Raw genomic sequence first — 140,996 nt, 5'->3', positions numbered from 1 at the left:
TAGGCTTAGTGGCCCATTCGTGGTGCTGGGAATGGACTGAAGTTATCTTGGCTTTCATTCTTGCAGTCACTGTGGCTCAATCAGGGTCTTCAGACAGGAATATAGATGGCCTATTTCATTCTTAACTCCCTAAGAATTTACTGTGCCTCCTCTATTTCCAGGATCCCGTGCGGCCAAGCCTCCCTGCAGGATAGAATTTCCCAATCTCTGAGGGAATGTGTACCTTGAACCTCCTGAGAACCAGCAGGCATTGCCAGAGGGCAGTGTGGTGATAAATGATTGTTGTTTTAAGCCACCAAGTTGTAAAGTGCTTTGTTTTGTAGCAATAGATAACTGGTAAGAACTGGATACTCTACATGGCTGCTTTCCTCTTAGTCTTCAAGTCTCAGGTTCAAAGTCATCTCCACGGTAGCTCTAGCTAGCTAGCCCCTATTACTGTCTATTTTAAACACCTGGACTTTTCTTTCATACTATTCTCATTTTGCAATTATGTCCTGATTTGTCTATTTTCTCCACTAGGCTTGAGTTCTTAAAACTCAGATCTTGACCTATTAAATGGGTCATAAATTCCATGTTTAAAAAATAAAATAAAATTGAATATAAAATACCAAATAAATAAAAAGTGAAGGTAAACATTGTATTATGAACTTGTTAGGTATATAATGTGTGTGTGCTGATGCACAATATAAAATATATTTTTACTGTAGTTTTTAAAAAGTTTGAATGCCAAAACATTAAATTGTCAATTCCTGAGGTCAGTGACCATGTCTCACTCATCACGAACATCCAACTAGCAAAGCATCTGGCACATACTAAGCACTAAATAAACACCTAGTAAGTACTCTGGGAATAAGAAGAGTATCTGAATGAACTTCAGAGACAGGAAACGGTTGGCAGTGATGTTACTCTTTAAAGGAGTTTGACAATGAAGAAATGGAAAGAATAAAACTTTGAGCAGGAGAGTTTTGGGGAAGGAGGAGACATAAACATGTTAATTTGCTACGGGTAAGGATCCAGTGAAAGTCAAGAGAAAATACAAAAAAAATTAGATAAATATTTGATAGTATAAGGCCCAAGCAGGCTGCAAAGGAAGAAAGAGTCAAACTAGGGTACAATAAGAGGGGTTAACTTTAATGAAAAGGAGTTCCCTTCCTGAGAAATGTTGAAATAGAGAACATGGGAGGCTAAAGGAGTTCATTTCTGAAGGCCTCTGCTCTCAAATTATGAATCAAGGTTTGTGATGAGTGGTGGAATTCTGAGTTGAAGAAGAGTGGAAACATTTAGGAATAATGCCTCTGAAAAACTTAAGGGCGTCAGTAGATGAGTTGAATCTGACACCAACAGGAAGAAGAAATATAAGTTGAAAGCTGTAAATATGAATTGGGTTAATCTGAATTGTGTGAATTTTCTTCCCACATTGCCTGCCATCTGGGCATAGGAGTAAAAAATCAATTGTGGAATTAAAAAAGAAAAAGTGGCTATGGGAGGTCAAGAGAGAGGCAAATGAGAATGGTGATAAGAAAGGGCAATGGATTTGAAATAATTCAAGCTAGGATAAGGAAGGGAAATGGAGCAAGAAATTAGGGTAGAGTTCAGGGTTCATAAAAATTACAATAGGCTTGATTTAGTGGGAGAGGATGGGAGGAAAGAAGTTTATAACTAAAAGGGAGAACTTTAGATATTAAGGTATCAGAAGTGGAAAGAAGCCTGAGCTGTATTTCCCAGAGGTAAGAAAAAGCACTAACTCTAAGGTCAGAGTGTCCCATATGGTAAACATTCCTAAGATGGTAATAAAGGCAGGAGCTGAAATATAATGAATGCCAGGTATTAAAATCAGTGAAGAAAGAGAGCATCCTAGAGGTCAGCAGAATATATGGACAAGGATGGGTGATACACTCAAATGGGGAGAAGTTACTGAAAGAGGCTAGGCCCTTTTAATTTTAAGAGACATACAATGTACATTGAAATTTTTTATTTTCTTATTGAAACTGCCAATATTAGTAAATTTACTTGCAATCACATTATTCCCTTAATTTTTTCACAGAGAATATTCCATCTACTGTATAGTTCATCATCTTCTGGACATGTTCTATGTAATGCATTTGTTAACATAGTAGTTTCAATTGGGCAAAACTTACTGCCAATAAAACTTGAATTTAATTTGTCACATATTTCCAGTGGCAACCAATGATCTGGTGCTTCAATGTTACAGATTTCAATTCTCCCGTTCTTTACATCTATGAATACTTTAATTTCCAAGTATGACTGTTTGTGTAACACATTAAAGGAAGTTTTTACACTGAACTTTGGAGTTTTGCCGTAGATCCATTCCCAGGTTTGTAGTTCTTTGACTTTGCTATTTATTCCAGGAAACAGCGTCTCATCTGTTGGGTTTATGAGGTTGATGTGATTATCAGTCTGATGATAAGCAGCATATTCTGCAGCAATAGCATTTGTCAGTACTTCACAGGTCAGAGTGGGGTCTTTTTCCAACAGATTTTTTACTGAGGAAGGTATGCTAGCAGTGGCATTGCTCCTGATCCCCTGGTAAGGGCTCTTGAGCAAAGACGACAAGAAGGTCCCATCAGTACTACATAACAAAGTGCAGTGGTGATAAGCAGTAGTCCGGCCAATCTTAGAAGCTGTTCCTGAGATTTTAAACTGGCCATCAAGTAAAAGGTCAAATCTTTTGGTAGGCTGCACATCCAGCTGGGGTTGGACAGCATTCAGAGCTCTCACAACTAATTTTAGATTTTCCATCCTATCATACTTTTTTTTGGTTGTAAAAAAAGTCAAATTGATATTACCCATATCATGGTAAACTGTTCCTCCTCCACTTCTTCTCCGAGCCAATTTTACACCTTTTTCTCTCATCAGATTCAGGTTACATTCCTGCCAAGGATTCTGATGCCTACCAATTACAATAGAGGGAGAATTTCTCCAAAAGAACAGGACTGGCTTGCCTTCTAGGTTCATATGGTCATGGATCCAGTCTTCTACAGCCAGATTTTGGTAAACGTCATTGGAAACTGACTGTAAAATGAGCCCCCTTTTTACTGTGTTTTTAAAACCAGTTGCTGAGACCTGGAGGTTACAAAGTAACTGGAAGCAATTCTTCTTTGAAAATGGAATCAGCATGCTTTGAAAAATGGAAGAAAAACAAATTATTTGATTGAGAAAAGGAAAATTAAATTGTTTTCTAGTTATCAATTCTTGGTTATCTAATTCAAACTCTATCCAGGACAGCTGCCTTTAGGTTTACCATTCGTCTTGAACAATTCTACAACAGAGTACTCAAAGGAAATAAATATAGACAAACTTCAAATAATTTCAGTTGAAATGGAGTAAGGGCACAGATTATTCAAACAGTAAATCTACAAATATATTATGTAATATATCTCATAGCCAAACCAGTTATTTTGAATTCGCAGGTAATACATATGTTCACTGAGAAAGAATGAGAATATACAGATATGGAAAAAGAGTACATTAAAAGACCATACCACGACTTGGAGATAATCACAATGAACGATTTGGTATGTACCCATTTTTCTCTGTGCAGGTATAAACACACACACACTTTCCCCCTACAGAAATAGAATCATACTATTATTTCATTCAACATTAAATCTGTTTTTACATTAGCTTTAATGTTGTGTATTATTGCATTATTAGATATACTACAGTTTACTCAATCAATCTCTTAGTTTGTATTGGGTCAGCCAAAAAATTTGTATGGTTTTTATCCATAAAGTAAAAGACACATTTTTCATTTTCACCAATAACTTTAATGATTTGGGTATTTTGAGTATGTTGGCTATATCCCGCGTGGTATAACATTGATTGTTCTCAATTAATGTCTTGATTTGATTGCTATCAACTTCAACTGGTCTACCCGACCGTAAAGCATTGTCCAACGAGAAATCTCCAGCATGAAACTTTGCAAACCACTTTTGATACTTTTGACCAGTCACAGCACCTTCTCCATACATGGCACAAGTCTTTTTTTGTGTGTGTGTGTTTCAGCTGTTTTTACCTTTCTTGAAATAATAAAGCATAATATGCTGAAAATGTGTATTTTTTCATTTTTTATGGTAAAAGATTTTTTTTCTTAATTGGTTGTTACAATAGCTCCAATTTTTTACCCCTTTGCTCCCCTCCACCCAGTACCCCCCATTCCCCAGCAATCCCACGCCGCTTAGTTCATGTCCATGGGTTGTGCATATAAGTTCCTTGGCTTCACCCTTTCCTATATTATTTTTTAAATTAATTATATTTTTATAAAAATAAAAAATAACAACCCCCCCCCCCAAACTTAAGACCCTTTATAATCTTATAAAGGACAATGGGCAAAGGTCTCGTGCTCCTCTAGCTGCTTCAAGCTGGACATGGTCATCATCCTACCTATCTTTGGGTCCAGAAATCACTAAAAAAAGTGGGGGTATAGTAGGGAGGGTGGCCTTCCCACATGGGGAAGGATCCTGCAGACTCCAGGTGAGTTGGCTGTCCCCGAAAAATGGCGTTCTTAGTTTAACAGTCTGGAACCCTTGCTGTATTAGATAATCACTCAGGTAATGAGATAATAGGCTTATGCCCTCTGCTTCAATTTTGCTTGTTTGTTTGTGTTGTTCGATAGTCTCTAGTAATAGGTGATATCATATGGTATTTTTCTTTCATTGCCTGGCTTATTTCACTATGCATAATTCTCTCTAGTTCCATTCATGTTGTTGCAAATGGTAGAAGTTCTTTCTTTCTGCTACATAGTACTCCATTGTGTAAATGTACCACGGTTTTTTGATCCACTCATCTACAGATGGGCACTTAGGTTGTTTCCAGCATTTGGCTATTGTAAATAGCGCTGCTATGAACATAGGGTGCATAGGCTCTTTTGAATTGGTGTTTCAGGATTCTTCAGATATAATCCACTACCAATGGAACTGCTAGTTCAAAGGGCAGTTCCATTTTTAGTTTTTTAAGGAAATTCCATAGTGTTTTCCATAGTGGCTGCACCAGTCTGCATTCCCACCAACAGTGCACTAGGGTTCCCGTTTCTCAACATCCTCGCCAGCACTTCTTGTTGATTTGTTGATGGCCATTCTGACTGGTATGAGGTGGTATCTCATTGTGGTTTTTATTTGCATCTCTCTGATGGTAGTGATGTTGAGCATTTTTTCATATGCCTTTGGACCTTCTCTATGTCCTCTTTGGAGAAGTTTTTGTTCAGGTCCCTTGCCCATTTTTGAATTGAGTTGTCTGTCTTCTTGGTGCTGAGTTGTGTAACTTCTTTATATATTGTGGAGATCAATCCCTTGTCTGAGGTATCATTGGCAAATATATTTTCCGATGTGGTTGGTTCCCTTTTCATCTTGCTGATGTTTTCTTTTGCTGAGCGGAATCTATTTAGTTTGATGTTGTCCCATTTGTTTATTCTTTCCTTTATTTCCCTTGCCTTAGGAGATATATCAGTGAAAATGTTGCTATGTGAGATATCTGAAATGTTCCTGCCTATGTTTTCCTCTAGGACCTTTATGGTGTCACAGCTTACATTTAAGTCTTTGATCCATCTTGAGTTTATTCTGGTGTATGGTGTAAGTTGGTGGTCTAGTTTCATTTTTTTGCATGTCCCTGTCCAGTTCTACCAACGCCATTTATTGAAGAGGCTCTTTTCACTCCATGTTCCCCCTTTGTCGAATATTAGTTGACCATACAGACCTGGGTTTATTTCTGAGTTCTCTATTCTGTTCCATTGATTTATATGTCTGTTCTTATGCCAGTACCAGACTGTTTTGATTACCGTGGCCTTGTGGTATAGTTTGGTATCAGGTATTGTGATTCCTCCTACTGTGTTCTTCCTCAAGATTGCTGTGGCTATTCGGGGTCTTTTTGGCTCCATATAAATTTTTGAAGTATTTGTTCTAGGTCCGTGAAATATGTCGTTGGTATTTTAATAGTAATTGCATTGAATCTATGAATTGCTTTGTATAGTATGGACATTTTAATGATGTTGATTCTTCCCATCCATGAAGATGGTATATGCTTCCATTTATTTGTATCTTCCTTAATTTCTTTCTTCAGTGTTATGTAGTTTTGTGAGTATAGGTCTTTTACCTCCTTGATTAAGTTAATTCCTAGGTACTTTATTTTTCTTGTTCCTATAGTAAATGGGATTTCTTTTTCTAGTTTCTATCTCTATTTTATTGTTGGTGTACAGAAATGCCTTCGATTTCTGAATATTGACTTTGTACCCTGTAATAAACTGCAGTGGTGATAAGCAGTAGTCCAGCCAATTTTAGAAGCTGTTCCTGAGATTTTAAACTGGCCATCAAGTAAAAGGTCAAATCTTTCGGTAGGCTGCACATCCAGCTGGGGTTGGACAGCATTCAGAGCTCTCACAACTAATTTTAGATTTTCCATCCTATTGTACTTTTTTTTGGTTGTAAAAACTGTCAAATTGATATTACCCATATTTTGCCAAATTCACTTATTATGTTGAGTAGTTTATTAGTGAAGTCTATAGGGTTTTCTATGTACACTATCATGTCATCTGCAAATAATGACAGTTTTACTTCCTCTTTTCCAATTTGGATGCCTTTTATTTCTCTGTCTTGTCTGATTGCTGTGGCTAGAACTTCCAAGACTATGCTGAATAGGAGTAGAGAGAGTGCACATCCTTGTCCTGTTACTGACCTCAGGTGGAATGCTTTCAGTTTTTGCCCATTGAGTATGATGTTGGCTTCAGGTTTCTCATATATGGCCTTTATTATGAGGAGGTACGCTCCCTCTATTCCCATTTTGCTGAGTGTTTTCATCATAAATGGGTGCTGTACTTTATCAAATGCTTTTTCAGCATCTATTGATATGATCATGTGGTTTTTGTCTTTCATTTTGTTTCTGTGGTGTATTACGTTTACTGATTTGCGAATATTAAACCATCCTTGCATGCCTAGGATGAACCCCACTTGATTGTGATCTATGATCTTTTTAATGTGTTGCTGGATCCGGTTTGCCAATATTTTGTTGACGATTTTAGCATCTATGTTCATCAGTGATATTGGCCTGTAGTTTTCTACTTTGTTGTGTCTTGACCTGGTTTTGGAATTAGGGTAATGCTGGCTTCATGGAAAGAGTTTGGGAGTCTTCCCTCTTCTTGGATTTTTTCTTGGATAGTTTGAGGAGGGTAGGAGTTAGTTCTTCCCTAAATGTTTTGTAAAATTCACCTGTGAAACCATCCAGTCCAGGGCTTTTGTGTGCCGGGAGTTTTTGATTACTGCTTCAATTTCACTAGTTGTTATTGGTCTCTTCAGGCTTTGTGCTTCTTTTTGACTCGGTTTTGGAATATTATATGTTTCCAGAAATTTGTCCATTTCATCTAGGTTGTCAAATTTCTTGTGATACAGTTGTTCGTAATAATTTCTTACAATCCTTTGTATTTCTGTGGTATTGGTTGTGATTTCTCCTTTTTCATTTCTGATTTTATTTATTGGGTCCTCTCTTTTTTTCCTGATGAGCCTGGTTAAAGGCTTGTCAATTTTATCTTTTCAAAGAACCAGCTCTTGGTTTTATTGCTCTTTTCAATTATTTGTTTAGTCTCTATGTCATTTAATTCTGCTCTGATCTTGATGATTTCTTTCCTTCTACTCACATTTGGCTTTGTTTGTTGTTATTCATCTAGGTCAGCAGTCTCAACCTGTGGGTCGTGACCCCTTTGGGGGTCAAACGACCCTTTCACAGGGCTTGCCTAAGACCATCGGAAAACATATATAACTACATATTGTTTTTGTGATTAATCACTATGCTTTAGTTATGGTTGCAGGTCACCACAACATGAGGAACTGTATTAAAGGGTCGTGGCATTAGGAAGGTTGAGAACCACTGCTCTAGGCCTTGTAGCTATAGGGTTAGATTTTTTATTAGAGATTCTTCTGTCCTTTTTAGCTAGGCTTGTATTGCTATGAACTTTCCTCTCAGGACTGCTTTTGTTGTATCCCATAAGTTTTGGGTTGTTTTGTGTTCATTATCATTTGTGTCCGAATTTTTTTGATTTCTTTCTTGATGTCATTGTTAACCCATTCATTATTTAATAGCATGTTATTCATTCTCCATGAGTTTGAATGTCTTTGGGTTTTTTATTTGAGGTTGATTTCCAGTTTCAAGGCACTGTGATCTGAGAATATGCTTTATATAATTTCAATTTTCTTGAATTTGTTGAAGCTTGTTTTGTGTCCTTCCATGTGGTCTATCTTTGAAAATGTTCCATGAGCACTTGAAAAGAATATATATTTTGCTCCTTTGGGGTGAAAAGTTCTATATATATCAACTAAGTCCATATGATCTAGAGTGTTGTTCAATGCCTCAAAATCCTTGGTGTTTCTTTGCTTTGAAGATCTGTCCATTGTTGACAATGGGGTGTTAAGGTCCCCTACTATGAGTGTGTTGCTGTCTATATCCTTCCTGAAGTCTTTCAAAAGTTTCCTTACATATTTGGATGCTCCTATTTTGGGTTCATATATGTTTACAAGGGTTATATCTTCTTGATGGGTTTCTCCCTTAAGTATTATGAAATGCCCTTCTTTGTCTCTTTTTATGGCCTTTGCTGTGAAATCTCTTTTGTCTGATATGAATATTGCTACCCCAGCTTTTTTTTCATGTCCATTTGCTTGAAATGTTTTTTTCCATCCCTTTACTTTCAGTAGATCTTTTGTTCTAAGGTGGGTCTATTGTGGACAGCATATATGTGGGTCATGCTTTCTAATCCATTCAGCTACCTATGTCTTTTGATTGGTGCATTTAATCCATTTAATGTTATTATCGATAGGTACCTATTCATTTTCATTTTACCCCTTTTTGCTTGTGTTCCTCTCTATCTCTGTTTCTTCATGATTTTTTTAAATCATTTATTGTTTGTTTGTTTTTATTTACTTATTTTTAGAGAGAGGGGAAAGGAGAAAGAGAGGGAGAGAAACATCACTGTGTGATTGTCTCTCATTCATGGCCCCAACTGGGGACCTGATGTGCAACCTAGTCATGTGCCTTGATTGGGAATCAAACCAGCGACACTTGGCTCACAGGCTGACGCTCAATCCACTTAGCCACAGCAGCCAAGGCTTGTTTCTTCATCTTCTTAAAGCATTCCCTTTAGCGTGTCTTGCAATGCTGGTTTGGGGGAGATGTATTCTTTTAGTGTTCTTTTGTCTGGGAAACTCCTTATTTCACCTTCCATTTTGAATATGAGCCTTGCTGGAGAGAGTATTCTTGGTTGTACACCTTTGTTTTTCATTGCTTGGAATATTTTTTGCCATTCCCTTCTGGCTTGTAGTGTTTCTATTGAGAAATCTGATGCTAGCCTTATTGCAGCTCCCTTGTATGTTATTAGCTGTTTCTCACTTGCTGCTTTTAGGATTCTCTCTTTGTCTTTCAATGTTGCCATTTTAATTATGATGTGTCTCAAAGTGGGCCTGTAGGGGTTCATCTTCACTGGGACTCTGTGCTTACTGAACTTGCGTGACTCGTTCTCTCATCAAGTTACGGAAGTTTTCTGTCATTACTTTTTCAAACAGGTTTTCTGTCCCTTGGCCCTCTTCTCCTTCTGGTATTCCTATGATACAGATATTATTATGTTTCATGTTGTTTCTACATTGTCCTCCAGCTCGCTGATCCAATCTTCTGCTTCCTCTAGTCTCCTTTTAATTCCTCCCACTGTGTTCTTCAATTCAGAAAATGTATTTTCATTTCCTCCTGCTCTTATTGATAGCTTCTATGTCCATTTTCATGCTGGTGTAAGTCTCACTTAAGTTCCATGTAGTTTCCCAGGAGTTCTTTATAGTTTTCTTTGAGCTCACTGATCTCATTGAGCTTCTCTATAATCCGTGTTTTGAATTCCATGCCTGATAGTTTGCTTTCCTCTATTTCATTCAGCACTCTTCTGGGGATCCCTCCTTTCCTTTCGATGGGGGGGGGGGGATGTTTCCCTGTCTCCTCATTTTTGTGACTCTTCTTGTTACTGCTTCTTAGATTGATCTGCACTTCCTGGATCTGCCCCTGATGGTGTCAGATCGTGTATCAGTCTGGGCCTAGGCAGCCTGTCGGAGACTACCAGAGATCTACTGCCTTTGTCTGTCTCCTTTCGTTGTTTATCTATTTAATCTTTGATCAGCTGTCAGGCTTAAGCACTGAGGGTGGGGCAGATTAATTCCTGTGTGTGGGGCTTTTGCTTCCCCTCAGGCTGATGCCACTTGGAGGGGAATGGTCTGCCTGCAGTATGGGGAATGAGTCAGCACTGGGACTCAGTCAGCAGCTGCCCTTGTTCTCTCCTCAAAGCCACTGCCCCAAATTCTCCCCAAGCATCTCTAGTCCTCTCTGCCTTCCCTCTGCTTGAGCCCAGGGTAAGTGGGTGCCAAAATATTTTTGTATGTGATCCACTAAGAACTCTTTTTCTCCAGTTGTTTCTTTCAGGTCAGCAAAAATCCCTGTTGTTTTGCTTTTCACAGCTGTATGCTATTTTACTTTCTGCTCTGTTGCTGTACGCTGGGAAGCCCAGCTGGGAGTTTAGACTCTGTCCTTCTCAGGGGAACTTCTGGCTGCTGAGCTGTTTCTCAGTCCCTTCAGCTACTACCCATGGGAGCCCAGCCAGCCCTTTCGCATCTCCACACTTCCTACCCATCACGTTTTGTGATGAAGTAGCCTTTTCTGTCTCTCCGTGGTTATAAGACTTCTCTCCAGCTAGTGTTCAGTTGGGTATTCCAGATGATTTCTCCACAATTAATTTGCAAGTCAAGACTGGTCCTGGGAGGAGGTTAGTGTAGCTTCCACTTCTCTGCCATCTTGGATCCTTCCGTGTATTCTTCCATCTTCAATATTTAAATGGTTACCAAAAAATCCACCATTTTGATTTTTTTTTTAAATGCACGCTGATGTGACAGCTGTCACAATACAATCTTAACAAAATGTTTTGAATGAAGTTAAAGACAACTAAGCACAACAAGAGCCACCATATGGAAAAAAACCAAATGAACTTTTTGACCAATGCAGTAAATTGAGGTTGTTTCTACACGTTCCATGTTATCAACAATGTATTCACAAACATCTCTGTGGAAAGCTTTAATTATGCCCCTATAATACTTTCAAAACAATGCCTATTTGACATTTAGCTATATGATTTACTGGCAACATAACATTAAGATCAATATTAGACTAGGATGGACACCCTGAGGTCAGGCAATCTGAGTAGCAGGGTATATGGAAAGTCTATGAACAATTTTATTATGTTTGGATGCTTTACACATTTTTTTTAAAAAGCAGTCCTTTATGAACTAATAAGTGGAAAAAGGCTGAAAATATGAGCTACAGTAATGAAGTATTTTGACTAGTTATGGTTGTAAAGAAATCATTCTATTCCAATTCTGTTTTTTAGGATGGTCACTATTTTCATTTAGGTTAAAGAACTGGGATAGAATGGATTATTTTATAATTTTTTAATCGTCTCCTGAGGATATGCTTGTTGATTTAGAGGGGGGTGGTGGAAGTGGAAGGGAGGGAGACAGATAGACAGTCAATCAGTTCCCTCCCTTATGATCCCTGACCAGGGATGGAACCTGAAACCTAGGTATGTGCCCTGACCAGGAATCAAACCTGCAACCATTTTGGTGTTCGTATTAAAGTCCATAACCAGGCTAAATTCTTTAGTAGTTATGTCCTAGAAACACAATTCCCAGGTTAAAGAGTCTCACATTTTCATCACTCTTGATGTTTTGATAAATTATGCTATGGAAAAGATGAACCAGTTTACACTCAGTCCAGAAAGGTTAGGAGAGTTTAATAGAGGATGGGATACTTAAAACTGTTTTAAAATCTGATGGTGTTTACCAAGTGGATGGGAGTAGCATAATCCAGGCATACACAAAGACAGAGTCATCTACTAATAAGGCATGTTTTGGGGACTCCCATTTCAGGGACAGAGTTACACAACTAGTCTTCTATGGCTACACTCCTCTAGGAAGTCTCTGTGGCTAGACTGCACTGCTTTGGTTAATCCGTTTGTTCTTGGTTCTGTTTGACTGAGTTTGATCTAGTCCCTCATTCACTGAACCAGTATTTATGGAGTGGTGTACAAGGCACGAGGTAGTAAGGGAACAGAGAAGGGGAGAAGACAAATTCATGGAATTCTAAAACATCTGGACTTCTAAAAGCAGCTGGAATCTATTGAAGTGTTTTAAGCAGGAAGGTGTTATGCAAAACCACCACTGCCTGCAGTGTTGAGCATGGATTAAAGAAAAGCTAGACCAGGGTCATGGAGACCAATTAATAGACTAATGCAGTTGTCCAAGCTAGAGATAATGAAGGCCTCAACTTGGGTAGCAGACATAAAGAAGGGGACAGATATGAGCGACATTTAAGGCCACAGAATGGTTCCTGTTTTCGTGCAACTCACAATCTAGTGGGAGATACTAAAAAGCAATTAAAGCAATAAAAATATTGTCCTAAGTGCTGTAATAGGGTAAGTACATTAGAGGGCCGTCTATTACTCAGATTAGTGGAACTGACATTGAAGCTGAGATATAAAAGGGGTAAAGTATTACAGCAATATATAATAGCTTGGCAGGGAAAAAAAAAAAAAAGACCCATTCAAAGAATTTAATTCCATCGGTTGATACTTAAGATACATAAAACCGCTGGTATTTAAGAGTGAAAGAATGGGAGTTGCAAAAGATAAGGAGGCAGGAGAAATAGAGGTCAGATAATGAAGAGATTTAAAAATCCAAGTTAAACGCTTAATTTTACCGTGAGGGCCATGCTGAAGAGTTTTAAGGAAACTCAAAGATCAGATTTATACTTGAGACATCACCTAGAGATTTAAGCATGGAGAATCTACAATACTTGGTTGAGTGAGGGTGAGAGACAGTCAAGGATCTTATCAAGCGGGTATTCAGATCAGGCTGTCTAATTTATACTTTTGCTTGGTGCATACAGAATCCAAATAAAAGAATTGAGTTATATGACTTTAATGTCTGATGGGATGACCCCTTTGGAAACCACTTTCTCAACTCCTGGGCTCTGGACAGATCCTGCTATTAAAACCAGGGTATCCTCTCTCTCCTAGAGGAGGCTTGGATTCATCTGCGATAAGTGTACCTCTCTTTTCTTTCATGCTTCAGTACCAGAGAGGTCCTCCACATGAATGATACTCTTTCTTTCATGGTCAGGATATGGTCAAGTCTTGAAGCCTGGTAAAATTCTGTCTCTTTCAACTAACTTTGCTTATCTCTTCTCACCCTGTAATGATGAATTTTATAGTTTTTCTTCAGAGGGCAATCTTATTTCCACGTTCTAGGGGGCACTGCATCGCAAACATTTTTCATCACAGAACAGAAAGCAAAAACTAATAGTCCCACTTATCCACCTAGACAGGCCCAGTTCCTTCAAAAGACTTCCAAGTTATTTCGCCATCTCTGACAGTGCGTCATTTACCCAGAGACGGTCATGTGCACGTTTTATTTCGCCTTTTCGGGTCTGTGGACGCGAACGCGGCTGGAACCCAACACGGTTTAGTTTTTACTTTCCGGTATTGGCGAGAACCCTTTCCCAGCTGGAGCCGACTACTCCCAAGGACCGAGCGCAAACTGTGGCACCTCCAGAACCAAGGTGCGGAGCCCGGCCTGGGAATCCCAGGTGCCCGGCCGGCGACACGCCCCAGCTCCCTGCACCCGAAAGCCGCGCGGCTAGCATAACCCACCTGCTGCTTCCGCCCGCGCCCACGGCCGCGCAGCCTTGTACTAGATCAGGCCCTGCAGGATGCGCGCGCAGTTGCCTCCTCCGTCCCCACCCCGCCCCCGCACTGCCCCGGATGTAGCGCGGGAGGCGGAGCCTCGCTCTCCCCTGCGTGGTTCGGGCCGGACAGGGCAACCCGGGGGGTCTCTAAGGGTCCTTGGGAGTGCCCGATGGGGCACCAAGTCAGATTACAGGCAGAGTCGTGGTGCACGCCCGAAAGCCTAGATCCCCCCAGTTCAAATGGACGGTCCCTGTGTGACAGCGAGAGCTAACGGTACTGGGGCGATGGTAGGAGCGGCGGCCGTGTCAGGCTGGAGGGGAGTGAGCCTAGGGGAGTACGCCAGCAACCCCGGGCACTCAGGCCACACGCCAGGTCCGGGTGCCAAGTAAGTACTTTTACTGAGAGTTCAGGTATTGCGCCGGGTCCTTAACGGATCTCCCCTTCACAGCCCAAAACGTAGATAACTCCAGTTGGAAGGTGAGGAAACTAAAATCAGTTTTGAAAGACATTGCATTTAAAGGAATAAACGCTTGTATTCCCCATACAGAGATGGTAACAGGTAGGAAGGAGGGGGTGGGAAAACGAACACTGTGAAGTGAATACTTCTTGGGGTGGCTCTCATTGCAGTTGGCAATAAAATCTTTGTGGCTCATCCAGATGGGAAATTACCCCAGCAAGCCAATGTCTCAGTTAACTATTGCTGCATAACGAACTGTCTCAACAATTGGTGGCTTAAACCAGCGGTTTATTGTTTTCTAACATGTTTATGGGCAAGTTGGGTGATTCCTCCGCTGGTTTCACCTGGGCTTACATGTGTGGCTTCAGTCAGCAAGAGCTGGCTGAGCGGGGCAGGGAGGTCCAGGATAGCCTTATTCACACCCTTGACAATTGGTGTTGGCCAGCCTGGCCTTGGAAATATCACTTGGGCCACCTCCTTTTGGCCAAAGCAACCGCAAAGCAAGCCCAGAGTCAAGGGATGGAGTAATGGTTCCCACCTTTTGATGAGAGGAGCCCAAGTGATTTGTGGTCCTCTTTGTCAATCTTCAACGGAAATCAATTTCTCCTTCAGTTAGGATAGAAACTACTAAGAGTTGCATCTTGGCAAAAAGAAGCATCCAGTGTTCACAGTTAGGTGGTGCTGATATGATAAATGACCAGGACTCCATATCGTCGGCAGCCGTCCGTCTCGAGAGACGATGGTGTAGCTTCTTAAGAGTCTATCTGCACCGCCGAGAATGGCTGTGCAGTCCGACTCGGGAGTGACACGGTATCTGTCTCCTCCCGTGTTGAATCGACATCTTGCGATGACGCTGGAGTGTCCTCTCCAGTGAAGCTGAAGCTACAGAGCCTGGGCAGGGTGATATGGAGGGTCTGCTGTTGCCCATGCAGCAGACCCCCCCTCTCTTCGCAGCTGAAGGGTCCAAGGGAAAGACGGAGTCAATACAGCTTGGCTTCAGGTGCGCCGCAGGAGTTGCCGGTGTTGACTACAATGTCAAACCGCCTTAGGGACTCCGGCTCCGGATTTTCTGTCGGGGTTTACTCCCTTAGCCTTTCCCCTGAAGAGGTATGCCGCAAGGCAGCGGAGGTTTTTTGGAATCAGAGTTTTCCTTCTCTGACCAGGACTCCATATAAAGGTACAGTAAAGACACAATGGCTTCTCATTTATTTATTACCCTTTTGATTGAAGTCACTCTGAGTTAGTCTTTCTTTTACTATACAAATGGGAATGGATTCTCTGGGGAGTTAGCCCCAGTGGGAGTTTTCCTAGTTTTCAAAAATAGCTACACAATACTATTACACTCTGCTTATATTACATCTATCCCATTTCTCTGAAATCTGAGATGGTGTTTTTTTTTCCCCTAATTTCCTACTGGGGTGGTTTTTTAGAATCATATTCCCTCCTCCCTACTCTGAAACTTTTCTTCTTTGGTTATTCTCTTCTGCTGGAACCTTCTTTTACTGACAAACATGAATTCCATCTTATCCTCACAATCTTCTGGTGACCTCACTCCTCTTTCCACCTTTTATCCTGTCTACTTCCCTTATAGCTGAGGTTATTCGAGGAGTTGCTATACACATCCTGTATCCACTTCCTCACTTCCCATTCATTTTTCATGGCTTCTATCATTATTAGTCTATCAAAAGTGCATTTTTCAGGGGAGTAAAATGAGTGAAGGTGGTTAAAAGGTACACATTTCCAGTTATAACATAGATATATCCTAGGGATATAATGTGCAATATGGTGACTATAGTTAACAATACTGTACTGTATATTTGAAAGTTGCTAAAAGAGTAGATCTTAAAGTTCTCATCATGAGAAAAAAAACTGGTAACTGTGTGGTGATGAATGTTAACTTACTCTAATCATTTTGCAATATATACATATATAAAATCATGTTGACACCTAAAACTAATACAATGTCATGTCAATTATATCTTAATTAAAAATAAAATAAATTATTTAAATTATTAAAACAGTATTTATGAAGAAAGCTACTTACTTTCAAACGGCTGGGGTCGGGGAGACAGAAAAGTCTTAGTACTATCCTTACAACTTTTCTGTAAATTTGAGTTGTTTCAAAATAAAAAGAAAATATATGTTAGGTGTCTGACATTGTAATACAGACTGTTAGTGCCCCCACACAGGCCCCCTTTACCTTCCTTAATCCATGCATTCATTCTTCAGCTGCTGTGAGTGTAGGAGCTGTCCTGTCCAGAGACACCTGAGAGATTCATAACTTTGTGCCCCCTTCCCACTTTGGCTTGGTCGTGGACAACCAATGCCCAAATGGTATGAGGGTACAATAGGCCCCTTTCCACAAAGTGGGACAGTGGAACAACTTTGCAGTGTGAATCCTCCAGAGTACCCTGTGGATCAGGACAAGAATTTATCCGAGTCCTCATCCTTAATTGACTTCTGCTTCCCTATCTTGCTCTCCTCACCCCTTTACAGGCTTTCCCCCAAAATCATGTGCACCTGAATCCCTGTCTCAGGCAGCTTCTAGGCAATCTCAGCTAAGACAGTCACATACCAGCCCAATAAATTATATATATTAGCGTCAATGTGAACACCATTAGTTACAACAAACAATGCATATGCCATAGGTCTAGATAACCCTATTTTATGGGTATATTAAATTTAAATTCTCCTACCATCCTTATTTCTGCTGTATTACATTATTTTTATATGGACAATTTACTTATTAGAAATAACAAAACTCCAAAAAGTGCTCACTTGAGAATTCCACTTGTAGGATTCTCCCCCAAAGAAATAGACATCTAAGTGAGGCTATTGCTCTGATCAAACTTATTCCATTCCATCCCTTACAGAAAGTCTTTGTGAATTTCCCTTCCCAGGTGTGCTGCCTAATCTATGCCTTGGATGGGAATTGGGGATCCCAAGTTTCTGATGTCTTAGCAGCAGTGGTTCTCAACGAAGGTAATTAATGATTGCATTTTTTGTTGTCTCAATAACTGGGGTGTGCCTTTGGTCTGAACGACCAGGATGATGATGAAATCCTAGCATCAGTGCTGGCAGTGTCCCAACAAGAATATGTAAGACAGTATGAAGAAGAACAAAGGGCACAGAGATCCACCCCCAGAAAAGAGTTGATCGAGACCCAGAGACTGAAGACCATTTCCCAGCCTTCCCATTCCTGCCACCTCACCTTCTTTGGCTTTCTCCCTCTTGCTTTCTTCCTCCTCCCCACCCTTGTGCCCCCTCTCATTGCTGCCACCGCCATCATCACCTGTCTCTTCACCAGCTGATGTGCCCTGTTGCCCCCTGCACAGCACCATCCCTGCATACCACAGGGGACTTGGGCAAAGGGTGCCGAAGGTACGTGAGTGCCGCACAGAAAAAAACCAATTGGCAGCCAGGCAGCCCCTGAGGACAGACATTCAGGCAGAAGAAAGCTTCCCCGACCCCCATTCTTTCCAAGTTTAGAAAACCTTGTCACCCCATCTTCACAACTATGCCAGGGTAGTGGGAGGAAGAAGCAGAGAATTCCTCTTTCCAGTACCCTAAAAATGTCTGATCCTTCAATGTTGAACTTATTTATTAAAATGTACTTTTAGTGTATAAAATTAACCAATGAAACAACAAAAAGGATCACCCCAAATTCAACATCCAACACAAGTATCAAATGTCCCGTTGGACGTATGTGGACATGAAACACCAGTCTGTAATAACCTGAGCCCAAGTCCCTATTTTTAAAAAATGTGATTTTGCTAAGGTCACTGGTGACATTCATGTTGTTAGATCCTCATCTAACCTTTCAGTTGACTACCTCCACCTTAAAGGTTCCTGTGGGCAATCTTGACATTACTCCATCTTGGTTTTTCACCAACCTCACTGCCAATTCTCAGTCCCCTTTGTCAGCTCCCCCTGCACTAACCAGCTCCTAAATGTTAAGTTTCTTAGGACTTGATCTCAAACTATACATTCACCTTAAGCAATCTCATTCATTCCCATGGCTTTAAATAGCGTTTCTATACATGACTTCAAAATTTATATTTTTAGTTCCATACATAACAACTGTCTACTTGCCTTGGAAACCTGGTATGTCCCAAAACTGCGCCTGAGCACACCCTTTTCCCACAGGAACCTTCATGCATTTAGCTATTTTTGCTAGAAACCTTTTCTTGCCTCACTTCCCATTTTCAAACCATCAATATGTCCTGCCAAACCTCACCTGGACTCTACCCCCTTCTTAACACCTCAGCTGTCACCATCATCTCACTTGGACAACCACGTCACTGCAAGTGCTATAAATGTGATGCCCTTAGAGAAACCTGTCTAGTTCCCATTGTTAAAAATAAAGTTTATGTGTTATGTTTCCTTTTTGGTCATTGGACATTTTACTTTTTCTTCATGGTACATCACAATTTGTATCTTACATAATTACTATCTGGTGTTCTATCTTCCCTGATAACCAGACAGCAAGCACTATAAAGGCAGCAGCTATTTTACTCACCACTCTATCCCCAGCACCAAGCACAGTGCCAGGCGAGGTGAACAAATGAATGGTTTGTGTATTTTTTCTCCCTCAAAGAATTATGTTCTGTAAATCATAGAAACCATCATTTTATTGGCTATGTCTCATTCAACAACTTTTTTTAACTCTTGGCTCAATATTCCCTGCAAATATATTACATTTGTTTAGTACTACTTGAAGTTAAAATATTGCTTCCCCTAAAAGATGTCTTTTCCTCTTTGTTTCTATGAATATGAAGGAAATTACTCAATTGGGTATTAGAGATAGTCATTAAATATTAAAATAAAGGAAAAAGTTCAAAACATGTATAATATAAGGAGTTACAGCTCACTATATGTCCAGACACAAATAGTTTTAATTATATCTAACATTACTTGAGAACAATACTGCCATTTCAAACTAATATATAATAGGAATGGCAAAATGATATATATAATACAAGAATTTTAAGACTGTTTTCTTATATTAAATATTGATGGCATAAAATAGTAGCATCTGTAAGATAACTATTACATTTCAAAATGAATCCAATGTGGAAGAAAAAAAATAACAGTTTTAAAGGATGATTTAAAATATGAAATGCTTTTCAAAGTATGCAATTTACTGGTCATTTGCAGGGTTTACCTGTAGTGAACTTTTACAGAACAGAAATGTAAAAATGCAGGAAGATAAAGTCCCCTAAAGCAAAATTCCAAACTGGAAATCTAACATACAAAATTGGTACACCACGAAGTAGTGTGACATACTGATGTCAAATTGGCCACTGTTTTATGTATTTTTTATCACATGTTAAAGAAATATTTTATAATTAAAATGTTTTGGTGCCATAAATACTGTTAGTCAAAAACTCCAATTATGACAAGGATAGGATAATACCAGAGAAATCTGCTTTGAATTTTGGAAAGTTTTTTTTCTTCCTAAAGCAACTAGTTTGAATATGCATCATCAAAAAGTGCAGTCTAAGATGATTCATAAACAGAAAAAAGCAATCATCTTCCTTCATTTCGTCAGGATTTTCTAATAAGGTCAACTTCTTATTAAATATGCCCTCTTAGTCAAAAGCAATTTTTGGTTTCTTTGGTACTAGGTATAAATAACTTCATTCCACATCTGTCATTTCTATTCCATCACTTTCTTTAACCACTGAACCTAAGGCTTTCTCTAAAAGAGATCCTGTGCCAGCCTCTTTACTTCTTGTAAAGTTTTCTTGGTTTGTGTCTTCTAATCTTATTTTCTTGGTATTTTGCAATAATTGAGTCACTGGTTCGAACTTGCTTTTCTTAGTTCCTTGCATCAAGTGATCATCCACTTTTGAATCCATACACATAGCAGATACCTGAGTAGCAGATTTCCTAAGAGAAAATCCCATGGGAACGGCTGAATAAATATAGTAGTGGAAACACTTCTTCAACTTGATTGTTTGCTTGAGGGGGGAAAAAATGGAATCAAGTGAATACAGCAGAATTTCAACCAACTTCATAGCAATGTTTGTTTTAATGGAATGTTATGGTGATGATGCCAAAAATATAAAGTAAAACACTTCTACTTCTCAGTGTTTACATTTTTTCTGTGGGAGAGGTTGCAGATTCTACAGATTTTTTGAAAGTCTTTTTAAAAAGAAATTTACCAGGTTTTATGTTTCATCATCTTTCAGAAAATAATAAAACTCCTCTACTTGGCCCTTTCTATTATTATTGCTATTAATTTTTTAAAATTAATTATAATGGATTAAGGAAATAATTACTGAAGTCCAAACATTCTGCTAGGTGTCCTGGCCAAACAGTTGTAAACATATACCAACTAATAACACACCATCAAAATATGTGAAACAAAAACTGCCAGAACTGAAGGGAGAAAAACACAGTTCTGCACTAATAATTGGAAGCTTAGTATATGTGCTGCCGAAGTAAGCACAATAATTGGAAGCTTAAATACTCAATTCTCAGTAGTGGATAAAACAACTACACAGAAAGTAAGGTAATAGAAGACTTTAACTAAACAAATTAAAACAACTAGATTTACAAACATATATAGAACATTCCACCCAACAACAACAGCATATACATTCTTCTCAAGTACACATGGGACATTTTCCAGGATAATGCATGTCTTAGGATACAAATTGACTCAATAGATTTTAAAAGGTAGCTATCATACAAAGTAGTATGTCTTCTTTGATCACCATGGGATGCAGTTAGAAATCAATAACAAGTAAAACAGGAAAATCCACAAATCTGTGGAAATTAAACAATACACCATTAAACAACCAATGGATCAAATAAACCACAAGGGAAATCAGAAAATACTTAGAGATGAATGTAAACAAAAACAATATATCAACTTATGGGATGCTGCAAAATCAGTACTAATGGGGAAATTTATAGCTATAAACACATTAAAAAAAAAAAAAAAGACCTCAAATCAACAACCTAACATGGCCACTTAAGGAAGTAGAAGAACAAAAATCTATAGGAAGGAAATAATAAAGATTAGAGCAGAGATAAATGAAAAAGACACTAGAAAAACAATACAGAAAAAAAAAGTTTTCAAATTACTAAAATAATGAAAGTGGGGTACATTACTACTGATTCCATACAAATAAGCATTACAGAGAGTGCTATGAATAACTGTATGCCAACAAATTGTATATCCTAGCTCAAATGGACAAATTTCTAGAAACACAAAACCTACCAAGATCAAGTCATGAAAAAACACAAAATCTAAGTAGACCTATGCTTGCTAAAGAAATTGAATTAGTAATATAAAATTTCTAAACAAAGAAAAACCCCGGACTCAGGGCTTCACTTGCAAATTCCATTTATGCTATTGTAACATTTAAAGAACTCATACAATCTTTCTCAAACTGTTTCCAAAAAATTGAGGAGGGAACACTCCCTAACTCATTCTAGGAGGCCAGCATTAACCTAATACCAAAGCCAGGCAAATACACCACAAGAAAACTATAGACCAATATACCATATGGATATTGATGCAAGGTCCTCAACAAAATAATAGCTCACCAAATTCAGCAGCATCTTAAAAAGATTATACACCATGACCCAGTGGGATTTATTCCTAGAATGAAGGGGTACTTCAACATATGAAAATTGATTGATGTAATACACCACATTCTACCCTGGCTGGTTTGGCTCAGTGGATTGAGCGTCGGCCTGCGAGCTAAGTGTCGCTGGTTCGATCTTCCAGTCAGGGCACATCAGAGAAGGAAAACTCTGATTCCAAAAAACCTCCGCTGCCTTGCGGCATACCTCTTCAGGGGAAAGGCTAAGGGAGTAAACCCCGACAGAAAATCCGGAGCCGGAGTCCCTAAGGCGGTTTGACGTTGTAGTCAACACCGGCAACTCCTGCGGCGCACCTGAAGCCAAGCTGTATGGACTCCGTCTTTCCCTTGGACCCTTCAGCTGCGAAGAGAGGGGGGGTCTGCTGCATGGGCAACAGCAGACCCTCCATATCACCCTGCCCAGGCTCTGTAGCTTCAGCTCCACTGGAGAGCACACTCCAGCGTCATCGCAAGATGTCGATTCAACACGGGAGGAGACAGATACCGCGTCACTCCCGAGTCGGACTGCACAGCCATTCTCGGCGGTGCAGATAGACTCTTAAGAAGCTACACCATCGTCTCTCGAGACGGACGGCTGCTGATGACGAATACACCACATTGTTGATGGGATAAACACAGTCAAAGGAAAGAATAGTGAACTTAAAGCTACATCATGGAAACTATCCAATTAAAAAAAAAAAAAAAAAAAGAGGATCAAGCAGCTTAACATATGTGCAACTGGAGCCCCAGATTTTTTTTTTTTTTGAGGGGGCCAGGGAGGTACTCAGAATAAAAAGGCAAAATACAGGGTTGTTTTTATTTTTCATAGTGAAGCTTATAAAATGATGGAAAAACTATGGGAATAGAAAGCCCAGGCCTAGAATTGCACAGGACTGTGCCACAAGGGAGAGGGCAGAGGTACTATGAAAGGGTTAGCTGGAGCACTGACCGCTGGGTTTTCATTGAGGGAAGAAAATTTTTACTTTCTTGAGCTGGTGGAGGAAATTAATAGTCCTTGATGTGAATAAAAGGAAAGTTTTCGTGCCCTGGTTTGGCTGTAAAATGATCTTTTCATTTCCAAAGAGTCTTCAGTAACATCTAGGTGGTGTAAAAAAATGCTTAATTTTTCCCCCTAAGGGAAGTACTTTCCTACCTCGCATTAATAATCCCCAAGTCTTCAACTCAGAGTTTTGAGGTTCCTACATTTTTTCCTATTTCTTTTCAATAATGCTACCTAATGAGAACCTTTTATTCAAAATAATCTTAGTATCTGAAAAGAAAATGAGATTATACATTGTTCTCCCTAAAATAATTTTTCAGGTTGGTCTTTGAGAGCTCATGTTTTTTGGTAATTTATTCTATCAATTAGGTATAATCATATTTCAGAGGAAATGTAGTTCTTGGGACCTCTGAAGTGTTAAATATGGTCAGGGATGCTGAGATAATTCCAGCAAGCAGGATGAATGGCCAGTATGCTGGGAGGACTGTGGCTCGCTCAGACCATCAGCGGAGAGCGGGGAAACCTCATCCTCCTTTTATTAGGATTTCAAAAGTTACTAAAAATAGAATGGGGTGTGAGCTTTACAGCCAACAATAAAAGAATTTTTACAGGTGAAAGAATTCTTACAAAGTATCATTAATATGTAAAATACAACCAGGGTAACTTCTGGTTTTGATAACATCTATCAGGGAAACAAAGCAGATCCACTAATCATCAAGGCCAGCCCCAATTTAAGACTTTATCTTCAAGGAGGCAGATGGAGTACTCAACAGATCTCTTTGTCCTCAGGATTCCATGACCCAGTGGCTTTGACAGCCTAAAGCTGCAGGCAGAGATGAGATTAGCTCATCATCTCCTGAGTCACAGGACACCTGGGCAGAGGGACATTGAAATGCCCCTACCCAGAGATCTGTGTTCCTGCAACAGACCTCTAACTTCTTTATGTAAAATAGCAACACTCAATTTAACTTTTTAGTATGTAGCTATACTTACAAAATATACATCTGAAAATAAACGCTACAAAGTATGAGAAAATGTAACGGTACACATAATGACAAAAGCAGAAAATGAAAAACATGGCACTTATATTTTAAATGTACTTTTAATAAAGAAATTTGTTCTAATGTAAATTTTATTTATGCCTGCCAATAATATATTGTGGGGAAATGAATACGTACCTGTCAAAAACGAATTGTGAGATTCCTTTTGAAATGCACAGGCAAATACTAAATCAATATAATCAGATATTCTACCAAGCCTGCGTACTCAGCACTCTCCTCTATGGCAGCGAGACGTGGACCACCTACGCAAGGCACGAAAGGAAACTCAACAGCTTCCACATGAGGTGCCTGCGACGCGTCCTGCATGTCGCCTGGCAGGATAAGGTCCCCAACACCGAGGTGCTGAAGCGAGCCAACATGAGCAGTTTGCATGCAGTTCTTAGCGAGAGACGCCTCAGGTGGCTCGGCCATGTCAAAAGAATGGATGCAGGCCGTATTCCCAAAGACCTCCTCTACGGCGAGCTAGGAGAAGGCCAGAGGATGACAGGGCGCCCAAAACTGCGGTTCAAAGACATCTGCAAAAATGACATGACACAATGCTCCATCAATCTCAACACATGGGAAGTTCAGGCAGACGACCGCCTAGCCTGGAGGCTCGCGGTCAGGCAAGGTACGTCACGCGCAGAGGCTGCGCGCAACGAGGAGGCGGCCCAGAAAAGATCGAGGCGGAAGCAGCGTCAACAGCAGCAACAACAGCCATCTGCCTTCACCTGTAACAAGTGCGGCAGGGATTGTCACTCCCGAGTCGGACTGCACAGCCATTCTCGGCGGTGCAGATAGACTCTCAAGAAGCTACGCCATCGTCTCTCGAGACGGACGGCTGCCGACGACGATAATCAGATAACATCTTTAAAAACCTAGTTATCTATTTCCTATGTGAAAAAGACAGAGACAAAGCCACCATTAAAGGGTCAGAAGCCCTTGAGTTATTTAAGAAAGGTGAGACGTTAAACATTAAGAAATTAAAGACATTTCTTTTCAAGCTGAGCTCTAAAATTTTAGAGTAAAAGGCAGTTCTCATTCTTTTTCACTGAAAAAGTCCAGTTTTCCACTTTTAGGTAATGTGGTTAATTTTAACATAGTTGGATGGCCAAAAAATATACCTGGTTAAGTTAAAATAGGGTTCCCTAATTAAGATGATACAGTTTAAATGGTATTGAACAGGAAAACAATCGATACAGTATTAAATATCAATGACGTAGCATACCTTTTCCTTTTAACCATCACCCGTTTTTCTGGAAAGGGGCTGGCATGTGGAGAAGGAATAGCAATCAGGAATCTGAGCTTTCATTGCAAGTTCTGCCACTGGCCGATTGAACCCTGAGCGGGACCGACAGGGGCTGACCGGGGCTGCCGGCGCTCACCCTCTGGGACCCTACCTGGGAGGCTCCCCGAAACCCGGCTGCTGCAGGAGAGCGCACCAATTTTCCAGCGCCCAAGAGCAGCTCTTGGGAAAAACGAGTTCACTGAACGTGGATCCTGAACGGGTGTGCCTGATCTTTGGGAAAACTGGTACAAAGCCGTAGCAGCAAAGCAGCAGGCGTTGCAGACCTTTGGGAAAACAGCAGCAGGACGCACAAGCCTGCCCATGCGCGTTCCATCTAGGTGCACCAGCAGGCGGTAGTGCGGAACTGAATCTTGGAAAACAGGTAGGGGCTGGTTACTGGGAGACAAGACGCTGGGGTGGGAGTCTAGGCACTGCCCCGGCGAGCGCCTGCGCGGCGGGAATAGACCAGAAAGAGCCCTTTTTTAGGCGTCTGCTAAGGCTGGCAGGTGGACGTACGCGTCGCTACGTGCGTGTGGTGCACGTGCAGGGCTTGTGGTCCCCGCGAGAGTGAGGGTCAAGCCAGGTACGGTTGCGCACGGGGACTGTGGACGCGCGGAACGGAAGGGGCGCGAAGGTGTCTGGAAGGTGGAAGACTAACTCCTTTCAGTTATTCTGTAACGTGAGGGCGGGGCCTAAGGCGGCACCGGCCGGCGCTAACCGCCCCTGCCTCGTTCCCGCCGGGTCCCCACTTCCTCCATCTCTACCGGGGCGGGGTCAGGTCGATTTGGAGGTGAAAGGGGAGGGGAAAGGGGCGGGGGATGGAGATGGGGTGGGGCCTGTCTCCCAGGCGGTGGTCGAGACCTGGGAATCGTCGGGGTGATGTCTAAGGGTGTCGGTGGCCGAGAAGTCCGGGGAGGGACCCGGAGCTCCAAGTAGAAGTAGTGGTGGTGCGCCGGGTTAAGGTACAGCAGCTCCTGGGTGGGAAGGCCCCTGAGAGGACAGCTGCTAGAGGGAGTTTGTGGCGAGGTTTGGCAGCTGTGGGTGACTCCGAGGTAGGTATTCACTGCTTGAGCGCTGTGAGGGACAGTAGCAGGCAGCGTTGCGGTCCCGGAAGCCCCCCAGGAGCCAGCTTTGCTCATGTTACCGTTTCTGAGGAGTTTAGGGTTGAGCCCAGTTCCTGTGGTGAGCGCTTCGCTTCTTGCTGCAGCTCTCCGCTTGGTTGTTGGGGAGTGTTCTGTTTAGAAACGCTCTTGGAGTGGAGTGGGGAATTTGGAAGTCAGAAATTTGAGAGTTAAACCTAGCTCATCCTGATTCCCAACCTCTCACTTCTAAGCCTCTTGACAGACTTTGGGAAGCCGAGATTACGTAGGCATTTGCATGAAAATCTCATATAATTTAAGTAGGTAAGGCAGTGTAAACTGGCTTTTGTTTGAAAAAGTGGTTGAGACAAATCGAATAGCCGAGGCGATCATGGAACTAGATACGCATAGGAACCCCCCCCCTTTTTTTTCTTTGAATAAAGTCAAGGATCGCGGCTTCAGGAAAAGTTTGCAAAGACAACGGTGTCCCAGAGTTTTCCTTCTTCCACTCCATGCTCCTGTATATCAGGATATTCGGTGTTTTAAATTTCCTCTACTGACATTTCAACTACACTTTTTTTGCTGTTTTACCTATAAGGAAATAAGTAGAATAATAATCGGTTTTTGAAAAGTAGAAGAAAATAGGTTAGTTATAAAAGAAAAGAGTCACATCGTAAAAATGATTTGTATTTTAATCAATGAACTAAATCAGTCTTAATTAGTGGAAAATAAGTAGGAAGGTAATTAATGAAATATTTTAAATAATAAACTTTGGCATTATTTAATAACAGTTTCCCAAATGTATTTTATTTTGTTTATCTTCTGAGGAAAATCACTGCTTTAGCCCAGCGTATAATCAGTTGTAGAGATTTTCTGGGCTCTCTTTTGGTCTTCTTTTTCAGTTGCTTAGTATGGTTTGTTTTAGGATAATTTGCTTTTAAAGTACTCCAGATGTGGAGGCAATTAGCACAGGTGTTATTTATTCCCTTTCCCTGCTGCTCCCCAGTCATAGCCACTATGATAGCCACTTCCTTGTTTTTGATAGTTCTTTCATCTTTGTATGTGAACATGCACATTCTACTTTGGCTTGTTTTTTAATTTTATATAAATGGAATTTTACTAAGTATTTCTTTGCGATTTGCTTCTTTATTCAACATTGTTTTAAAGATTTATCCTTGTTGTTGCTTATAGTTTGTTGTTTAGTGTTCTATTTTAAGAGTATACCACAATTTACTCTTCTCTAGGTGGACATTAAGGACTTTACAGTTTTGGGTAAATGTGAACAACACTGTTGTGAACTTTCTTATGCATGTACCCCATGTTAATCTTTTTTTCCTTGATAATCTTTTGACGTGAGCTAGTTTGTAAGGCAATTCCGTGTCTTAGTAGTTCTGCTACTAACATCAGTTTATATATTATTAAGTTCTTTTAGTTCAGAAAAACCTCTTGGAAACAGCTTTTTAACCCCTGATGTTTCCAAGAGGTCTTGATAAGTGGTATCGCTACTAAGGCCATTTATTTACGCTCTTTTAAAAGACAAGTTATTTCTTTACAGTATAATCTTAATTGAAGAGAAGTGAGGACAGGGGGTTTGAATGTACTGACTAGGAGAGAGAACATTTTCATAAAAAAGATTAAACATTGTGGCTTTACTGTTTTGTTTGAAGTGAATTCCCAAAGCATTTATTCACTTATTTTTATTATAAACACAAAAACCTGTCTCAGAATTACTCAAAATTTTGTATGGTTCTCTATATCTTTCTATTAGTGAGGTTGTTCTTACTTCACAGTGTTTATCAGTCTAAATATTTGGGGAAAATTTTATAAACAGAAAACAAGTTGACCTTTAGTGGGACTAGAATTCAGAGTCCCATATAAAATATTCCAGTAGTTTCAATTATTCTATCAAAAGGTTCAGTAGACATTTGTTGAGCACTTACTATATTTCTGATATTTTGCTCAACATTGATGATACTTTTTAGCACATGATCTGACTTCCATTTTCACTGAAAAATTAAAATTCTACCAGGCAGAGATTTCTTCAGATTTCTACCTCTTATCTTAATCTTCCCTTGAACTTGCTTTTTTTTTATTGTTTCAAAGGAGACAAATTTCTACCCCTTGCCTAACTCTTCACCTGAACTTGCTTTTCTCTTTGTCTCAGAGAACAGTCCACACCTTTTACCTGGGTTTCCTTTTGTTAGCCCAGTGGCCTTTCTCCATCAATTAGCATGTCTTCCAATCATAGTGCTTACACTATAGGGCTTCTTAAACCTGGAGTATAAGAATTTAGGGAGTTCTTGAACCCCCTGAAATTGTAAAGTTTTGTATGTGTCTGCATTTAGAAGAGCACCCAGGACTTTTTGTTTAATTTGGAAGCTTTCCTTAATGTAAAGAGAATTAAGAAACAAGTTTTTCTTCTTTTGTAATGCCCTTTCAACAACCTTGGTCTTCTTTTGCTCTGCCTCTCTTCTCAGAATGGTATTTCCTAAAATAAGTCTACATTTTCTATTTCCTTTTTATTACTAATTTATTTATTAGTACTTATCAAGTTTACTTTCACCCCATCTCTACCACTAAAGCTACTTTGTTCCAATCATTAAAACTGATTATTTTGAAAAGGTTTCATTAAGTACCGGTTTTGTGCTGAGCACATTTCTAGACATTAGAGATATAACAGTGGTCAGATAAGAATCTAGATCTCTTGGAGCTTACATTCTAGAAGGGGAATAAACAAGTGAAGAAATAAATGATATAATTTCAAATAGTATAAGTGTAAATAATCTACAGTATTCCTTCACTTAGCGTGGGTATTATGTTCTAGACCCCCCCACCCCCCCAGTGATAGGTGAAAATCCGTGAGGTAGGAACTTTACATTTATTTTAGTGTGTATATATATATATATATATAAAGGCTTTATAAACCCTTCCCACACCCTTATATACCATTCCTGGTCCCTTATTAACCGTTCCTGGTCCCTTATTGACCTTTTTTACTCCCTTATTAACCTTTTGCCCACTTTTATAAATACTATTTATGTTCTTAAACATATTCTACACTCTTAAAGCTATGTAACTTTACCAACATGCGTATACAGTACTGCAAAATCCCATGATATAGCGCAAAATCCGCGATAAATAATATTTTAAAAAATCCCACAATACAGTGAGGCTGTGATTAGTGAACCATGATATAGAGAGGGACTACTGTAATAAGAGAGTGACAGGGAGAGAGGATACCTTAGGTAAGAGGTCAGGGAAGACCCTCTGACATTTCAGTGGAGGTGCTGGGCTGAGGGTTAGATGAAGCCAGCCATGAAAAGGGTTGGGGAGAGTGTTCCTTGCAGAGGCACAGCAAGGGCAGAGGCTTCAAAATGGAATGATACCAGTACAGTAGAGGAACAGAAAGAAAACTTACACAGCTGGTGGGTGAACAGAGAGTACTAGGTCTGTTTAGGGAAGTGAAGGCAGGGGCCAAATTCGAAAGGACCTTAAAACATTTGGAAATTATATTGATTGCAGTGGGAAGCCATTAGAGTGCTTTTGAGCAGGATCTCATTATTCTAAAGTGATTGTTTTGATTTCAGTTTGGAAAATAGTTGTACGGAGCAACAGTAAAAGCAGAAAGATGAGTTAGGAAACTGTTGTGGTTATCCATGTGGGAGATCATGGTCACTTGAACCATGGAGGTGGTAATAAAAATGCAGAGAAGTGGGTGGATTTGGAGTTAGGACCAGCAGGGCTTGTTGATAGATTTGATGGGGGTCAGGGAAAGAAGAAACAAAGACTCCTTAGTTTTTGACCTTGGGCACTGCTCAAATGATAGTGCTATTTGACATGGGGAAGACTGGGAAGGAACACAGTGGAGGCAGGGTTGAGAGCAGAATTGCAGGTGGGAGAATTAGAGGTCTGTTTTAGACATGTTAAAGTTACAATGGCTGTGGACATCCAATGAACACAATATAATGTGTTTATTAGTGCTCCGACAGGTCAATGTTCATAATTTTTGGGAACATGGAAAATATATTCTAAGTCTTTTGGAGTGATTCTAAGTTTTTTGTAGTCCTTTTCTCTATATTCCGTTAGCATCCATGTGCATTCCTCTGATGTGGCACTAATCATGCTGTACTCTAATTTCTGATTTGTTTGTTCTGGACTTCCCTAGGTTTATCAAGGGTTGAAATTATAGCTTTTTATTTGTTTTCCATCTTTCTATCACAAGAATCTAATATTGGTTTGTCATTATTCTGGCTACTTATAAATTTGTTTGATAATTGAATAAATGTGACTGTTCCAGTCTGATAGTATGAACTGAAACAGTGATAGGGATGGAAGAAGTTATTTGAGAGAGATTTTAGTGAAAAGATCAGTAGGACTTCATGGCCAGTTAGTAAGTTGAGTCAATGAAAGGAATTGGTAATAATAGTAATTGATAATATTAAAAAAATACATAGCACTTATTTTGGCCACGCACTTTTCAAGTGCTTTACGTATATTAACTCATTTAATCCTCACAGCAGCTCTTTGAGGCAAGTACTGTTATCATTCCTATTTTATAGATGAAGCCATGGCCAGAGAAGGAACTTGCCTATAGTGATGCAGCTAAGAAGCGGCAGAACTAGCATGACGAACATGAGCTGTCTGATGCTAACAAACATGCGCTTGACCACCATGCTTGCTATGTTACTTCCCACTTGAGAATGATTGTGATTCTACCTTGGGTGTTCGTGATAACAATTTGCTGCTTGCGCAGTACTTTTACTTGCAATCTCTGAGATGTGTACAGAACCACAAGTTATATTTAGAGATTAGGTAATGTGGAAGATACTCAGATGGCAGGCTAGGTGTGGGCATTTCAGATACATTGATTTCTCTCCATTTTTATTGCCTCCAAAACGAGTGCAGGGAAAGTAGCAACTTTAATGTGATTGCTCACAATTGTCAGGTAGTCTCTTGGCCTCTTCCTACTTTTAATTTCTAAATCAGTCTGATAGGTAATTTAATAGAATTTCTACTTGACTGTTGAGTTTACCAAAGAGAAGAAGGAAAATTCAGTTTTATCTGCTTTAGTACACTGCTTCTTTATCAACTCTAGAAATTTTAGTGACATCTTTCTATTATACAAACAACTCTGTGAAGATTGGGTGAAGTACAGAGAGCTCTAGGACCTTGCTTATTCTTAACGTTTTAGTGACCGCATGAGTAAGATATATACCCAGAAAAACCACATAGCTACATAAATTTTTCTATAACCAATATATACAGAAGTCTCATTGAAGAAGTGATCACTATTTAATGGAGAAGGCAGAGAAAACGTTCTAGAGAATATGGAATTCAAGTGGAACTTTAGAAGTGTCTTAGTTAAATGGAGAAAAGTGTGAGCAGACAGTCCAATTAAAAAATGGTCAAAGGACCTGAACAAACACTTCTCCAAGGAGAACATACAGAGGGCCTTTAGGCATATGAAATGATGTTCAACCTCGCTAGCCATAAGAGAGATGCACATTAAAACCATAATGAGATACCACCTCACACCAGTCAAAATAGCTATCATCAGCAAATCAACAAACAAGAAGAGCTGGCAAGCATGTGGAGAAAAGATAATGCTAGTGCACTATTAGTGGGAATGCAGACTGGTACAGCCGCTATAGAAAACAGTATAGAATTTCCTAAAAAAACTAAAATGGAACTGCCTTTCGATCCAGCGATTCCAGTGCTAGGATTATACCCAAAGAATCCTGAAACACCAATTCGAAAGAACCCAAGCACTCCTATGTTCAAAGCAGCGCTATTTACAATAGCTAAGTGCTGGAAACAGCCTAAGTGCCCATCAGTGGATGAGTGGATCAAAAAATGGTGATACATTTACACAATGGAGTACTATGCAGCAGAGAGAAATAAGGAACTCCTACCTTTGTGATAACATGGATCAAACTGGAGAGTGTTATGCTCTGTGAAATAATCCAGGTGGCGAAATTAAAATACCATATAATCTCACCTAATACAGGAAACTAATAAACAAAACAAATAAATGAGCAAAATAGAACCAGAGGCCTGGAAACAAGGAACAGATCCACAGTGACTAGAGGGATGGAGGGAGGTGGAGAAGGGGGAAAGAAAGGGAAGGTTCTATCAAAGAACTCGTATAAATGACCCATGGACATGGACAGCAGGATGGAGATTTACTTTAGGCGAATGGGGGGTGGGTGAGTGAGGCAGGAAGAGCAACAGTTTTTTGATCCACTCATTCACTGATGGGCACTTCGGCTGTTTCCAGCATTTGGCTGATGTAAATACTGCTGCTATGAACATAGGGGTGCATAGGTTCTTCTGAATTGGTGTTTCAGGATTCTTTGGGTATAATCCCAGCAGTGGAATTGCTGGATCAAAGGCAATTTCATTTTTAACATTTTGAGGAAATTCCATACTGTTTTCTATAGCGGCTGCACCAATCTGCATTCCCACCAACAATGCACTAGGGTTCCCGTTTCTCCACATCCTCACCAGCACTTGTTTGTTGATTTGTTAATGATGGCCATTCTAAGTGGTGTGAGGTGATATCTCATTATGGTTTTAATTTGCATCTCTCTGATGGCTAGTGGGCTAGTGATATTGAGCATCCTTTCATATGCCCAAGGGCCCTCTGTATGTCCTTCTTGGAGACGTGCTTGTTCAGGTCCTTTGCCTATTTTAAAATTTTATTGTTTGTCTTCCTGGTGTTGAGTCATATAAGTTCTTTATATATTTTGGAGATCAAACCTTTGTCTGAGGTATCATCGGCAAATATGTCTTCAGAAAACTTTGAAAACCCTATTCATTCTTCTATCTCTTTCCTATTATCATCCTCAGTATTACAATTAGTATTGACTTTTTTTTTTTTGCAGTTTGTAGAGTGTGCTGATGTTATATTTCATTCTAGGTTCTTTTACCATCAGAGGTAGCCAAACATAAAGAGGTAGAGTAGAGTATCTTTTCTTCTGTAAATATTCACTGTCTGCATATTTTATTTTAAGTGGATTACTTTTTGATGCTGCTTTTATCAGTTAAATCAGTTTAAACATTTAAAAACCAAATCATTTTTTTCTGGCTTTGTTTTCAGATTGAATTCATTTGCCAGCACAATAATATAATAGTATTGAAAGATACAATGAAAAGACTTATATCTGTAAGTATACTTTTCTTAAATATATGTTAAGGAATAATTTTTATTCTGTTAGTATAGTAAAACTACAAAAAATTGTACATATGCTTTGACTCTCACGAACATTGTGATCAATGAAAAATGTGTTTTAAAATTGGCCACCACTACTTCACCAACAAGGGTAATCCCATGTGTAAGAACAATGGTATTCGTACTCCATTTCAACATTACATTTTTTTCTCCTAAAGATGGAAGAACTTTAGTTAGTTTTATTAATGCCTGTAGCTGTTTATTTATTTAAAATAATGACTGTGAGTAATTTAGTTCTCAAAATATAAGATGTATTTGTTTACACATTAACTTATATTCTTCTTAGTAATGAATATCTGTATGTCACATTTTGTTTAATTCTAAGTAATGTTTTCTTTAACAATTTGAAATGCAAACTGCTCTGTTCAATGTTATTATTTAAAATATTTGAAACATCTCTTCTGTAAATATATCTGTCATTTTTTCCCAGTATGGCATTGGTAAAATAAATGCTGTAAAAGAAATGTTTCTAAATATGTTAATGTGAATGGGAATGCACTTGAATGCTCATACAATGGATATCCAGCATTCATTTAATTTATTCATCCTTTGAACAATTACTGAACAAAACTTAGATGCTATACAAGTTATTCGAAGTAAATTAATTTTATTTCTAGAATTTTCGGCTAGATCTATGAACACTTCTAGCCTCTGAAATTTCTTTAACATTTTTTCTTCGAAATAACTGAGTAAATTTAGGGTAGTTAAATAAAAATATAGAACATTCAGAAATGCTAGAAAAGAATTATATCTAATTGCTTTTTAAAAGTTTGACTTTTAAAAGTTATTTTTAAAACACCACATTCATTATATTTAAGGATCCTCTTTGTGTTCAGCTTCATGTAGAAAATGATGCTGTAGTTTAGGTTGAAGTAATGGCCTAATTTGTTTCTCCCTTTCAAGATAATTTTAGAGACTGAAAAAGAACAAAATAAATCTCTTTCCAGGCTCTATTCCTTTGTGAAGGCTTTAGAAGCAGACAGGGATTACTACCAGAGTGAAGCTCAAAATTTGAGAAGGATGATCAGAAGTAGATCTAAAAGTCCAAGACGCCCATCTCCATCTTCCCGGGTAGGTTTTGAAAAGTTGTAAATTATTGGAGTTTGTTGCTCAAACATTGACTTTTATTCTTTGATTTACCTGGAGATAACTCAGGTTGATTTGCATGGATTGATATATCAAAGAGATTGGGAGACAGAGGTCTCTTTGAGGGACAGTGGATCATTGAAATTGGTTCTTTATCCCCATACTAGTCATGGTTAGAGGGTCATCAAACAAATGTGGAGCAATTTGGAAAGAAGCTCTTTAAGGAAGAGGTGCTTTTGTCCTGGGCCGGGTAGCTCAGTTGGTTAGAGTGTTGTCCTGATACGCCAAGGTTGTGGGTTTGATCTTCAGTCAAGGGCACATCCAAGAATCAACCAGTGACTGCGTTAATAAGTGGAACAACAAATCATTCTCTCTCTCTCTCTCTCATCAATACATTTTTTAAAAATTTAAAAGAGGATATTTTAAAACCTTTTTACATTTTCTTTCATATGTAGTGATGAACTGCAATCAGTAGCACTTTTCTATTCGTACTACATGTCAAAGAATTTCAAATTTCTTATATAATCACTAGGGTACAAGCTGCGATGTAGAGCTTTTGAAGACAACAAGAGATTGTGAAGAACTTAAGCGCATGCTGGAAAAATATGAGCGTCATTTGGCAGAAATTCAGGGTAATGTCAAGGTTCTTACATCTGAGAGAGACAAGACCTTTCTTCTTTATGAACAGGTAAACTTGTTTATAAGGAAACAAAATATGTAACAACAGTTAATTTTAGAGATTTGTTATTCTTTAGGTATACTTAAATTTGCCAATCAAATTAACTTTAGTACTGTTTGGGAATTACCTTTGTTCTTAAAGCACTTTTAATGAAATGTAATATATTTCCAATATAGTATGTGTGTAGACAGACACGTTATCCCCACTCCCATAACAGATCATATAAATGCATAGAAATAGTATGATTTTTGGAATAAGAAATGGGGAAAATGTTAAATGGAAGGGTATGGTGAATTCAAGGTAAAAAGATTTGAGTTTGGGGATTAAAAAATCCTAACGTATCATTTTCATATACTATTAATCACTTTAGAAACTGCCATATAATTTAATTTTAGAGAGGAAAATCGGTTTGTAGTTTGTCTTTTAGCTAAAAATTAATAGCTCTTATTAACCAAATTGTTTCTTTACTCAACAAATATTAAGTCCCATATATTACCAACATAATTTCTTTTAAAAATATCAAATTTTATTAAGAATTACAGCAACTTTGTGCAGGTTATGGGCCTGCTACTCTAAGAGAAAAGAAATGATAAGATGCAGACAGTGTTTTTTTGTTAAGTTTTAGAATTCATCTTAGTGGATCTTATTTTAGTTTGAAGTCAAGGTTAACCACGTGTTTTTCAATAACTAAAGTGACTTTGGATGCCATGATTATATGGCTTATTTGCTTCATTTTATATATGAGAAGTTATGTCTAATAAGATTAACTGATTTGCCCAAGTACAGCAGGTTTCAGAGTCCAGATTTTCTGACTCCTATTTGGGTCTTCTCTTTGCCATTTAATTAAGCTTGTTGAAGATGAATTGGTCCTTGTGGAAATGGATCAGTCTGGGCATGTATCTTAACATATAAAACAAATGCCCAGTAAATACTATATCATAACATGAAATCCTTTTGGTTAAGTCAGAGTACTGTTTTCTTTCACACTCTAATCTCAATGTTGTTAATTTCTTCTCCTCATAAGTTATTTTTAAAGTATATTTTATTGATTATGCTGTTAAAGTTGTCCCAATTTCTCTTCTCTTTGCTCCCCTCCACCCAGTACACCCCTTCCCTCCAGCAATCCCTCCCACCCCAATTAGTTCATGGTCATGGGTCATGCATGTAAATTCTTTGGTTTCACCCTTTCCTATATTATTCTTAACTTCCCCTGTCTATTTTATACCTACCAATTATGCTTCTTAATCCCTGCACCATTTCCCCATTTCTCCCTCTTCCCCCTCCTAGCTGATAACTCTCCAAATGATCCCCATACCCATGATTCTGTTCCTGTTCTGGTTGTTTGCTTAGTTTGTTTTTGTTATTGTTTTTATTTTATTTTATTTTATTTTTAGGTTCTGTTGTTGATAGTTGTGTTTGTTGTCATTTTAATGTTCATAGTTTTGTTTTTTTTAAAAAAAAACCAAGTCCCTTTAATATTTTATATAATAATGGTTTGGTGATGATGAACTCCTTTAGCTTTACCTTGTCTGGGAAGCACTTTATCTGCCCTTCCATTCTAAATGATAGCTTTGCTGAATAGAGTAATCTTAGTTGTAGGTCCTTGCTTTTCATCACTTTGAATACTTCTTGCTAGTCCCTTCTTGCCTGTAAAGTTTCTTTTGAGAAATCAGCTAATAGACATATAGGAACCCCTTTGTAAGTAACTTTTTTCTTGCTGCTTTTAAGATTGTCTCTTCCTCTTGAACCTTTGGCATTTTAATGATGATGTGTCTTGGTGTAGTCCTCCTTGGGTCTAGCTTGTTTGGGACTGTCTGTGCTTCCTGGACTTGTATGTCTATTTACTTTGCCAAATTAAGGGAGTGTTCTTTCATTGTTTTTTCACATAAGCTTTCAATTTCTTGCTCTTCATCTTCTCCTTCTAGCACCCCTATGATTTGGATGTCCCATTTGAAATTGTCCCAGAAATTCCTAAGCCTCTCCTTGTTTTTTTGCAAGTCTTATTTCTTCATTCTGTACTGGTTGACTGTTTATTTCTTCCTTATGTTTCAAATCATTGATTAGAACCCCGGTTTCCTTTTCTTTGCCATTGGTTTCATGTGGATTTTCCTTCATTTCACTTAGCTTAGACTTCACTTATTCTCTTCTACATTTGCCATATTCAAGCATATCTGTCAAGTCTGTGAGCATCTTTATCACCAGTGTTTTGAACTCTGTGTCTGTTAGGTTGCCTATCTCCTCGTCACTTATTTCTCCCACTGAAACATTGATCTGTACCCCATCTGGGGCCATACTTCTCTGTCTCCTCAACTTGACAGGCTCCTGTGTTTGCCTCTGTGTCTTAGGTAGAGCTGTTGCACCTGTTACGTAATGGGTGGAGCCTTAGATATTTGTCATTGCAGGGCGACGCATTTCACAACGTTGTGGTGCTGTATGTTGGGGAGGGGTGTTAAAAGGGAACAATACCACTCGCTCAGCACGTGCCCCCTTTCCAGGCACTTCTTCCACTTCCCGTATGGGACTGGCGCCTCTTTAGCCGTTGCCCTCACCCTGGTTCCCAGAATGGGTGGGTTTGCAGATGTTCTAGGACTGTGGGGGCCCTCTAAAGAAACAGACTCTGCTGAGAGACCAGCATTTTCTTCCTCTGCCCCAACCCCAACTGGTTTTCACAGTCAGCTTTATTTTCCCTGGCACTGGAACCGTGAGCTGCGCAGTCTGGTATGGTGCTGGCAGTGCTCCCCAGGTGTATTTCCCTACTTTTTAAAAAATGTGACTATTTTCCACGAGGCAGCCACAGCTACTGCCACTGCTACCACACTGCATTCTCTGCCCCGGCTCCACCCCTCCTACCTGTCTGGATGAGTATTTCTTCTTTATATCTTTGTTTGTTGGACTTCCCTGCAGTTTGATTTTCTTGTACTTCTGCTTGGTTTGGGTTTTTTTTGCTTATTTGTTTGTTTTCAGTTTTGAGGTAGCTGTATTCCTTCTTAGTTTTGGAGGGAGATGCAGCATGTCTACCTACACCTCCATCTTGGCCAGAAGTCCCTCCTCATAAGTTTTTCAATGGGATTTTATTATACTTAAAACTTTAACATTACATTAGCTGTTTAATGGATGATACATGATACTACCTACTAAAATTAGCTTTCTTATTTTTACTTTGAGCAGTTTAAATAGCAGCTACCACTTCTAAGTTTATGGAATGATTGCTTTTATTTGAATTCTCTGGTGTCTGTGCCATGAAACCTGAGTCAATATACATAGACTATTATAGGATTATGACTGCTAAGAGGCAGGAAAGTCCTTTAATAAGAAGTCTGGCCCTGGCTGGTGTGACTCATGGATTAAGTGCTGGCCTGCAAACGGAAAGGTCACCAGTTTTTTTTTTTTTTTTTTTACTGTGTGGTTGCCTCTCACTCATGCCCCTAACTGGGAACCTGAAGTGCAACCTAGTAATGTGCCCTGACTGGGAATCGAACGAGCGACACTTGGCTCACAGGCCGATGCTCAATCCATTGAGCCACAGCAGCCAGGGCTTAAGGTCGCCAGTTTAATTCCGGGTTGGGCTACATGCTTGTGTTGTGGGCCAGGTCTCCAGTTGGGGGCATGTGAGAGGCAAACGATCAATGTATCTCTCTCACATTCATGTTTCTCTCCCTCTCTTTTTCCCTCCCTTTCCCTCTCTCTTTAAAAAAAAAAAAAAAAGAGAGAGAAATTTGTGTATTGTAAGGTATGAGATTATTTTACTGAAACCTCTGCTTTGTAAATCCTATACTTGCATATAGTGTGTTATGTGTTAGTGATTTTCAAATTTTTGGTATACCCCTTTTCTTCAGTAAATTTTATATTCAGATTTGAAGTGTAGAATAGTTCATGCGAAGCTTCTGTGTTTCACCCCACTGCTTCATCAAGCTGTGGAATACTGTGGAGCACAGTTAAAAACATTTGCAGACATTGCTTTCTATGCAATCTAGTTGGGGAGATGAAGTATAATGTCTTGTATTTATTTTTTGTTACTTTACGATAAATAGTCTAGAAGATGTTGAATAAGTAAAATAAGTGGATATTTTTATTTATGGTGATCAAGAAAATATTTGCTAGACCATGTGGAGTTTGAGTCCTGAGGGATGGGTGAATAGGGTTTCTATTATCTTTAAAGAGATAAGAAGGAACATTCTAGACTAAAGAAATGATGTGAAGCAAATAACAAAGGCAAGAAAATCAACTAGATAAGTGGATCAATTAAAGACTAGAATCAAAGGGATGTGTCAGTGGAGGAAGGAAGAGCTAAGGCTTGAGAGGCAGAATGGACTAGAGCAGGAGTCTGCAAACTTTTTCTGTGAAGGCCCAGATAATAAATATCCTGGGCTCTGTAGGCCATGTGATTTCTGTCATAGCTATTCAGCTTTGTTTTCATGGCATGAAAGTATCTATAGACAATGTACCTACTCACTTGAGTAAATTTGCTGTGTTACAATATAACTTTATTTATGGATGCTGAAATTTGAATTTCATATTATTTTACCTGTTATGAAATATTTTTCTTCTTTTGATTTTTTTCAACTGTTTAGAAATATATATATATATATATAAAAATTGCTTATAGACCCAAAAAAGTAGGAGACAGGCTGGATTTGGCCTGTGAACCAGATGTAGTTTACCAGTTTCTGGACTATGTGGTAGAGGCTGTTCACTGGGCCTTACAAGGGGTTTATACTTTGCTTTGTAAACAATGGACAGTCTGTTTTCTAAGCAGAAGAAATATGATCAAAGCCACATTTTTACAGTTTTAAGCTGGTAACTTTTATATTATCTTGTACATATCTTTATATGTTATTTTCTTAAATAACAATTTCTCCTTCAAGAAAACTGGAGGAGGGAGAAACCATGGACTCTTTAGAAGGCTATTATAGTAGTCCATACATGAGGCTTTAAGGGACTGAGCTAGTGTTCTGTCAAGAAAGACTTGACAACATTTGATTCAAGCAAAAAGAGGGAATGATTGGAAATGTCTGCAGTTCTGTTTTGAATGACTAAGAATGTGGTAATAGAAAAAAGAGAAAGGAAAGTCATTGGTGATTTGACGGAAAAGATGTGTTTGGTTTCAGACAGATGGAATATATTCAGGTGGTAATTGCCATCAGGCAGTAAGAAATGTGGAACTGGAGTGGGAAGAAAAGCAAGAGCTTACTCACTAGATTTGGAAGTCATCTGCTCAGAGTTGAGTTTTGAGCTTTTAGAGTGGATGAGGTCTCTGAATGAGAAAGATATAAATAGAGGAACATGGGAAACTTTATTTGATTAGTAGAAGAACCTTTGAAAGAGAGAAAGAAGATGGGAAACTAAGGCAGTACAATGTTATAAGACCAAGAGCGGAAGAAATTTAAAGGGGAGTGTTGAAAACAATGCCAAATGTTACCAAAATATCAAGAACAGGAGCTGAGAAAATGCCATTAGGTTTAGTGAGGTCATTTGTTGAAATTCTGGGAAGTGGTGGTTTACACTGGAGTGAGAAAGTGGATAGTAAGGAACAGGTCATGGTACAGACACTTAAAAGAAAGAAAAAGAGTCATAGGATTGGAAATTGGTTGCAACAGGATTAAGTGACGGTTTTTCAAGATGTGGGAGCCATGTGCATGGTTAAAAGGAGTAGATAGTCAGTGGAAAGAGTGCTACTCAGAGTGAGGAAATAATTATAATTGAGTCAGGGATATCTTAGGAGATACTTCAGGAGATGGGGTCCAGGATTCTGGAGAAGGCTAAGTTATGGAAATTGGGAAGTAACATATATTCCTCTGAGACTTGGAGACTAGCTGAATAGATAGTGATTACAATCGAGAAGACGAGAGATAAGGTACTTACACCACAAAGTAGGATATGAAATCATCTTGCAGGTGTAGAATAGATGGAGAACCGAGGATGGTTGAACAGTATGTAGAAAGTATGTTGGGTTGTCAATAAGAATTGGTGGTTCTTTCTGTCAGGGTAAGGTAACTAGGATAATGCTATGGCATATGTATTTATGTACAGAAAGACTAGAACACTATAATATTTATTAAACCAGTATTTTACCTGAATTGTGCTGAATTCAAGTTTGTATCACAAAATGGGTGGTGTCTACTATATATATTTCTTAGTAAATCATTTTCTCTTGCATTAACTGCCTCCAAATTAATTTTTTAAAAATTTTGGCACAGATATTGTAAATCAAACTTATATTTTTATACATCCATTTGCATTTAGGGGCATCATTTGCATTCATTTGTATAAAGCTAAAATTATACCCTTGTCTTACTGCATGCATATTGATAATAGGTTTGAATTTTAACTGGCTGGATATAAGATACCTATATTTATGTCTGTTCTAAAGCATGTTAAATAGGAGTGTATCAATGTATTTAAATAATAGGCGCAGGAAGAAATTGCTCGACTTCGACGAGAAATGATGAAAAGCTGTAAGTCTCCTAAATCTACAACAGCAGATGCCATCCTCCGGCGGGTGGAGACTGAAAGAGATCTAGCCTTCACTGATTTACGAAGGATGACCACAGAACGAGATAGTCTGAGGAAAAGACTCGAGGTTTGAGAGAATTTTATCTTATAAACATATGTGAAACACAATGCAGTGACATTGAAAGTACTTTGTTTTGATTTTGTTTTTTAACCAGATTGCCCAAGAGACAGCATTTAATGAAAAGGCTCACTTGGAACAAAGGGTAGAGGAGCTGGAGTGTACAGTTCATAACGTAAGTAATAATCACTTTTGCACTTTTAGCTATAAATTGTCAATGGCTTTCCCCTTTTCCTTTTTTTCTATGTTCAGAGAAGCTCTTTTAATTTTCTTAGGGTTTGTAATCCTAAAAGACTTCATGTGGTATATGTGGTATCAATTGTCATTTCTTCATTGTTTATTTCTTTCTAAAAATGTGGGTAAAATCTTTATGTTAGGTTGCAAAGTGTGTTCTTTAAAAAAAAACCACCATTAGGGATACATTCTCAGTGATTTTAGCAAATTTTTCATCTTTCTATTTCATTAAAGATAACATTACAAGACACAGAGAAATTGGGTTATTCTACCTAAAGAGTAGGTAGGGTAGAGAAAATTATGATGAAACGAAAATTAATGAGAAAAATATATGTAAACTGAATTTAAATATGAAACATTACCTTTTTTACTCATCAGGGACTTGAGATGCTGTGAATATATATTTGAGATGGTATGACCATATAAACAAAATTAAGGGAATTTGACTTTCTCTTGTCAATTTTAATTGAATATATTTATGAATTCATCTGCATTATGTCATTATAATAAGTAAAAAAGGTAGTAGGTAGGGGAAAAACATTTTTTTTGTAATTCCACTTTATATCTGTAATTTGTTAATGTTTAGCAACAAATAAGAAATTTTTTTGCAAATAAGTTCTGTATGCTAATCAAATTGAACCAGATTGAAAATGTAGGTGAATATACTATTCTTGTTGCTACTCCACAAATACCTTGTCCATTTAGCCTCCCACAAGGTTCAAATCTAATCTAACATCATCATATAAATCTTATCGTATACCAGTTTTTACAAAGAGAGGATGTCTTTTTAGGAAGATCACTAAAGTGATGGTTATAACCTTGTCATTCTACTTGTATAGCTTGATGATGAACGTGCAGAGCAAATGTCAAAGATGACTTTGATGAAGGAAACCATAACCACCATCGAAAAGGAAATGAAATCACTTGCAAGAAAGGCAATGGATACTGAAAGTGAACTTGGCAGACAAAAAGCACAGACTAATTCTCTGAGGTAAACTCAATTGCCTTCAACAACTAATAGTTTATTATAAGTAACTTGACTTTTTGTAGTTTACTTTGTAACAGTAATTAAGTTATTTGTTGACTTTAATTTGGGGGAGGATTATCACGAAGCAGTTGTAGAAACCTCAGCACACATTAATTGATTTTCCCAAGGTCAATCACAAATTGGTAATGCCATACTTAACCAGGGCTCAAACCTCTAGTAATCGCAATCTTACATTTGGAGACAGCCTCACTGTTTAATTAAAATAGCTTTTACAAAGCCATTCTGTGTACAGAGCATGTTTGACTTTGGTATTTGATTGTTAATTTACCTTTATAACTTAAATTATATTCTGGGATCTGAACAGTGTAAGAACACACAAAACATAGGTTTTATAGTAGCTTAGAAAAAGGGTGGTTTAGAATATAATGAAAAGCCATAGCAGAGAAATAGGAACATGTCATGGAACTTATTAACTGAATGTCAAGTACTATGCTTAGCCCTTCCTATATACAGTATTCCCTCACTTTTTGTGGGTATTATGTTTTAGACCTGCCCCCCGCGAAAGGTGAAAATCTGCGAAGTAGAAACCTTACATTTATTTTAGTATTTATATATATTTTAAGGCTTTATAAACCCTTCCCACACCCTTATAAACTGTTCCCAGTCCCTTATTAACCTTTCTCACTCCCTTACTAACCTTTTGCCCACTTTTATAAACACTACTTATGTTCTTAAACATATTCTACACTCTTAAACCTATGTAACTTTAACAACATACGTATACAGTACTGCAAATCCCACGATATAGCAAAAAATCCGCGATAAATAATTAAATATAATATTTTTTAAAATCCCACAATACAGTGAGGCCGCGATAAGTGAACCGCGATATAGAGAGGGACTACTGTACTGGTACCATAGCAGGAGAAATTCCAGTAAAGTGGCCTATTGGCACTAAGTATAGGGGAATAAATTTTTGAAGATCTCCATGCTAGTGGTTTTATTTTCCTTTTAGTGTCTGTTGTTGTGGAAAAAAGAGGTTCTACAGATTCAGTGAGGTTGAAATTCAGTGCATCTATGGACATTGAAAAACAGTAGTTCAAGTTCATGAGTTCCCAGTCTTCTCTTTGATCTTTCAAGGGTCTTTGGTGCATACATTGGAATCACTTGTCAGGATAGATAATCACTCAAATTCTTCCCTTCATTTAGTTTTTAATTTCCTGCTTAAAAGGATATTGCAATCTCAGGTAAAATAAAAATAAAAATAAAATAAAACAACATCAACAAAGAAAACCTTGAAAAAGTGTAAAGAAAACTTAAATCACCCATAATTCCATAACCCAGGGAAAGCTGTTATTAATATAGATCTATTTTTAACCAGAAATGTTTATATCTGTATGTATATATGCTTTCTATGTAATTAACATCATCCTATATTAAGTGATATATTTGAGCAATTTCACTTAATTGTATACCATAGCATTTTCCCATGTAATTAGAAGCTCTTTGAAAACATTTTACTAGTTTATTAAAATATTTAAACAGATAGATGTCTAATTGGAGTTTTTTATTGTACATTTGTTTTAATAGTATTATTGAAGTATAATTGACAAATATGTGCAGTAGCTACGTATGTTTAAAGTGTTCAGTTTGGTCAGCTTTGACATATGTATATACCTATAAAACCATCACCACAATCAGGATAGTGGCCCTAACCATCACTCCCAAAAGTTTCCTCATGCCCTTCTGTAACCTCTTCCCTACCTAGACAACCACTGATTTGCTTTCTGTAATAGAAATTTGTATTTTAAAAACTTATATAAATGAAATCATACAGTATATATTCTTTTTGTCAAGCTACTTTCACTTACCATAATTATTTTGAGATTTATTCATGTTGTGACATATAATCAAGAATTTATTTCTGTTTATCACTGAGTAATATTCATTGTATGCTTACACTGCATAGACATTTTGGTTGTTTGCAGTTTGGGGGTTATGAATGTTTTTATACGAGTCTTTGTATCGACATATGTTTTTATTTCTCTTGAATAAATACCTAGGAATAGATAGAGTGACTGAGTCATATGATTAATATACGAGGGAGGACCCCCAAAGTAGAATTTATTTATAAAAATAGTGTATTCTTGCATGGTTAAACTACAGTCAACTTAAAGTACTCTCCATTTGATGCAATACACTTGTGGAGACATTTTTTCCATTGCTCAGAATAGTTTTTGAACTTGTTGATTTTGACACCTTTTACTATTTCTGCCATTTCTTTGTTTCACCTCTTCCACATCTGCAAAATGTTTCTCTTTAAGGACTTTTTTTTCATTGGGGAAACAAACAAACAAAAAAAGTCTCTCTGGGCAAGATCCAGTGAATAGAAAGGTGTGGCATGGGGATCATGCCGTTTTGGGTTAAACACTGCTGAACACTCAGTGCCTTTTGGGCATGTATGCTGTAAATCACCCATTGTGAAATGGGAAAACGTGCTTAGTCATCAAAAAAATTCACTGATGCCAAAAGTAGCCTCTCAGAACAATGTCAGCTGGTACATTGATACAGATGGGTTCCTAGAACACCCATCTAGTGGGGGAAGCCTATACTACAAGGGGCCCACCCTCCAGAAGCTAATTCTAGTTTTTGGGTCCCCCTTGTATATTTAACTTCTGAAGAAACCATTAAACTATTTTCCAAAGTGGTTATATTATTTTATTTTACATTTGTACTACCAGTGTATGAATGTTCCAGTTGTTCCATATCCTCACCAACACACGGTCTGTGATACCTTAATTTTAGCTATTCTGATAGGTATGTATTATGGTTTTAATTTGCCTTCCTAATGAGTAATAATTTAAAGCATCTGTTCATGTGCTTATGTGCCATACATATATCTTCCTTAGTGTCTGTTCAAATCTTTTGCACACTTTTACTGAGTTGTTTGTATTATTATGAAGTTGTAAATTTTTTTTGTATTTTAGATGTTTTTTGTCAAGTATGTGTTTTGTAAATATTTTCTCCGAGTTTGTGGCTTCCCTTTATATGGTCTTAACAATGTCTTTTAAAGAGCATATATTCTTGATTGTGATTAAGTGAAATTTATTAATTTTTAAAATTTTATATCCAGCTTTTTGTGTTCTTTTAAAGAAATCATCAAGCCTAAGGTAACTAAGATTTTTCTCTCATGTGTTTCTTCTAGCAGTTTTTATAATTTTAGTTCTTACATTTAAATCTATGATCCATTTTCATTTAATTTTTGTATATTGTATTAGATACAGATCAAAGTTTACTTTTTTTGCATATGCATTTCCAAATTGTTCCAGCACCATTTGTTGAAACACTAACCTTTCTTTTAAGTCTCAAATTAGGAAGTGCTATTTCTCCAACTTTGTTTTCCTCAGAGCTCTTTTAGCTATTCTAGTTCCTTTGCATTTCAATTTTAGAATTAGCTTTACACATACAAGTGTACAAAAAAGCTTGTGTGGGAATTTGGTTGGAATTGGGGGAATATGACATCTAAAGACTATCAAGTGTTTCTACTCATAAACATAATATGTCTCTCCTTAGGTTCTTAATTTCCCACATAATAAGTTATAATTTTTAGTATATAGAAGTTATGCTTATTTTGTCAGATTTATCCCTACGTATTTTCTGTTTTTTAATGCTATTGTAAATGGAATTTTAAAATTTCACTTTCTGATTGTTTATTGCTTGTATATAAAAATTTTTTAAATAAATTTTGTATTTTAGAACACTTTTAGATTTACAGAAACAAATTATGAAGATAGTACAGAGTTCCTACATTCCTCATACCCAATTTCCTCTGTTATAAACATCTTATGTTAGTATGGTACATTTGTTACAATTAATGAATATTGATAGATTATTATTATACTTCATTCAGATTTGCTTAGTTTTTCCCTAATGTACTTTTTCTGCTCCAGAATCCCATCCAGGACACCATATTACATTTAGTTGTCATGTCTCCTTAGTCTTCTCTTGGCTATGACCATCTCAGACTCCTTATTTTTCTTTAAGTATATTTCTACTGATTATGCTGTTACAGTTGTCCCAATTTTTCCCCTTTGCCCTCCACCTGGTACCCCCCTTCCCTCTAGCAATCCTTCCCACCCCAATTAGTTTATGTCCATGGGTCATGCATGTAAGTTCTTTGGCTTCACCCTTTCCTATATTATTCTTAACATCCCCCTGTCTATTTTTTACCTACTTAATTGTGCTTCTTAATCACTGCACCATTTCCCCCTTTCTTCCCCTTTCCCCTTTTGCTGATAACCCTCCAAATGATTTCCATACCTGTGATTCTGTTCTTGTTCTGGTTATTTGCTTATTAGTTTGTTTTTGTTTTTGTTTTTTTAGATTCAGTCGTTGATAGTTGTGTTTTTGTCATTTTAATGTTCATAGTGTTGATCTTCTTTTTCTTAAATAAGTCCCTTTAACATTTCATACAATAATGGCTTGATGATAATGAACTCCTTTAGCTTGATCTTGTCTGGGAAGCACTTCATCTGCCATTCCAATATAAATAATAGCTCTGCTGGAAAGAGTAATCTTGATTGTAGGTCCTTGCTTTTCATCACTTTGAAGACTTCTTGCCAGTCCCTTCTTGCCTGCAAAGTTTCCTTTGAAAAATCAGCTGATAGTCTTTTAGGCACTCCTTTGTAGGTTACTCTCTTCTTTTCTCTTGCTGCTTTTAAGATTGTCTCTTCCTCTTGAACCTTTGGCATTTTAATGATGATGTGTCTTGGCGTGGTCCCAACTTGTCTGGGACTCTCTGTGCTTCCTAGAGTTGTATATCTATTTTCTTCACCAAATAGGGAAGTTTTCTTTCATTATTTTTTCACATAAGTTTTTAATTTTTTGCTCTTCCTCTTCTCCTGGTGGCATGCCTATGATTTGGATATTGGTCCATTTAAAGTTGTCCCCAAGGTTCTCTCTCTCTTTTTTTTTTTTTTTTTGCATTCTTGTTTCTTTTTTGTGTTCTGGTTGAATGTTTATTTCTTCCTTTTGTTCCTTTGATTTGAATCCTGGCTTCCTTCCCTTTACTGTTGGTTCCTGTGTATTTTTCTTTATTTCACTTTGTGAAAGTTTCATTTCTTCCTTGATTTTTTGCCCTGCTCTATGAGTTCTCTGAACATCCTTATCCCTCGTGTTTTGAACTCTGCATCTGATAGGTTCACTGTCTTCATTTCACTTATTTCTTTTTCTGGGTTTTGTTCTGTTCTTTCATTTGGGTCATGTTTATTTGCCTCTTCAATTTGGCAACCTCTTTATGTTTGTTTCTGTGTATTAGATACAGCTGCTTTGATCCCCTGTCTTAGTATTGTGGCCTATGTAGAAAAAGCACCTATAAATTGTGTGTGGAGGGGAAGCCTAAGGTAATTGAAAGGCAGGGCCACCCACTTCACTGCTTTGTGGCTCTGTGGTGGGGGGCTTGGAGAGGGGACAATGTTGCTGTCTGTCTTCTGGCAATTTGCCCAGCACTTGCCCCATTTCCAGTCACTTCACCCACTTCCCATATGAAATTGGGGCCCTTCCAGTTGGTGTCCTGGGTTTGCATACATTCTCAGGCCATATGGGCCCTTTAAGCAGTGAGATTCCAGCAGTTTATTCTGCCACCCCAACACCCACTGGGTTTTACAGCCAAAGGTAATGGGGGTTTATCTTCCTGGTGCTGGAACTGTGGGCTGTGTGGTCTGGCCTTGGTCTAGGATTGGTTGCTCCCAGGGTATTCCTCCTAATTTTTGTCCACCACATGTGAATGTGCGACGGTCTATTCTGCCATTGCTGCTGCTTGTCTGAGCCACACCACCTCTCTGCCCCATCTCCACGACCCTACCCTTCCTACCTGTCTGGATGAATGTGGCTTCTTTAAATCCTTGATTGTTGGACTTCCATATGGCTTGATTTTCTTTTGGTTCTAGTTATTTGTTTTGGGGATTTGGTTGTAATTCATTCCATGGTTGTATGAAGAGGTGAAGTGTGTCTACCTCTGCCCCCATCTTGACCAGAAATAGGCAGTTGTCCCTTTTCTGAGACCTTCCCTACAGAGCCAGCAGGTGGGGCCATATCTGAGACTCCCATCAACCTGGCTAACACTGTTTGCCCCTCCCTAAGATCCCCTGGGGCTCCATCCACCCAACTTATGGGCCCACCAAACTGTTAACTGTTACTTTTCCATATGAATGGCGGGTCTTGGTTCATGCTTCATAACTTCCTAAATCCTAATCAAATAAGCAACAGTTGGCCTCAGTGAGCCTTCAGCCCCATCCCTCTTGCTAAGTGTCCCTAGTCCCCCACTAGCAGCAGCCAGCCTAGATTTACTGCTTGGTGTTGCCTGACAATCTCCTAGCTCAGCACAAGTAGTAGCCACTTCAGATTGTTTTATAGCTCACGCATGGTGGCATGGGGCAGAACACAAGTGGGAGCTGAACTTCGCCTGCACCACCCAGGAAACCCCAGAATCTGCACATCCTGTAGACAGCTCAAGGTGCAACTGTTAGAGGTGGATATATTCAGCCACACAAAGGGCGCACATTGAATACCCAGCTTGGGTGATAGGGGAGGCTGTGGCACTGGGCCCTACAGGATCCCTACTACATTTGGCCATGCTACCAAGACAGGGAGTCATAGCAACTCTATCTAATACAGAGAAACAAACACAGGGATGCTGCTGATATGAGGAGACAAAGAAATGTGGCCCCAATGAAAGAACAGATCAAAACTCCAGTAAAAGATATAAAAAAAAAAAAAATTGGAGATAAGCCATCTTTCAGAGGCAGAGTTCAAAATATTAGTTATAAGGATGCTCGGTGAACTTATTGAGGACCTCAACAACATAAAAAAGATCCAGTCAGAAACAAAGGGTTCACTAATTGAAAACAGAACAATTTACAGGGATACAACAGTAGATTGCATGAAGCCGAGAATCAAATCAATTACTGGAACATAAGGAAGCAAAAAGCAAGCAATCAGAACAAGAAGAAAAAATAATCAAAAAAACCATGGTAGTGTAAGCAGCCTCTGGGACAATTTCAAGCATTCCAACATTCTAATCATAGTGTTGCTAGAAGGAGAAGAGGAAGAGCAAGAAGTTGACAACTTATTTGAAAAAACAATGAAAGGAAAATGCCCTTATTTGTTGAAGGAAATAGAAATGCAAGTCCAAGAAGCACTGTAAGTCCCAAACAAGATGGATGCAAAAAGCCCATTCCATAATTAAAATGCCGAAGTTTAAATTTAAAGAGTGAATCTTAACAGCAGGAAGAGAAAAGCAGTTAGTTATGTATAGGGAAGTTCCTATAAGACTGTCAGCTGATTTCTCAAAAGATACTTTGCAGGCTAGAAGGAACTGGCAAGAAATATTCAAAGTCATGAAAAACAGAGACCTATAGCTAAGATTGCTCTACCTAGTAAAGATATTATTTAGACTCAAAGGGCTGATAAATCTTTTCAGACAAGAAAAAAACTGAAGAAACTTATCATCACCAAACCATTATTATATGAAAAGTTAAAGGGACTTACATTTGAAAACGAATATCAAAACTATGAAAAATAAAATGGCAATAAATACATATCTATCAACAATTGAATCTAAAAAACAAACTAAGCAAACAAGAAAAACAGAGATGTAATAATGGATATGGAGAACATTTTGATGGTTGCTAGATGGGAGGGGAGTGTGGGGGAAATGGGTGAAGAAGTGAGGGGATTAATAACTACAGATAGGTAGTTACAGAATAGTCATGGGGATGTAAAGTACTGTATGTATAGGAAATGGAGTAGCCAAAGAATTAATGCATGACCCATGGACATGAAAATAGTGTGGGGATTGCCTGAGGGAGAGGGGGTTGCTGGGTGGAGGGGAACAAAGAGGGAAAAATTGGGATGACTATAACAACATGATCAGTAAAATGTAATTAAAAATAAAAATAAGAAAATAACCCTGGCTGTTATGGCTCAGTGGATTGAGCACCAGCCTGCGAACCAAAGAGTCGCTGGTTTGATTCTCAATTCAGGGCACATGCCTGGGTTGCAGGCCAGGTCCCCAGTTGGGGGCGTGGGAGAGGCAACCACACATTGGTTCTTCTCTCCCTCTCTTTCTCCCTCCCTTTCCCTCGCTCTAAAAATAAATAAAATCTTTAAAAGTAAAAAAAATAAAGAAAATTTAAAAAATAACAAAATAAAATCTCTATAACATAACATAGAAAAAGCCTAGATCACGTGGGGTATGGTCATGACAATGTTACAACTTATATGTATAGTATTATACTATTTAACACATGTACAGGTTCACATAACCACTGCTACATTCAAGATACGAACTATTTCATGAACACAAAGGTATCTCTTGATTGTTTCTAGTTTTTGGCTATTACAAATAAGGTGTACCTTATGCATTTAATGTAATTATTGGTATGGTAGAGTTGTATGGTTTTTTTTTTTTCCTGCCCCCCCCCCCTTTTTTCCTATCTCTGTTTTCTGATATTTGCCTTTCTGGGGTTACTTGAACATTTCTTTTAGAATTCCATTTTAATTTACCTGTAGTAATTTTGAGTATTTCTATAGATGTTTTCAGTGGTTTCTCTGGGTATTATATTATACATATAGAGCTCTTCACAGTCTGTTGTTATCACATTTTATCAGTTTAAGTGTAGAAATAGAAATAGTGCCTTCCTTTAAATCTTTTTACCCTTCCCCATTTATAATTGTCATTATAGGTACAGATTTGTTATTTTTTCTGCCCAGGACTTAAGTTCCCTTAATGTTAGTGCTCAGGTTTTTCACTGATGTTTGCTTAGTCTAAGAATTTATATATTATATTAGTTATTATTATTTTTGAATATTGTGGAATTTTGATTACGTGAGTATTGGACTTTTCATTCTGTTTTTTATGTCTCTTAACCTCTCTCTTTTTTTTTTTCCTGCATTGTATTATAGAGAATTTCTCTGATCTTTTTTCCCCAACTTACTAATTGTCTCTCCTGCTATATCTGTTGTGTTCTTAAAGTTGTCTATTGATTTTAAAAAATTATTTTAATTATACTAGTTTAATTTTTTGAAGTTCTCTTTGGTTCTTTTTAAAAATCTGCTGGTTCTTTTTTCTTTTTATTATGTAATGTTATTGCTTATTTTATGTCAGTATGTAAACACAACTATTCTTAAGTTTCTGTTGGAAAACACTACAATCTGAAGTTTTGGGGCATCTAATTTAATGAGTCTTTTGACTCTCACTAAGTTTGGGTTATTACTTAGTGTTTTTAAAATTTGAATTATGAGGCGATTTTCAACACACCTTTATCTGAGGTTTAGTTCTTTGTCTGGGTTGAGGGTGTGTCCCTCCAGCAAAGTTTTGTGTTTATTTCTGCCGAGTGTTCTAGGATATATGATCATTCTAGAACGGGATTTTATTTTGATTTCTTATCTCCAGATTAAGAATTCCCAAGGAAGACTTCTGGTTGTTACTATTACCCTGAGCCTAGCAATGGTTAGTAGACAAACTGATTTTGTCTAGTCTGACCTTTTCACTTATGTTATAGTCCTCAGTGCTTTATGTGAGGTTTCTTAGTTCTAATACTTGCATTGCTGACATCTCTATGGCCTCATCTTTTGTTTCTGAGTTAAGACACAGGACCCTGGACTACTGAGACAAGCAAACTTCAGCCATATCTAACATAACCTCAGTTCATGGTACATCCCTTACAAATTATTACAAGTTTTGTTATACATTTAAAAGGATGCTTCTTTATATTTTAGGATGCTTCTTTATATTAGAGGACTTCCAGATAATCTAGTTTCCATAATGCCAGAAATTATATTCTGTTTACTTGTTTATTGACTGTGAACTCTATGACGGCAGGGCCATCTACTTAGGTTCCTTAATACCTGGTACCTGGTACATACAGAACACTTAATAAATGTAGAATGAATGAAATGCTATTTATTACAGAATTATTATAGTAGTGAAAAACTGAAATGAACCTAAATTTCTAATAATAAGTGACTAATGAAGTAAATAACTCTTGCTCATATAATATTTTTCAGTTAGAAAATGATGATTTCGAGGGCTGTATTATAGACTGAAAATTATTAAAGATTACGGATAGGTGAAAAAAATCAGGATTTAATTCTGAATTTATAGTACGGTAACTTTAAAATATGCATAACACTGAATATGAAAAATACAAAAAAACAATAGTGAACACCAAAATAATAATAATAGCTTATGTTGGAGTAGTGGATTGAGGATCCCTTTTTCCCCTTTCTTCTCTAAACTTCCTATAATGTGATTCTATGAAAATACTAAAGAGAAAAAGTGTTTATTAGTGTTCTTAAAGGTTTTTAGATTTGAATACACTAAGGTTGATGAAACATAAAAATTTTAGAATTAGTTATATTATTAAAATGTTTACAGAGTGTTATATGAAAATACAGAAAAAGATCTTTCTGATACTCACCGACACCTTGCTAAGAAAAAATACGAGCTACAGCTTACTCAAGAGAAAATTGTATGCTTGGATGAAAACATTGGTGAGTTATTTTTTACTGATGTTACTTTTTTAAAAGTCTGGTTGAAAAATATTTTGTTTTCTTCAATTATAATATAGATAACTTGGAGGTAGGCCCTTAAATTAAAAGTTTGAGTCAATCATGGAAAAATATGTTTTTCATTGATAGTCAACTTTTTAACTTAGATTTAGGACCATAAATACTTAGACATGGCTTCATATTTTTCAATGAAAATATATCTAAACAAAGCAGCAAAACTTTATAATTTATGATCATCACTTTTTATTTATTTATTTATTTATTTATTTTTAATGTGTTTTATTGATTATAATATTACATTTGTGCCAATTTCCCTTCCCTCTGCTCCCCTCCACCCGGTGGCCCCCCTCCCTCCAGTTGTCCCCCCCTTTTAGATCATGTCCATTAGTTGTGCATATAGTTCTTCTCAACCTCTCTCTGTCTATTCCATTCCCTCCTACCATGATCCTTAATTCCTATATCATCTCCCTCCCTCTTCCCCTTCCCCCTCCCTGTTGACCTCCCCCCAATATGTTCCCCGTACCTATAGTTCTTTTTCCACTCTCGTTGCCTGTTTAGTTTGCCTTTGTTTCAATTCCCGAGCTTCTGTTGTTTCTTGTGATGCAGTTTTCATTTTAGATTTCATTGTTTTGATCCTCCTTTTTCTAAACCAGTCCCTTTAACATCTCATATAACAGTGGTTTGGATCTAATGAACTCTTTCAGTTTTATTTTGTCCTGGAAACACTTTCTCTGTCCTTCTATTCTGAATGACAATTTCGCTGGATAGAGTATTCGTGGTTGTAGGTTTTTGCTTTTCATTCCTTTGAATATTTCTTGCCAGCCCCTTCTTGCCTGCAGGGTCTCCCTTGAGAAGTCAGCTGATAGTCTAATTGGGACCCCTTTGTACATAATTCTTTTCTTCTCTCTTGCTGCTTTTAAGATTCTCTCTTTATCTTTAATTTTTGACATTTTGATTATAATGTGTCTTGGAGTGGTTCTCCCTGGGTCCAGTTTTTTTGGAACTCTCTGTGCTTCCTGGACCTGTAAGTCTATTTCCTTCCTCAAGTCTGGGAAGTTCTCCTTTGTTATATTTTCACTCAATTTTTCAAGTTCTAGTTCATCTTCCTCGCTCTCTGGCAAACCAATGATTCTTATGTTGGGCCTTTTATAGCTGTCCCAGAGGTTTCTGATCCTCTCATCGTTGCTTCCCATTTCCTCTCGCTGCATTGGTTGACTGCTTGTTCCTTCTCCATATTCCGGTTTGTTGAAATGAACTCTGCATTTTTTTCCCTCACCATCTGTCTTGTATGTGGTTTTGTTCCTTTCGTTATGAGTGTTTTTCACTTCTTTCTCGTCTTTTTCCAGATCTTTTGTTAATTCTGTAAGCCACCTGATAACAATGGCCCAGAACTGAGCATCTGACAGGTTTCTTATCTGTTCATCTGTCAGGTTCTCCATCTGTTGCCTGGTGAGTTGTGCCACCGGGATTTCTATAGTTGTCTGCCTCATTTTGACAGATGCGTTTTGTTTTCTTGGGCTGGCTGTAGGGGGCAGTGCCTGTGTACTCGTAATGACCCAGCGACCGGCGCCCTTTGGCAGCCTTTCTTGCTGTGCCGTGGTGCTTTGTCGTCACAAGCCAGCGACCGGCGCCTGTCCGCGACCTATTTCACAGCCCTGTGGCGCTTTCTTTGGGGGCGGGGGTCCAAGATGGATTCACACAGTTATTCCGCTAGGAGACCGGGATCCGTCCTCCCGCCCCCCTGGGCCTCACTGTTCAAGGCGATGTGGTGGCTGCTTTCCCCTGCGTTGGGGTCGTGAGCTGCCGGGGGTTCGACTGCAGCCGGGGTTGTTCTCCCCAACGCTGTCCCAGGTGCGACCGCAAACAGCGCCGCCCCCTTTCGCTCTTACCTGCCCAAAGGGCGCCGCTGGTTTATAACTTCATATGTTGGGCTTCCGTGTAGTTTTATTTTCTGGAATTTCTAGTTATCCTTTGTTTTGAAGTAGTTGTATTCCTCTCTAGTTGTAGAGGGAGACCTAGCGCGTCCGTCTAAGCCTCCATCTTGGCCGGAAGTCCGATCATCACTTTTAAATTTATAAATTTTTGTATGATATTGTGGCTTTTTCATGGCTATTGTAATGAAACTTGGTACACATATATTACTTCTGGTGGAACGTGTACATATATTTTACTATATCTATGAGATTACTTGGGTTTATAGAGAAAATTATTTTTACAAAGTCTCCTATTTATATTTCTTACCAGTGACCTCGATGAAAATATGGCCATAATTTAATCTTTTATAACTGTAAAGTAAAATTTTGGTTAGGACTCTAAAAGAGCCCGTTTTAAAACAGAAGAAATATTTTAACCATTTACTATTATGTAGTTCAAAACCGTCATAAATAATTAGGTGGGTAGACATGCTTTTCATTGAGATAGAAAATATTAAAATATATATATATAAAAGGGGAATATTGAAAAACTCATTTTTAGATATTTTAAGTCTTAAGTAAAAATGTAAAGTAAACCATTAAATAGATAAGTTTTTATCTCTGAAGAGAAACCTAAGCTAAAGATATACATTTGGAACACAGCATATAAATGATGTTTTAAAACCATAAAGTCATGTAGAGAAAATATAAATAATGAGAAGAGGATCCAGGACTGAGTAAGAAGAAGCTGAAGAAATAGGAAGAAAACCCATAAATGTTATTTTGGGAGGCAAGGGAGCAAAATGTTTTAAAAAGGAGGGGAGTAGCAGCAATTGTCAGAGACATTCAAAAAGCAAAAATAAGATAGATGGAAAAATGTTGATTGGATTTGGCACATTGGAGATTTTGCTAACACTGACAAAATTTGGATTGAGTGTTGAATGTGGAAGATGGAATAAGTTAAGGAATGACTGGGAAGTGAGGAAGTAGAGATAGGAGAGAATAGAAATCTCTTAAGAAGTTTGGCTACTAAAAGTAGCAGAAAAATGGATGGTAGGTCGCTTGAGGTTCAGGTTTTCTTTTAAATCTAAGAACTATTGGAGCTGTTTCAGAGCTTTCATTTATTTATTTATTTTATGCCAATGGGAATGAACTCAGATATCAGAACACCCAAAACATGTGGTTTGCCTCAAAGCTAGTACTTCCCAGAAAAGGGAATTGATGTGTTCTCAAGTACTATAGTGATCATCCTCTTGGCATATGATATTGCTTCTCTTAGTGCTGGACTGGATGGCTGTTGGCAGGGATTACCTAGAGATCTACCTGTGGTTCTCAAACTTCAGGGTGCATCAGAGTCACCTGGAGAGCTAATAAACATCATGGAGCCAGGCTCCTTGGGGTAGGATACAGCCAAGGCTTTTGTATCTTTACCAGTTTTCTGAAGAGGTTGTCAAGCTTTGTTGTGCATTAGAATCATGTGGGAGGGGTGCTTGTTAAAACGTAATTGCTCTATCCACTCAGAATTTCTAATTCAGTAGGGCTGGGGTTCCCAAATGATGTTGATGGTGCTGGTTGAGAAATAACACTTTGAAAACTAGTATTATATGTATACCTATCATTTAGGCCTTTAGCATTGACATTGGCTTGCCAGTGTTTTTACAAATCAAATCAGATGTCCTGGGATAATTTTTTTCTAGGAATTTTTAGAAAAAATTCAGAAAGTTTAAAAAATTTTTCAAATATTAAGAGATATTTCACTCTGAAGATGACTTAATTGAATATTTTGTTAAGATCTATTAGTTACCAACTTATATGTAACAGTAATTTCAGTCAAGAGCAAGGGAAAATAAGGGGGGAGAATGGTTGTTTTAGTATTCCCCCCAAGTTCATCCGCCTACATTCTCCTCCCCGCAGCAAATGTAAACCTACTTCGAGAACTTGTAATATAGAGCTTTCCTTTCCTATTCTTATTCAAATGTGTTAATTATGCTTTTACATTTATGAGTTATTTAGAATTTCATGGTTCACCCTAATTTTCAATCACTAACAACAAAAGCCATATTTTTATTTGGGATACAGTACTCACTTCTAGTCATCGAATATAATATAGGACAACTTAGTTTCAAAAGTATTTCAATCTGCTTGAACTGGAAAAATATTATCTTGATTTAAAATGCCTTTATGATTACATACTTAGATAATTTTACAAGGCAAAGTATTGCCCATCAAGAAGAAATCAGCATTCTTGGTACAACCCTCAGTGATATGGCTAAAGAAAAGGAATGCCTGCAAGCATGCTTGGATAAAAAATCTGAGAATATTGCATCCCTTGGAGAGAGTTTGGCAATGAAAGTATGTTCTAAGAACTGTTGTTTAAAAGAAATGTTTGCACTTGCATTGAATAAAATAATAGGATTCTTTCAAATTTATTCTAGAGAGCTGAAACTTTAAAATATGATTTTGAAATATTTCAGGATAGTCTTAAGAAATATGTGTTCTTTCATCAATTTATGATTAACATAAACTGACAATAACTAATTCAAATATCAAAATGTGAAGCATGAAAAAAAATGTGAAGCATGATAAGATAGCAGTGAGGCTCATTTCTTTTTGAAAGCACACCAGAACTTATATTTTCAGGTAGCCATATTGGGAGGCAATATGTTTATTCTGTTAAAATTGTCTTTGTGATTGTATTCAGAGCTAGATGGACATTTTTGTGTCATCCTTAGTCATTGAGACTAGGTGATACGGAGCTGGTAAGTAAAGCTGGACGATATCTCCAGCCCTCAGTTTTTGTTGTTCAAACAACATAAAAGGTGTTGCCAAAAAATGCAGGGAAATATTGATACCCTTTTCTAGCTCATAAACTGATTCTGAAGGCAATTCCAACACTGTTTTCCACACATCTTAAAGGCAACATCTTTGGAATAAGGCCTTTCCTCTCTCTAAGAGAACTAATTTATTCATTTATTCATCCATTCATTCAACAAACACTTATTGACATGTACCAGGTATTATGTTAGAAACTGAGAAGGAGGGAGCATGCCTTCCTAAGCTTATAGTATAATTGGGGGAGAGATAAATAAAGATGCTATTATGATAGAATGCGCTAAGTGCCATATGATGTATGCACAATGTGTGGTTGGAGTTTGGCAGAACCACACTTGATTTAAGCTGGGGGTTGGAATAGGTGAGGAGGGAAATCTAGAAAGCTTTCCAGGAGGTGATGGTGCCTGAACTTCCCTGAAAATTGACCAAGAATTAGTCAGGAAAAGATTTAGAGAAAGGATACAGTGAGAGAAGTGGTGATTCAGACAGGCAGAATACTTTTAACAGAAAGGGGAATCCAAACAGAGCAACTTAAATGAAAGCCCAGTGGCTTTCATAAGAGAATTTCATTGGATTTCTAGATAGTTTAGTATGTCTGGAGAATACATTGCAAAGAGGTAAGTATGGGGTGCGGATAGGGAGCAAAGGGTGAAATGGGATAGATAAGCAACAAATTATTAAAATATAATTACTGTTGGGTTTAGATTATCATCAATATAGTGAATGAGATAAAATAATGTAAACAAAAAAATGACAATTAGATCTTCATTTAAAAAGAAATATTTTTGAATTTGCTAATCCATGTAAAAGATGGATTATAGGGAAATGAGAATAGTAACAAGGACACTAGTTAGGAGTAAAATGATAAGAACTGTTAGGATAGTGGCAGTACCTGTGACAGAAACAGATCTGTTAATTAAGATTGATAAGAGATGTTTTCTCACTTAGGAACCATGTGAACAGTGTCTGTGCATGAAGTGGGAAACAGGCTCAGAGAGGAAGACTATTGATATGCCTTTGGGACATGTAACTGGAATATTCATAGGCTCTTAGATTTTTAGGTTTGGGGAGAAAATTTGAGTTAATAAATTTGGAATCATGAGCCTAAGTGAAGCCATCAAAGTACATGAGATACTAAATTTTGGTTTACTTGTTTAAAAGGCTGACTTGTTACTTTATAAGCTATACCTTAATACTTTTTAAAATTTTGTGGTTTTTAGGGGTAGAGTCTTGTTTCTCATATTTAAAACACTTTTTCAATAGTTAAACATGATTTTCTTTAAAAAACTAACTTAGAAACAAATTATTCATATCTTTCTGAATATCTTCCCTCTGCTATATATATATATTTTACATTTCTTCCATTCTGCTAATAGTGCCAACATTATCTTTTCCTTCACAAGGAATATTGACTTGCAAGTTCATTTCAAATCAAGAACTTTATATAAGATCACAAACATAAACACATTCCTCCTTTGAAGGGAAAAAGATGTTTTAAATCAGGATTAAACATTCAAAAGAAGAAATGTTTTCTGCAATGATATTTCAGAGCTGAATTTACAAATACCCTATGGTGAAAAGCAGTAGTTTTTACAGCCTAATCTGGATATTACAGAAATAATTTCTATGGAAAAGTTTATACTATAATAAATTAGGTGAAGTTTTTTAAAAATATCTTATTGGCAATCATAGTTAAGAAAGATGTCCTACTACTTCATACCAGTTAAAGTGAGAAAACTCAATAGCAAGTTCACAGATTTTTGAGGGATAAAAGCTAGAATTATTTGTGTAATATTTTAGTGTGTTTCTTTTCTCTAAGTAAATTTTTGACCATCTTGTCCAGAATAAATATGTAACAATTAACTTGAATCTGTGTGTCTGGTTGGACATATTGGGTTGTACAAAAATATTAAATTGATAATGATGGAATAGAGTTCAACAGTTTGAGAAATGGTGATATTAGGGCAATATTAAGAGAAAAATAGGGCAAATAAGATATATTATTGGATCCTACCCAGTCATTTTGTTGCCCTTGATACTTTACAATGTTCTTGGATAATCTTACTTTTAAGATGAATTTCTATGGATAAGAGAAAGTCCTTTTTAGACTTATAAACCAGATTTAAGCTTAACCAATTAATGACTTTCAGAAACACTAAAAGTTCAGTTAGTTTTTCAGAATTCATTTAGAAATGTTTTAAATTATATTTCAAAAGCATGTGTTAATATTCCATTTTAAGCAGTATTTTCTCTTTGAGTTTTTGCTCCATTGGCCATGCTTTGCTAATGGATATGTTAACCATATCCCAGTATCCATTACTGCGAGGTTGGAATCTGCTGCATTCATTCTACCAGAAAGCAGAACGGGAAACTGGAGCTGAAACTACCCTGGAGAGGACCACATGAATAAAGGAAGATAATACCTACACATGTGCGCGCACACACGCAACTAAACTGCCTTTCTAATGAACAGGAACAGAACTGGTTCAGAAATATAGATTTAGTTTTTCATCTTGTTTACTTAGTTGCCAATGATTTCAAAATTCAAAGGCAAAGTGAAATCTAGTTATTTAGTGAAAGAACAGTTTTCCTACTTTTTTAAGTGTCTGTGAATAGTATCTATAAGTAGTTCACATCAACAAGAATTTTCAAAGGAAGAGGTGTGGGAATGGTATTGACGGCATGAAAATAATCACACCCATTTCAGCCTTGACTGACTCCATTAGTCTACTCCCTCATCACACTCTTGAAAAAAGATAATATCAAGAGTTTATTTTATTTTAATTTAATTTAATTTTTTGCTTTAGACCTAACTTTTACCTTCTTATTAACTCACACCTAAACTCAATAATATACTTTTATAAATAACTTCATTTTAGCAGCTATTTGAAGATGTTGATAATGAATATCAATAATATAGTTGATCAAAGTTATTATTCTTAAGAACTAAATTTAGTTTTACATAATTCATGTTCATGGGTTTTATAATGTGAAGAGAGGAAGTGAATCAATTCTATTCCTCACAGAGAACACCCTAATGCAAAAACATTGGTTGGCCTCTAAATACAGAGTGTTTATGAGGTTCTTGTGTTGCTGGGTGACTTCACTAAATTTTAACAAAATATGTGATTTATTGACCTCATATGAAGACACCTAGGTGTAGCCTTTACTTTAATGAGCATAATCTATTTTTATCTAGTATATATAAATATTCACATTGATATATTAGGTTTTAGTTTTAAAGTATAGGAAAGATGAATAGAACATAAATATTTCAACCCAAATGGAAATTAAAAGGGGTGGGGTAAGTTTCTTTTTGTTCATTCAGTTTTAACAGATATAACAGTTTAAGATATTTTTTTCATTTCATACTCATATTAATTTTCAAGGAAAAGACCATTTCAGGCTTGAAGAGTGTCGTTCGGGAAATGGAACAGGCATCAAGGTAAATCACTCGTTCAACAAGAATTTGAGTATTTATTAGGGGCAAAGTACTATGTTAGGTATAAAGGAAGAAGCAAGGGAGTTATTGGTATATATAGGGTTATAACTTTCTAATATTGGAAGAAGGCCGAAGTCTGTGTAGGGAAATAAAAGAGGGTGTGGTGTTTGCCAAGGAAAGGAACAGGCATTCAAGGTAGAAAGGACAGCAAAGAATCACAGATAATGTTGAAGAGCTTCTGGAATGACAAGTAGGTTGAGTGCTGGGACCTCAAGTGTGAGAGGAGATGTGAAGGGAGGAAAGGCTAAACACAGGCTGGTGTTTGTCTAAATGAGTCTTGATTTTATCCCTTGGGAAATAAGAAATTATTGAATAATTTTGAGGAGATTTTTGCATTAGAAAGACTTCCCAGGCTGAAGAATGATGATAGGATGGGGTAGGGGAGTCGGGGGACCGGGGCAATGTGCTTGTTAGGAAGATGATCTAGGAAAATGCCAGTTTTGGGCTGGGGTTGAATACTGGACATGTAGAGAGTATGGAAAAAGGTGATTCTCCTCTGACTTGGAAGAGCCATTGAGACCTTGTAAATATATCTTGTAAGCAGTTAAATATAAGAGTCTGGAGTATAAGGAAGAGGCCGGGGCTAGAGATAATGATTTCAGGGTTATATGGGGTAGGGAGCCATGGATATGTCGAGCAAAGGCATAAAGTAAGAAGAATCAGGGGACTAAAAGTAAAGCTCTCAGAACCATTAAGTTTAAGAGGGCAGAGGAAGAGTAACCTGCAAAAAAGACAGCCATGGCAGCTAGAGGTAGGATGAAAGCTTTCTTACGTCAGAAGTTTTGAAATACTTAATCATTAACTATTATATGTATTTAGTATCCTTTTTGTCATAGGGAAATGTTGGCAACAGAGAAACTCCAATGCACCATCTTTGCAGTCTTTATTCCTATAAATTTAAATGTGTTTAAAATTTCTTCAAATGTTTTTATGCTAACTGTCCATCTTCTGTCTTGTGAGAATTTGTTATTCTGTTTTGACAAAATGTCTCTTCTTATATACTGTTTGATTTGTGGAATAGACAGTCTACTGAAGCACTAATTATGTGTGAACAAGACATTTCCAGAATGCATAGGCAGTTGGATGAAACAAATGATGAACTGGCTCAAGTGGCCAGGGAAAGAGATATCTTGGCTCATGAGAATGACAATCTCCAAGAACAGTTTTCTAAAGCTAAACAAGAAAACCAGGTATATTTGTTTTTAGTATCTATTTGTCCAAGAAAATGTATATTTCTTCTGAGGCTCAGGTCTCTTTTCATTTTGTAGAAAAACTCAGACTTTCGAACCAGCCATTTTTTTTCTTACCTTTATTATGCAATATGCCATGTAATTTCTAAGTGAAATCTCAGTCATAAAGTGTTAAATATTAAGGAAAAGAGGGAGCAGGGGATATAACAGATTTGTATTAGATCTTAGGAGTACTCAACAAATGAAGATAAAAACCTTCCAAAACTTCTTAGAAAATGGTAGATTTATTTGATGGACTATTATTCTGTTTAATTATGAGTGTATGAACTATGCCACATTTTTAGACAACATTGTAAGTTTTTTCACGAAAATTTGTTTTATAATTACTTCCCCTCTAAGCTAATGCATTTTATCCACAGTTCTCATTTTTGATATTATTAATTTGCCCATTAAAAAAATTCTATTTGGGAAGATTTCCGGTCAAGATGGAGGCATCGGTAGACGTGCTTCACCTCCTTGAACAACCATAGAAAGAATTACAACCAGATCTCAATATTAATAACACCCAGAACTGCAAGAAAATTGAGCTGTATGGAAGTCCAACAACCAAGGATTTAAAGAAGACACATTCATGTAGATGGATAGAAGGGGCAGATTCTTGGAGACGGGCGACATGGCAGAGTGGCATGGAAAGGAAGCAGTAGCAGCAGCAGCAGCAGGAGCAGAAGCAGCAGCTGAATCAACAAGAGGCAAAACTTGGGAGGGAGTGATCCCACTCCCAGGCCAGACCACACAGCCCAGGGTTCCAGCATTGGGAAGATAGACCCACATTACCTCTGGCTATAAAAACTACTGGGGGTTGGGGTGGCAGAAGAAACTGCCATATTTTCACTGCTTAAAGGACGAGCATGGTCTTAGAACATACAAAAACCCACCCACTCCAGGATTCAACACTGGGGCACCCACTGGAAGGGCACCAGATGCATGCTGGAAAGTGGTAAAGTGATGAAATGGGAGGGCTGGGTGAACCACCAGAAGCCAGGTGGCATCATCGTTCCCTCTCCAAGCCCTCACCAGTCAAGTGGCTTGCCCCATTCTAGCAATTACCTAAGGCTCCACCCCACACAATTAACAGGTGCCTTTTTTACATAGACACAATACTAAGACAAGGCGTAAAAGCAGCTTTACCTAATACACAAAAACACAGGGAGGCTGCTAAATCGAGGATACAAAGAAATATGGCCCAAATGAAAGAACATAACAAAACCCCAGGAAAAGAACTAAACAAAATGGAGATAGCCAAGCTATCGTATGCAGAGTTCAAAACACTGGTGGTAAGGATGCTCAGAGAAATCCTTGAGTATGGCAGAAAAATAAAGAAAGAAATGAAGCTTACACTAAGTGAAATAAAGAATAATCCACAGGAAACCAACAGAGAAAGAAAGGAAGCTGGGATTCAAACCAACAATTTGGAACATAAGGAAGAGATAAACATTCAACCAGAACAAAAAGCAGAAATAAGAATTTAAAAAAAGGAGGGTAGGCTTAGGGACCTCTGGGACATCTCCAAATGTGTCAACATCCGAATCATAAAGATGCCAGAAGGAAAAGAGGAAGAGCAAGAAATTGGAAACTTATTTGAAAAAACAATAAAAGAAACTTCCCTAATTTGGCAAAGGAAAGAGACGTACAAGTCCAAGAAGCACAGAGAGTCCCAAACAAGTTGGACCCAAAGAGGACCACACCAAGACACATCATAATTAAAATGCCAAATGTGAAAGATAAAGAGAGAATATTAAAAGCAGCAAAAGTAGAGAGTTATCTACAAAGGAGTTCCCATAAGAGTCTTAGGTGACTTCTCAGAAGAAACTTTGCAGGTAAGAAGGGACTGGCAAGAAGTATTCAAAGTGATGAAAAGCAAGGACCTACAACCAACATTACTCTATCCAGCAAAGCTATCATCTAGAATGCAAGGGCAAATAAAGTGCTACCCAGACAAGGTAAAGCTAAAGGAGTTCATCATCACCAAGCCATTATTACAGGAAATGTTAAAAGGACTTATTTAAGAAAAAGAAGGTCAAAACCATGAACATTAAAAAGGCAACAAATTCACAGCTATCAACAACTGAATCTAAAAGATACATTCTAAACACACAACCAGAACAGAAACAGAATCATAGATATGAAGATCATTTGGAGGGTTGTCAGCTGGAAGGGGGAAGGGGGAGAAATTGGGGAAATGGTGCAGGGATCAAGAAGCATAATTGGTAGGAACAAAGTAGACAGGGGGATGTTAAGAATAATATAGGAAATGGGGAAGCCAGAGAACTTATATGCATGACCCATGGACATGACCTAAGGCAGGGGACTGCTGGAGGGAATGGGAGTACCAGTTGGAGGGGGTTAAGTGGGAAAAATTGGGACAATTTAATAGCATAATTAATAAAATATACTTAAAAATGAATATGACAGGAAGAAGATAATGATAAAGAATGGTAGAGTATTATAAAAAGAATAAATGAAGGTAAAATAAAATGAAAAAAAGTCTGTTAGGAAGCTTTCTTCCCCACTGAAAATTTGTAAGTTCAAATGATTTTCCCCACTTTGCTGTCACTCTCAATATGTTTAGTTTGCATCATAAAAGCCTGTATTTTTTAAATGTTAAATATTTATTTATATAAAGACATAAAAATGCAACATTTTGTTAATTATAAAAAACTGCCTGAGTTGTTAAATACTGTGTTCCAAAGTTAATGCATAATGGGATCCTATAACAGAAAAGAACAGTACATAAAAGTGAAAGAAATCTGGGCCCTGGATAGGTAGCTCAATTGCTTAGAATGTCGTTCCCGTACACCAAGGTTGCAGGTTCAATCTCTGGACAAGGTACATACAAGAAGCAACCAATGAGTGCATAAATAGGAGGAACAACAAACCCATTTCTTGCTCCCTTAAAAAAAATAGTCACAAAACTTTTAATGAAAGAAATTAAATAAAAAATGGACCTTAGTTAATAATGTATAAATATTGGTTCATTAATTGTTATAAGTATACTAATGTGAGATGTTAATAAAAGAGGAAACTGAATATAGGGCATATGGGAACTCTGTAGTATCTTCACAACTTTTCTGTAAATTTAAAACTATTCTAAAATAAAGTTTTATTTTTTAAAAGTTAATGAATAGCTGTAAAAAATGGTGAATTTATGATTTTATATACTCTGTAGCTAGATTAAATAAGCAAAAGGTAAATATAATTTATATTCATGAAAACTAGATTAAAAACTCTCCTTTTTACCACCCAGAGTTAGCCACTTTTAACATATTTTTTACTGATTTTCAATGTATTTTTTAAAAGTTTATTCTTTTACATGAACTTTTTATGTAGCTGGGATAATACCACATACCCCTTTATATCTTGGTTTTTCTACATGAGAACGCAGTAGAAGAATGGAGTGTTTAAAACTGTCATGAGTTTGACTTCCCCTGCCTGGCTGTGTGATAATATCACTTAACTTCTCTGAATCTCAGTTCATCATCTGTAAAAATGGAAAATAAACAAGAATATGCCTAGAAAGCACTTATCAGAGAGTCCAGCATAATCACTCAATATCTTGTAGGCTCTGGTTATCTTACTGTAGCATTATAAGCACTTCCTTGCTTTGTTTAAATTTTGTAAACATTTTTAGTAATCAGAAGAAATGATATAACAACAATTTTCATATGTTCAAGAGTAGTTTTTTTCTTTTGTTTGGGTTGTAGGCCCAGGGATAGAAGATGGATCCCTCTGTGGACCGCAGATTAAGAACTTGTATCACATAAGATTTGGAAAACATAAACCTTAAAAAATTTTTACTCTCAATACCACAATTTTTAACAAGTTGGAATGAGGTATTTTAGGTGTTTTATTGTGAATTTTTTTTCAGTATAGATGAACATTTTCCACTGTTAATAAAAAAAATTCCAAACATTTTTAAAAATGTTTTATTGATTATACTGTTACAGTTGTCCCAATTTCTTTTCCCTCTGCTCCCCTCCACCCAGTGACCTCCCTCCCTCCAGTTGTCCCCCTTTTAGTCCATGTCCATTGGTTGTGCATGTAGTTCTTCTCAACCTCTTCCTGTCTACTCCATTCCCTCCTACTATGCTTCTTAATTCCTGTACCATCTCCCTCCCTTTTCCCCTTCCCCCTTTCTGCTGACCTCCCCCCAAAATGTTCCCCATACCTATAATTCTTTATCCACTCTTGTTGCTTACTTAGTTTGCGTTTGTTTCAGTTCCCTAGCTTCTGTTGTTGGTTGTTGTGATACAGTTTTCATTTTAATGTTCATAATTTTGATCCTCCTTCTAAATCAGCCCCTTTAACATCTCATATAATAGTGGTTTGGATCTAATGAACTTTTTCAGTTTTCCTTTGTCCTGGAAGCACTTTCTCTGCCTTTCTATTCTGAATGACAATTTCTTTGGATAGAGTAATCGTGGTTGTAGGTTTTTGATTTTCATTACTTTGAATATTTCTTGCCAGTCCCTTCTTGCCTGCAGGGTCTCCTTTGAGAAATCAGCTGACAGTCTAATAGGGACCCCTTTGTACATAATTCTTTTCTTCTCTCTTGCTGCTTTTAAGATTCTCTCTTTATCTTTAATTTTTGACAATTTGATTATAATGTGTCTTGGAGTGGTTCTCCCTGGGTCCAGTTTTTCTGGAACTCTCTGTGCTTCCTGGACCTGTAAGTCTTACTTCCTTCCCCAAGTTTGGGAAGTTCTGCTTCATTATTTTTTCACATAATTTTTCTATTTCTAGTTCTTCTTCTTCGCCCTCTGGCAATCCTATAATTCGAATGTTTGTTCGCTTATAGCTGTCCTAGAGGTTTCTGATCCTCCTCGTATTTCTCACTTTTTGTTTTCTGTTTCTGCACTGGTTGACTGTTTATTCCTTCCCTATGTTTGGATTTGTTGATTTGGTCTCTGATTTTCATTTCCTCACCACTTGTCTCGTATGTGTTTTTGTTCGTTTCAGTACGACTAGCTTTCATTCCTTCCCTGTCTTGTTCCAAATCTTTTGTTAATTCTGTAAGCCACCTTATGACTACAGCTCTGAACTGAGCCTCAGAAAGATTTCCTATTTGCTCATCAGTTAGGTCCCTCATCTGCTGCCTGGTGAGATGTGTCACCGGGATTTCAATCATGGTTTGCTTCATCCTGACAGTTTTCTTTTTACGTTTGCTTCCTGGGAAGGCTGTAGCGGGTGGAGCCCTGTACACTCTTCATTACCCGGCGACTGACTGGCGACCTTTTTCACTGCTCTGTGGCGCTTTGTGTAGGGGCGGGGGTCCAAGATGGATTCCTGTTGTTACTCTCTGCTGAGAGACCAGGAGTCTCTTCCTCCATCCCCACACCCTCTGGGCCTCACAGTTGGAGGCAATGGGGTCTGCCTTCCCCAGTGTTGGAATCACGAGCTGACGGGTCTTGACTGCAGCCAGGATTGCTCCCCTGGCGTTTCTCGTGGTCCTGCCACTTTCCCCGCTGCTGGCACAGACAGCACTGCCCGACTTTTCCGCTCTGGTCGCCCCTCCTGCCCGTCCAGATGAGCACCGCTGGTTTATAACTTCATACATTGGGCTTCCATGTAGTTTTATTTTCTGGAACTTCTGGTTATCTTTGGTTTTGAGGTAGTTGTATTCCTTCATAGTTGTGGAGAGAGACAGAGCGTGTCAGTCTAACCTTCATCTTGGCCGAAAGTCCAAACATTTCTCATAGAGGCATTATGTAGATGCTTTATTTACTGCATCATTCACTTAATGTGAATAAATGTTGTTACTATAACATAATGCCTTAACGAAAATTCTTTTTACATTAAATTTTATTAGATTTAATTTAAAATTGAATAAAAGCTTATGGACATTTTCAAATATATTGAACATGCATGGATCCATCTGACTCTCTTGTTTTTATTATTATTTTAAAATGTCTCTTGATACATTACCAAATAGCAGATCACAGATTTGGCCTTTGCAAATTTATGTTTACTCCAGTGATACATGAAAATGCCCATTCCTTGTCATAACAGAATAGCTTTAAATGTTTGCTAATTTGAAAGGCAAAATAGTATTTCCTTGTCTTAATTAACATTTATTTGATTACTCGTAACCTTTAAATTTTTTACAGTATTATCCACTTGTGTTTCCTTTATGTGAATTATCTTTTTGGGTTCTTAGCCTATTTACTATTTGGACTCATTTTTCTCACTGTTTTTTTAAGAGCTCTATGTATTAAGCATATTAACTTTTACTTATGTTATAATAAATATTTAAAAATTATTCTATGGTGATTTTGACATAGCAATTTTTTTTTATTTTTGTAGTTAAATCTAGTTATCTTTTTCTTGTAGGCACTGTCTAAACAATTGAATGATACAATGAATTAAATGATATAAAACAGAAGGTCTACGATACTAATTTGGAGGTTAACAAGCTGAAGAATATATTAAAGTCTGAAGTACGTATATATTTCTTCCTCTTTGCACATGATACCTAAGAGTTTTCATTCAAATTATTGATCAGTTACACCCACGGAGAGAGCTGAATCAAGTTTTCCTTTAATACATAGCACAGTGTTGGCAATGATGTGTTAACTATATATTTAGAACATCACCAATGTCCAGAAAAGTGACTCAAGAATCTTCCTTTTTTAGTTTGCTACTCAGCCGTTCTAGATACATATGCTCCTCCTAACTGGATAAAGGACAAGGGGTCAGACTCAATTTGGGCTCATTCATATTTGAAAATGGTGGAGGTTTCAAGTACAAACCTTTGACAAAGGAGGCTCCACTTGATTGTATAGCAGATCAGAATTGATCTCTCTGTTGTGAGGCTATCAGTTTTTTAGGACCATAAGAGAGATGGCTGTCCTCTGCACTTCTCTGTTAGTAACCATTTGACCAGGTGCATGGGTGTGACATCAGATGACTAAAGTAAATTTAGGTACATCTGTGGCAATCTTAGAATAAACAGAGAGCTTGATCAAGGATGCTAGATATATCCATTTAGTAAACTATTATCTAAAATAGTGTAGTTGGGTTGATTAAAAAGTATAGTTGGATTACCATAGGTATAGTGTTACCTACATACCACTGAAATCATTAATAGGAACTCCCCACCTCCTCCCCAAAACTATTTTCCTTATTTTACTTAAAATATTGCTTAATATCAGTCTACAAACATATCTTCATCATTTATTTATGCTCTTCATTAGATTGTTTAGGATGGTGAGAAATAGAGATTCTAAGGACTCCTAAATTGCAATCCTTGCTTTCAGACAGTAAAGTAGCAGGCTTACATTGACAAAACAGACGTTTTCCTGCACTTCTTGATTTTAAGATGCCAGCAATGTAATATCTTGAATGGACAGAAGCTCTGAAGTGAGATAGGTCTGACTCCTCCCTAATGACATGGACTTAGGTAGGCTACTCAACCTCTCTCAGTCATAGTGTCCCCTCTGTCACTGGGAAGAACACCCAAGTAAGTCAGATAGATTTAGCACAGTGAGCCATTTAAGTCTATTTTGGAATAGGGCAGAATGTAAGTAAGTAAATATCTGAGCAATATTTAATATAGTAAACTTTCAATTAATATTAGTTCCATTTTTCTCCCTAGCCTGTCACATTAACTGAGATTTCACCATTAAGGGTGGGCACTTTTAGATTCTGTAGTTGTGCTTTCAGACATCACACATCAAGCTTCTCTTAGCTTTTAGCATCCTAGTATGAGTTCTTTCATGAGATTTCATGTCACAACATAGCTGCATGGATACAGGCACCCCTTCCCCCTGGGATAACAAACTACGGGTAGTCCAGTAAGAATTGTCTAGTGCAACTTTCATTCACTCATTCGTCCAGCGTACATTATGCTAGGTGCAGAGATGCCGGAGATGAAAAACTGAAAGGAAACTGAATGGCAACCCAGGCAGTGGGGACAACATAAGCAAAAGTGTTAGGAGGAAATAATAGGTCATGCAGCTACAGTGGCATGTATAGGTGGATGATAATAGAAAGGTAAGAAGGACTTGTTTGAACGTTATTATCCAGAAACTTTAGTTACAACATAAGCACAGAAGTTGTTTGAAAACTGTATTTTAGAAAGATTATTCTGGAAATGTTGGGAAGAATAAATCAGAACGGTAAGAAAATTAGAAGGAGAGAGAGCAATTAGAAGCAGTATCCATAATTCAGTCAAGGAGGGCAAAGGATTCCAGCTGAGGCAACTAGCTTTGCGGTGGTGGTATTATAATGAGCCCAGTGGACCACCAGAGAGAGTTGTGAGGTACAAGAGTTGGGGATAGCACCAGAGAGCCGTGAAGACATCTTGAAGAGAGAATTGGAGAATACCAAAGATCAGTTTCACTTTCGTTATGTTGTTGCCTATCTTGGGCTCCAAACTGCTCTGGCTGCTTTGGACAGATACAAAAATAGGTAAAATTATGGTTTCTTGGTTGCCAGAAGGAAGGGGCAGTTGTAGGAGGGCAGGAAAGACGTTTTATGGTAATTGTTTTTCACTACTTAAACCCTGAACCTGTATTATCTAGTCACAAAATAAATTTAACCTTAAAAATAGTTCCTATCTTAGTCAGAAAACTAAATTTAATATAAAAATGGAACCCAAGTGGTTTTGGGAGACTGTTCATCCACACCCAATTACATAAAGCTCTAAGGCAGTTTTAAGAGAATGACACCGACAATAAGTGCTACAGAAAGTTAAAGAGCGTAAAGATTGATGTGGGTAAAATTTAGTTGATGTATATTGTATCATGTACCTCCCAAGTACGTACTTTGTACGCAACTGCTATTTTTAGTACAATAATGGAAAACATGTTAGATCCCTACTGGCACATTCATAGTATCTGAATCTTGAAAGACAGAACAGTAGTTTGGCTTGTTAACTTGTTAACATGAGCTTTGTGAAGAGCTTTCTCGTTAGTCAAGGTGTCATCAGGCCACAAGGTGGCAATGTTAACTGAATTTCAACCAGACTCATGATTGATTATGTTTGTAAGAATTTAAATCTGATTTGAAAGCCTTAAAAGGGAAAGTGTTTCTTGCAATTTCATCATTTTATTTAGCCCAATGTTTTTTATAGGGAATGCACTGCTTATTAGCAGGGGTATGGAGAGAGAGAGACCTAGTGCCTTTTAAATAATTACCAAAATTATGAATTATTTTTAGAATGACTTGGCCAAACCACACTACTGAAATACGTTTTAAATATAGCCTCAAAAATGATTACCCAGTATAGTATACTACTTGTGGAGCTGATTGTTTTCCTCTCAAAATAAAATCCCACTTCAGTCAGTCTGCATGATAGAACTTTAAAGGTTTAAAAAATGTGGTTCTACATTATATGTCCAATATATATATGGATGTATTTTTATGAATAGTGTTTATAGGCTTGATATTTTACTTCTGAGCCATTTCAGGCAAGTTATTAGAATAATTAACAAAAGTGGATCAAAGAACAGTCTGTGATGGAGAAAATTAAGGCTGGGGTTTTTGATGAAAAGCAGGAATCAGACAGGAAATGCACCAAGCCAAGAGAATTATCAGAAGTTGATATCTAAGATGCAAGTAGTCAGAGCTCTGTAACCAGTACGATTCAGTAAAGTGGTCAGGAGCAAGGGGATAGACAGATATAAAACGTCAGGCCAAAGCAGAATCTCAGAAACCAGGTGGGCCACTAGTCAGTAAGCAGATACATATGGAAAGGAAGAAATGAAGGATTTTGCTTGAACAAGAACAAATATAAGAGCATATTTTTGCACCTCTTGAAGATAAGAGTAAGCAACTTCACTTTACTAGATGGGTGGGTGTGACTTAAGAGACAGCAGGTCCTGGCCCCACTCCCTTTTGTTAATTACAGGACCACCACTTTTCTAAAACTGAGTGTGTAGGTGGGATTCCTCAGCATTATGTTACAAACGATCCTTGGGGCAAGTAAATTCCCAATGACCTGGCAAATAATATTTAATTACATGTTGAACACGTCACAAATTTTAAGTAATATCTAAGATTTGCTTTTCAGGAATCTGAGAACAGGCAAATGACGGACCAACTCCGAAAAGCCAATGAAGATGCTGAAAACTGGGAAAATAAGGCCCGGCAAGCAGAAGCAGATAACAATACCCTCAAATTAGAACTTATTACTGCTGAGGCAGAGGGTAACAGATTAAAAGAAAAGGGAGATGCCCTCAATAGAGAGGTTGAGCAGGTAAGTTTGGGAAAATGTTCTTGTAGTACATCTACATCATACTTAGTTTTGTTTGGCTTTCCATAAATTAAATACATAAACACATACTTAAATTATTTATATATACTGTGCACTGTAGCCCGATAACTGTTCTCTTTGTACTCGCACTGGTTTTGCTCTAATCTATTACCTGCCCTACAATTAAAATAATCTTTAGCATTTTTTAAAATTCGGAACTATTTCAAACATACCAAAAAAAGTGCAAAAAACAAGTAATACAAAACACATGCCTATATCCCCCCACCCCCAGGTTTAAGGATGCTAACATTTTGCCAATTTGCTTCAAGTCTCTCTCTCTCTCCTTTTTAAGTCTATTTTATTGATTATGCTGTTACAGTAGTTCTAGTTTTTTTCCCTTTGCTCCCCTTGCCCAGTACCTCCCTTCCCTCCAGCAATCCCACCTTCCTTAGTTCATGTCCATGGGTCATGCATATAAGTTCTTTAGCTTCCCTTGTTCCTATATTATTCTTAACTTCCCCTTGTCTGTTTTGTACCAACTAATTATACTTCTTGATCCCTGCACCGTTTCCCCATTTCTCCCCCTTCCTCGACCCAGCTGATAACCCTCCAAATGATCCCCATACCTATGGTTCTGTTCTTATTCTGGTTTGCTTAGTTGGATTTTGTTTTTATTTTTTAGATTCAGTTGTTGATAGTTGTGAGTTTGTTGTCATTTTAATGTTCATAGTTTTGATCTTTTTCTTAAGTAAGTCCCTTTGACATTTCATATAATGGCTTGGTGATGATGAACTCCTTTAGCTTTACCTTCTCTGGGAAGCACTTTATCTGCCCTTCCATTCTAAATGATAGCTTGGTTGTAGGTCCTTGCTTTTCAGCACATTGAATACTTCTTGCCAGTCGTTTCTTGCCTACAAAGTTTCTTTTGAGAAATCAGCTGATAGTCTTATAGGCACCCCTTTGTAGGTAACTCTCTGCTTTTCTCTTGCTGCTTTTAAGATTCTCTCTTTATCTTTAACCTGTGGCATTTTAATGATGATGTGTCTTGGTGTGGTCCTCCTTGGGTCTATATTCTCTGGGACTCTTTGTGCTTCCTGGACTTGTGTGTCTATTTCCTTCACCAAATTTGGGATGTTTTCCTTCATTATTTTTTCACAGAAGCTTTTGATTTCTTGCTCTTCCTCTTCTCCTTTTGGCACCCCTATGATTCAGATGTTGGCACGTTGAAAGTTGTCCCAAAGGTTCCTAAGCCTCTTTTTGTTTTTTTAAATTCTTGTTTCCACATTCTGTACTGGTTGACTGTTTTTTTTCTTCCTTATGTTCCAAATAATTGATTTGAACCCTGGTTTCCTTCCTTTCACCATTGGTTTAGTGTGGATTTACCTTTATTTCATTTAGCATAGCCTTCACTTCTTCCCTTATGCGTTTGCCATACTTAAGCATATCTGCCAAGTCTGTGAACATCTTTATCACCAGTGTTTTGAATTCTGGGTCTGTTAGGTTGGCTGTCTCCTCATTGTTTAGTTCTCCCACTGGAAGAACTTGATTCATTCTCTCTTTTAGGCCATACTTCTCTGTCTCCTCATCTTGACAGGTTTCTGTGTTTGTTAGCTTCTGTGTCTTATGTAGACCTGTTGCTCCTGTTACATTGTAAGGGGCGGACCCTTAGGTATTCATCAGTATAGGTGACCTGTTTCATTATATTGTGGCACTGTATATGGGGGAGGGGTCCGAGAAGGAACAATGCCGCTTGCTCAGCACTCACCCATTTTCTAGGCACCTCTCCCACTTCCGTATGGGACTGGCACTGCTCTAGCTGTTGTCCTGGCCATTGTTCCCAGAGTGGGTGGGTCTGCAGATGTCCTACCACTGTGGAGGCCCTTTAAACAAGCGGACTCTACTGAAAGACTGGCAGTTTCTGCCTCCGCTCAACCCCCACTGGTTTGCACAGTCAGAAGCAATGAGGCTTGGCTTTTCCTGGTGCTGGAACTGTGAGCTGCACAGTCTGGCCTGGTGCTGAGAACACACCCCAGATCTCCCTCCTGACTTTTTAAAATGTGTAACTGCACTTTCTGCCAGTCTGCTGCTGCTGCCAACACGCCAAGTCCTCTCCGCCCTGACTCCGCTCCTCCTACCTATCTGAATGAGTATTTGTTCTTTATATCCTTGTTTTTTGGACTTTCATGCTGCTCGATTTTCTGGAACTTCTGGTTGTCTCTAGTGTTGAGATAGTTGTATGCCTTCTTAGTTGTGGTGGGTGATGCAGCATGTCTGTCTAGGCCTCCACCTTGCAAGTCTCTCTTTATTTAAAGGAATAAAACATTCCAATATTGGTTTCCTTTTCCTTTCCACTTCTCTCTACCTAATGATGGTTGGTGTGTATAAGGGTCTTGTCAGTTGTATAACTCTTTTGCATATGTTTATACTTTATAAGTTTTTTAAAAGTGATAATATAGTATAAGTATCCATTTGCAACTGGAGTGTTTTGCTCAATATTATAATTTTGAAATTTATTTTGGTATAGCGCACGTATGAACAGATGTATCTATAGTCATTGCATAAATATTTTCCTTTAAAAATGTATTCTTATACTGAAGGAAATTTAGTTGTCTTCATTTTTATTTTTCTATTTTTAAATTTTTATTATTTTTTATTGTTTTTCTATTACATTGTTCCATTCTTCACACATCGCTCTCCCCTGCCCCACCCATGTCCCCCTCTCCCACAGCCACTCCCCACCATGTCTATGGGCCATTTATACTAGTTCCTTGACTAAACCCTTCCCCTTTTTCTCCCCTTTAACTCCCTACCTACTCCTCTCAGATCACTGTCAGTCTGTTCCTTGTTTTCATGCCTCTGTTTCTATTTTGCAAATGTGCTTGTTTTGTTCATAGTTTCCTCTATTAGGTGAGATCATATGGTATTTGTCTTTTGCTGCCTGGCATATTTCACTTAGCATAATACCCTCAAGTTCCATCCATGCTGTCCCAAATGGCAGGAGGGCCTTCTTCCTTTCTGCTGTGTGGTATTCCACTCTATAAATGTGCCACAGTTTTTTTATCCATGCATTTACTGATGGGCACTTAGGCTGTTTCCAGCACTTGGCTAATGTAAATTGTGCTGCTATAAACATAGCGGTGCATGGGTTCTTCTAAATTGGTGTTTCAGGGTTCTTAGGGTATAATGCTAGCCGTGCAATCACTAGATCAAAAGGCGGTTCCATTTTTTGTTTTTTGAGGTAATTCCATACTGTTTTCCATAGTGGCTGCACCAGTCTGCATTCCCACCAATAGTGCATTAGGGTTCCCTTTTCTCCACATCCTCGCCAGCACTTGCTGTTTGTTGATTTGTTGATGATGGCCATTCTGACTGGTGTAAAGTGGTATCTCATTGTGGTTTTTATTTGCATCTCTCTGATGGCTAATGATGTTGAGCATTCTTTCATATGTCTATGGACCCTCTGTATGTCTTCTTTGGAGAAGTGTTTGTTCAGGTCCTTTGCCCCTTTTTTAATTGGGTTGTCTGTCATCTTGGTGTTGAGCCATATTAGTTCTTAATATATTTTGTAGATCAGCCCTTGTCTGAGGTATTATTGGCAAATATGTTATCCGATGTCATGGTTCCCTTTTCATCTTGCTGATGTTTTCTTTTGCTGAGAAGAAACTCTTTAGTTTCCTGTAGTCCCATTTCTTTATTTTTCCTTTATTTTCCTTGCCTTAGGAGATGTATCAGTGAAAATATTGTTACGTGGGATATCTGAAACTTTCCTGCCTATTTTTCCTCTAGGATTTTTATGGTGTCACGTCTTCCATTTAAGTCTTTGATCCATCTTGAGTTTATTTTGGTGTGTGGTGTAAGTTGGTGGTCTAGTTTGATGTTTTTGCATGTCCCTGTCCAGTTCTCCCAGCATCATTTGTTTAAGAGGGTCTTCTCATTCCATTTTATGTCCCTTCCCCCTTTATAGAATATTAGTTGACCATAGAGACCTGGGTTTATTTCTGGGCTCTCTATTCTGTTCCATTGATCTATATGTCTGTTCTTATGCCAGTACCTGGCTATTTTGATTGCAGTGGCCTTGTAGTATAGTTTGATGTCAGGTATTGACATCCTTCTATTGCTTTCTTCTCTTTCAAGATTGCTATAGCTATTTGGGGTCTTTTTTGGCTCCATATAAATTTTTGAAGTATCTGTTCTAGGTCTGTGAAAAATGTCATTGGTATTTTAATAGGGATTGCATTGAATCTATGAATTGCTTTGGGTCGTATGGACATTTTAATGATGTTGATTGTTCCCATCCATGAACATGGTATATTGCTTACATTTATTTGTATCTTCCTTAATTTCTTTCTTCAGTGTTATGTAGTTTTCCGAGCACAGGTCTTTTACCTCCTTGGTTAAGTTTATTCCGAGGTACTTTATTTTTCTTGTTGCTATAGTAAATGGGATTTTTTTCTAATTTCTCTCTCTGATATTTTATTGTTAGTGTATAGAAATGCCTTTGATTTTTGAATATTGCATTTGTACCCTGCTATTTTGCCAAATTCACTTATTAGGTCAAGTAGTTTTTTTTTGTGGAGTCTATAGGGTTTTCTATGTACACTATCATGTCGTCTGCAAATAATGACAGTTTTACATCTTTTCCAATTTGGATGCCTTTTATTTCTCTTTCTTGTCTGATTACTGTGGCTAGAATTTCCAATACTATGTTGTATAGCAGTGAAGAGAGTGGACATTCTTGTTCCTGATCTCAGGGGGAATGCTCTCAGTTTTTGTCCATTGAGTATGATGTTGGCTTCAGGTTTCTTGTATATGGCCTTTATTATGAGGAGGTATGCTCCCTCCATTCCCATTTTGCTGAGTGTTTTCATCATAAATGGGTGTTGTACTTTACCAAATGCCTTTTCAGCATCTATTGGTATGATCATGTGATTTTTGTCTTTCATTTCGTTTATGTGGTGTATTACGTTTATTGATTTGCGAATATTAAACCATCCTTGCATCCCTGGGATGAATCCCACTTGATCGTGGTGTATGATCTTTTTAATGTGTTGCTGGATCTGGTTTGCCAATCTTTTGTTGACGATTTTAGCATCTATGTTCATCAGCGATATTGGCCTGTAGTTTTCTTTCTTTGTTGTGTCTTGACCTGGTTTTGGAATTAGGGTAATACTGGCTTCATAGAAAGAGTTTGGGTGTCTTCCCTCTTCTTGCATTTTTTGGAATAGCTTGAGAAGTATAGGTGTTAGTTCTTCCCAAAATGTTTTGTAAAATTTGCCTGTGAAGCCATCCAGTCCAAGGCTTTTGTGTACTGGGAGTTTTTTGATTACTGCTTCAATTTCCCTCTTTGTTATTGGTCTTTTCAGGCTTTCTGCTTGTTCTTGATTCAGTTTTGGAAGATTATATGTTTCTAGAAATTTGTCCATTTCATCTCGGTTGTCAAGTTTCTTTCCATATAGTTGTTTGTAGTAATTTGTTACAATCCTTTTTATTTCTGTGATGTTAGTTGTGATTTCTCCTCTTTCATTTCTGATTTTGTTTATTTGGGTCCTCTTTTTTTCTTGATGAGCCTGGTTAAAGGCTTGTCGATTTTGTTTATTTATCTTCTCAAAGAACCAGCTCCTACTTTTGTTGATCTTTTGAATTGTTTCTTTAGTCTCTGTCATTTAATTCTGCTCTGATCTTGATGATTTCTTTCCTTCTACTCACTCAAGGCTTTGTTTGTTGTTGTTGTCTAGTTCTTGTAGCTGTAGGGTTAGATTTTTTATTTGAGATTCTTCTAGCTTTTTTAGGTAGGCCTGTATTCCTATGAACTTTCCTCACAGGACTGCTTTTGCTGTGTCCCGTAGGTTTTGGGCTGTTGTGTGCTCATTATCATTTGTTACCAGAAAGTTCCTGATTTCTTCCTTGATGTCATTTTTAACCCATTCATCATTTTATAGCATGTTATTCATTCTCTATGAGTTTGAATGTCTTTGAGTTTTTTCCTTGAGGTTGATCTCCAGTTTCAAGGCATTGTGATCTGTGAAGATGCTCGATATAATTTCAATTTTCTTGAATTTGTTGAGGCTTGTTTTGTGTCCTACCATATGGTTTGTCTTTGAAAATGTCCCATGTGCATTTGAAAAGAATGTATATTTTGCTTCTTTGGGGTGAAAAGTTCTATATATATATCAACTAAGTCCATTTGATCTAGAGTGTTGTTCAATGCCTCAATATCCTTGGTGTTTCTTTGCTTTGAAGATCTGTCCATTGTTGACAATGGGGTGTTAAAATCCCCTACTCTGAGTGTGTAGCTTTTGATGTCCTTCTTGAAGTCTTCCAAGATTTTCCTTATATATTTGGGTGCACCTATGTTGGGTGCATATATGTTTACCGGGGTTATATCTTCTTGATGGGTTCTTCCCTTAAGTATTATGAAATATCCTTCTTTGTCTCTTTTCATGGCCTTTGCTGTGAAATCTGTTTTCTTTGATATAAGTATTGCTACACCAGCTTTTTTTTATGTTCATTTGCTTGGAATACTTTTGTCCATTTCTTCACTTTCAGTCTATGTAAATCTTTTGTTTTGAGGTGCATTTCTTGTAGACAGCATATATGTTGGTCATGTTTTCGTGTCCATTCTGCTACCCTATATCTTTTGATTGGAGCATTTAATCCATTTACATTTAAGGTTATTATTGACAGGTATTTATTTGTTTCCTTTTGTACTTGTGTTCCTCTTCCTCTCTCTCTTTCTTTTTTTTTCTTAAAGCATTCCCTTTAGCATCTCTTGGAATGCTGGTTTGGTGGAGATGTATTCTTTCAGTCTTCCTTTGTCTGGCAAACTCCTTATTTCACCTTCCATTTTGAAAGAGTGCCTTACTGGGTAGAGTAGTCTTGGTTGTAGGCCTTTGTTTTTCATTGTTTGAAACACTTTTTTGCCATTCCCTTCTGGCTTGTAGTGTTTTTGCTGAGAAGTCAGTTGATAGTCTTATTGGAGCTCCTTTGTATGTTATTTGTTGTTTTTTTCTTGCTGCCTTTGGTGTTTTTTCTTTGTCTTTGAATATTTCCATTTTAATTATGATGTGCCTTGGCGTGGGCCTTTTGGGTTCATCTTCATTGAGACCCTTTGTGCTTCCTGGATTTGCATGCCTTTCTCTCATCAAGTTAGGAAAATTTTCTGTCATTAATTTTTCAATCAGGTTTTCTATCCCATGCTCCTCTTCTTCTACTTCTTTTATCCCTATGATACGAATATTGTTTCATTTCATGTTGTCCTGCAGTTCTCTTAAACCCTCTTCATTCTTTTTTGGCCTTTTCATTTTGTTGCATTGTTTGGGAATTTTTTTCTACATTGTCCTCTAACTCACTGATCCGATTCCCTGCTTTGTTTAGCCTGCTTTTGATTGATTCTGCTCTGTTCTTCAGTTCAGAAATTGTTTCCTTCATTTCTTCCTCATTCCTATTGATAGTTTCTAGGTCCTTTTTTACTCTGATGTAGTTCTCAGTAACTTCCTTGTAGCTTTCCTGGAGTTCCTTGTAGCTTTCCTGGAGTTACTTGTAGTTTCCCTGGAGTTCTTTTTAGTTCCCCTGGAATTTTTTGTAGTTTTCTTTGTGTTTGTCGAGTTCATTGAGCTTCCTCATTATGATTGTTTTGAATTCCATGTCTGATAGTTTGCTTGCCTCTATTAATCTATCCCTCCTTCTGGGAATTCCTCCTTTCCTTTTGGTGGGTGTTGTTTCTGTTTGGTGGGGTTTTATTCCTTCTCCTCATTTTGGGTACTGGTCTTGTTTCTGCTTCTTAGATTGATCTGCTTTTATATTCTGCCTTTATGATGTGACCTTCTTGTGTACAGTTGTTGAGTTGCTGCCTTGAGCTGACGCCACTTGGAGGAGAGCAGTCTGCTTAAGTGATTTCTCCCATAGCACGGGATGATTCTGTACTGCGACCTAGTCCATTGCTCTCCCAGCTCTTTCTCAAGAGCGGCACCCAAAACTTATTACAAAGTGCCTTTAGTTCACTTCATCGTTCTTTGGCCTCAGCCAGGGGCGAGTGCACTCTCTCATGCTGCCAGGGGCAGGTTGACCTTTTGCGCACTGGGGTGGGCAGGTCCAAGATGATCTGGTTGCTCACCTGTTCCTGCGGAGGGGGAGGCCTCTGCACACTGGTAGGGGGTTTTGTTGTGCACCTGTTGGGGCGGGACTGGGGGCACCTAGGCCAACCAGCACGTTGGTTTCATGCCTATTGGGGCGGGCTGGCTGTGTCTGTGCATGTCAGCAGGCAGGTTGGTTGTGAGCCTGAGTGGGCAGACTGTGGCACTTCTGTGTGCACACTCGCATGACCCAGTGGGAGGGTTGGGGAGCGGGTGAGTGCGCTTCTGCGCCTGCATTCCTCAAGAATCTCACCTCACCCCTAGCCTCTCTTCCCCTCTCCGCAAAAAAGCAAAAGAGAAAAAGGAAAAACCCATTCATACACACACAACAGTATGCTATTTCTTGCCTCTCAGAGCCAGATGCCACCTGGCCCACTCCTGGCTCTGCCAGTGGACAGAGCTTCACTCTCCTCCCGACTCCTCTGGGGAAACCTAGGGTCATTAAAAAATCTTTGCTCGCTGCCAGTCGCAGCTCGGGGAGCCAAGCCAGTCAGAATCCCATCTCGTCCCTTTCTCCTCCGCTATCCTCACCAGAGAGGTTGCTCCCAGATGGTCTTCTCTGATCCAGCAGCGCCAAGTCTTTTTTTTTTTTCTTGATGAGTCTGGTTAAAGGCTTGTTGATTATGTTTATCTTTTCCAAGAAGCAGCTCCTGGTTTTATTGGTCTTTTGAATTGTTTGTTTAGTTTCTATATCATTTAATTCTGCTCTGATCTTGATTAGTTATTTCCTTCTACTTGCTCTGGGTGTTGTTTATTGTTGTTCCTCTCATTCCTGTAACTGTAGGGTTAGGAACACACAACCCAGGGAAGAAACCCACACCCTCCAAAATATCCCCCACCCACAATCACGCTAGCAACAGCAAATGAGCCCGTATTAATATAGATGTAAAGAGATTAAGGCTATTGTAGTAAAGGAAAAACAGATAAAAGTTGACTAGCTGAAAGAAAAATGGTTTTTGAAATGGGAGTGGGAAGAGCCATAATAGTAGTGAGTAGGGAAAAGGCAATGAAAGACAGTAAGTAAAATTTACATTGTATGTTAAAAAATGGAAGGAAGAAGGCAGAATAAAGTAAGAGAGGGGAAGTGTATAGTATTAGGTCTAAACAGAAGTTATAGAATATATATCTAGTGTGAGAGAGAACATAAAACAAAGAAGAGGAAGAGGAAGAAAAAGTAGGATCCAAATTAGAGAAAATGTTTCTCAGTACTGTTGACAACCATTGAGCTATGGTTGAAATAGGTGGGATGGGAATAAGTGGGAACAAAGAAAGAAAGAAAAGCTTAAGAGATGTCTAGAGGAAAGGGAAGTGAATTTGGGACGATAGAGGGGATAGATATATTAAGAATGAGAAATGAAAACCAGGCTAAGAGAGGGAAAAACATTCAAATTTAAGATGAAAGAAGGAAAGGGCTGGAGGAAGGTAGTAATGGAGTAGGAGAGGGGGACTGTTAGGACTTGAGATTTGAAATACTGAAACAACGAAGATCTACAAATAAAATTGCAACAATGCCACAACTACGACCATATCCATAACCAATGTGCAAAGATTGATCAAGGCGTAGAGAGACTGAGTTTGTGTTATGAACAGGAAAAGTAATGTGAGATGACTAATGACAGGAAGAATGGTTTTGAGAGACTGTAAAGGGGAAAAATAGTAAGAGTATGGAATGGATACTAGTCATAGTAAGAGAGAAGATAGACTTTAAAACTAAAGTAAGAAGAGGAGATCGGATATTAAAGTGGAGTAATAGAAGGGAAGAGCAAAATATGATATTTGGAATAAACTATAATATAAAAACTAGTGACTTAAAATGTATAAACTGGGAGGATAAGAAAATAACTCATGAAGAAGACCTCAGTAGTAATTTGTCCCAAGAGTATCTGGTTTTTACCACTTCCTTCTCTTTCTGGTTCCGCTCCTGGTCAAAGTTCCATGGGTTTCATAACTTCCTTTCTGGCTGTCTGTGAGGAGATCTAGCTGGACGCTGAGGTTGCTATTCTCTTGCTCGTGGGTCTGCCGACCTTTCCCCATTATGAGCTACACAGGGTTGCCCCCCTCAACCCTGCCATTGAGTTGGTGTGCATGCCCAGAGTCCTTGCCAGGTCTCACGTCTTGCTTGAGCTCTTCTTCCATAAAAGTGTCTGCATGGCTTCCAGACTGCAGCACTGGTCTGCTCTTTTGTTTAGCAGAGCTATTGTGCCCATGCAGGCTTACAAGCCCCAGAGTCCCTACTGAGTCTCTGTCCCACCTCGCCTTTCCTCTGTGTGGGCCCTTCCCTGCAGCACTCATCTGCATTTTTGTTTAACTAAGGTGCGTGCCCAGGGTCTTTACCAAGTCTCGGGTCTTGCCTCAACTCTCCTTCCAATAGAGTTTCAGTGTGGCTCCAATGCTTCAGTACCAGTCCCTGTGCAAATCGCACCCCCCATCTCCGTGCTCTCCCCGTCCAAAAATCACAGTCTCTCACAGTCAGGGCTGGCCTCTGTCTTCCCACGCCTCCACCTCTGACAGTTTCATCCAAACCTTCTCACTGAATCCCTCCCAAACTTTGCTGGGAAGGGCCGCCTATGGCCAGAGAGCAGTTTCCATGCCTCTGCATCACCCTGGCCTTCTCTCTTCACCCAGATAGATCCCAGCTAATGAGTCAGTCCACAGCTGTCTCTACCAGGTGCAGCCAGAGGCACTGGGCTGACTCCACTTAGAAAGTGCAGGCTGTGGTTTTTGCCCTCTCCCACGCTGTTCCCAGGCTCCCATCCCTGTTTTCCGTGTCTGAAAGCTGCTCTCACTCACTCTGCACTCCGTGCTTGTACTCCAAGTCTGTTCCACCACGGGAGCAAGCAGACAAGGATGCTAGCTACTCTGCCACCACCTTTCCCCAGCTCCTAATTATCTTCATTTTTTAATAAAATGCACAAACATCCTTTTTTGTTTCTCTTCGGATATATATTTTTCTAGGCTTATGCCAGAAGCGGAATAACTATATCCAAGATATGTGCAATTTTAATTCTTCTGCATATTTTCTGATTACTCTCTAAAGTTTTAACACTTCCACTAGAAATCATGGAGTTATCATTTTCTCAAATACTAATCAATACTTGGTATTACCAGACTTTCTGTTTTGTGTTCCCTTGATTGCAAGTGAAATTGAGGATCTTTTCATATTTATTAGCCATTTAGGATTCTTCTTTTATGAATTTTCTCTCAATTTTCTGGAATGAATTTTCTTAAACTCTCCTATTATTCTAGAGTTATCTTTTTTCATGTTGATTTAAAGGAATTATCTATGTATTCTTGATAATAATTCTATTAAAGATATTAACATTTGTCTTCTCCTTACCTGTTGCTCATCTTTTATCTGTGCTTGCTTAATATAAACAGAAGTTTTAAATTCTTGTGCTGCTGGAATCAGTCAACATTTTACCATACGGTTTATGCTTTTTTGTCTTCTTTAAGAAATCCTTTACCGTCCCCAGTAACTTTTCATTTAAAAGTTCTTTCCCCTTCACATTTAGAGCTTTAATTTACTTGAGATAGACTTTGTATATCATTTAAAATAGAGATATAATTTTATATTTCTGTGAGTATTATCCTTTTTTCACTGAGTTATAAGTCTATTTTGTCATAAAAATAATTTTCCATACATTCTGCTCCATTGGTCAATTTATCTGTCTCCTTGACAACAGTATACTCTTAGAGCTTCTACAGGTTGGTTAAGTCTTGATATCTGGCAGGATTCATGTTCCCCCAAATTATTTTGACAGTACTTTGCCCTTATTAAGCTCTCAAATAAATTTTAGAATAAATTTACCACATTTCATGACTTAACATATTTCTTCTTTTATATGCATTTAAGACTGGAAATTTCTCTCTAAATATTTCTTTGGCTGTATCCCACAAGTTTTGAGGTAATGCTGCTAATACCATTCAATTTTAAATATCACCTAATTCAATTATAATTTATTTTTGATCTCTAAAGCTATTTTTAAAATATTTTAATGTACAGGGGACTTGAGATTATTATTCTATTTTTTATTTTAACTTTGTTGTGTATTATGATCAGATAAAATAACATATTAATCCTTTGTTATCTATAAGGACTTGCTTGGTGACAGGGTACACAATATTTGATCATAGTCCGAATGAGCTTGAAAAGCATATGTGTTCACTTATTGTTGGGTAAGTGTGTGTGTGTATTATATTAGTTTGTCCAGAAAAAGTCCAGCCATTGTTAATATAATGAGAACAGTTTGTGTGACATCAATGTAAACTGTCAGCCAAGGAGAGTGGACTGGAATGCACATGCGTGAATGATGATGACCTCACTGTACTAGTCAGTGGGCATGGAAGATGCTGTTGAGTGAGCATGTGTACTGTGTGACAATCACATTCAAGATGACTGAGTGAGTACAATGAATCCACATCAAATTTTGCATTAAGCTTGAACATTCTTCCATGGAAACTATTAGATGATTCAGAAGGTTGCAGCTATGGACAACTGGTGATTGGTAGCTTCATCACAACAATGTGCCCCCTCATGCATCATGTCTCATGCAGTTTGTTAGCATCAAATCACCCAGGTGACTCAGGCCCCCTACAGCCCAGATTTGGTGCCCTGTGACTTCTGGCTTTTCCCAAAACTAAAATCACCTTTGAAAGGGAAGAGATTTCAGAGTGTTGATGAGATACAGAAAAAAATCAACTGATGGAGATTGGGAGAACTGTGTGAGGTCCCAGGGTGCCTACTTTGAAGGCAGCTGAGGTGTCATTGTCCTATGTACAAGGTTTCTTGTATCTTGTATCTTCTTCAATAAATGTCTCTTTTTCATCTTGCATGGCTGGCTACTTTCTGGACACACACACACACATGATTATACTTATTAATGGTGTCATTCAATTTTTTAATTTATTGATTTTTTAGATAGAGATGAGAAGGAAGACCCAGAGACAGAGAGAGAGAGAGAGAACCATTGATTTGTTGTTCTACTTATTTATAAATTCATTGGTTGCTTCTTGTATGTGCCATGACCAGGAATCAAACCCACAATCTAGGACAATGCTCTACCCAATTGAGCTATCCGGCCAGGGCTGATGTCATTCAATTCTTATGCATCCTTAATAAGTTTGTATTTTTCATCTTTCAGTTACTGAAAGTAATGTGTTAAGATCCTCCTTTATAATTATGGATTTGTCTGTTTTATTCTGAATGATTTTCTCGGTTTTTCATTTAGTTTTGATACTATCATTGGCTTCATACCAGTTTAGTATTTTATATATCTCTAATAAAAATGTTCTTTGTGTAGTAACTTATTTGAATAACACTTTTTACTAGAAGTGTGTTTTATATATTAATGTAGCTATCTAGTTTATTTAATGTTTATGAACTACTGGTATATCTAATTTTTAATCAATTGTATTGAAATGTAATTTACATGAAATAAAACACTCATTTTAAGAGTGTGATTTGATGAGTTTTGACAAATGAACACAATCCCCAGTCGTCACTACAATTAAGTTACAGGTTATTTTATCACCTCCCTAATTCTCTCAGACCCTTCTGCAATCAATCCATCCCTACCCCTAGGCAACTACTGAGTTGCTTTCTGTCACTTTGGATTAGATTTGGTTTCCTAGAATTTTATATAGATGGAATCACACAGTAGATACTCATGGTGTCTTGGCTTCTTTCACTCAGCAGAATGATTTTGAAGTTCATATTGTCACAATATCCCATTGTCTATAGCTATATCACAATTTGTTTATTCACCTGTTGATGGACAGTTACTTTTTATAGAGCTGCCATAACAAAATGCCATTGACTGAGTGGCTTAAACAATAGAGATTTATTTTCTCACAGGTCTAGAGCTGGAAGTTCAAGAACAAGGTGCCTCGGGTGTGGTTTATTCTGAGGCCTCTCAAATTGGTGGACAGTTGGATGCCTTATTACTGTGTCCTTACACATTCCTCTGTGCATGTGCACCCCTGCTGTCTCTCTCTTCTTATAAGGACACCAGTCATATTGGATTAGGGCACCCTCCTTATTATCTCATGTAACCCTAATTACCTCCTTAAAGATCCTATCTCTAAATATAGTCACATTTAGGGTTAAGCTTCAACATATGAATTTTGAGGGGACAGAACTCAGTTTATAACAGGTTCTTTCTATTTGGCCATTATGAATAAAATTGCTGTGAACGTTGTATGTAAGTCCTTGTGTGCACATAAGTTGGTTTTTTTTTAAATTTTTCTTGGATAAATAACTAGGAGTGGAATTGCTGGATTATATGGTAATTGTTCTCAACTTTGTAAGAAATCCACTGACTGTTTTCTAAACTGGTTGTACCACTTTACACTCCCATTTGCATTATATGAGAGTTTCAGTTGCTCTGCGTATCTCCCAACACATGGTTTGTTAATAGATGTGTGCAGTTATAGAGGTGTAGCTTTAGTTTGCACTTCCTTCATGACTAATGATGTTGAGCAGCTTTCCACATTCTATGATCACATATATATGATTACTAATATATGTTATTTTGTGAAGTTTCCAAATATGTTGCCCATATTTTTATTAGGGTTCTTGTTATTAAGTTGTAAGAATTTGTTTGATTATTCTAGATGTTCCTTTTTTAGATATGTGTATTTTAAAATATTTTCTTCCAATCATTGACTTGCCTTTTTATTTTCTAACTGAAGTATTTTTAGGAGAAGTTTGAAATGTTTTATAAAGTTCAGTTTATCAGTTTTCTTTTATACTTTGTACTCCTTTGTTCCATCCATTAAATCTCTGCATACACCAAGCTGCATAAATTTTCTTTTGTTTCTTCTAGAAATATTGTACTTTTTACATTTAGATCTACGATACATTTTGAATTAATCTTTGTGAATGATGTAAGATGGTCAAGGTTCATTTTTTAAAATTTATTTTTCCATTACACCTGACATACAATATTATATTAGTTTTGGGTGTAAAACACAGTTATTAGACATTTATATACCTTATGAAGTGATCATCAAAAGTCTAGTACTCATCAGACATTGTACATACTTACTACAATATTATTGACTATATTTCTTATGCTGAACTATTTTTATAACTGTCAATGTGTACTTCTTGTGTATTTCTTAATCCCTTCACCTTTTTCACCCATCCCCCCAACACCTGTCCCATCTGGAAACCATCGATTTTTCTCTGTATCTATCAGTTTGTTTCTGTTATATTTTATTTTTTTAGATTTCACATGTAAATGAAATCATATGCTTTTTGTCTTTGTCTGATTTATTTCATTTAGCATAATACCTTCTAGGTTCATCCATGTTGTCACAAATGGCAAGATTTCATTCTTTTTTATGACTAAGTATTCCATTGTATATATGTATGGCATTTTCTTTATCCATTCATTTATTGACGGACACTTAGGCTGCTTCCATAACTTGGCTATTGTAAATAATGCTGCAATAAACATAGGGGTGCACATATCTTTTCAAATTAATATTTTGGATTTCTTCAGATAAATTTAGAGAAGTGGGTTTGCTGGGTCATATGGTAGATAGTTCTATTTTTAATTTTTTGAGGAACATCCACTGTTTTTTTTATACTGACTGCACCAATTTGCAATTCCACCAATAGTTCACAAGGATTCCCTTTTCTCCACATTCTTGCCAACACTTAATGTTTGTTGATTTACTGATGATAGCCACTCTGACAGACATGAAGTTATATCTCATTGTGGTTTTAATTTGTAGACTCTGATTATTAGTGATATTGAGCATCTTTTCATATGTCTATTGGCCATCTGTGTATTCTCTTCAGAGAAATGCCTATTCGGGCCCTCTGTTCGTTTACTTTTTTATTTTTTTATTTTTATTTTTTATTGGTTTTGGTTTTTTTGGTTTAAGTTGCATGAGTTAGTTTTATATATTTTGGATATTAACCTCTTATCCAATTGTATCATTAGCTAATATCTTCTCCCATTCAGTAGGTAGTCTTTTCATTTGTTGATGGTTTCCTTAGGTATGTTTACAGTTACCCTGGGATGCCAGGGCCTTCTTCTGATCTCACTGAGCTGTTAAGCTCCACTAATTTCTGGCTGTTTGTTTTATTGTTTTCAACAATGCTCTCCAGCATAAATTGTTTCATCAACTGATTCAATTGAATTTGAGTTGCTTTATAGGGATAGTTTTAGAGGTCAATATGTGAGTGTTTTTTAACCTGTGAATGTTCTTAGCCATCTCCTTGTCTGGTATTCTTTAGTAAACTAGATGACCTATGGTTTAGCTTATATCACTAAGGAGTTTACCAGTCTCTTTTTAATTTTTTCTTTTTTTACCACACCCTCCAAGCCTTTTCATTATAGCCTTCATTGTTCTTGAGACTACCTTAGGCTTGAAATTCCCCACAGTCTGTTGCAAATGACATAAGCTTCTCTAGAAGAACTTAGGAGCTTCCTGCCTTATGGCCTCCTACTTACTCTGGGCAGTCTCTGAGCCAGGCCTCTCAAGTTGGTGTGGAGACAGTGGTGCACTTCTCTTTGAGTGGCATGTCTATTTTAGGATCTAGGCACTTGGTAGGGATGGTGGGAGGATGGTTGTAGCCCCTGTTTCTCTGCATGCCTGTGCTGGTGTGGAACCTCTTTTTTATGTGTCAAGGAGAAGCAGGGCCACTGCATTCTCAGTGAACCACAAACAAAATAGAACCTCCATCCTATGTGTGGAGTCTGGGCAGAGAAGAATCCCCCACCTTCCAGACATACTTGCCAGGAACTTAGCCTGAGGTGGGATGAGAAATACCAATATTCTGCCCCTGGTGTGAAGATACTGGAGTTCTTGACTGGGTACTCAGGGGAGAGAGCACACTGTTCTTGGGGTGGAGTGGAGTTTTTATCGTGCTGAACTGGGAGTGAGGAGAGGAACAGGTCATCCTTCAGATGCCACAGACTCACTGTTTCTACCCAGTAATGGTTGTATTGAAAGGTTTTTTCATTAACTATGTCCTTAGGACCATTTCAAGAGACTATTTAAAGACCATTTAAGTTTGCTTTTTAATAATTTTCACCAGCTTCACTAGGGAGTAGTTCTGTGGAGCTCCTCACATTGCCATGCCAGAAGTAGAACATTTATCCTACACGTTTTCACTTTATTTTATGTCAAAATAATTTTCAAATTACCTTTATGTTATTTTGTAGCATTGTTTAATTTTCAATATTCAGAGATTAAAAATATCTTCCTAGTTTTTGAGTTTTTAGTCTTTTATATTTATTGAGACTGTGTTATGGCTCCATAAGGTCATCTTGTTGGGTGTCTCATATATACTTGAAAAGAATGTTTTTTTTTTTTTTTTTTTTATGTTGGATGAAATGTTCTATAAAAGTCTATTGGGTCAGAGAGAAAAGGCCACTACATCACAACATGACTGGTAAGGAGTGCAGAGATGCGGAAGGGCTGGCTGGGCTCCCACAGATGGCAACTGAAGGGACTGAGAAACAGCTCGGCAGCCGGGGGTTCCCCCTGAGAAGGCAAGGGTCTAAACCCCCAGTTGGGCTTCCCAGCCTACATCAACAGAGTTGAAAGTAAAATAGTATCCAGCTGTGAAAAGCGAAAAGCCACAGGGGTTCTTGCTAGCCGGAGAGAAACAGCGGAAGAAAAAGAGCTCTTAAGCGGATCACATATGAAAATATTTTGGCCCCCACTTACCCTGGACACAAACAGAGGGAAGGCAGAGAGGACTGGAGATGCTTGGGGAGAGTTCGGCACGGTGGCTTTGAGGGGAGAACTGGGGGAGCAGCCGACCAAGTCCCAGTGCTGACTTATTCCCAGTACTGCAGGCAGATCATTTCCCTCTGAGTGGCGTCACCCTGAGGAGAAGCAAAAGCCCTGCCTATAGGAATTAAGCTGCCGTACCCTTGGTCCTTAAGCCTGATGGCTAATCACAGATTGAATAGATTAACAACTAAAGGAGAGAGACAAAGGCAGTAGATCCTGGAAGTCTCCAACAGGCTGCCTAGGGCCAGACTGGTATATGGTCTGACGCCATCAGGGGCAGATCCAGGAAGTGCAGATCATTTTAAGAAGCAGCAACAAACAATAAGAGTCACAAAAATGGGAAGACAGAGAAACAACCCCCATCAAAAGGAAAGGTAGAATCCCCAGAAAGAGTGCTAAATGAAATAGAGGGGAGCAAAATATCAGATATGGAATTCAAAATATGGATTATGGAGAAGCTCAATGAGCTCAGTTGAAACTACAAAGAACTCCAGGGAAACTACAAGGAACTCCAGAAAAACTACAAGAAACTTACTGAGAATTATACCAGCATGAAAAAGGACATAGAAGCTATCAATAAGAGCCAGGAGAAAATGAAGAATACAATCTCTGAATTGAAGAACACAGTAGAAGGAATTAAAAGCAGTCTAGAGGAAGCAGAAGATCGGATTAGCGAGCTGGAGGACAACGTACACAAAAACTCCCAGACAGTGCAACAAAATGAAAAAAGACTGAACAAGAAAGAAGAGTTTCTAAGACAGCTGCAGGACAACATTAAATGTAATAATATCCGTATCATAGAAATTCCAGAAGGGAAAGAAGAAGAGCAAGGGATAGAAAACCTGATTGAAAAACTAATGACAGAAAACTTCCCTAACATGAGGAGAGAAAGAGTCACTTAAGTCCAGGAAGCACAGAGGGTCCCAATGAAGATAAACCCCAACAGGCCCACTTCAAGACACGTCATAATTAAAATGGCAACACTGAAAGACAGAGAATCCTAAAAGCAGCAATAGAGAAACAACTAATAACATACAAGGGAGCTCCAATAAGGATATCATCAGATTTCTCAGCAGAAACACTAAAAGCCAGAAGGAAATAGCAAGAAATATTCCAAGCAATGAAAAACAAAGGCATACAACCAAGAATACTCTCTCCAGCAAGGCTCTCATTCAAAATGGAAGGTGAAATAAGGAGTTTCCAAGACAAAAGAAGGCTAAAAGAATACATTTCCACCAAACCAGCATTGCAAGAGATGCTAAAGGGTCTGCTTTAAGAGGATGAAGAAACAGAGAGAGATAGAGAGGAACACAAATACAAAGGGGAAAAATGACAATGAATAAGTACCTATCGGTAATAACCTTAAATGTAAATAGATTAAGTGCTCCAATCAAAAGACTTAGGTAGCTGAATGGATTAGAAAGCATGACCCACATATATGCTGTCTACAAGAGACCCACCTTAGAAAAAAAGATCTACACAGACTCAAAGTGAAGGGATGGAAAAAAGTATTTCAAGCACATGGACATGAAAAAAAAGCTGGGGTAGCAATACTTATATCAGACAAAACAGATTTCACAGCAAAGGCTGTAAAAAGAGACAAAGAAGGACATTTCATAATACTTAAGGGATCAATCCATCAAGAAGATATAACCCTGGTAAACATATATGCACCCAACTGAGGAGCACCCAAATATATAAGGAAAATTTTGAAAGAATCCAGGAAAGATATAGACAGCAACACACTCAGAGTAGGGGACTTTTAACACCCCTTTGTCAACAATGGACAGATCTTCGAAGCAAAGAAACACCAAAGATACTGAGGCATTGAACAACACTCTAGATCAAATGGACTTAGTTGATATATATAAAACTTTTCACCCCAAAGAAGCAAAATATACATTCTTCTCAAGTGCACATGGAACATTTTCAAAGATAGACCACATGATAGGACACAAAACAAGCCTCAACAAATTCAAGAAAATTGAAATTATATCAAGCATCATCTCAGATAACAAGACTTAAAATTGGAAATCAACCTCAAAAAATTCAAAAACATTCAAACTCATGGAGAATGAATAACATGCTATTTAATAATGAATGGGTTAACAATGACATCAAGGAAGAAATCAAAAAGTTTTTGGAAACTTAATGATAATGAACACACAACAACCCAAAACCTATAGGATACAGGGAAAGCAGTCCTGAGAGGAAAGTTCATAGCAATACATGCCTACATAAAAAAGCCAGAAGAACCTCTAATAAAAAATTTAACCCTACAGCTACAAGAACTAGAGGAAGAACAAAAAGCAAAGCCCAGAGCGAGTAGAAGGAAGGAAATCATCAAGATCAGAGCAGAATTAAATGACAAAGAAACTAAACTTACAATTCAAAAGATCAACAAAAGTAGAAGCAGGTTCTTTGAAAAGATAAACAAAATTGACAAGCCTTTAACCAGGCTCATCAAGAAAAAAAGAGAGAGGATCCAAATAAATAAAATCAGAAACGAAAGAGAAGAAATCACAACCGATACCACAGAAATACAAAGGATTGTAAGAAATTATTATGAACAACTGTATGGCAAGAAATTTGACAGCCTAGAGGAAATGGACAAATTCCTGGAAACATATAATCTGCCAAAACTGAATCATGAAGAAGCAGAAAGCCTGAATAGACCAATAACAACTAGTGAAATTGAAGCAGTTATCAAAAAGCTCCCAGCACACTAAAGCCCTGGACCAGATGGCTTCACAGGTGAATTCAACAAAACATTTAGGAAAGAACTAACTCCTATCCTCCTCAGACTATTCCAGAAAATCCAAGAAGAGGGAAGACTCCCAAACTCATCCTATGAAGCCAGTATTACCCTAATTCCAAAACCAGGTAAAGACACAACAAAGAAAGAAAACTACAGGCCAGTATCACTGATGAACATAGATGCTAAAATCGTCAACAAAAGATTGGCAAACCGGATCTAGCAACACATTAGAAAGATTATACACCACGATCAAGTGGGATTCATCCCAGGGATGCAAGGATGGTTTAATATTCGCAAATCAATAAACGTAATATACCACAGAAACAAAATGAAAGACAAAAACCACATGATCATATTAATAGATGCAGAAAAAGCATTTGATAAAGTACAACACCCATTTATGATGAAAACTCTCAGCAAAATGGGAATAGAGAGAGCATACCTCAACATAATAAAGGCCATATACGAGAAACCTGAAGCCAACATCATACTCAATGGACAAAAACTGAGAGCATTCTCACTGAGGTAAGGAACAAGACAAGGATGTCCACTCTCTCCACTCCTATTCAACATAGTCTCGGAAGTTCTAGCCACAGCAATCAGACAAGAAAGAGAAATAAAAGGCATCCAAATTGGGAAAGAGGAAGTAAAACTGTCATTATTTGCAGATGACATGATAGTGTACATAGAAAACCCTATAGACTCCACAGAAAAACTACTTGACCTAATAAGTGAATTTGGCAAAATAGCAGGGTACAAAGGCAATATTCAGAAATCGAAGGCATTTCTGTACATCAACAATAAAGTATCAGAGAGAGAAACTAAAAGAAAAATTCCATTTACCATAGCAACAAGAAAAATAAAGTACCTCGGAATAAACTTAACCAAGGAGGTAAAAGACCTGTGCTCGGAAAACTACATAACACTGAAGAAAGAAATTAAGGAAGATACAAATAAATGGAAGCATATATTATGTTCATGGATGGGAAGAATCAATGTCATTAAAATGTCCATACTATCCAAAGCAATTCATAGATTCAATGCAATCCCTATTAAAATACCAATGAAATTTTCACAGACCTAGAACAAATACTTCAAAAATTTATATGGAACCAAAAAAGAGCCTGAATAGCCACAGCAATTTTGAGGAAGAACACAGTAGGAGGAATCACAATACCTGATATCAAACTGTACTACAAGGCCACGGTAATCAGAACAGCCAGGTACTGGCATAAGAACAAACATATAGAACAATGGAACAGAATGGAGAGCACAGAAATAAACCCAGGTTCATATGGTCAACTAATATTTGACAAAGGGGGAAGGAATGTCAAATGGAGTGAAAAGAGCCTCTTCAAAATATGGCGTTGGTAGAACTGGACAGGGACATGCAAAAAAAAGAAACTAGACCACCAACTTACACCATACACCAGAATAAACTCAAGATGGATCAAAGACTTAAATGTAAGCCGTGGCACCATAAAAGTCCTAGAGGAAAACATAGGCAGGAAAATTTCAGATATCCCACGTAGCAACATTTTCACTGATATATCTCCTAAGGCAAGGGAAATAAAGGAAAGAATAAACAAATGGGACTACAGGAAACTAAAGAGTTTCTGCTCATCCAAAGAAAACATCAGCAAGATGAAAAGGGAACCAACCATATGGGAAAATATATTTGCCAATGATATCTCAGTCAAGGGATTATCTCCAAAATATATAAAGAACTCATATGACTCAACACAAAGAAGACAGACAACCCAATTAAAAAATGGGCAAAGGTCCTGAACAAACACTTCTCCAAAGAGGACATACAGAGGGTCCATAGACATATGAAAGAATGCTCAACATCACTAGCCATCTGACAGATGCAAATAAAAACCACAGTGAGATACTACCTCACACCAGTCAGAATGGCCATCATCAACAAATCAACAAACAACTTGTGCTGGCAAGGATGCAGAGAAATGGGAACCCTGGTGCACTGCTGGTGGGAATGCAGACTGGTGCAGCCAATATGGAAAACAGTTTGGAATTTCCTCAAAAATCTAAAAATGGAACTGCCTTTTGAACCAGCAATTCCATTGCTAGGATTATATCCAAAAAATCCTGAAACACCAATTCAAAAGAACTTATGAATCCCTATGTTCATAGCAGCACTATTTACAATAGCCAAGTGCTAGAAACAACCTAAGTGCCCATCTGTAGATGAGTGGATCAAAAAACTGTGGTACATTTACACAATGGAGTACTATGTAGCAGAAAGAAAGAAGGAACTCCTACCATTTGCGACAACATGGATGGAGGTAGAGAGAATTATGCTTAATGAAATAAGTCAGGCAAAGAAAGCAAAATACCATATGATATCACCTAATACAGGAAACTAAAGAACAACACAAACAAACGAACTAAATAGGACAAAGAGTAGAATAGTAGTCCATAAGGGGGAGGGGGGAGGGAGAGAAGGGGGATAAGTAAGAGAAGGGTCTAGTCAAGGAATGTGTATAAATGACTCATGGACATGGACAACGGGGAGGGATATGATTGTGGGAGAAGGGGTGGGTTTGGTTTGGGAGAGCAACGGGGGAAAAATGGGACAACTGTAATTGAAAAACCAAAAAATAAAAGGAAAAAAAATAATAAAATTTGTTTTCATTTGGAAGTTAAACTATATCTGTGAAATCATCAAAGATGTTTAATTTACAGGCAAGAAGAATGTCAAATGCAACTGGATGTCTTTCCAATAAGACAGTCCTACAGATTTAGAGACTTGTTTGTGGGTTATGTTACATAAATTAACACGTGTTTTCTGTTTTCAAAGGGCATAAGCCTATGATCTCACTACCTGAGTGATTGTCTGTACGTATAGGCCTCACTTAATCCTGTCTGCATCCCTGCCTCCTGAGACTCAATGGTTTGACTGAACTAAGTGGCTGGGTTGGTCAAGAATGGGGTGGTCTGTGGGCTTCACTTTAAAACTGGTTTCTCTTTCTATCCTAATGACTTGGACAGAAAGAGCCCAGAGGTCTGAGAGGGGGAAAACCTAAAATATTTCTCTCAGTCCAAACTAAGTATAATGGGCAAAAGGGTTTTGGACAGGTGTGATGTGCCTGGCACACCTTCCTCCAAAGAAGCCCTTCTTTTCCCGAATGTAGGACATTGAAAACTTAATCCCTGCCTTTTGTCATCTAGTGGTTATAGATTGAATGATGTCTTTTAACTCTGTTGCCAAACCTGTTGCCCCCAGAATACAACAAGGATGCCAGCCTGTTAAACCAAGCCCGCCATTGTCCGGGGACAGCCAACTGACCTGGAGTCTGCACAGTCCTTCCCCGTGTGGGAAGGCCGCCCTCCCCTCCACACCCCCACTCTTATTAGGGATTTCTGGACCCAAGGGTACGTAGGACGACAACCATGTCCAGCTTGGAACAGCTAGAGGAGCTCGAGACCTTCGCCCATTGTCCTTCATAAGATTATAAAGGGTCTTAAGTCTGAGAGGGAGGGATTCTTATTTTTTATTGTTAAAATTATTATTTTTTTTTTAAAGAAGAATATATGAAAGGGTAAAATGGGAGAGCTTGTATGCACGACCCATGGGCATGAACTTGTGGGGGGGATTACTGGGCGAGTGGGGTGCTGGGCAGGGCGAGTAAAGGGAAAAAATTGGAACTATTGTAACAACATAATAAAACATACTTAAAAATAAAATATTAAAATTAAAAAAAAGTATTGCGTTAATTTCTTCTGTTCTTATATCCACTGAGTGTGTTTAGTTCTATCAGTTATTGAGAGAAGAGTGTTGAAATCTCCAACTATATTTGTGCATTTATGTATATTTTCTTTTATTTATATCATGCTACTTTATATATTTGAAGCTGTGTTTTAAATACATATAGATTTCAGTTTTTCATTACTTCTTGATGAAATCATCTATTTATCCATTGTAATGTTATCCTGTAGCAGCCTTCTTGTGATTATTATTTGTGTGGCATATCTTTTTCCAGGCTTTTATTTTATCTCTACATCTTTATGTTTAAAATAGTACTGCTTTAGATAGTGTATGGTTGGATCTTGCTTTTTTAATCCAATCTTATACTATCTGTCTTATAGTAATAGCCTAAGGTCATTTGCATTTAATGTAATTATGAATACTGTGTGTATAAATCTATCATGTTATTTGTTTTATATTGTTTTATCTTTTCTTTATATCTTTCTTACTCTTTTCCTGCCTTTTTTCAGTTTTATTGAGAAATAGTTGACACACATTACTGTATAAGTTTAAGGCATACAGCATGATGGTTTGACTTCCCTATATTGTGAAATGTTTACCACAATGCATTCAGGTAACACCTGTCTTCTCATATATATTTACAATAAAAACAAAAGAAAGGAAGGAAAAATATTTCTCCTGAGATGGGAGCTCTTAGAGTCTACTCTCTTAACTTTCACATATATAATATAACAGCATTAGCTGTAGTCATCGTGTTGTACATTACATATCTAGTTTTTATTTTTCTTATACCTGGAAGTTTGTACCTTTGCACCACCTTCCTCCAGTTCGCCCTCCTCCCACCTTTCACCTCTGTTCTTTTTTTCTGTGAGTTTTGGTCAGGGGGTGGGGAGGGGTTGTTTGTTTTATTTTTAGATTCCACATGTAAGTGAAGTCATGTGGTATTTGTCTTTCTCTGACTTATTTCACATAGGATAATACCTTCATAGTTCATCCATGTTGTTGGAAATGATAGGATTTCCTCATTTTTTATGGCTGAATAATAATACATTGTACATACGTACCACATCTTCTTTACCCATTCATCCATTGATGAACTCTTAGATTGTTTCCAAGTCTTGGCTATTGTATATAATGCTGCTATAGACATGGGTGTGCAGAAAACTTTTCGAGATAGTGCTTTCATTTCCTTTGGATATATTCCCAGATATGGAATTGGTGGATCATATATTAGTTCTATATTTAATTTTTCCTGCCCTTTTTAAAATTGAGATTATTAGTATTCCATTCTATTACAGCTGTATAAACTATACATCTTTTTCCCCCTGATTACTCTAGAGTATAAATCATGCATCTTTTAAAAAAATAATGATGGCTTCGCTTCTTTATTTTCAATAAATTTTTAAAAGATTTTATTTATTTTTAGAGAGAGGGGCAGGGAGGGAGAAAGAGAGAGAGAGAATCAATGTGGGGTTATCTCTCATGTGTCTTCAACCGGGGACCTATCCTGCAACCCAGGCATGTGCCCTGATTGGGAATCAAACTGGCTACCCTTTGGTTTGCAGGCTGGTGCTCAGTTCCCTGAGCCACATCATTCAGGGCTTAAACCATGCATCTTTTAATGTCACAATTTACCTTCAAATAATAAATTACTTCATAGTACACTTTTATTTTATCTCTCTACCTTTATTTTACTGTTTTTACATTTTACCTCTACATATATCATAAACTCCATAGTACATTATTATTTTTACTTTAAATGATTATCTTTAAAGAAATTGAAATATGAGATGAATGAAAGCCTTTTTTATTTACCCATATACTTACTATTTCTGTTTTTCTTCATTAATTTGAGTGGGTCCAAGTTTTTTGCCTATTAACATTATCTTTTTCCTAGAAGAATTTCCCTTAGACATTTACATTTCTTCTACTAGTGCAGGTATTTTTGTTTTTGTCTTTGTATCATAGTCTCTCAGGAGAGAATTTGTTTTAGAAAGTGTTTATTTCACCTTAATTTCTTAACATTTTTGCTGGATATAAAATTCTAAGTTGGTAGGTTCTTTTTTTGCAGAATTTTAGCCATATTTTTATTGTATTCTGGATATGTAGTTTCTGGAAAGAAATCTGAGGTCAAGCTTATCTTTATTCTCTAAATATAATATTCCTTATTTTATTCTGGTTGCTTCTCAAAATTTTTCTCTTTATCACTGGTTTCCAGAAATTGGAGTTTGCACAATTGTAATTGGTGTTATTTTTGTGTTTATAATTTTCAGGGTTCCTTTAGAATATAAACTTCATCAAATACAGAAAATATTTTGTCATTGTTTCTTTAAATATTTTTATTTCTTTCTCCCCCACTCTTCTCCTTCTAGAATTTCAATTCCACATGTGTTAGATTATTTGGTATTGTTCCACAGACCATTAAGGCTCCATTTTCCCCAGGCTTTTTCTCTTTTTGCTTAATTTTTACAGTTGCTGTTTTTATATTTTCAAAACTACTTATCTTTTCTTTTGATGTGTCTAATCTGCTGTTAATTCATTTAGTGAAATTTTAATATCATAGATTATATTTTAATTTCCAAAAATTCCATTTGGTTCTTTTGACTGTCTTCTGCTTCTCATTATTTTTATTTTCCCTTTAAAGCCTTGAGGATATCGAGTACATTTATAATAGTTGTTTTAATGTCCTTGTTTGCTAATTCCATCATTTCTGCCATGTTTGCATCTGTGTCTTTTGACCTACTTTTTCCTTGATTATGGACCTGGTTTTCTTTTTCTGAGTCCATTTACTAAATTCTGATTGTATTCTGGACATTGTTAATTTTACAATGTTGAAAGCTGGATTTTAACAGTGTTGGGTTTGTTTGTCAAACTGTTAAGTTACTTGACATTCACATTATATTCCTGAGGATTGTTTATAAGCTCTTTAGAATAGCTCTAGAATGGCCTTTATTCTAGAGCTAATTTAACCCCACTGCTAAGGTGTGACTCTTTTGGGATTTCTAATGAATGCCTTGTATAATCAATGAAGTGTCAAATTGTCTTCACTCTGGCTGATAAGATTTTGAATGATTCCTGGCCTTATATGAGGTATGGGAATTATTTGGCTCACAATTTTCCTGGTAATTGTTCTTTCCTAGAAATTTGGGCTTTTCCTGGCCTCTTGGAGTATCACCTGTGTGTGTGCAGGTTCCTGGAACTCCTCTGCATAGCACCCTTTCCTCTGCATAGCACCCTTCTCTCTGCTGCTGTGCTTCACAAAGTCTAGCCACCTCAGCTTCTGTGAATTCTGATCTTTATTGTTTGAACTCAGTGAAATCACTGGACTGTGTTTTGCTTCTTTTTCCTGCATTATGGTCCCAAATTTAACTTTAACAAGATGCTCTGGCAACCATAGGGTTCACGTTTGTTTTCCTTCCCTCAGAGACCATAGTTCTATGATACCTGGTGTCCAAGTTTGAAAGCAGGTTTTCCCTCCTATATTTTGTCCATTTTTTTTCTGGTTGTTTGTGGCAACAGGGCAATCCAGACCTTGTTGTTCCCTCTTGTCTGGGCAATAGCTATTTTAAAGCCCTTGTCTGCTAATACCATCATTTTTGTCATTTTTGCATATGTTTACATCAACTGATTTTTATCCTGTTTGTGGGTCACATTTTCATGCATCTTTACATGTCTGATATTTTTTAATTGGGTGGTGGACATTGTGAGTTTTACTTTGTTGAACATTAGATTTTGTTGTCTTTTTTTTTTTTTTTTTTTTTTTTAAGGGTACTGGATTTGCTCTGGCAGGTTCTTAAGTTACTTGCAGATCAACTGATACTTCCAAGATTGTTTTTAAACTTTGATAGGGTAGGTATAAATTAGCCTTTACTGTAAGACTAGCTTAGCCCTACCATTAAGGTGTGTGGTAGAGTTCTCTATTAAATGCCCAGCCCAGGCTGTTCATTAACAACTCTTCACTTTGGCAAGTTCCGACTTTACCATTTCACCAGCTGTGTATCAGCTGTGGGATTGTTTACTTTAGAGCTCTTCGATTGTTGTTTCTAAGGCTTCTGGAGTATCACTCTGTATATTCATGGCTCAGTATTCAGCAACAGTCTTAAGAAGACTTCTGGCAAATTTCTGGATATCCTTTTTATGTAGATCCCTTGTTTCTGGAACTCCACCCAATATATTTCAGATGCTTATTTCAGTCTCTCCAATTCAGCAAAATAACTATGTTCTTGTTGAAGTTCCTTTCCTGAACCAGAGACTGGAAAGTGTCTCCAGACAGAAAGCTGCGATGCTTACAGGGCTCATCTTGTTTTCCTTTCCTTGCTGCCTGTTGTCCAATGACTAGAAGCAATTCCCTCCCTCCTTTCCTTTCTTCTTTCTTTCCTTTCTTCCTTCCTTCCACTCCCCTTCTCCTCTCCCTCACCCATCTCCTTATCCTTTCCTAGTTTTCTAGTTTTTAACAGTAAGAGGATAAATTCAGTGCCAGTTAGCCCTGTCATCACTGGAAACAGAAGTACTATATACCCTTTTAAAAATTTCTTTTCAACTATTTATCTCTAATAAAAATAGCATAGCTTGATTGTTTTGAAAAATTCAATCTGAGAATATCTTTCTGTTACCCAATAAGATTATTCTATTTGTATTAATTTGAATTACTGACACATTTAGGCTTACTATTACTGATTTAGTTTTTGCTTTCTCTTTGTCATGATTCTTTCGTGTTTCTTTTCTTTTGTCTGTCTTGTATGAGTTTGTTTTCTTTACGCACTTCCTACCCCCACTGCTCTTTTGTTTGGAAGTTACACGTTCTCAATCTATTCTTGTAGCAGTTAAAATTGTAATATACATATTTAACAAAGTCTATTGTTAGTATCTCCAACCCTTAAACATAGTGTGATTCTAGAAATATTTGAAAATTGAGTACAACACCCTGCATACTAGTACATGTTTGCTCTCTTTTATTCTCTCTCATACACACTCACACGCCAATCTTTTATGATATTGTCATAACTAATTTAGTTTCACTCTGTTGTTTTAAATCTTTAAAAGTAAATAATTTCTTTCTTTCTTTCTTTTGCTTTTTTCTATTACAGCTGTCCCATTTTCCCTGCATTGCTCTCCCCTGCCCCCCCCCTCCCACAGTCAATCCCCACCCTATTGTCCATGTCGATGGGTCATTTATACTAGTTCCTTGACTAAACCCTCCTCCGAGTTCTTTCCCCCCTTTTCCCTCTCCCCCCACCTTGCTGGTCATTGTCAGTCTAGTCCTTGTTTCTATGCCTCTGTTTCTATTTTGCTTGTTTGTTTTGTTCATTAGGCTCCTGTATTAGGTGAGATCATATGGCATTTGTTTTTTGTCACCTGGCTTATTTCACTAAGCATAATATATTCTTTCAGTCAATGCTTATTTGTACCCACCCACATGTTTACAAAATTCTTCATTCATCATGGCTTCTTACGTTCTGTTTCTTACTTCTAAATTTATTTTCCTTTCTTCAAACTTTCTTTGATCTGTGAGGTAATTTTCTCAATCTTTGTCTGAAAATGGCTTTATTTTACCTTCATTCTTGTATATGAGTTTAGCTGAATATAGAATTCCAGGTTGAGAGTTTATTTCCCTTGATAATGTTAAAATAATTGTCTTTTTTTTTTTGTTCAGAAGTCTGTTCTCATTGTAATTATCATTCTTTGTAAGCCTGTCTTTTGTCATTGGTTCCTTTTAAGGTATTCTCTTTTTCTTTATATGTAGTCACACTATAATATATCTAAGTATGGGTATATTTTGGGGGAGGGGGGTCTTTGATTTTGTTGCACTTTTTCTTCAGAGTAACCATGCCTTTTATTGTGGGGAACCGCTCCTTGTGGTTTTGGGAACTATAGCCCCAGCCGTGAGCCAGGCTTCCCCCACCTTGGGAAGTCTCTAAGTCTCAACAGAACACTGGAAGGCTGTGCAGGAGACAGGACCTAAGGCCTCTCAGAGGGTTTTCATGGGAATTGGATTTAAAGAATGCTTATTATGCCTTGGAGCTTGTTTTTCTTTTATTACCTCTTAGTTAACTATAAACATTCTCTAGCAAGGAATGTATGAAACCTTGCACCTAATGCCAGTGTGGCATCAAGATGTTTAATAGATCCTGACACAGACTGGTCACTGTGCCATCTATATTGATACTTGTAATATATAACTGTCAACTATAATTCAGGTGCCTAGAAGCTATTGATGACTTATTAATTTTGACCTTGAATCTCCTATGTGTACCCTTCTCAATAAAAAGCATGAGGGACAGGGATCTTGCGCTTTCTCCACTAGAGGGAACAGCCACCTCCTTTTTCTCCCAAGACAAAACACAGTGTCCTGGGTAAGTCTCTCCACTGTGGTCGTGAAACCTCTGCTGGACAGAGTAGTTTCCAACCGAGCCAGGGCATTGGATGCAGCTCAGCCTCATCTTATTGGTCTGGAAAATTCTCAGGTGTTATTTCTTTGAATATTACTGCCTCCAAATTTACTCTACTGTCTCCTTTAACTTTTATAATATTCTTTTTGGCTCTCCTGGCCCAAATGTTTATTAATATTTGTATCATAGTTTTCATATGTTTATCTCTCTGTGCTGTGATCTGTCTTCTAGTTCATTCTTCCCTCTTAAGGTGTACTAGTCTATTCTTTGATGCATTTGTTAATTTTTCATCTTTGTGACTACTTTTTCTTTCTTTCTAGAAGTTCTGTTTGATTCTTTTTCATATATGTATTCTTTTCAATTTTTTTAGTGTCTTTAAATTTTTCAGGCATATTTTTCCATGACTTCTAAACTACTTTGTTCAATAATTTGAAATTCTAAAAGTATGATTCTGCAATGTGTTATGTTACTCTACCTCTCACTCATTCATGGTGGCTTGCATTCTCCTCTATTTGACTGTAAGTTCCCCATGAGAAGGACTTTTTCCCCCCTATAGAATCTTGTATGGCCAGGGACATGGGTGTGCTTCTATAAAGGGACAAACTTTATGTTGATGTTTATAATTTCAGATGGATAATATAAAGTCTGACTTCAAAACTGAGTGAAGTCAGACCTACTGAGGTTTCAATTTCTTACAGAAGACATTTTTTTTCATATTCAGAGACTACATCAGGATAAATTCTTGTTTGTATCTCCGTGCAGTTGAGTGAATGTGTTCCCCCCACCCTGGAGCCTCCTCTCAAGGGTCCAAAAATGTAGAGGTCTCAGTTCCAACTCTCTATTAATCCTAAATTCTTTTCTTCTATCCTTGCTTGAATGTTGAGACATAAGCCATTCACTGTTAGTGGCTCTTTCTACCCCAATTTTTTTTGAATTTTTAAAATATGCTTTATTGATTATGCTGTTACAGGTGTCCCAATTTCTATTCCCTTTGTTCCCCTCTACCCAGTGACACCCCTCCCTCCAGTTGTCCCCCCCCCCTTAGTCCATGCCCATTGGTTGTGCATATAGTTCTTCTCAACATCTTCCTGTCTACTTCACTCCCTCCTACTATGCTTCTTAATTCCTGTACCATCTCCCTCCCTTTCCCCACTTCCCCCTCCCTGCTGACCTCCCCCATAATGTTCCCCATACCTATAATTCTTTTCTCACTCTCGCTGCCCACTTAGTTTGCCTTTGTTTTGGTTCCCTAGCTTCTGTTGTTGGTTGTTGTGATACAGTTTTCATTTTAATGTTTATAGTTTTGATCCTCTTTCTCCTAAACAAGTCCCTTTAACATTTCATATAACAGTGGTTTGGATCTGATGAACTCCTTCAGTTTTCCTTTGTCCTGGAAGCACTTTCTCTGCCCTTCTATTCTGAATGACAGCTTCGCTGAATAGAGTAATCGTGGTTGCAGGTATTTGCTTTTCAATACTTTGAATATTTCTTGCCAGCCCCTTCTTGCCTGCAGAGTTTCTTTTGAGAAATCAGTTGATAGTCTTATTGGGACCCCTTTCTATGTAATTCTCTTCTCCCTTGCTGCTTTTAAGATTCTCTCTTTATCTTTAATTTTTGACATTTTGATTATAATGTGTCTTGGTGTGGTTCTCCCTGGGTCCAATTTTTTTGGAACTCTCTGTGCTTCCTGGACCTGTAAGTCCATTTCCTTCCCCAAGTTAGGGAAGTTCTGCTTCATTATTTTTTCACATAATTTTTTAATTTCTAGTTCTTTTTCTTCACCTTCTGGCAGACCTATGATTCAGATGTTGGTCCGCTTATAGCTGTCTGATAAGTTTCTGAGCCTCTCCTCATTTTCCTCACTTCTTGTTTCCTCTTTCTGCACTGGTTGACTGTTTGTTCCTCCCTATGTTCTGATTTGTTGATTTGATACCTGGTTTTCTTGCCCTCACCACTAGTTTTGTATGTGTTTTTGTTCATTTCAGCAGGACTAGCCTTCATTCCTTCCTCATCTTGTTTAAGATCTATTGTTAGGTCTGTAAGCATTTTTATAACCAAAGCTCTGAACTGTACCTCAGAAACGTGATCTATCTACTGGTCCATTAGATTAGATATTTGCTGTCTGGTCAGCTGCATCACCAGGATCTCTATCATGATCTGTGCTTCCTGGGTGGGGCTGTCACACCTCCTATGCTATAGTGGGCAGAGCCCCTTATACTCTTCACAACCAGGCAACCCTACTCACCACGCTGTGGCGTTTTCTGCGGGGGTGAGGGTCCAAGATGGATTCCTGCTGTTCACTCTGCTGAGAGACCAGTAGCCTCCTTCTCTGTCCCCACCCTCTCCAGGCCTCATGGTCCAAAGCAAAGGAGGTCTGCCTTCCCCGGCTTTAAAATTGCAAGCTGACATGTCTGGTCTGCAGCCGGGGGTGCTCCCCAGGCACTTCTCACCATCCCTTAAATACGGGTGGCTGTACTTACCACTGTCCCACCGCCAACACCGCTGTTGCTGCCGACAGCACAGTTCAACCTCTCCGCCCTAGCGTCACCTCTCCTACCCATCCAGAGAAGCAGCACTTCTTTATAACTTCATACATTGGACTTCCATTTATTTTCTGGAACTTCTGGCTATTTCTGGTTTTGTGGTAGTTGTATTTCTTCTTAGTTACGGAGGGAGACGGACCGTGTCAGTCTAGGCCTGCATCTTGGCCGGAAGTCTCCTGTGTGTGTTTGCCTCTGTGTCTTAGGTAGAGCTGTCACTCCTGTTACGTTATAAGGGGCGGAGTCTTAGGGATTCGTCATTATAGAGCGACCCATTTCACCAGATTTTGGCACTCTAAGTGGGGGAGGATCTGAGAAAAACAATGCCACTTACCCAACACTCGCCCCTTTTCTAGGCACTTCTCCCATTTCCATATGGGGCTGGTGCCTCTCTAGCTGCTGCCCTGGCCGTTGTTCCCAGAGTGGATGGGTCTGTGGATGTTCTAGGTCTGTGGGGGCCCTTTAAACAAGTGAACTCTGCTGAGAGACTGGCAGTTTCTGCCTCCATCCCGACCCCCACTGGTCTGCACAGTCAAAAGCAATGAGGCTTGATTTTTCCCCGTGCTGGAATTGTGAGCTGCTCGGTCTAGTGAGAAGCTGGGAACGTTCTCCAGGTGTCCCTCCTGACTTTTTAAAACTTGTAACTGCACTTTCCACCAGCCTGCCACTGCTGCCGCTGCTGCTGCCACCACCACACCATGTCCTCTCTGCCCAGGCTCCACCCCTCCTACCTGTCTGGATGAGTATTTCTTCTTTATATCTTTGTTTGTTGGACTTTCATGCAGTTTGATTTTCTGGAACTTCTGGTTGTTTCTATTTTTGAGGTGTATTCCTTCTTCGTTGTGGAGTGAGACGCAGCATGTCTGTCTACACCTCCATCTTGGCCGGAAGTCTCTACCCAATTCTTATCTTCTGGTTTGTTCTTATGCTTCCTGCTCTGGCTTTGTTTTCTCTTTGTTTTTGGCATGGGAGAAATTTTCTTTCTTTTTTGCAAGCTCATCTATGAATTACAAAAATATGTTTTGTTCTATTTTTATCTTAGCCTTTAAGAGAAGGTCTTCCTCTTAATCAACTCTCTTACTAGAAACTGAAACATACAGAGTGATTTTTCCAAAACACAAAACTGATCACATCACCTCCCTCTTTTAGACCTTTCAGTGGATAAAGACCTAATTTTTAACCCACTGACTAGGATTCTGTCTTGTAAGTTTTGTACACCTTTTCAATTGCATTCTCTATCACTCTTTACTGTGATATGAGCTCCACCCATACCAGCCTTCTCTCTCTTCTTGGAGCATGTCATTTTCCCTCCCCCCACACACCCTCCAAAGCTTTGCAGTTAGCATTCCTGACTTGAAAAGATGTTCTCCCCAATACGCACTGTATATATCTATTCACCTTTCAAATCTCGTCAGCTCAATTGTCATTTGCTCAGAAGAGCCTTTCCTGACTTCCCTGATTCTCAATTTAGGTCAGTTTTCATTTTTATACACTTTGTTTTTCTCTAGAAATATTTGCTAAATATGTATTAATATACTCATCTGTATGATTATTTGATTGGTGTATGAGTCACCCACAGTTGAAAGTTTTATGAGAGCAGAGACCATTTTCCACACCATTGGATATGCCTCTAGGCACATTGACTGGAACATAGAATATGCTCAATAAGTATAGACTGGATGGTTAGATGGGTAGGTGGGTAAAACTATGGATTACAGATTATTTAAAGAACAAGTGAGAAATAGAGTGAGGAAGGAAGGGAAGGAGAAATGTAAGAGTGAATTGTGGTCATATAATTTCTCCCAGGAGCAATTTTTTTTTTGTGCTTTGTACTTGTAAAAGGAGTTGTAAAGGCAGAAAAAGTCTTTACTTGCCTCTCAGTTCTGTTATCTTCACACAATAGCAAATACTTCTCTGTAGGTGGTAGTGTACTGACATAAGACACCTTTTTTTCTGGAAAAAAAAGGGGGGGAGATTATCTTGAAGGATTGAAAATGTTTATATAACTTCAATCTCATATTACCATTTTTAAAACATACTCTTATTACTCAAAAAGTGAATGTATTAATTTATACTTGCCCAAAGTATTTTTCCCTTGGGTATAGTAAGTGTTAGAGAGTTATCAGTCCTCGTTTTATGATATTATGGCCGATATCAACATGGCTTTCAGGGATTGGAAAATAGGTATTGTGGGTGAAATAGTGGCTTATGTTTTGTTTTTCACTTTGTTGTTAAAGACAATGATAATATTTATATTGTAGAATAATTGAAACTGTGGCAAATATAGACCAAACGTGTATATCTTAACCAGCTTTGGTGCTGAGACTTTTAAGTGGGAAAAGTTGTTTTTCAAATATGACCACTTGACCACCTTACTCATGGAGTTTATGTATAGAAGTTTGATACCCAAATTTATGTTTCCCAGAGTGTTTTATACAAATATTACTACCTATATCATCTAAATTTTCTTATAATATGTCTACCTTTGTTTAAAAATTTGCCCCATTTTGTGTTCAATGTTGTAGTTTTTTCCAAGTTAAAAAATTATTTTATTTTTGCAGCACTTAAATGCAGAAAGGTCTTACAAGTCCCAGATTTGTACCTTAAATAAATCTCTTGTTAAGATGGAAGCAGAGCTTCAGAAGGTTCAGTTTGAAAAAGTGTCTGCTCTTGCAGACTTGTCTTCCACAAGGGAACTTTGTATTAAACTTGACTCAGAGAAGGAGCTTCTTAATCGACAGCTGATTGCGAAAGATCAGGAAATTGAAATGGTATGTAATGCATTTAAAAATGATTTTTTTTATATTTCTATTACCATACAATTACTACAAGTTTAGAAAAAGAAGTTCTTCTTTTTAATAATATATTACATTGAGCCCTGTCTTTCACCTTTAGTTTTGTAATTTAAGTCCAAGAAATTAATTTGACAGCTGTATTCCAACAATTCAAGTGTGTGACAGAAATCTTCCTTTGAGTATTAAATTTATATTTACTTTTGGCAGGAAGAATTATAAAACACATTTATATACCAATCAGCAAAGAGCCATGGGTTGAGGTTTATCTAGCTAAATTATAACTTTAATGACATTCTTTTAAGTTAAATTTATTTACTAATTGGGTTCTTTTAAACTAATTCAGTTGATTATATCTACCTAGTTCCTGACATCACACTTGGCACTGTAAATATAATGTTCAAAAGATACAGATTACTGCCCTCAAAGACCTTTAAGTATTGACATACAAATAATTTAGGATGAATGTTTTACAAATAAGAAATACTCAAGGTTTTAGAGAGGGAGTTTCTATTCAGCCTGTGTGTGTCAAGGAGGAGTTTACAAGGATGTATTAATGAGCACAGAGAGATGAGGCCAGTTCATTCAGTGGGAACAGTAACATAGGGCATTCCCTATGGAGGTAAAAATAACTTATTGAATGAATAGTAAGTAATTTTCAATGGCCAGTGTAGCATGCATGGGTGAAAATGGCTGGAGATGCATCTGGAGACATAGATGGAACCGAGATCCTAAAAGGATATGTATACAAGTTGCAGAGTGTAATTGAAGTATCAACAAATTTTGGTCATGTTTACCTTTCTATTATTATCAGATCCTGTTGAAATTTTAGTTTTGTTAGTCTACTGTTTGTTAGGAGGATATGTTGCATTTGAGAACCACGTATCTAGCTGTTTTCTATAAGAACCCAATATTAATATTTTGTTCATGAAGTATATGCCAGTATTGCCAGACTCTTCCTTAAATTATTTTTTAATTCAGCAAGAACATTTTAATGATGAAAGTAACTCATGAATGGATACTGGAAAAATTCAAATAATATGTCCTTAATTTTTTCTTTAAAAACAATTTTTACTGTTTACAAATTAGAAAAGCAATACATGTTGTGATAACTGAAACACTTGTTATTTTTTAGTTTTAGGGTTTTTTTTTTTTTAATAATAGCTATTCTAATGGATGTTAAGTGGTCAGACTAATTCTCATTGTATTTTAAAACACTCTTGACATAAATTTTTTTTGCCTTGAAATTTAGTTATTTATGTATACATGTTTATTCCCATAATAAGCTATGATTTCAAGGGGAAAGGACTTTGTATTTCGTTAGCTGTACTATGCACATAAGGGGCACAAATACTTTTAAAAAATTTATTGGAGTGACATTGGTTAATAAAATTATATGTTTCAAGTGTACAGTTCTAATGTGGTAGTTATATATTGCATTGTGTGCCCATCACCCAAAGTCAAACCTTCCTGTGTCACAATATATTTAACCCCCTTTACCCTTCACTATTCCCCCAACCACCTCCCTCTGGTAGCCACCATACTGTTTTCTGTGTCTTATGAGTTTTTGTTTGTTTTTCTTGTTTGTTCATTTTTTGCTTTCAGTTTTATATCCCACAAATGAGTGAAATTATATGATTCTTGACTTTTTCTGTCTGACTTATTTAACTTAGCATGATATTCTCAAAGTTCATCCATGTTGTTGCAAATGGCAGTACTACATCTTTTCTTACGGCTGAGTAGCATTCTTTTTTTTTTTTTAATTTTATATTTTGATTTTTCAATTACAGTTGTCCCATTTTTCTCCCATTGCTCCCCCCACCCAGCCCACCCCTTCTCCCACAATGATATTCCTCCCCATTGTCCATGTCCATGAGTCCTCCATACACGTTCCTTGACTAAACCCTTCCCTCACTTATCCCCCTTCTCTCCCTCCCCCTCCCCCCTATTGGCTGTTATTCTGCTCCTTGTCCTATTTAGTTCGTTTGTTTATGTTCTTTAGTTTCCTGTATTAGGTGATATCATATGGTATTTTTCTTCCTTTGCCTGGCTTATTTCACTAAGCATAATTCTCTCTAGTTCCATCCATGTTATCGCAAATGGCAGGAGTTCTTTCTCTCTGCTACATAGTACTCCATTGTGTAAGTGTTTTTTGATCCACTCATCTACAGATGGGCACTTAGGTTGTTTCCATCACTTAGCTATTGTAAACAGGGCTGCTATGAACATAGGGGTGCATAAGTTCTTTTGAATTAGGGTTTTAGGATTTTCCAGGTATAATCCCAGCAGTGGAGTCGCTGGTTCAAAAGGCAGTTCCATTTTTAGTTTTTTGAGGTAATTCCATACTCTTTTCCATAGTGGCTGCACCAGTCTACATTCCCACCAACAGTGCAGTAGGGTTCCCATTTCTCCACATCCTCGCCAGCACTTGTTTGTTGATTTGTTGATGATGGCCATTCTGACTGGTGTAAAGAGGTATCTCATTGTGGTTTTTATTTGCATCTCTCTGATGGCTAGTGATGTTGAGCATTTTTTCATGTATCTATGGACCTTCTGTATGTCCTCTTTGGAGAAGTGTTTGTTCAGTTCCTTTGCCCATTTTTTAATTGGGTTGTCTGTTTTCTTGATATTGAGTCGTATAAGCTCTTTATATATTTTGGAGATCAGTCCTTTATCTGAGGTATCATTGGCAAATATGTTTTCCCATATGGTTGGTTTCCTTTTCATCTTGCTGATGTTTTATTTTGCTGAGCAGAAACTCTTTAGTTTGATGTACTCCCAATTGTTTATTATTTCCTTTATTTCTCTTGCCTTAGGAGATGTATCCGTGAAAATATCGTTACGTGGGATATCTGAAATTTTCCTGCCTATGTTTTCCTCTAGGACTTTTATGGTGTGACGGCTTACAGTTAAGTCTTTGATGCATCTTGAGTTTATTCTCGTGTGTGGTGTAAGTTGGTGGTCTAGTTTCATTTTTTTGCACGTCCCTGTCTAGTTCTCCCAGCATCATTTGTTAAAGAGGCTCTTCTCACTCCATTTTATGTTCCTTCCTCCTTATTAAATATTAGTTGACTGTAGATTCCTGGACTTATTTCTGGGCTCTCTGTTCTGTTCCACTGATCTATATGTCTGTTCTTATGCCAGTACCAGACTGTTTTGATCACAGTAGCTTTGTAGTATTGTTTGATGTATGGTATTGTGATTACTCCTGCTGTGTTCTTCTGTCTCAAGATTGCTTTTGCTATTCAGGGTCTTTTTTGGTTCCATATGAATTTTTGGAGAATTTGTTCTAGGTCTGTGAAATATGTCATTGGTATTTTAATAGGGATTGCATTGAATCTGTAAATTACTTTGGGTAGTATGGCCATTTTGATGATGTTGATTCTTCCCAACCAAGAACATGGTATTTGCTTCCATTTATTTGTATCTTCCTTAATTTCTTTCTTCAGTGTTACGTAATATTCATAGTACAAGTCTTTTATCACTTTGGTTAAGTTTATTCCTAGGTACTTTATTTTTCTTGTTGCTATAGTAAATGGTCGGCCTGCGAGCTAAGTGTCGCTGGTTCAATCTTCCAGTCAGGGCACATCAGAGAAGGAAAACTCTGACTCCAAAAAACCTCCGCTGCCTTGCGGTATACCTCTTCAGGGGAAAGGCTAAGGGAGTAAACCCCGACAGAAAATCCGGAGCCGGAGTCCCTAAGGCGGTTTGACGTTGTAGTCAACACCGGCAACTCCTGCGGCGCACCTGAAGCCAAGCTGTATTGACTCCGTCTTTCCCTTGGACCCTTCGGCTGCGAAGAGAGGGGGGGTCTGCTGCATGGGCAACAGCAGACCCTCCATATCACCCTGCCCAGGCTCTGTAGCTTCAGCTTCACTGGAGAGGATACTCCAGCGTCATCGCAAGATGTCGATTCAACACGGGAGGAGACAGATACTGTGTCACTTCCGAGTCGGACTGCACAACCATTCTCAGCGGTGCAGATAGACTCTTAAGAAGCTACACCATCGTCTCTCGAGATGGACGGCTGCCGATAGTAAATGGTATTTTCTTTTTTGTCTCTGTCTCTGATATGTTATTGTTGGTGTACAGAAATGCCTTAGATTTCTGTATATTTATTTTGTACCCTGCTATTTTGCCAAATTCACTTATTATATCGAGTAGTCTTTTAGTGGAGTTTATAGGGTTTTCTATGTATACTATTATGTTATCTGCATATAATGATAGCTTTACTTCTTCTTTCCCAATTTGGATGCCTTTTATTCCTTTTTCTTGTATGATTGCTGTGGCTAGGACTTCCAACACTATGTTGAATAGGAGTGGAGAAAGTGGGCAGCCTTGTCTTGTTCCTGATTTCAGGGGGAATGCTTTCAGTTTTTGTCCATTGAGTATGATGCTGGCTTCACGTTTCTCATATATAACCTTAATTATGTTAAGGTATGCTCCCTTTATTCCCATTTTGCTGAGTGTTTTCATCATAAATGGGTGTTGTACGTTATGAAATGCTTTTTCTGCATCTATTGATATGATCATGTGATTTTTGTCTTTCATTTGTTTAGGTCATGTATTATATTTATTGATTTGCATATATTAAACCATCCTTGCGTTCTCTGGGATGAATCCCACTTGATTGTGGTGTATGATCTTTTTGATGTATTGCTGAATCCTATTTGCCAATATTTTATTGAGGATTTTAGCATCTATGTTCATCAGTGATATTGGCCTGTAGTTTTCTTTCTTTGTTGTGTCTTGACCTGGTTTTGGAATTAGGGTAATACTGGCTTCATAGGAATAGTTTGGAATTTTTCCCTCTTCTTGAATTTTTTGGAATAGTTTGAGGAGAGTAGGAGTTAGTTCTTCCCTAAATGTTTTGTAAAATTCGCCTGTGAAGTCATCCAGTCCAGGGCTTTTGTGTGCAGGGAGATTTTTGATTACTGTTTCAATTTCCTTCCTTGTTATTGGTCTGTTGAGACTTTCTACTTCTTCTTGATTCAGTTTTGGAAGGATATATGTTTCTAGAAATTTGTCCATTTCTTCTAGGTTGTCAAATTTCTTGCCATACAGTTGTTTGTAGTAATTTCTTATAATCCTTTGTAATACTGTGGTATCAGTCGTGATTTCTGCTTTTTCGTTTCTGATTTTGTTTATTTGCGTCTTCTCTCTTTTTTTCTTGATTAGCCTGGCTAAAGGCTTGTCGATTTTGTTTACTTTTTCGAAGAACCAACTCCTAGTTTTGTTCATCTTTTGAATTGCTTGTTTGGTCTCTATGTCATTTAATTCTGCTCTGATCTTGATGATTTCCTTCCTTTCTCTTGCCCTAGTATTTGTTTGTTGTTGTTCTAGTTCTTGTAGCTGTAGGGTTAGATTTTTTATTTGAAATTCTTTTATCCTTTTCAGATATGCCTGTATTGCTATGAACTTCCCTCTTAGGACTGCTTTTGCTGTGTCCCATAGGTTTTGGGCTGTTGTGTGTTCATTATCATTAGTTTCCAGAAATTTCTTGATTTCTTCTTTGATGTCATTGTTAACCCATTCATTATTTAATAGCATGTTATTCATTCTCCATGAGTTCGGATGTCTTTGATTTTTTTTTCTTGAGGTTGATTTTTAGTTTCAAGGCATTGTGGTCTGAAAAGATGCTTGATATGATTTCAATTTTCTTGAATTTGTTGAGGCTTGTTTTGGGTCCTATCATGTGGTCTATCTTTGAAAATGTCCATGTGCACTTGAGAAGAACGGGTTAGAAGTGGAGGCCTGCAGCGGGACTGAACTGCTTCTGCCGCATGATCACCTGATGGAAGAGAAGCGGACTTTTGCAGGTGAGCAGAGAGCTTTTTCTGGAGGTGGAATCCACGCTAGTGAGATGCAGTGAGGACTGTTGAGGTGACAGCCAGGGATTCAGGATATCGTGTGCAGTGAGCTGGCGGAGCGGCGGCGGGTTCGAGAGGACTCACTCCAGTTTTGAAGGAAGCTCTACTGCAGCTAAAATGCTCTCAAACAGTAAATTGCTCGTGAAAGGAAAAGTCTGTCGATGTGGGAAACGCCATTGTGTTCCTTATATTAAGAAATTGTCACAGCAGCCAACCCTGATCCATCAGCAGCGTCCACATGGAGGCAGGACTCCCGCCCCCAGCAGAAAAGTTAGGACTTGTCGAAGGCTCGGGTGATGGTTAGCATTTTGTAGCACTAAAGTATTTTCAAATTAAGGTATATACATTTAAAAGGCATTATGCTATTGCTCACTCAGTAGGCTGTGGTACAGTGTAAACATAACTTCCACGTGCACTGAAAAGCCAAACAAACACCATGCATGTGACTTGCTTCACTGCAGTATTTGTTTTTTGCGGGGGTCTGGCGCTGAGCCGCAGTATCCACGGTCTACCTGTACAGGAATTAGTGTCTGAGGCCACTGCGGGGAGGGCTGGTGGAGGTGAAGGTCACAGAAGCAGCTCTACAGTGAGTAGCTCCCTGTAGCACCCCGGGATCCACAGTGATCTGGTCAGTTCGAGCCTCTGCTGCTGACATCTGGTTGGAGCAGGTGCTTTCTGGGGCCTCCCTCAGGAGTCACTGGGATTCTCCGTGGAAGCTGTTCTAAGTCCTGCTGCCAAAGTTGGCGATTCTTGGTTCCTCCCTACGCGTCTGCCCGCAACTGTGCCTCTGCCCACAGCTGCCTCCAGAGCATCATGGGCTCTTCATTTTACCAGGTGCGTCCTTTTAGTTCCCACCAACCCTGAGTCCTCGAAGGCAGGGCTTTAAGAAATGGAGTCCCTGTCCCTTCTCTGTGAGGACAGTGTGGACAGCGGTGGTTGGGACCCAGAATTGACCACAGGCCACTGGTCTAAACAAGAGGCACAGTTTCCACGCTGTTCACACAGAGACGGTGGTTAAAGCGAGGAGAAGGGTGGGCCTTGGGCTCACAGTGACCTGGTTTGAGAGAAGAAGGGAAGTGCCCCTGAGGCAGGGAGGAGACCAGAGATGGCGTCCTGGAGCCAGGACTGGGTGGGGACCAGCGCTGGTCAGCTGACAGTGCAGGTGGAGCCAGAGTCCTGGCCGTAGGCTGAGGCACCTGGAGATGACTGTAATCTCAGGGAGAAGCTTCGGTGGGTGGCAGGGGCAGAAGCCAGTGGGCCCACAGGTAAAGGGGAGAGAAGAATTTAGGATATGGAGCATGTTGTTGTATGTGTGCTGCTTCACAGGGTGGTGTGTGCGCTGATCTCACATTTGCCTCATCTCAACATCAGCTTCTCTTGAGCTCCCACCTGCCACGTTTAGGGTATTAGTTAAGAGGGTCTGCTGATGGGTGGTGGGCTGAGTTCCATCCCCCTTTCCCCGTGCTGTGCCCTCCCCAGAGCCGCCACGGAGCTCCGGTGTCCTCTGCAGGCTCTCTAGTTGGTCTCCCGGAGGATGGCGTGGAGTGGGCTTGTTGCTCCTCTTCCCCAGTCCTGGGGCCCTTCCCTTCCCAGACTCCTCCCACCACACAGGTGACGGGCACCTCAATGCCTTGGAGTCCCCGTGATCAGTTCTCTCTCAGTCCCTGTGGGAGATGCCCCTTCTCATTCTTGAGGTTGCTTCCTGAGGCAGAGCTGCCTCCAGCGCCCCGGCTTGGTTGGAAACTCTGTCCAGCAGAGGTTTCAGGGCCACGGCAGAACAGATTTATCCAGGACACTGTGTTTTGTTTGGAGGGATGGGAGGTGGCTAATCTCTCTGGTGGAGAAGAGCACAGAACTTCCGTTTCCCGTGCCTTTTACTGAGGAGGGGATTCGGGAGCTCCAAGGTCAAGATTCATGACTCATCGATAAGCTTTCAGATGCTTGGGTTACAGTTGACAGTTACTGATTACAGATATCAATATAGAGAACACAGTGACCAGTCTGTGTGAGGGTGTGCTAAACATCCTGATGCCACGCTGACAGCAGGTGCAAGGCTTCATGCATTTTTAGCTACAGAGTGTTTACAGTTAACTGAGGGATAAGAAAAGCAGAGTGAGCTCTGAAGCATAATATGCATGCTTTAAACCAATTCCCATGGGAACCCTTAGAGTAGCCTTCGGTCCTGTCTGCCTGACAGCCTTTCAGTTTCTCACTGAGACTTAGAGGCCTTCTCGTGGGGGTCCTGGCTCACGGCTTGGGCTGCAATTCCCAAAACCACAAGGAGCGGTCCCCACAGCTTCCTGGGTCCTTCTTTTGGTGTCTCTCTCAGGGACACAGTCACCCTGTGATAGGCCACGCGAGCCACTAGTGCTTTGGAATGTGGCTGGAGTGTTGCCTAGTCTTGGCTGTTAACTGTGTCTATTAAATATTATCAGTAGAATAGTGTTCCTTTAATGTTTGAAGACTTGCGCAGTATGGAATTTTCTGGGGCTGTTATTTTCAGTGCAGAATTGACAGGCCTTGACTCTCAGGTCTGACCCTCGTCCCTGTGCAGTGTTGACCAGGTTACGTGAGCTCTGCATCTGTTTCTTCATCTCTTAAGAAGGTTATTCTAGCTCTTCTATAACGTGACCTAACATAGGGCCATATAAATAATTAACATCTTTCTAGGGAAGAAGCACTTGATGTTCAGCAAATACAGTTCCTGACAATGTAGTTATTTCTATTGCGGGAATGTAAAGGCTCACTTTAATCAACCCCTGGTTTACTTTGATTGGATTGTCTAAGAACTGGAAAGCAGTTTATAGTCATCATTTACTCTGCATACATAACAGGAGGGTTATTATTATTGTTAATACTGGTTTTTCAAAATTAAGTAACTTTACCTTTTCCTGTCTCTTAGCCTATTTATGTAGTTGGCTGTTCCGTGCCAGTGGGCTGGCACACCCTGTACTGGGGGTGGGGGCTGGGGACAAGACACAGTCCCCCTGCCAGGGAGCAGCTCCATAGTCTAGTGTTAGTGTTTTGGCTAGAAAATTATTTTGAAACATAAGGAAGATTTTGTTGGCCCAGGCGATTTTCGTAATCATGTTTATGTTCTTCATATATTTTTGGTTTTTCAGAAAGTTACTTCTGACCTATGCTCTTCCAGAATACAGGCTGCAGCCTGCCTACATGCAGAAAGTATTGGTAGACTCAGCTTTCAGGAGGGGAACCTGCATGAAGTGGTTGTATTTTTCGGACATTGGAGACGTTCACAACTAAATTGTTGGGGTGTTATGGGTTAAGAGGTAGTGGATTGGGGCCTTATTTAGCAGATAGCATCCAACTGACCATTTCTTTGTCAGGGGCTCAGCTTACCTGCTTATTCCCGCCACATGTCTTATCCCTTGTCTGTACGTCACATTGCATGCTGCTCAGCTTTAGGAAGCGTGTTTCTGTCATGCTGGCTGTGGGACGCGCAGGTCATGTTCCGTGTGTCAACAGTACTCGGTTGACTGGGGAAGCCAGAGCAGCATCGTGGTTTGAAGAGTGCTGGTAAGCCAGTGTTGGAATCCCTGATCTCACCCTTGTTTGCTGTGTGACCTTGGAAAGTTTCTTGATTTCTATAAGATACAGTTTTCTTATATGTAAAGCGGGAATCCTAATTGTAATAGGTCAGGAGATGGTGCATGCGAGGCACATAGGAGAACGCCGTGACCTAGAGACGCCCTACCAGTGAGAGGCACCGGCGTCCCCATGCTTGGGGTCAGTGTCGGGTCCCTGGGAGGGATGGGCGGTAGAAGGCTGGCCCAGCTGGGCTGTGCATCGAAATGAGGCCACTGCAGGCAGGTGAGGAAGGGACATATTGCACAGGTGGTGGTGCACAGGTTCAGTGTGTGACAGTGGGATTCCTGGTTTGCCTGTTGGAAGGGAAGGGTTTGAACGGCTCAAGCACCTACTTAGACCCGTCATCTCAACAGGCACCCACTCCTGCCCCAAAGGTCGAGCATGCACCTTACAGAGAGCTTCAGGGAGCAGACCGGAGGTTCATTGTATAATGAGCTGAGTTTAATCTTTCTTTATCCATTTGGGACTAAAGATTTTTAAGCATTTTAATTCAACATTTTGGGAGATATCCAGTTCTCTGTCTTATTTGGATTAGTTCAAATGTTTGTGCTCATATTTGATTAATTTCAGAGTTAAAGTATGTAGATTCATATTCTTACTAATGATAGGGCCGAAGGCAGCATTCATGGCCTGCTGCTAGGGTGGCAGGCACGTGCTCGGCCTACTGCTGAGAAAGCGGAATGTTATTACTTGCCTGAATTCTCCTTAAGATACAAAATAAAGGCACCAGAAGCCACTGTGTCCGTTCATTCACTGGTTAAGTCATCTGTGTGTCAAGTGCATGTTTGTGGACTGTGGGCGGTGGTGGTTTGGTAGCGTTCAGGAGGGTTATGGCACTGAGCGCAGCCAGGCCGGGGGTGGGGCTGGGATGTTCAGCCTTTCCACTTAGCAGGAAGAAGAAGGCCAGTTACAAGAGACTTGTAAAAAAAGTTTTTAAGGATGTTATTTATTTATTTTTAGAGAGAGGGGAGGGGAGGGAAAAAGAGTGGGAGAGAAACATCCATGTGTGGTTGCCTCTCCTGTGCCCTCCAACTTGTAACAGAACCCCTGGGCTGCTCCAATTGAAACAGAACCTACGGGCTATTTAGTTAGGGGCCCTATTGCCTGCCACCAGAATTATAACTCAACACCAGAATTTAGTGAAAAGAAAAAATTGTTTATTTAACAGTTATATATATTTAGATTATTTGCAGATTTCTGCTGTTGAGTCTCGTGTTCTTTAAAACACCCACAAACACAGAGTTCTGCCTCCCCTACCAAACCAGGCCAGTCCCAGAAAAGCTAGAAATACTGCTTCCCTACTTCTAGACACAGTTCAGCTTTATCAGTAGCTGCCAATCATTCAATTCTGATTGGGGAGGTCTTTCTGTGTTGTGGTGCCCTCCAGCACTCAATGCAGAACCGCGTGGATTCTCAGCCTCCTTGTAAACTGCCTTCTTCCTGCAAAACCGCATGGATCTCCTCTCCTCAAAACCGCATGGCAAGAGCCCCGCTTAAAGCAGCCTGGAGAGCCCCCACTAGAAAGTCTGCAGCTGCTTATATATCCCTGACTGCGTCCTCTGATGCAGTGGCTGTGACAACCAGTTCTGACCATTCACAGAGCCCTATGCAGGCTCTGTTCACTCTTTTCAGTACCATCCCACAGTCTAAGACCCCTCCCTTCCTCCTGGGCCTTGGAAATTTCAAAGCAGATCTTTGTGCAACAAAGTTTCCAGCCACTGGCCCCAGGCATGCAAAGTCATCCTGAAAGCTGCTTCCTTTTCTCCATCTCAAGAGCCACAAACTCTGGGGTTTGTTTTTAGACTCCCCTGTTTCTGTAACAAACTGGAGACCTGGCCCACCGCCCAGGCCTGTGCCCTGACTGGGGATCGAACCAGTGACCCTTTGGTTCTCAGGCTGGCGCTCAATCCACTGAGCCACACCAGCCAGGGCGAGACTTGTAAGAGTTCAGGCATTTTCAGGTTTATATTTCCAACAGAATGTTATTACATTCCCAGAATTTTTCCTCTTAAAATTGCAAGTTTGTATCTTTTTACCACCTTCACCATTCCACCCCTCCAGCAACCACAAATCTGGTGTTTTCTGACTTTTAAAAAATTCTGGATTTCACGTTAAAAATTTTTAGATTTCACATGATTTCACGTAGTATTTTTCTGTCTCTGTCTGCCTTACTTTATTTAGCATAATGCCCTCAAAGGCCATCCATGTTGTCGCAAATGACAAGATTCCCTTCTTAACGGCTGAATAATATCTAGGTGTTTTTTAGACAACTGCGATCCTCTGTGGGTGTGTATGCCCATTAGTATCTGTGGGACCTCCATACATCACCTGGACTTAAGCAGAACTGCTTCTAGTATCTGCGAGGGGCCTGGTGTCCACCTAGGTTCTGCATGTCTGTGTGTCTGTGTGCTGATCTTGGTGTGTGCCCCAGTGCGCCCTCTGTGCACCCGGGGGAGCATGCTTCCGTGAAAGTGCTGCCCCCTGATGGTCACAGCCTCTGAACCTGCATTTTCACTCCTGTCCCAAAACTTCCTGGCTGGCAGTCTGGCGACTTCTGAGCCTCCTCCCTTCCTTCTCAGAGAATGATCCACACTCCTGCCTTTTCCCACTCACACCTGCTCAACTCCACAGCTCACTGAAGTCCCAATTCCATGCCTTCCAATCTTCTAGCTCTCTCTGGGGCTAAAGCCAATGGGCACTTCTCAGTCTCATCTCTATTAGGTACCTCTGACCACAGCCTTCTTGAAATTCATAGTGCCACACGCTCGTCCTTTTCTGTCCACTCCTCCTGGCTCTCCCTTCCTGACGTAGCTCATCTTCCTTTCTCTGCCTGATCTTTAAATATGTATTTATTTTATTGATTCCAGAGAGAGAGAGAGAGAAACAGAGAAACATCCATTAGTTACTTCATACACACGCCCTGGTTGGGGGTGGAACTGCAACCTTTCAGTCCACAGGAAGATGCTCCAACCAAACCAGCCACACTAGCCAGGGCTCTCTGTCTAATCTTTAAATTCTGTATTCCCAGGGCTCCATCCTTGGTCACTTCCTGCTCTCCCCGCTGGCCCTGGTGATCCCCTCTGCATGTCCTCATAACTTTAGCTATGATATTATATCAGTGGCCCCCAAATCTTTCACAGAAAGACATAAAAACACATACTCTGTACAGCCACACCTGTAGACAATGGCAGCACACTCACAAATAGATGCATAACATGCACACACACGCATACAATTATACACAACCAGCCAGACATATACATAGATGTCCAGAGAACAGTTCACAGAAATTTTTTAAAATTGCCTCCTCTGCTGTGCTCCAGGTTTGATTTCCTCATCTCCAACCACATGCCTTTCCTTGGACAGGCTACAGATGCCTCCTGGATCCCCAGACCCGGGGGTGGAGAGTAGCTATGAGAACTTCAGGAACATCTAGGGCAGTGAAAGCCAGAGGGGACCTCTGAGATCAAACCAATGGCATCAAAGGCAGGGACCCAAAACCACGGAAACAGTTGCTTTAGAGCAAGTAGCAACAGAGGCTTCTGAAAAATCTTAATTTAAAAATACAGCAAGGAGCCCTGACTGGTATGGCTCAGTGGATTGGGCATCATCACGCAAACTGAAAGGTAACGGGTTTGATTCTGGGTCAGGGCACAGGCCTGAGCTGCAGGCCAGGTCCTCAGTTGGGGGTGTGCCAGAGGCAACCAATTGTTGTTTCTCCCCCTGCCTCCATCCCTTTTCCTCGATAAATAAAGTCTTTAAATAAAATATTTTAAAAATAAAAATACAACAGGAATACATATTTCTAACAGTGGCAGGTGAGCTTATTGTAGAAAGACATAAAACACACACTCTATACACCCTATGGCTATGAATCAATTTTCTTCCTTTTTCTTTAGTTCTTACCTTTTGTCCTTTATTCACTCATCAAACTACCAATATTACATTCTCACACAGCGTTGACCTCCTCCCCCACCAGAAAAAAAAAAAAAACACAATGAGAAGCATCTCAAAACTTAAAAGGATTTTTTTCTTACTCATACACTAAGTCTTTCGCATTTATTTATTCAACTTTATTGTTTTAAAATACAAGAACATAGAGAAATTTATATCTCTCTATCTATGGGGAAAAATGCGGTATCCAAATTGGCACCAGAAAGGCTAGCATGTCTTCTTCTGCATAGCTGTAGTATTGAGAAGTTTCCATTTCCTTTTCCCTCTCATTGAAATTCTGCACTCTCCCCACAGGGCATCTGGCAGCCTTCTCACCCTCTGGTTGAGCTTTCCTCTTCATGGGCTCTCGCTCTGCCCTCTGTGCATCTGTAATGGGCTTTGACATGACGGGCCCAGAAATATTGGATTTCTTCCAAGAAATTGGTCGGGGATTGAAATCGTAGAGTAGATAAGGGTTTTGAGTCTTGGGCTGGTACTGGGGCTTTGCCACAAAGGAGCAAATGGGCCCCTGCTGGGAAGAAGTGCAACCTGATGTTTTGTAGGGCACAGGGCTAGAAGCAGCAGACTGACGAATCTTGGTCTGAGGAGGGTTAGGCAAACCTGGTCTCAATGGGTTGTTTGAAATTGACTGAGTTGGGGATGGGTTGTTTGAAATTGCCTCAGCTGGTCTGGCTGAACCTGTTACAGACCAAAGTGTTGGCCTGGAGGAGTTTCCTAGAGTAGGTTGAGCCAAGTTAGAACTGGGTTGGGCAAGGCTGGTGAAACCTGGTTGGGATGGGTTTTCCACAATTGGCTGAGCTGGTCTGGCAGGAGGTGTCAAAGATGCAGGTTTTTTCTCAGATGAACTGACTGTATTAGTTTGTGCCGAATTAGAACGAGGCCAGGCAGGGTTGGTCAAACTTGGTCGGAATGGGTAGTTCGCAATTAACTGAGCAAGTGTGCAGGGACCTGTCAAAGATGCAGGATTTTTCCCAGATGAACTGACTGTATTAGTTTGCGCCAAATTAGAACGACGCCAGGCAGGGCTGGTGAAACCTGGTCGGGATGGGCTGTTTGAAATTGGCTCAGCTGGTCTGGCTGAACCTGTTAAAGACCAAAGTGTTGGCCTGGAGGAGTTTCCTAGAGTAGGTTGAGCCGAGTTAGAACTGGGTTGGGCAAGGCTGGTGTAACCTGGTCGGGATGAGTATTTCAAAACTGGCCGAGCTGGTCTGGCAGGAGGTGTCAAAGATGCAGGTTTTTTCTCAGATGAACTGACTGTATTAGTTTGCGCCGAATTAGAACGAGGCCGGGCAGGGCTGGTCATATCTGGTCCGGATGGGCAGTTTGAAATTGACTCAGCTGGTCTGGCTGAACCTGTTACAGACCAAAGTGTTGGCCTGGAGGAGTTTCCTAGAGTAGGTTGAGCCGAGTTAGAACTGGGTTGGGCAAGGCTGGTGTAACCTGGTCGGGATGAGTATTTCAAAACTGGCCGAGCTGGTCTGGCAGGAGGTTTCAAAGATGCAGGTTTTTTCTCAGATGAACTGACTGTATTAGTTTGCGCCGAATTAGAACGAGGCCGGGCAGGGCTGGTCATACCTGGTCGGGATGGGTATTTCACAATTGGCCAGGCTGGTCTGGCAGGAGGTGTCAAATATTCAGGAGTTGGCCGAGTTGAACTGACGACTGTAGTAGGTTGTGCCGATTTTGAACGATGCCAGGAAGAGCTGATGAAACCTGGTCGGGATGGTTTTTTTGAAATATACCGAGCTGGTCTGGTAGGAGCTGTCAGAGGTGCAGCAGTGGGTCGGAATATTGAATAGACTCCAGCAGGCTGAACTGTGTTACAATGAGGCTGGGTAGGCTTAGCCACAGTAGGCCGATGTGTTGCCACAGGCTGTGGCCTGCCAGGAACTGGTTGAGCCTGAGGCTTATCCAAGTTAAGGAAAAGCCAAGGTACCAACACGACCTTGCCAGGAGGTGGCGAGGCATACTGACATGGTAATGGACACTCTTTTTCAGCACTTCCATGTTTTTTCTGACATTTGACCTGAGTTTTTTCATGTGAGGTATCCAGCCATCGTTTGTGAGCTGGGGGTGGCTGGGGGCCTTTGGGGTTGCTTGTGTTTCCCAGGACCTGGGAGGCAGACGATTCAATTTTCCTATTACTCTTCTTTTGCAGTGCCTCGAAAACCTGGGCAGACTCCGACATATGCATGCCCAGGCAGCTGCGAGGCCTTTGGAAAGTCTCTTGGGTCCACTCAGGTTGAGTTTTCTTCCACTTCATCTGGGGGACGGTTGGCTTCTCTTCTGCCGTGACATTATTCCCTGGCTGGTTACGCTCCTCAGCTTTCCTGGAGTTGTTGTCTTTGTTTCTTTTTGTCTTTTCCTGCCCATGGCTCTTAGTTTTGCCATTCCTGCTGGATGCAGCTTTCTGGGGCTGGCCCTTAACGCACTTGATGCTGTTCTCGGGGACCCTGTCACTGGCTACAACTTTGTGAATACCCACTTCTTCCAAGCACACACAGTCTGGGCTCTTGGGCTTGATTTTAACTTTGGGTGCACCGCTGATGGGCTCAGAGGCTTTATATTTGTTCTTCTTGAATTCATCATAAGGAGCCTTAATGACTGTTGACTTTTTATGCACCTCATTCAACTTGATGGCTCTGGTATCTTTGTTTTTGAGCACCTTGGGACCTTTGGATCGATCAAGGTCATCCAAGGACTTTTCAGCTTGTGAAGGGTGAATGTTCTCCATCAGTGTAGCGATGTCTGCAGAACCATCATTAAAGTCAGTCTCATTTTCAAATGTCCCTTGGTTCTTAAGACTCAGGCTATTCTCTCCGAGACCAGCATTTTCACAACCTGGCTGCTTTTCTGGGCCAAGGGGATCAATGCAGGCCTGGAAATGTTGAATATCAGGGTTTTCTAAAGGGAGCTGTGGAGAATCTTGGTTTCCTATTGAGATCTGGTAGGCATCCAGAGGCTTTGAAAGGTTGACTTTAGTATCGTCCAAATTCTTATTCTCTTTCTCTTTCTGGCTTGGCACTGGAAGTGCTGCCAGGAGATTACTAGAAACCTGAACTGGAGCTAACATTGAAATGGCCCCGAGCTCAGGTGGTAGAGTACTCTTCAGTAAGTGGGTGCGTCTGCTCTTGCAGAACTTGGGCATTCCTGGAGTTTGTGGTAGGCAAAGTGTTGAGCTCGGAGGTTACAATCCCAGGGATGTCTCCATCCCCAGGGAACATTCCATCACTACAAAGGAATTAAGGAGAAGAAGTCAGTCGCTGGTAAGCAAGATGTTCCCGTGTCCCCAATCGTGCACCTTCCTACAGTGGGAAAGGGGTTTCTACTGGCTATTCTTAGGATCATGGACAGTGCCCTACACTAGGTGCTAGAAGGCAACAGTTCTACTTCCTCATGGTGGTCATTTGATGCCATTGTTCCATGGTTTTCTTTGTATTTCACAGGGATGTTATGAGTCAAAGAAAAAGTAAAAGTGATTTAGAAACTGCGTTAGAAACTTAGCAGTCTTATAGAATATTTTTAATTCTCTCCACTGTTCCGACAGAATAAGAACACCTCACACAACCAACTAGGAGAGGAAATGGAGCCGTTCCTGATGAAATAATATAAACAAGGACAGATTCTTAGCCTGCCTGCGGTGGGCATGATCTTGGAAGACAAGGTCTTAAATTCTGGCATAAACTAAGAAAGTGAGGGAAAGTGAAACTGGCACTGTCACAATAAGAGTTCTGAAATATCTTTACAAATAGAGTAAAGCAAGAAATCAGGCAAGGGAGTGTATTAGAAAGCAGTAGTACAGGGTAGTGAAAGGATGGTATCCCTTGGTATGCTCTTGTGGCTTTCTTAAATAGAGCACACATGGCCTTTACAGTGACCCACCTTCCCAACTCTATTCCATGTTCTCATAATGACTCTGAAAATGCAGAGCACTGGCTGAGGGTAGTAGCTCCTAAATCCACAGGACTTAAATACCACCTGTTGTATTAAATATAGTCGAAGGCGCAGAAGTAATTCCAGCAAGGAGAATGAGTCGGTTGGAGGGCTGCCGCACGCTCTGGCAGGTCAGCAATGAGCGGCGCAAAGACCTCTCCTTTTATTGAGTTTTACAAGTATACTAAAAATAGAAATCCGTAGGGAGGGTAAGGAATGGGCTCACAGGCACATTCCAATATTGATTACAATATACAATTACTTACTTGGGGTTACAACAAAAGGAGGTTAATATATAAACTATAAAGACGGTTCCCTGACAGACAAAACTATATATCATCTATAGATTCAAAAACAGAAAAACAGGAATTCAATCATCTATTCTTCTAGGACTACGGGAACGGATACACTGTGCCTTAAACATTAACAGAAAGCACGCAAGGTTAAGCACTACCTGTGCTCGGCTTTGTTTGGTTTCCTTGTCAACATCAGGGAAGATGGAGTACTCGGCAAGATTCCTTTTAAGTCACAGGATGTCTTGAAACCCTGAGGCCTGATCAGTCAAAGGCTGTCGGCGCCAGCGAGTCCAGCTCGCTAGCTCGGGTCATAGAACCCCTGGACCGAGAGGCATGAGAACATGCCTCAGTTTAGGAACCTTGATTTCCAGCATCACCGCCTCTCTGTGGACTCACCACTTCCCCACTGCAGATTGGCCCTATTTTTGAATGCTGACCTTATTCCTCTTCCTTCTTGCTCTTTGCACTCACCTTGGAAATGCGTCTCTGCGATGGTGTGAGCAGAAACAGAGGAGGAGATTCCAGAGGTGGAGGCTAGTGGCATCACATTTGTGGGCTGAACATCCTTTAGTACCACGACCACCTCCGGTTGAGGGACAGAGGCCCTTCTCTCTCGTGAAGAAAGAACAGAGCCATAGGATTGGAGGTAGGGGCTGATTCCCCAGAGAGAAGAGGCCCTAGTGTGCCTAGACTACAGTAATATCCCTGTCTTCCTTCTCGATAGGGAAGTGACAGGCTATGTGCCTGATTTGGAATCTGAGATGGTGCCACCTGAACAGGGCGTGCAGAAAGTAATGGCTATAGAGCTGCCATGTTTATTGGCATTGGGAGTGGTGTCATACTGGGATGCCATAGACATGGAGGAAACAGCTGTATCTTGGTCAGTAACAGTCACAGTGAAGTCTCTGAGTGAGGATGACTTCTTTTTAGAGCCTCCTGTGATAGCCCACTGGAAATACCAGGATTGGAAGCGGCTGAGGTGGAGATCTGGCTCTGGCCAGTACCTCCAGGCAACATAGTTGTGCTAGCATGTTGGTAGAGGTAGGCGATACCCATGAGTGCTTGGAAAGAGGTGTCAGGGGCTGACGGCAGTAGCTTTTCTGAACTGACAGCTAGAGCAGAGGCTCTGGTCCAGTTGCGGACCCCTCCTGTTAGGGAGGCTGCATTGCTCACTACTGAAACAGAGAGCTGCAGTGGATTTGAAGTTCCAAGGAAAGGTGGATTTTGGCAATTGTGGGGAACAAGACAGTGATGAAGAAATCAGTGAGACTGATGAACTCTCACTATGTTTGAAGAATACTATTACCTTCAGATTGTCACTATCAGAAAGCCTCTAATACCAATACTCATTGAGATGTCAAAAATCAAACAGTTCATGATGTGTGTAAGTGCTGGAGCATTTTGCTGCTCTTCTGTCTTATCTGCCCTTGCTCCCAACTTGGCAAAAATATGCAGAAGATCCAAGTGGTTTGGTTCACGTATTGTTCTCCAGGGTAGAAGCATCCTCTCCTTGCCCTGTCTTCTTCTTGAGCTTGCCCTCGTGTGGATTTGCATGCTCTTTCCTAGAACTGAAGCATTTAGAACCAGGAGTCTTTGGAAAACCTCTGTTCTCACATTCTCATTTCATGAGTAAGGTAACTGAGGCTCAGAGAGGTCAGATAGAGTTGTTCAAGTTCTCCCCTTATAGCAGTATTATTCCACGTTACATAACCTCAGCATTCTGACTGCCCTGCAGGACTGTGCCCGGAGCATTACACAGCCATAAACTGGGAGCAATACAACTCCAATGTAGGTGGGGTTTTGTCCATGAGAAACCCGTACAGCTATTACCATTGTAATCTTCAGTGCCTCACTTGCCCGAAGAATTCACACACTATTCCCTAGAATTCTCAGTCTAGTTTGGTAGGTTTAAAGTGTCAATCTTATTCTCTTGAAGCCTACTTTCTAGTCCTACCTCAAAATGACTGTCTGAGAGTGAGTTTCTCAAAGTGTTTTTTGGAAAAAAAGAAACATCATTTAAACTCTCTGGGGTTTAGGCTTACTCCGCTATAAAGTGGCTGTAATATTAACTGCAGTAATTCATACGTGAATAAGTGGTCATTGAAATATGACCGGGAAGTTCTGGAAAGAGAAAAATCATGAAAAACATACCACAGCACTAAAAAGAAATATATAGACATAAAAATTGGGGCTTGAGGCAAACATCAAAGCATAATAAATTTACTAATAAATGAACTTCTGTTGGATACATGCAATATTATAACAGAGAATATTGCCTATTCTATTTTAGTGAATGGAATTAGCCAAAAAAAAAGAGAGAGAACCTCAGTCCACAAGAGATATAATTTTGAATGAATTTCTACGCAGTGCATTTGGACAGAGAAGACAAAATTGTATAACAAGCTGCAAAAAGCAATCAGTGTAGAAGTATCAGTAGCCCCAATCTATGCAGACAAATATTTGAGTGAAAACTGGTGGAAAGCAGAGAGCAAAGTAAGTGTAAAGAAATTCCATTGTTGTGCTTGTTCCTGTTCGTCTGAATATTACACAGCAAGTAACAGTGAGTCCAGTAGAAATAGATATTCCAATTAATATAACCACATAACAAATACAAATGAACACTTAGAAAGTATCATGAAGGTCTTTGTGTTTATCTGCAAACCTTGGTTAGAATCGTCTTCAACATCGAGGAATGTGCCGAACCCAAAGCCTCGAAAACCGTCATTGCTAGAACCCAATTAAATTAAATTTAATGTGGGAATCGCCGAGAGCATCCACAAAATTGTTCCTTGATGAATGTGGAATTGGAGCTGTGGGGCTTGACTTTTTTTATTTTTTTTGTCTTCTTAGGTAGCTGACACTTAAAAAGTGATGATGACTGTTTATCAGTGTGCTCCCTGTGTTAGGCAGAAACTAACTGTAAAGATGAAAATCAGCTCTGACTTGGAGCATACTTACCTCACAGAGGAATTACTCTTTCTGATTCAAATTAGGATATATCATATTTTTAAATCCTACTTTTATTTTTAATAGATAAATCACGGAAAATGTTATTTTCCCCAGCCCCCTACAGAGTTACTTTATTAATTTCTTGTTTATAGGAAACATCATTTCTACAATATAGTTTTTAAATGTTTACATTCAAAACTGTCAGTTGTCATCTGTGTTCAGAGGGGCAATAGAGAAAACACAGAAACTGAATATGGCTTTTGATCAATCTACTTTGCCTCGTGATACCCTGTTTTGCCTTTGTTACCTTCCTACTCTAGTAATGTGAGCATTCACTCAAAAAATCAGAGCGTTTTCTTTTGGCTTTTTTGTTTTTGTTTTTTGTCCTATTCTGAGCAGATTTTACCCTACTGTCTTTCTGCTTTAATTTAAAATGTTGGGTTACCTTTAGCATTTCATTCCAAACTCCCCTTTTTGCTCTTGCAGGCTCCTCCATGCTGTCTTCCTTCTTCATTCTTCTTCTTTTTTTTTTTTTTTTAACTAATTAATTTGTTTCCTTGTTTGTTTATTTATTTTTAGAGAGAGGGGAAAGGAGAAAGAGAGGAAGAGAAACATCACTGTGTGGTTGCTTCTCACTCGCGCCCCCAACTGGGGGCCTGATGTGCAACCTAGTCATGTGCCCTGACTGGAAATCGAACCAGCGACACTTGGCTCGCAGGCCGACACTCTAACCACTGAGCCACAGCAGCCAGGGCTTCCTTCTTCATTCTTATGGTTTCCTCTCCATCGTTCTTATATTTTTCCCTCCCTCTGGGTTTCCCCTGCTGGCCTGTGCTGATCAAAACAATCCTAAACTTCCTTAAATGTAGATACTTGCCCCTCTATAGCCCGGTACTCTCCATCCTCTTGTCCTATGTTCCCTATTGATCTAGTTTGGATAGAAAACTCCCCAAACAGATGAATGTTATTTTTTGAAGAGCGCTAAATTCAAAATACTAAAGTTGAAGTATTATTGGTGGGAGACCATCACACATGAGATATCTTGTATATGTATTGTTAGCTTTGTACATCACTTAGGTTTCTCTCTGCTTCTGTTGAATTACCCTCAAGAAGTCTTGATTTTATTTTTCATATGGGTGTCCTTTAGGACTCGACATGGGAGTGAGAGAATAACCAATGTAACACCTATTGTAACAAATGACGAAAAAACAGATTTTGTGAGAGATTCAATGACTTGTCCAAAATTGAGGTAGTAAATGTCAAAGTGAAAAGCAAAATTAGGTCTCCAGATTTCTAGATCAGTACCTTTCCCTCTTGTTTTATGCTATTTGACTCTACTGCTAAATTTGAGGGCAAAACAGATTTAATTAAAGCCTGTAAAAAGTTTCTTTCCTTACCTGAGATGGTGAGAGGAAAAGAGGAAATATCAACTGTAGATGCAAAGGGTGAGGACACAATATGAGAAGGCTGAGTGGCCGGAGCCAAAGAGCACTTGTGCCCAGTATGAAGGTCACTGGTCACAGTGGTCACTGGTCACTGGTAGGTTGCTATGATCCAAATTCATTCTACTGGGTGGTAGGTTGGTGGGAGAATGATGTCACAAAGCAGGCAGTTGAAAGAGACCGGAGAGTCAATACTGAGCTCAGATTCCCAACAAGACAGGATTCCATAGAGGGATTGGTGGGACAGCTAAGCCAACACCTGAATAGCTGAGTTCTGGGGCAGACGTGGTAGTCCACAAGGCAGATGTGAGAGTCTCACTTTCCCCAGGCTCTTACATTAGGGAAAAAAATCATTTCAGTGTTTCTATAAATGCTCCTTAATGTAATTAAATAGTAGCTAATTCTCTATATTACATTGTATAATGTATACATTTATCATTATATAGAGAGTTAATACTCTCTGGGAGAAAGGAAAGGGACATCCAGGTTGCACAGTTACAGTTGTCCTGAAGTTTTATCAGACCGTGTGATTAATGAACTTATTGCAGCTTTGGGGGAGCAGAGAAAGGGATTAAGGAGCTCTTTGCATGACTAGGTTAAAAAGTAAAATGACGTCTTTTGAGTACATGTTGTGGTGAATGATGTTGCCCAAGGCTCTCTCCACTTTAGTTCCTTCTCCTTGAATCCTACCTTCTTTGAGCTTGGCTCGGCTGGACCAGTTTGTACTGGCATCTCTCTTCTGCTTTCCTTTTCTTTTTCCTCTTTATTCTCCACATTGTGTCTGAGACAAGCTTTGATCTTGTATTCTACTCTCATGGGTGTTACTTCCTGTCAAATTTGAGCAGCTGGGTCTTCCCTTCAGTGTCTGAGCCTTCCCCAAATGGACTCTGCCCATTAGAAGCAAATACCAAAGAGCGAGGGGTCAGCTCATTGCAGATCTTTCCACTCCCAGCATTTGTCTGCAGTTCTCTTGACCAGAATTTGCCACCTGTACTTCCTTGACCCATGAAGGAATACTGGAGAGGTATTCACGATAGTCTCCTTTTACCTTCTCACATAAAGATTTTCAGTGTGGCAGTTACTGCAGTCTCCTCCCCCTTGCAACAGCTGCTGTAGAATTTTGGGCCTCTAGGATTCTCTGTCTGCCATGTTTTGGTGCAAGACCAGGCAGAAATGAAGAGGAGGATAGCTGGAGAAAGCCAAGGACGTTCATGGAGAAGAGGGAAGAGGCAAGGTGAAAGTGACCAGGAAAAAGGAGATTCATGTGGCTTTTTATGTTTCCGTGAGAAACAGGTTGACCCATTTTGGCCTCATTTGGTATTAACAGAATATATGTTTAGGTAGTGCAGAAACTGCCAGGAGTTCTGCACAATTGAGAGAATAATCTTCCATGTATTTTCTACTTTGTTTTATGTCATATTACCTCATTCGTATCATTCACTGGTATGTTTGTAGAATATAGACTGCATCCATGCCCTGTTTCAATGCTCTGCTTTGGTCCCATTGTTTGTTTGTTTTTTCCTAGTCAAAAATTCTAAGATTCTGTCATTGTAAGACATATCACTTGTTTTTGTCCTATGACTACATTTAGAAGCATCACGAACCAACCTGACCTGATGGATTTTGTGGAGAAAGTAAAAAAAAAAAAAGGTCGGTGAACGAGGCATTGTGGTGAGTTACACTGTGCACCAAGCAGAAGGGAGAGATGTGTGCAGTCAGCCCGACTTGGCCTGGGTTGCCTCTGCTTTTCTTCCCCTGCTTAGTGCTGCTCACACTCACCATTCTTGTGACTGTAGTGAGGGCTGAGTTGCTAATGACCTAACAGGGTGGGGCCAAAGTAGGTATACTGTTTTTCATATGGAAGATGGTACGAAAAATTAATAAATAATAATACAAGAATAAACTGTTTCACCTGCTCACAACTGTACACCTACTTTGTCCCCACCTCTATATGGAGTAAGCTGCTACAGTTGAGAGTTGAGTAATTGACACAGAGACGGCCTGGCTCACAAAGACTAACATTTTACTGTCTGGCCCTTTATAGAAAATAACTTCTGGCCCTTGATGTTGGTAGAGTCTTACAGGCTATTGTTGGATTGTTGGCTTTGAATTTGAGAAAAATGAGGCTCTCTGGGAGGATTTGAGCTGGAGGAGGACAGGATCTGACCAAAGTTTTAGTGGCTGTGTTGACAAGTTTTAGAGAGGCAAAGGTGGGAGCAGGTAAGCCAATTAGGACTGTGGTTCCCAGTACACTGGGGTGTCCGCGGAACACCACAGCAAACTCACCCAGGGTGTAGCAGTGTATTTTAAATTTCTGAAGCATTTACAGTGACACTTGACCTCTGTTAGATACAGTGTGTGCTTCTACCTAGTGACTAGTCCACAGTTTCGGCATTAGGTCATGCTATATTCTTTTCAAAGTTGTCTTGTCTTTGTGAAGTTGAGTTTTTAGCAGTACATAATTTGTTACAGTGGCAAGAGGACACTGTTAGAGATTTTGATTCCCCTGGGACTTGTTATTACATAAATGGGTAAAAGGAGGCCGGTGTTGGCTCTTAACAGTGGATTCTGCGTAGGTTTGCTGGGAAAAACACATTGCTAACAATTGTTTTTAATAATGGCATCAGGTTCTTTTGCCAGGTTATTGTCAAGAAAGTTTAATCCTTGTAAGAATATAAGCTCCTTGAGGGAAAAGTCTTGCTTTTCTCATTCTTACTGTTTCCCCAACACCAAACAGCGGCAGTATCTGTCCGTGACAGGCACTAGATAAATAGTATTGACTAAAATATATGAATGAATGAATGAATGAATGGCTTATTGTATCCTAAACTTTTATTTCCCTCTTGCTTTAGCAACAACCTTCCATTCGTGGTTAACCTCTAATGACTTTACATCTGAAGTAACAGAGATCCATAATAATTAGTTGCCTAACTTCTTTTCCCTCTACTCCATCCTCCTTACAGGTTAGTCTATGTAAAACAAAGCTCAGATATCTCACTTTCCTGCACAGTAACCTGAAGACCTAATGGTTTACCGATTAATTGGAAAGGAAGATGACATAATACTATACATAGAGAACCCAAAGATTCCAGTAAGGAACTACTAGAACTGATAAATGAATTCAGCAAAGTAGCAGGATACAAAATTAATATCCAGAAATCAGTTGCATTTTTTATATGCCACTAATGAGTTAACAAAAAGGAATATTAATAAAACAATACTATTCACATTTGCTTCAAAAAGAATAAAATACCTAGGAATAACCTAACCAAGGATGTAAAAGACCTGTACTTGGAAAATTATAAGACATTGAAGAAAGAAATTGAAGAAGATACAAATAAGTGGAAGCACATACCATGTTCATGGCTAGGAAGAATTAAGATCATTAAAATGTCCATACTCCCCAAAGCAATCTAGAGCTTCAATGCAATTCCCATCAACATTCTAATGACATATTTCACAGAAGTAGAACAAACATTTCAAAATTTCATAAGGAACCACAGAGGGCCCTGCATAGCAACAGTGATCCTGAAAATGAGGAACGAAGTTGGAGGAATCACACTACCTAATATCAAACTATACTACAAGGCCATACTAATCAAAACAGCATGGTAGTGGCATAAAAAACCTACACATAGATCAATGAGACAGAATAGAGAGCCCAGAAATAAACCCACACATTTACAGTGGATATTGGTTTTAAACTCCAAACCCACGATTTTGGAATGGTAAAAAGGCTGGCATCTGAGCACAATGTGTTCCCTCGTTGCTGCCGACCACTATGTCTCATCACAAAATGAGGTGGTCTGAGGTTCATTATAAATTTTTGTCAGTGTTTTTAAATCAGTTATAAAACAGGCTCTGACACAGAAGATTGACAGGTTTATGTATATATGTATGTATGTATTTATGTACTTTAAGATTAATAAATCCCTTTAAAGCCACTGACAATATAGCAGGTAGATTAATGATTTCCTATTAAAATAACTTTGAATGCATAAAGTTGGAGAAAAACCTAGCAGAAATTCAAAATATTATTTCTTTTCTTAAGATAATTTTAAGCCAATTCAGTATTTACTAAGGTTACTTAAAATTAGTAATAAATTATTATACTGAAATTGTAATTACTACAGGGTAATCCAGTACTGATTCAGTATAATAATTTATCAGACAATGCTATATACAAGATTATATGCTAATATATAACAATGTATTTATGGATTTGCAGCTCTCCAACTTTGCGCATGTATTGGAGTTACCAATTTGAAGTGTATAATTATACAAATTACAAGAGTAAAACTGCAGATTATAGTATAATTTCTCTTTCATCATGAGGTTGCATACTAATAGGCCACTTAAACTCTTCTAGACCCAAACTTAGTAGGGAAATTGTTTTGAATTATATATCTAGCAACTGGGTACAGTTAACTGTGCCATTCACTTCTTCCCATCCAGTAGCACTTGTATCTAGAAAGCTGGTTTAACATGATAATCACTGATAATGGAACAGAAGAAATAAAAGACTCACATGAGAATTAAGCTCTCAGTGTGGACCTAAAACCTGAATTTGGTGAATTATATAATTCCTATAGAAACCAACCTCAATACTTGAAAAATAAACTTTTTTAGTTTTCAGTTACAGTTGATATTCAAAATTATATTAGTGTTTAGACATTTATATAACTTAGGACATTATCCGTCATTTAGTCTAGTACCCACCTGGCACCATGTAGTTATTACAATTTATTGACTATCTTTCCTATGCTGTACTTTAAATGCCTGTGACTATTTTGTAACTGCCAATTTGTATTTAATACCTTCACGTTTTTCACACAGCTCCCCAAACCCCTCCCGTCTGACAACCATGAATTTGTTCTCTGTGTCTATGAGTTTCTTTCTGTTTTGTTTGTTTGTTTATTCTGTTTTTTTTAGGCTCACACATAAGTGAAATCATATGGTATTTGTCTTCCTAAAGTCTGAGATTGGAAGCCCGCACGGAAGGAATGGGAGAAAGAGCAGCCAGGCAGAATTTGAACACTTAGGTTAGACGTGGGTCTTGGTGGATCCACACCTCTCCTGTCCCTGCTGTTCCGACACTTCCCACATCATCAACATATATCTCTCTGACCCTGATGTTATACACAGCCTGCAGTGCGTTTAGTTAATTTGACTTAGCTAACCTTTGTTACTTGATCATTGCCTCTGGTGCACTAGACACAATCTAGCAAGTATGGAATCAAGGAGACTAGTTGAGAAGGTATTCCTGTGATCACATGATGGGTGGTTTTGATGGGTATTTGAGTGACAGCCTTAGGGAGCGAAAAAGGTGGAGGGATACAGCACAGATTTTGGAGTTTGAACTGACAGGATTTGCTGAAGAATTTCACACAGGGACCAAAAGAAAGAAAGGAATAAAAAAATGACTTCTAGGTTTTTGTTTTCAGCAACCAGGTAGGCAATAAGATTGAGGGGATGAAAATTAGATGAAGATCAGAAAGGGGATTCTGTCTTGCCAGTGTCAAGTTTGCCATTGTTATTAGAAATCCAAGCAAAGGTTGAATAGGCATTGGGTATACATGTCTACAGCTCAGATAGGCAGAGGCAGACCTGAAATAGAAGTGTTTGAATCTAATACATTGTGGTGATTGAGGCAGGCTCCCACGGTATGAAAGAATAAAAGTAAAGGGGAAACCGGGGGTCACAGGGAGACAGGGTGGCTGCCCAGAGAATGAAAAGACAAGGCAAAACAGAGTCTGGAGCTGGCTCAGCAGAAAATCAGTTCTTGAGAAGAGATTGGAAATACATAGAGGTCTAAAGTCAAGGGAAGGTTGGAGAGAGTAGTGAAGAAGAAAAAGGGTTAGACAAAGCGGTGAGTCATAATTCAGTAAATGGAAAGATGGAATACATGTTTCCATGGTCTGACATCATTTCTGCTGTGGCTTCTTTCTTTCTGATGGGTCTGGAGTCATTTCTGGAGCATGGAAAATCCATGGGTCAAAGGTGAAATAAGGAAGCTGAACTAAATTAATGTAGGCATAAATAAGGCTAGATATTGGCAAGAGTCAATGGAAAGATGTGGGCCGATTAGATAGTTCAGATAAATATTTAACTACCTACTTCACAAAATTCTGGAGATTTAGTTAAATTCAGGAATATGGCTGATTTTGCTGACCAATCAAAAAGGTACTTTTTTTGGAGAAAAAGTGTCTACTAAACCTGGAAATACACACACACACATATGTATATCAGCAAGTACAGTAAAATTAACTTTTTGTGCAGATTGAACTCATTGGCATGTGGTGTCTGCCGTATTTTTCCCAGGATATCCTTTTTATATAACAAAAAAAGAATAAAGCAGATTATACTGAAAAGTATATTTGTGAGAGTAAAAGGAATAAAAATATTTTATAAAAGTAAATATATAAAGGAAATCCTTTCAATCTAAGATTTTGCATCATTTCTGGCATGATTTTTTTTTATATAATAAAGAAGTCATCTATAGGTATCTTATTGGTTTCTACATTTTTCTTAACAGAAAAAGTCATAAGAACATTTTTTGTATGTCTTCAGTGTTCTTGCATTATTTTAGTTCTACCCCTTGTCAATTGCATAGAACTTGTTGCATCATCAGAAAATATTCCAAGTGAGAAAATTACTGCCTTTCAAGTTCGTGGAGGACCATAGTTTTGAGGATATATTGGTACTTTTATATGGATCAGTTTAGAGGATAAAAACTTATCTGTTTTTTTGTTTTAATTTTCAGAAAATAAAAATATTGCATTAATGTTCAGTTATTACACAGATAAATAATGGCATTAATTTTAATGTGTCGTTATACTCAAGAAAAGTACAAAAATAAATGTATTCTGGTGTAATGTAAACTCAATTGTCCAGAAAATAAATTATCTATTTTTAAAATAGATAAGCTATTGGTTTCTTACTTCCAGATTTTTGGTGATTATCACTGCCATTATAGGTAAAGAAGAAAGGAGTGAGATATGAAACTCTTACGCAGTTTTCCTTTTACTCACAGTTACAGTTAAACTTGTAAGGGCCAAAAGAAAGCTTATTAAAAACTTCCCATTGAGATTCAAGTTATCTTAGACTTCTCTTAGCATATATCGGGACCAGGTATCTAACAATCCTAGCTTAAATGTGTTGTAAAGTCAAATGTTAACTGTTGTAGCTTCTGGAAAGAAACACAGCTAAGAAGTAAGCAGTGTACCGGAAGGTGGATACCAGGTAGTCACATGTAATCCTGGTTCAGGCTATGACTGGGTGCTCTCTGGATGGTTAAAGAAGGACCTACACAGAAAGGAAGGAGCAAAGGGAAGAAGGGATGCCTATTTCCATCTATTTAAATATTTTGGCTAGATTATCTCCAAATCACTGGGGATTTTATTGTTTCTTCAGTAAGGAGATTTGAGCTGTTATTGTAAACACCATTAGGCACATCCCAGTAGCTGTTACAACCACTACTTCCTTACAACAGAACTGAATTTTGAAGTGAATAGCCCCAGGCAGTGTAATAATAGATCAAAGTCAATTACAACATTGCTCTAACTTTTTGACAAACTGTCAACTTCCCAGGCTCTCTTTCTGCTACCACCAGTCATATGAACCATCTGTAAAATGGGATGTTGAATGATCTCCAGGGATAGGGGTTTCCTTTAAGAAGTTTTACATTCTGGAAAAGAGACAAGTAGGATGGGAGGTGCCTTTTTTTAGTTCCTTGGTGCTTTGATTGTGTAAATGCCTGCATATTCAATAACCATCCTGCACCCACAAGATAACAAACATTAGGCAAGTGGAGCTAAGTCTAACGAAACAGGAAAAAAAGAAAAAAAGCCTAGACAACTAAACCGATGCTTGTAGCATTCTATCTTTAGACTTTTATTATAAGTACTGTATTGTTTAAGCATTGGAAGTTTAATATTATGTCAAATTTGTTATTTTCATTTGTCGAATGAACATAATTTCACTTGTTTACTTTTGCTTTTGTAACTTTTGTTTTTACTGTCAAATCTAAAAATATCATTACCAAGACTGATGTCTCTGTTTTCTGCATTAATAAATAATAATACAAGAATAAACTGTTTCACCTGCTTACAACTGTACACCTTCTTTGTCCCCACCTGTATATCGAGTAAGCTGCTACAGTTGAGAGTTGAGTAATTGACACAGAGTCGGCCTGGCCCTGGGAGGGAACTGTTCCCGTGAGTCTGCCTCCAGGGCGGAGCGCACCCAATGAACCCGCCTTGGCTCTCTGACCCCATGGCACCTGCAACCCGGCGCACGCTGTGTGGTGTGGCCGCTGCGTCTGAGGCCCTGTGTTAGGGCCGTAGTAGAAAACCAGTGTGGTCCCCTTCACTGCCTAGTCACATCACCTAAGCCTGTGTTTTCATGGCTCTGAGTATGTCCCGAAACACAACGGTGCTCTCGTTCGCCCCTCTTGTCTCCCAGCCCCTCTCAGCCCCTGAAAGGTGGACTGTGCAGACCCCGCCCCTGAGACCCAGGCCCAGCCAGGGCCACAGAGGAGCTTAGGAGGGCGCACGCTTCTGATATCATGACATTTCATTTGGGTGTTAAAACTGATTCACCCACATAGGCTTCCTCAAACCTCTTCACAACATCTCCAGTACATCAGTGCACCAATGAAAACCACCCTTTGACTCTTTTGTCCCACCTGTGTGTCACGGAGGGAGAGGGTCCTGACCGCAGACTGGTTCCCACCGGGATGGGCCTCCTGTCTCCCGTGCCCATGCGCCAGCCGTGTGGCCTCTGGTGGCCAGTTGACCCTGCTTGCTGTCGCTTCTCATGGGGCCTAGGGACCTCCACCCCCAGGCTGTGACGGCCCTGGTGGTCTCAGCTCCTCGCGTTTGAGTTTTCGCTCGTTTCTTCCTCTTTGCAGTGTTGGTAGTGGGTGCAGCTCTGGGACGTTGTGTGGCTGGCGGCCTGCGGTGGGGCCGGCGGTGTGGGGGGGCCCTCCTGAATCCCCTTGCTAGCTGTCCCACACCCAGCTACCGCCTCTGGTTCTGTTTGAGGTTCCCGAGGACAGTTTGAGGGACAGAGTGATGTCAGAACCTGACGTCTTCTTCCCATCTCACCGGTGGGGAACCTGAGGCCCCCCGCAGAGGGAGTGCCTGCGCAGGGCACACGGTGTCACGAGGTCCCGGGCAGTCTGGCTCCAAAACCTCACCTGAACCGTCAGCCTGTGTCCAGTGTGAGGCCAGGGGAGGACCCCGAGCAGTGGGACCCTTCGCGCCCCTCCCCCCACAGCCCAGAGGCTCCTCTGTGGTCCCTGCTGCAAAGCGGCGGAGCCCCCTCTGCCCAGGGGCTGTGTCCGTAGGCAGGCCAGTGTGGGAGAGCACCCCGGGGCCCCTCCAGGCCCCTACCTCGGGCTTCCCTGCTTTCAACCAGCCCTGCTGTGGGACAGCTGAGCTCCCCCACCCTGGCCCCCACCTCTTGAGATGGTCCTGGTCAGTTTCCTCCTCTGCCTTCCTGCTAAGCCATGCGCTCTCAGAGACAGGGTCGTTTCCTTCCTTTCTGATCTCCGGCTCAGGCCCTGG

General features: G+C 38.9%; 3 protein-coding genes across 3 annotated transcripts; 1 reads left to right on the top strand and 2 right to left on the bottom strand.

The window, feature by feature from the left end:
- Positions 1–1,963: 1,963 nt before the first annotated feature.
- On the bottom strand, positions 1,964–13,785 carry LOC150006417 (lipoyl amidotransferase LIPT1, mitochondrial). Its single transcript, XM_090281702.1, has 2 exons — positions 13,730–13,785; positions 1,964–3,139 (listed from the first exon to the last, which is right to left on the bottom strand). The coding sequence occupies exon 2, from the start codon at positions 3,136–3,138 to the stop codon at positions 2,017–2,019; it is 1,122 nt and encodes a 373-aa protein (XP_090137828.1). The 5' UTR covers position 3,139; positions 13,730–13,785; the 3' UTR covers positions 1,964–2,016.
- Positions 13,786–19,776: 5,991 nt separating this feature from the next.
- On the bottom strand, positions 19,777–20,252 carry LOC150006416 (uncharacterized protein C2orf15-like). The gene has a single exon (XM_090280323.1). It carries the CDS (start codon positions 20,240–20,242, stop codon positions 19,862–19,864), a length of 381 nt encoding a protein of 126 aa, XP_090136449.1. The 5' UTR covers positions 20,243–20,252; the 3' UTR covers positions 19,777–19,861.
- A 14,159-nt stretch (positions 20,253–34,411) lies between these two features.
- Positions 34,412–110,515, top strand: LOC150006415 (testis-specific gene 10 protein-like). The gene is given in 14 exon segments (XM_090280754.1): positions 34,412–34,529; positions 35,077–35,232; positions 41,633–41,803; positions 41,892–41,969; positions 42,868–43,019; positions 53,455–53,570; positions 57,699–57,853; positions 61,723–61,778; positions 62,857–63,025; positions 69,413–69,434; positions 69,437–69,519; positions 73,095–73,280; positions 109,144–109,353; positions 110,510–110,515. Coding segments are annotated over 14 exon segments (1,611 nt in total). The 5' UTR covers positions 34,412–34,478.
- Positions 110,516–140,996: the final 30,481 nt, after the last annotated feature.

This window comes from Furipterus horrens, unplaced genomic scaffold (genome assembly GCF_987537825.1).
Source record: "Furipterus horrens unplaced genomic scaffold, mFurHor1.1.pri manual_scaffold_6, whole genome shotgun sequence".
Classification (NCBI taxonomy): Eukaryota; Metazoa; Chordata; class Mammalia; order Chiroptera; family Furipteridae; genus Furipterus; species Furipterus horrens.
The sequence above is the reverse complement of the archived record's forward strand: the minus strand, read 5'-3'. Positions and strand labels throughout refer to the sequence as shown.

What these genes read in the sequence shown, in the direction of transcription:
- LOC150006417 (XM_090281702.1), bottom strand. Translation starts at nt 3,138, where the DNA reads ATGCTGATTCCATTTTCAAAGAAGAATTGCTTCCAGTTACTTTGTAAC.
- LOC150006416 (XM_090280323.1), bottom strand. Translation starts at nt 20,242, where the DNA reads ATGAAGTTGGTTGAAATTCTGCTGTATTCACTTGATTCCATTTTTTCC.